Source organism: Pempheris klunzingeri, chromosome 5 (genome assembly GCF_042242105.1).
Source record: "Pempheris klunzingeri isolate RE-2024b chromosome 5, fPemKlu1.hap1, whole genome shotgun sequence".
Taxonomy (NCBI): domain Eukaryota; kingdom Metazoa; phylum Chordata; class Actinopteri; order Acropomatiformes; family Pempheridae; genus Pempheris; species Pempheris klunzingeri.
Window position 1 is genome coordinate 9,936,851 of NC_092016.1, and position 121,896 is coordinate 10,058,746.

The 121,896-nt window shown below is 41.1% G+C and overlaps 2 protein-coding genes across 6 annotated transcripts; both read right to left on the reverse strand.

The window, feature by feature from the left end:
• Positions 1–21,230: 21,230 nt before the first annotated feature.
• On the reverse strand, positions 21,231–41,539 carry LOC139201335 (zinc finger protein AEBP2-like). The gene is made up of 9 exons (XM_070830623.1): positions 41,003–41,539; positions 39,693–39,903; positions 38,871–38,978; positions 38,400–38,586; positions 36,721–36,845; positions 30,772–30,839; positions 24,410–24,523; positions 23,174–23,203; positions 21,231–22,202 (listed from the first exon to the last, which is right to left on the reverse strand). The coding sequence occupies exons 1-9, from the start codon at positions 41,533–41,535 to the stop codon at positions 22,196–22,198; spliced, it is 1,383 nt and encodes a 460-aa protein (XP_070686724.1). The 5' UTR covers positions 41,536–41,539; the 3' UTR covers positions 21,231–22,195.
• Positions 41,540–43,625: 2,086 nt separating this feature from the next.
• Positions 43,626–121,465, reverse strand: LOC139200888 (pleckstrin homology domain-containing family A member 5-like). 5 transcript variants are annotated; one of them, XM_070830052.1, is made up of 25 exons: positions 121,334–121,465; positions 121,148–121,224; positions 118,758–118,815; positions 79,178–79,261; positions 71,246–71,366; positions 70,972–71,076; positions 68,751–68,823; positions 66,580–66,680; positions 65,140–65,255; positions 63,095–63,601; positions 61,067–61,547; positions 60,722–60,805; positions 54,403–54,465; positions 54,240–54,320; positions 53,331–53,480; positions 53,089–53,190; positions 52,297–52,455; positions 50,884–51,004; positions 49,795–49,910; positions 47,556–47,771; positions 47,300–47,461; positions 46,102–46,235; positions 45,537–45,658; positions 45,120–45,219; positions 43,626–44,781 (listed from the first exon to the last, which is right to left on the reverse strand). In XM_070830052.1, the coding sequence occupies exons 1-24, from the start codon at positions 121,423–121,425 to the stop codon at positions 45,128–45,130; spliced, it is 3,417 nt and encodes a 1,138-aa protein (XP_070686153.1). In that variant the 5' UTR covers positions 121,426–121,465; the 3' UTR covers positions 43,626–44,781; positions 45,120–45,127. The 5 variants fall into 5 exon arrangements, with proteins under 5 accessions (XP_070686153.1, XP_070686152.1, XP_070686151.1 ...); XM_070830051.1 differs by having other exon boundaries at positions 43,626–44,776; positions 71,228–71,366; XM_070830050.1 differs by having other exon boundaries at positions 71,228–71,366.
• Between the last annotated feature and the right edge of the window lie 431 nt (positions 121,466–121,896).

Below are 121,896 nucleotides of genomic sequence, written 5' to 3' on the forward strand. Positions count from 1 at the left end.
AATACTGACAATCCCATTATGTATGCTTACTTCACGCAGCGACTGGCCAGGTGTGCAGAGATGAGAAAGAATGCAGGGACTATTTTCATACCTCACATAACTACTTCCGTCATTCCTTGTACGTGCAACCAAGTGCAACACCATGAATTCCTTAAGATCTCAGCATGGTCCATGCCCCAATGAGTGCGCTATCTCCTCTGCAGCTGTGTGTGAAATGTCCGCAATAGTTAATATGCACATACTCAGGAGTTATCAATACACAGCAATACACAGGAAAGCTGCTGCTGAAGAGGAATTTGTAAAAAACAAACAAACAAACAAAAAAAAAATTCCTGTTGTTGGAAGTCGTCACTATACAACTGTTTTGTACTCGCCTAATTTTTGTCGTCTTTAAAAATACATCAGCTCTCTGGTTACTGGTGTTTAGGAAAGACATGAAAAAGAAAGTGATCTGGTTGGGGGCTCCGCAGACCAACGAGTTGGCACTGCTGCAGACCAAGTTTCAAGAGGAACAGTTGGGTTTCTGCGCCAGCCCCAGTTATGCAGTTGTGAAGGTTTGAGGGTGAATACGCGAGTTTGTGCATATGTATGGACCATTATCCCCATTTTACAATCCGTTGCATTTCACCAGCCTCTATGGCTGAGTGTGGCCTCTTGGAATGGATATAAACACTTTCACCTATAGCATACACTATTCTGAACTGTTAAGTGTTAACAATAATCAGTCTGTAGTCAGTCTGTAAGAAACAAAATAAAAGGCCCAACCACCTCCCAAAACACAGGACAGCAGGTGTAAACATGGGGACATTTCTATCAGAGACACAAACTCTTAGATCCAGTCCTGATAGTTATCACTCTTCAATCGTCCCATAAAATCCTTTCTTGCTACACAACACAGAATAACAGCTTGCTGTCAGAACATGAAGTTTGGAAATGCTTTGGATTTTTATTAGCAATCTGTCATAATGAAGTGAGCTGGGCAACAACTTTTATTGAATGGATATACTGTTGTAATCAGTGGGAGGTAAAATTGTCTAGTGAATTATGTGAACCTCTAATACACTGGGTTAGGAAGGAGATGTGCAATCAGTGAAGGGTGACTGATGAAACTGGCTGAGGTTTTGGGGCTATCTGTTTCTATAGTTCATTGACGTGTTTGATTTCTCTGGCTCAGTAAGGAAAGGATATTGCCAAAGCAAACTGAGGACACGATTATCTGTTTCCCATTTTAAGCTCCACACTAATCTCTTTCCTGTCCTCTTTACAGTCGTTACATTTGCAGACAGCACATTCTTTTGATGTCGAGAAAATGAAGAGATTGTTTCCCAGCCTTACAGTCTCCTGTGACGCTTCTGATCACTGAAGAACTAACGTTTCACTCTCGTATCCCTCTGACAGGTTAACAGCTGGGAACTCAAGAGACAAACTCTCTCTTAAAATCGTCCAATCCTGACTTATCGCAGTAAAGGAGGGACCTAAAGGCTCCCTGCCACATCTGAGGCCACAGACGGACTGTGGTCACTGTCCATCTCCTTGCTCTCTCCTTCCTCTGACTTACAATCAGATGAGCTATGAATCACACTTGCAGGCCTGCAGGAGTGAGCGAGATCCTAAAAGAGAGGAATGTCATCGCCACACATTGCCCACTCTACGCCAAGAGTCGATTGTGCTGCCTGATACAGTGTCACACGTTTTGAGCGTTCAGGAAGAGCAACCCGAGAAATATGAAAGGAACACTCTGCATCTCTGCACTCCACAACTGCATCTTTGAAGCTATTCCCATTTCCACCCATTTATTCATTCTGATTACTATCTTTGATTCATGTGGGCCTGACAATGTAGAGCTCAGGATCATGTGTGAATGCATGTATCATGAATGTTATTTGTATGCATCTCATAATTTATAGCCAGAATCACAATCATCAATGCATTATAGGATGTGACAGGACAATATAAATTCATAAAAATACCATTTAACTCATTGGATGAAATCTGAGCACTTTCTATTATTGCCATTATTATTTGGATTGGCATCCAATTCTGTGGAAATTCATAAAACTACCCTGACAGAACTGTGTCGAGCGTGTTTTGAATCCTAAAACAAAAAAAAGAAACTATGTATATTCATCATCTGAGTCCATAAATCTATTTTCAATGTCACATATTTATATCTATTTCTTCTAAGATGGTGAATATATCATGATGGTGGGTGCTCTAATGTAATCAGAAGTGAATGCCACTATTCTCAGATGATTTCTTCCCATCCATTTTCCGTGCAAACAGCTGACTGTTAACCTCTGTCAGTCGTCACAATCATACATTGTTTATGGGGAATTGTTTATGCTTCTGAATTACTTATAGGTTCCACTAAATCAAGGCTGGTGTATTGATGTGGACTGATGCACTGACAAAGAAGTTGGTGCATGCAGAGCAGGGAGACACCAATGCATGTTGTATATTGAAAACAAAATTAGACCACAGGTGTATATAATGTATGTAAAATGTTGTTTCATTCATGCCTTGTGTGTTGCACAAATATGGTGCGACTGCAGGCTCATTTACAGCAAACTACATTAGAAACAGCGCACAACCCATGTACATTAGATACATGAATAGATGGGAGATACTGACTCATACATATGAAATACTACTTCTTTGTCACTTTTGATATATATTTGTAACAATGTAACAGAGCCTAATTGATATTGATTTATGAGACAAATATGTCGGCATCACTATTTGTTAGCCAATAAGTTAGTTAATAAGAATAAATGAGTCACGTACAAAATTGGGACATCATAACATAGTCTGTTCAAAAGAGAGCATGGAGAAGTTATGTTTTTCATTACAAATCTTGTTCATATTGTTTAAACACTAATTTGAAACACTATTTACCCGATGTGTTTAAAATCAAGTGATGTACAGTATATTGTTATTAGAGCTTTAAACTTTTCAAACTCTATCTGTTCATGACGATCATTTGGCTGAAAGCTTTGGAAAAGCTAGGAAGAAGACCTGAAGTTAAGTGCTTTGCAAAGCTACTGCTGCCACAATCAATAATCAATATTCATGCTCAACTTTCTAAGCCCTCTAAAACAGTATACATAAAATATTTATGTTTCAGGAATAATTGTTAATTCTGAGAAATGAGATTATTTACTTTCTTAACTGTATAAAAACCAAAGGAAATCACAGCACCCGGCCAAGGAAAAGTCCCTCACATAACCACCTGTAAAAACCACAACTTGTTGTTTTTAGACAAGATAGAACATGCTAATCAGTGAGTTTAGAGGTTTTGGTGGAGAGACCTTCAGACCATGCTAGGTTAGCTGTTTCTCTCTGTGTCCAGTCTTTGTGACAAACTAAGCTAACAAGCTGCTGGTAGCAGCAACTTAAAATTTAATGGACAGATATGACCGTGGTATCTGTCTTGTCATCTCACTCCAGGAACGCAACGCAAGGAAGCAAGTAAGCATACTTCCCAACATGCAACGAACAAAACCGATCAGATATGAGAAGTTAAGTTCCTCTTACGCAAATGTGTGGCAAATCTTTTTACTAAGTACATTTGATCTCATTTGTATTTCATCTGGTTCCAGCATGTCTTAGTTCACAGAAATGCCTTTATCCTTCCACCAAAGAGCTCAGATTTAACTAAAAGTGAGCAAACAAAGAGGGAGTGTGATCAATAGGTCAGTGTATTGTGAGCTCCATGCCCCAGCTTTAAAAGAAGACTGAAAATCTCCTGATAAGCTGCAAATGTCACAAGGTGCTCTCACAAGTTCATGTTCAAAAGAGCTATTCTATAGCATTGCAATTTTTCTGTTGTGAGCATCGTCTCCTTTGCAATGTTGCATCATGGCAGGCTGGTGTAAGCTGGTGAACACAAAGGAAAACGCAGCGGCTCATACTCAGCGTCATTACTTTGGGGAAGCCCGGTTTCTATTGTCCTCCAATATCATCCCTGGCCACACCCACACACCACTCCAAACATCTGCCTGCTCCTGGCCGTCCCAATTCTGGTAAGAATAGATGTCCCTTTCAGCCAAATGCTGGGCAGGATGATGATGACGATGTATTCTGGGAACAATTGTATGCAATATGAGAACAGTATAAAATTTGGAACATTCTTTACTCGTTTCAAAGAAAGCAGCAGAGAATATGAAGCTGATGAAAGAGAAACATCCATAAATAAAAAGGAAGAACAGAATGATCAAAACGCAGGAACGTTGTGGGTGGTTGAGTTTTCGAGTTCGACTAGAGGAGGGGGCTGTTGGATACAGCTGTCTCTGCCATCACCGTCGTTGCCAAATTCTGCGACACATCTAAGAGTTGGCGTCATGTCCTGATCTGAATTCAATGAAATGGAAAAAGAGGGCCATCCATTTTTATTCATGTGAATCCCACCCAAACCCAGTGAACTTCACCATCTCCTGATTATCCACTTCAAAGGAATATTGAGAGAATGGCCCTTTTTTTCTGCTTTGTGAGTAAAGGTTTCAATCAGTTTGGGACTCGGCTGGAGATTTACTTAAAAACTGACTGTAAATGTGAAATCAGGCATTGGAGGTTTAATATTTGGACAAAAAAAATAAATAAATAAATAAAGATTTCACCTCCTGTGGGGTTCTCTGTGGATCTGGCGTACTTTTGACAGGACCTCAGGGATAAATGCTGCCACATTAACAAAAAAACAAGAACAAAGCTTACCTCTGTATTAAAAGCAAGGCAAATGAGGGAAGGTTCAAACTGGACAGGACAGAAGAGACTGAACCCCTGGAGAATATTGAATGAATGAACAGATTTTCACCCACTTGCACAGCCATTACTACTAAATATGTTGTTTTTTCAATTAATATTTTGGGACAGAACCGGAAAGAAATTGAAAGAAACAAGCACACACAAAAAAAACAAAGGAAAAAAGGAAAAAGGAGAAGCGAAACGGCGAAGAACAATTATGAATTTATGTGGTCATTAACATCCTGTACACAGAGAACCTAATTATGAGCTGAAAATCTTGATGAAACAGCTGTCCAGAGGTTGGTATCTCTGTATCCATCCATAAGGGATAGTCTGGGTCCATTGCCCACCTGTGAAACACAGCACAGCATCTCATTACTGTAGGAGGTGGTGCAGCAATGGAGCTCACCGGTTCCAAATTAACCCCAATAATGGGCAGACAGCTGGGATACTTTTCCATTATCCGTCCTTGGAGCTGGGCATCACTTGGCAGCTTATCATGTAATCTCTAATGGCACAATTGCATCACACACTGAATTTGTTTTTCCACTTAATTGTTCTAAGTTTTACTATTATACATATTTTGTTCTTTGTTAGTGATTGACTGCTGCTTGTTTTTTTTATGCGGTATATCATATTCTGTTTGGACTGAAAGTGATCAGTCAATTAAAAGATTGGTTCAACAATAGGAAATTAATCTGCGGCTATTTTGATTATTACGACTAAGTAAATGTGAATATTTTCTGCTCATATCTGTTTTCATGCATTGGAAAACATAATATAGTTTTTGGGTTGGGACCAATGTGTGTCAGTGTGTCTGTTGACAGACCAGTATATCTGTTCATGGGCAGTTGTTCGAATACAAGTCCAAGGAACACTGTGAGCACTTCACTGTAGCCACAGACATGTAATGTCATGTGGACGTGCAAGAGACACACCGAGTGTGACTGGCATGCAAGAATGTGGCAATAAGACATGTGTACTGATAATTGGTTTAGGGTTTTGGAGATGTGAGACGTGACCACCATAATCTTGATGGTTGTTCATATGCGCAGGTAAATACTATTGGTACAAGCGCACGTGAGTGTGTGTGTGTGTGAGTGTGTGTGTGTAGCAGGTCTGAGTTCTGCAGTAGGACAGCTTGGAGATAACCTGGTGACGTCACAGCCAGAGTCAAGTCTGCTATCTCTCCCTGACAGCAGGGCCGTGCGTCACTCCTTACATGCCGAGCCAGCCAGAGAGAGAAGGAGAGGGAGAGAGAGAGAGCAGGAAGGAGAGAGCGAGGACAGGGAGAGGAGTTAGGGAGGGAAGGAGGACCGAAAGGAGTCGAAGCGGCTGAAAGATGCCTCAGATCATTTAGTGGAGGAGAGTGGGACCTGGGCCAGGGTGACACTAAAGTGGGAGTTTTTAATAAGAACAGGAGAACAGGGAAGGGGAGAGGACAGAGGATGGGGGAGGGTGGGGTAGGGGGTTGGGATGGCTTATGGAAAGGACCCTTTACAGTAAATTGTAATCTGGGGGATCGAGTGAGAGAGAGGACAGAGAGAAACAATATTGTAAACATTCTTTTTGAAGAGCAGAAGTGCACAAAGAATAAAGGAAGGAAGAGAACAAGAATGCGGTTATCTGCAGAGAGAGAAAAATAAACAGAGTGAGATGGGTGCAGGAAGAGGCAGGTTCACAGGTCGTCATATGATAATGAACATTTTTACAAGAAGAAAAAAGCAATGATTCAAAGAATGTGGAGCAAGGTTCGTCATTGTGCTAAAGTGCAGCAGCGTGCACTCCTGCTAATTATAAGCATTGTTGTGTGATAATTACATTCATGCCCATCTCTTTTGAAGAGGAAACTGTCTCCCTATGGATTTCCTCCATCACACTGCTCAAAACTCCAGCATCAACATGACCACAAACATATCTGCTATTCATGGTTTTGATGTTGAGGGATTAAGTAAACAGAAAAACAGGAGTTAAAGGAAAGAAAAATTGGTATTTATTCAAAGCTTATGTGAGATATTGTAACCTTGTATCATTGTACGTTTGCATATTTGTGTGAATATACATACATGAAATCGGCCCCCAGCCTTATGTATGTGCACTTCTCTATATAATGTAAGCCAGTACAACACCACCTTTAGCTATGACCTCAGCAATAAACATATTGGTGAACTTATACATTTTTGACGATATCAGCAAAAAACAAATATTATCAATCTGGTTCAGGTAGAATTTATGTGCGAGGTCTTGATTTGATTGTAATAAATTGTACAGGTGTATCTAATAAGTGGACACTAAGTGTCTAAATGTAATCACACCAATCCTGGGAATGAGTAGACATCACCATTTTGGCATCACAAAATGGCAACCTTGGCTTGCCATCTTTTAGATATCTTGGATTCTTATGATAGAGCCCTTGAAATTTGGCACAACATCAAACAGGAAATCTGGAGATGTCAATATGTAAATACTTCATTAACAATTTTTTTTTCTATTTTCAAGAGTCAGTAATCACAAATGACATCTGCTTCTACCTTTCAATCATTTGGATTTGTTGTACACCGACTTGTCTGTGTCCCTACGACATGAGGAAGATTTTAAGGCCTAAAAATGGCTTCCTGACTTCCTGTTTTTTGGGGGGGACCCTAACGTTCCTAGGGGCAAAAAATATGCAACTGACCAAATTCAGCAAATGTATTTGCGCAAGCTCATTTTTTGGCATCACATAGCATATACACAAAGCTTGAACAAAATCTAAAATGTAAATAAAAACTTCCATCTGATTTGGCACACTCATTTTTGATTACATACGTGTGCTTGAACCTTACAGGTGACATGAGACGGACTGACAAAGAGTTGTAACATAGTGACAGCGGCGGTGGCAGCTGCCATGCAAACCTCCCGAAAGCCGAACTGATGTGCCATCATCAGACTGCTGGCCAGGGCACTGAGAGTTCACTTGTAGGCTTCGCTTCATTTATGCATATCTACCCACAAATGTTTGAACACTATGCAATATAGTAGAGTGTGAAGTTCATTCTGTCAACATCACAGGAATGTGTTTGCTGATGAGGAAGCTTCTGCCCTCAGTTCCCTCTCCATATCAATAAGCTTGCACTGGGTTGTGCGTCATCAAAACAGATCAGCGTATTTACTGTCAACTTCTCTGTCTGTAAGTGAACACACATGTAAAACCTGTATCTAAAAAGAGTGAGAGAGAGCGAGAGAGAGAGAGAGCGAGAGAGAGAGAGAGAGAGAGAGAGAGAGAGAGGGCAGAAGAACCTGCTGTCTGTCAATTTCAATTCTATTTGGCAGGAGAATGGCACCATTCATTGACATCAAAGATCTTCCTAAATCTGATCAGTAGTTTATGATATGTTGTGTGCATGTGTGTGTGATATATTGATGATGAAATGAAAAAGAAAATGTTATTCTGGAGCTGAAACTAATACCTGTCACTAATTTCTAACAAACATGTTGAAATATTGAAACTCACTCACTGTGATTACAGTAGCCTTCGTGGACAATCGTGCTTTAAGAGCTCATGAGCATAAAATGTTTGGGAAATGGGCTCTAAATAATGAGTACACACAATTTCTAAACATACAAAAACACCAATATTAAAGAAAATTTGCTTCACATCAAAAAACTATGCAAATATCAAAACCCATACAAAAGGGGAATGCTACGTATCCCTCTAAGGGTCATGGCGAGAATGTTTTTGAAGACAGCTTTTTTGTTATATTGGTATATTTACCAGCATTTTTCTGGAGAGCGCAAAAGATTCAAAACAACGTAAAACATATGGATATGCCAAGCTCTTCGACCAAACAGGAGGAGTAATGGTATGCAAGAGTGTGAACTAGTTTTCAGTAGTTACAATAAATACAAAAACACAAGTGTTACTCAAATTTCAATTTACAAAAGTTAACTTGGAGTTCCCTTCGGGCCTCCTTCCAAGACCACTCCCCACAACACATGAACGCGCGAGTCTCGGACGAGTCCAAGATAAGAGTGAGAAGACTGACCAACGCTGCCGGGTCTCTCATGCATTCTGCACAAAACTGCTGACTGAGAGCCTCTCTTAGTTTTTCAGTTTGACAAATAAACCACTCTGTTAAATATCACAATAATATAAACACAAGCAAAATAGCTGTTAGCTCACTAAATGACCATCTATCACAGTCAGCCATAATTTAAATCTTGACCTCACTTTTTCTGCTATTCTAGTGCAACTACCTCGCTAGCTTTAGCCTTGGAGAAGACTGTGGACAATGGGTGCAAGTGCAGCATTCGCACTTGTAGTCGGGCAGGTCGGCCATCCAGTCATTTCATCCAGTTTTAATGAAATGATGAAAAAGTGTATGACATTCCTGTGACAGCCACAGACACCAGATTTTTTTCTTTTTTTGGTCAAACTATTCCACTTACTGACTGCTGTGGGGGTGTTCACATAGTCCTGGAAAATGGAGAATTTCAACCAATATCACAAAAAGTGCTTCTAAAATAAGTTGCAGACCCTGCCTTTAAGTACCACAGGTTTGCCCCAGGTTTCCTGTATGTTCATCTCGCAGATAAATGAATTAATGGGTTCTTATAAAATCTAATGTACAACTTAAATGCTCATGGTGAATAGAGCCTGACAATCTCCCATTGAGATTGTTGTTTTTATACAAATGAATTCTCAGGAAAGCGAAAAAAAGAGAGGGAGCATCACAGAGACAAACTTTCTTCCTTTCCTCTGTATATGTCTTTACATTCTCTCTCTCTCTCTCTCTCACACACACACACACACAAACTGCTACTTCTGTGCTTGATCATAAGGCATTTCAGTACACAATGGCTGAAGTCAGTGTCTGCCATGTTTTGGTCTCGCCTTGATTGAGCATATGAATGAATCTTACACGCGCTGGAGTGCATTAAAATCCCATGAATTTTGCATGGGCAATGCATTTGATGGTGAAGACACTTCAAAAACATAACACGGTCCGGTATATTGTAGGAGAAACAGAGAGTCGTTTCCTTATGTCTGACCAGATGAATGATGAGTGATGAAGGAGAGCGAAAAGACAGAGGAGGGGGAAAGAGAGAAGCAAAAGAGAAATAAAGGGAATAAGTGTGGAGAACGACTGTTTATTTGACAAGGGGTGATTACGATCAGACAAGGTGAAGCAAGCACTTTTGTGAAGGGTGTAATCACTGAAGAGAGGGAAAATTGGAAGGACAGGCAGAAGGAGGGGGCAGAATAAGTGAAAAGAGAGAGACACAGAGAGGGGAAAGATAGAAAGAGAGCAAACGCAGAGAGCGCGGCTGCTTTAAACAACATCTGGGAGCCATCAGGGAGTAGCGAGAAAAACGCTGGACTCAGCTGAAACTCTCGGCTCCCCTCTCTACAATGCTTGCGTACTTGCCTGCTTTGTTTCCAACAAACACCTTCCCTGAAAAGACACAAAGTAGAGGAGGGAGAGTACAGTCTATCAGAGAGTAGAGAAAGTCCTTGAGCTCTGCAAGCTCCTACTCCCTTTAGACTACAAGTGGAGCTGTAAAAGTGGAACATGTATTGTTAACAAAAGGGATTCATCTGAGGTCAGCACATCGCAAAATGTCAGCCGTAAATGACATTCAGACATGCAACTTGCCGTGTCTGAGATTCATTTGAAGCTATAAAATCGGACGCAGAAAAGCTCTACCATGTGGGTGCTTTAGTGCGGCCATGCAACGTCCATGCATATTCTGTACTCGCCTGCGTTTCCTCCATGCTGACACCAGCACTCATTGATCATTTTAAGAATTCAACATATGAGATTTAGGAAGGCAGCGTACTTCCATAGATGGCTCTATGAATTTACCTCCGCAGACTTTCACTCGAAAACATCGAGAGACATGGAGTTTCCTGTGTGGTCACAGTGGTGTGAGCGCAGGGTGGCATCTGTCCATGTCTTCATTGAAATGGCATGGCTCATGTGATGGCATTAGCAGAAATGTCAGTCACCCAGTCCCAGCGGTTGCGTAAAGGGCAGACTTTCTTTCTTCATGGCACCACCACAGTTATCCACTAAACTAGCGGATTCCCATCGCATGCCACCATTTCATTTTCAAAGAATGGACCAGACAGACAGCTATAGATGATATATGCACGTACCCTGCAATTTTTCAACAAAAGAGAAATTTTTTCAGCAATCTTCCTTTTAAAATCAGATAGCCTATGGCGCCACTCTATTTGAAAGGAAATTATAAGGAAAAATAATCAAATTTAAAAGCATTTTGTGACTTTTTGGCACTGTAGAGGAAAGGTCGCTGGATAATAAAAGTCAAAAGGGATTATCACCTCAGGAGAATAAATGTGCACCAGTGGTAGTCTGCTTGATAGGTTTCAATATATCTTCTGTGGGAAATTTTATCAATATCAGAATTTTTCCCAGTTAGGGGACCAGAGATGAGGCCATGAAAAATTTATAGGATTCATCCATGGAGGACCATGACCATCCACAGCAAATTTCGTGAAGTCTTAAAAATGATCAGGAATCATTTTGTGGGGCCAGTGACTTTCCAGAGATCGGCAAGATACAAAAATGGATGAGAAGATTTTAAATGAGGATATATTTTTTTCCAACAAAAAAACCTAAATGCCTATAAGCCTAAAATCATCCAACGTTCTCATCTTGCAATGCAGCAGTATGGATTTATCATTCACCTCTCAAAGCCAGGTCAACCCTTTACAGTTTTGTTTTGAACTTTCTTGTAGCAACATTGTATGAAGCCGAGTTATCTCCGGACACTACAATGACAACATAGCATCAGCATTCGTGTCAGGCAGAGAGAAAATGCATTCCATTATGAGCCATTTGTAGAACGCTTCTTTCCATCAAATCTGTAACAAGTCCAATTTCAGTTGGTAATCCCTCTCTGAAGGAACACATTGATATGTAAATTGTTGTCTCAGAATGGCAGACTGGCTATTAAAAAGGGGACACAGATTGGAAATGATTCAGGGATGACCCCGTTAATGTATTCATACCAAAGCAGCACATCACTATACTAGCATGTCCTACCAACAAGACCTGCCTTTAACCATCACCAGTGTTTTACACACTAAACAAACTTGTTCTATACCCTGGACAGCTTATAGGCTATTACTGCGTTCACCAGAGCTACATGCAATATATTGCAAAATGAATAATTTCCAGTGGCTCAAATAAATGATTTCAGACATTTTGACTCTAACGCCTTATTTCTTCTCCAACCGAATCACCTCTAAGTCTGATCTGCATGCCATTATTTCTTTTAAGTGATTTTCACCACTCTCTGGCCGTTTCGGTCTTCCCCTCCCCCACTCCTATCCTCTGCCCTCCTTTTATCTAACTTCCATTCTTGCGCACTTCATCTCCCCCACACACACACCAACCCCGCCTCTGGTCTCTTTCTCCTCTTCTTGCCTCTTCTTTTCTGGCACGTCCCTCTGTCTTTGTGTTGCCATCCAGAAGAGGTAGCAGTGACGATAGTGGTGATGCGCGGCCTGGGCAGAGTCCAGGACAGTGTCGCGGAAGAAACACGGGCATCATCATCGCCATCATTGTCATCATCAGCCAGATGAGGAGAGCCAAACTTGAGCTCTGTCCATCCCCATCAGCCTGGCTGACAGTCACAAACTCATCTCTTATTCACTACACTCATCAATTATACACAGGCCAAAGGAGCCCTGAGAGGCAGGAGGCTGCGAAGACCCCTCTCACGTGCCATCGCCGACTACAGCACGAAGTAACATCGCAGCGTTCTGTGCTCAGCCCTTATCATCAGTGTCCTCCTTCAGTCTCTCTGAGAGCAGGAGGCGGCTTGTCATCATGCCTTTACCCACTGCTGCTATGTACGGATGTCATGTATATCATTGTGAGGTTAAGGTTAGATCATCTGGCAAACAGTGACTTGATGGTGAGAGTATAGATGTGGAAAATGTTCTGGGAACAAATACGTTTTCCATTAAATGTTCATGGCCTCCTACATTGTGATCATTAAAAGAGCTAATATGATGTCAATATTTATATTTTGAATCTGGAATCTGCAATCTGCAATCTGCAATCGCTGACCAAAACAAAACTGATAGATGGCCAACATTAATCTTGCTCAGATATTTATATGAGCCGCCATTTTTCTGTCCTCATGCTAAACTATTGTTTCGCTAACTGTGATTTACCACACAAGGGGGACCAATAACAACCAACAAACATGACATACAGTACTGGAAAACAGATTTCGAAGGGAAGACCAACATTTAAAAGCTCCATGTTTGGCTTGTATCAGCAATGTGTCAGCTAGAAGCAGAGCAAAATAGAGCTCAGAATTTACAGCTTTGTCATCAGAGATAACATATCTTTTGATGTTGTGTTCACAGAAGCAACTTTAATGTAAGAGGAGCTGAGACTGATGTTGTCTGGAGGGTATTGCTGTCAAGTGGTCACTTCTAGCAGGAAAGATCAGAGGCTAATGGTTGGGTTAGCTATTACCTGTGTGCAAACACTGCTAATTCTGACAAGTACAAACCCTCCCAGCCATTCTTGGAAAGATACAGAATACAGACAACAGAGCTGCTCTCATGTTGTCTCAGGCTTTATGGTCCTACCTCTGAAAGTGCTGCACAGACAAGACTTTGTGTTTTTTTTTTTTTTTTTTTATGGCTTAACAAGACATAAGCATCCTCTCACACACACACACACACACTCTAACAGTTTTACAGTCACTGGTTATTTCCATATCAGGCAATGCAGCTGGCGTTGGGGAGCCCATTCAGAGAGGTGGGCTGGCCCTTAGATGAAAGAGGTAGCATCCATGCCAGAGTTAGCGTGACATGCCCATTCCTTCTATGTGTGTGTGTGCATTCGTGTGAGTGACAGAGACTGGTCACCACTGCCTTAAGTAATCTGACCTGAGCAGGCAGCTAAACACAGGCCTTGCAAGTCAGCTGCCGGATCCAACAAGCTCAACGGTTTCATCTGCATGAGATGCGACTGAGTCAAGCAGAATAAGAAAACTCGTTTTGCATTACATTTTCTTAATAATCATCTTTATATATTTATATTTTCCCTATGAAGTAGGTCGTAAATTTGAAGTAGGTAGTGATTTTGCAATCACCATATTATTGCACTTTTTTTTTTTACTATTTACTATTTTTTTTTCTTTCTATATAGTTCTTTCTAGAATAATTGCTGCCTTGTTACATAATATATGAATTTAATTGAATGTGGATTAGATTTAATATGTTTTTCCATTATTTCTATTGTAGTCCTTTAATAGAGGTCCAATGTTGTGTTTCTCGGACTGGTTTTGTCTGGTAGCTGATTCATTAGATTCAATGCAGATTACAACCACCTGAATAATGAGTGTTTGTATTGTTATCTATAGCCTGTTTTGCTCTCTGATGTTTACTTGACAAGACAAAGACTCTGAGATTGTTGCTGCTCTATTAAGTTCAATTTATTGAGAGCCATTGTGTGGGTGTTTTGTCCAATTTCTGCCACGAAGTGTAACATCTTGTCCGCTGAGAAATGGAGGTAAAAATTGTATGTGCTGTCTCTTGGTCTGCCAACATAAAGGAACAATCCTGCACCTGAAAGTGTTTGTGACACATATTATTTAAAGAGCAGTTCAGAGATATTCATCTTCAAATGAACTACTCTCACTAAAGCTGTATAATTATGCAAAATTTGAAATCCCTAACATGACGTTATAAAACATACTGGCAGCATGTCTATTTGTATATTTTTTACATATGACAGCAATGTGTCAACATTGATTGTGATGTGTATACGCGCGCTGCTGTGTAACCAAAAAAAAAGGACACACGCTGATGTTCAATAACTGAATTCACACACTCTGTAAATCACACACATCACATTCCATTTCCTGTTGATGAGTGCCAAATCCATATGGGATTGACGGGCTTTCTAAGATACTGCTCAATGTGAGGAAGAACTAGAGAAATAGAGCTGTCACAGCCTAATGCTCGATATCATAAGATAATAAAAAGGAGGAAGGGATGGAAAGAGGGCGAGAGATAAAGATAGACAGAGAGAGAGAGAGAGACCACACAGAAAGCTGAGCAGCAACTCGCTCAAGTTTGGAAAATGGAAAAGGCTGCAGGAAGAGAGGAAGCAAGCCAATCACATTTTAAGAACAAATATATTAAATCACCAGAGAAAGAAGGTTGTCCTGCTCAGACAGAAGAATAAAGCCAGCACAGCCAGCAATAACCAGTTACTCCAGTGATACCTTCCTACTTGTGGGGGAAATACCACCACTGACGACATAATGCTGTTGGGAAGAAGCCATACTTCTCTGGCAGTGATTAGTGTATAACATGATGCCCTGGGGGTAATTTCTTTTGACATCATCTTGCACAACAGCACAGTATAAATCCATCTCCCTTTAGTCATAGAAAGTAGTTCTCATTCTGTCTGAGGTTGAGAATGATCTCAAGCAATCGGTTGTGAGGGAAGAAGACAGACAAGAAGCATGACATTAATCACATTTGGTGACCTCAGATGCACACAGCCTCCATCCTCCAGAGACATATGCATGGGAAATGTGTTATGTCACAACAGCTTATGGACTGGGATAGGCTTATTCCATTTCACATGAGGTAGGTGGGAAGCTGACGCTAGGCATAGCTAATGTGCCTTCACTAATTGGTTCTCCCAAGGGCCTGAGTTCAGAACACAGAAAACAGCCCAAACCATTTATTTCTGCATCTGTCATCATCGCACGGCGTGCTGCAATCACTGTCATCCCATCCTCTTGCATTGACCCTCATGAATCAGCACGTCAACCGGCCAACGATTAAGATGCGGTGTCAAAACTGAGTCAAGTTAAGTGCTGTCTTGATCAAATATGCTGATGCTGGCCAGGAATGTAAACACTCAGGCTCCTAAAATCAGTTTACACTCTGTATTCTCATAAAACTGTGTATCCTCTGTTGTATAAACTGAAATAAATCTTGAGAACGTAAATTCATTTCACATCATTTTAAGTAGTACAAAACTGAAAATAAATATCAGAAACATAAATCATAAGCAGAGGTCAGAAACACACATCGCTGCTACTCTAGTGGAGTATAATTGGTTTATGTTTATATTGGTGATTATTTGTCGTATGATGATCACCAGCTGGAGGTCGTACAGTTTTATGTCTCTGCAGAATCTAATCCCACCAGATTCAAAGTTATTCCCACCAGAACAAGAAAACAAACATGAAAAAAGAGATACTGTATGATAAATGAACACGTTTTAACAACAAATCCGAACATAAAACATAACTCGGAGCTGAAAAAGGGGACACATAATGCCACTATCATACATAGTGTTTCTTCCACTCCACATTGCTGCTGTTTTTCCTCCAGTTGTGATGACACACTGTGGATCTGATGAAATACTATCATCTATAAATAAAACCTGGTACTATCGTTCAGCTGCACAGCCTGATGGAAGAGTGCAGAGGGAGTGTGATGCTGGACAAATGGCCAAAGGGCCATTCAACACTGTGGCAGAGCCTGAATGTTGATACAACAGTTAATGAGTCTTGGGCAAGCACAAACACATTATTATTATTATCCCTATTATCATTATTGATATGATACATTTTCTTCTTTCTAGGAAATCAGACACTTTAAAAAAGGTCAAAAAATACATGTAAAACACCATAATAACACCATAATAAAAGAGCTTGACATTAAATAACTAATGCACTACCCACTGGTTGCAGGTCAACTGTAATGACAGCTTACATAACCTCTACACACCGACTTTCCCCTTTCACTGGATATCTGTGTGATGTCTACTGAACTGGTTGTACTGAGGGAGCAAACACGTGCCTCTTTGGCGCTGTACAGTCTATATGAGGATACTGACCGACATAATACAATAAAGTATCACTTTGACGTTTTAGGAAAAACACTTATTAACGTTCTGAGAGTTGAAGGAGAAGATTGCTTGAGCCAGAGGGCGATTAGCCTAGCTTGGCATGAAGACAGGAAGCACAGGGAAACAGCTAGCCTCCCCCTCTCCAAAGCTAAAAAATGCCTTCCAACTCCTCTTGATCTCACTAGTTAGCACAATGCATCACGCTTGTTTAATAAGTGTACAAACAGTCATGTAAAAATGAAAATTTGTGGCTTTAAATAATCCGATTACTTCGAAACGTAGCTTTTAAGGAATTCACCTCAGCTAACAGTTTGGAGAAGCTGCTAATTGAAACTGGTCATAACAAATTAACTGTGCATAATACATTTCTTCACTTAGGCTATAAGGTTTTTATGCTTCCTGAGGACTTTTAGCCTCCGAACCCAGTATTTTTCTTAATTTATCATTAGCTGAAATATCATCTCGGTGTCCTTGCATGTGCACAGAGCAGGAATTAGTGCTGTAGTTTTGACCGAGTAAGCAGCAGGTTTAAATATACGTAATCATAATCATACTGAAAACATGCTCCCTCCTGGATGACCCCACTACCTTTAAGATATGGCAAATTATTGAGATTTAGCATCAGCCTGTTCAAATAATCTGTGACCAAACACTGCAGCAACAGTCCCTCGCACTGCTCAAATCACTCCGTGATGGGGAGAGAAAAAAATCCCTGCTCTCCATAAACTGAAGGAAGGGAGGAAGGGATAACCTGCACCTGGTGGTAACCTGGTGGATATCGAGCTAGAGACCACCACTGAGGACTGACTGGCTTCCCCAGCTGGAAGATGTTTAGACAAGATGAGGTCCTTGTGTTGACAGGAGGGGTCAACAGTCAGGGCCGCTTAAGGACAGATTATTGACTGTTTCTCCGTGCAGTCTGCACTAATGGAAGGATCCAAAGCTGCCAAAATATATTTGTGCTCAATGAATGCTTAAACAATTGAATAGCCCATCAGAATGAATAATAAAAGGAGATGAGGCTATGGGTGGACAGTTATGTCACAATACGGACTTGTGGAATCTCAAATGGAAGAAAAACACGGACATAGAGAGGCCACTCAATAAAAGGACCATGAGGATGTAGCAGGAGAATCAGAAACATGCTGGAAACCCAATTAAAACGGCATCCACGAATTAAGAGTAAGTTATGTAAGTTTACCAAGACTGCCGCCTTCACCACGAGTATATTCGCTCCAGCCCCGTGCATGAATCCCTTAGATGGGCTGTTGTCACACTGACGCATGTGAAACTCTCACATTAATGTAATGAGTCTCGGATTCTGTCTTTTTTTGGGTTTTTTTTATTGCTGTTTACGAAGTTAGATGTTGTTGACGAAAAAGGAATGCATTTGACCAGAAGCTTATTAACCTAAACCATATACGTATGTAGTGAAATATGAAGTGATAAGCAAAATCAAAATGTTTTGATGACCACTGCTCCCAACTTTAAAGGGCATCAATAACCTTTAGTATGCCATAATAAATAATCAGCCTCTAAAATACTGCTCTAACTGAACTCTTCAGGTTTCCCAGTGAACAACTCCTACTCGTTCCCAAACATTTATTTCTCTAAAATATGTGGCAAAGCGAGGGAAAAACAACTCCTGTCCAGGATTTAGAGCAGCAGCTCATCTCTTTTGTTCTTGATGCAATGCCTTAATTCTTTTCTGAGACAGCAGAGTATGTAGCCAAAGCAATGGGAAGATTCTGTGCACAATGAGAAACTGCAGACGATGGAAGAGTTCCAGGTTTGAGCAGTCTGACTACAGAGACAATGGACAACACTTACAGATACAGTGTCACACACATGACTAATGGAGCATCTTAATGAGGTGTATGTCACAAAATAGCATGCGGTGGCATTACTGGTGTTACTTAAATCAATATTCAAGGGTGTGACATCAAGAATATCACATCTGCAAAACATGCTGTGATTAATCCAAAATAAAAAAAACTATCTATATCTGGGATTTTCCAGTGGAGATGGAGGCGAAGGGATTGGAATCATATCGAGGAGATGAAGGAGGGAAACTCATCTCATGGGCTGAGTGAACAGACGTCACTTCAGGGTAGCTTCCCAGCGTTTCCTTCACAGACGGCTGCGACAGGATTAGGTTCTGCAGGCAGAGCTGCTGTTCGCTTTCTAAATCTGCCTGCCAGTTTTTCTATCAATCAATCTGTTCGCTCTGAATGATGCAACTCCTGAAGTCATGGTTCGGACAAACCTCAGTAACAATGTGGTAAACATCCTGCAAATTATTACTCGAGGGAAACGCTGGCAATGCAATGTGCCAAAGAGAAATGAAAACAATACGGAAACACGGATACTAAATCTAATGGCAGAGATTATTAGATGTTGAAAATTAGCAGAATATGGGACCTTTAAAGAATCCATATTCTGCTCATTATAAAGTTAATACTTGTGTTTGGAGGTTCTGCTAGAACAGGTTTACAGGGTTTAATGTTGTGAAAAACACAACATTTTTCTCATAGCAAACGTGGCTGCTGCAGTTGTTGTTTTCAGCCTCTTTCTAAAAGTTCTGCTCTCACCTTTGGCATCTCTGCGTCGCTGGGAGCTGGCGTTAGTGATGAAAACGGTGGCGGACAGCAAGGTGGATTCAGGAGGTTTTCAACAGGCGGGGACAGATGGGCTGCTGAGGAGTTAGAGGAGGTCACATGATCAACAGATCCCCTTATGACATCATAAGGGAAGTCAAATCTAAACGAACCGTTTTGACACATTTACTCAAAGAGGAAGGACGGTCTTTTCGATAAGATTCTAGAGACTCCAGCCACAACGGAGACACATATTTATGTTGAAGAAACATTAAGAAGTGCATCTGGCAGAACACGGGACCTTCAAGTGTGAAGCAAGAGTGACAGTCAAAATAACAAATGCAAAAAACTAAAGTACTTTGCTAGACTTAATGCCAGATCAACACACACAAGCTGGATAAAAAGCAAAATTTACTTGGCTGTCTAAAACACAGATTCTGTTAATGTGTGACAATCCTGAAAAGAGAACATCAGAGTATGTTGCAAAAAGGGTGCGAAAAGGAAAAGAGTTCCTACTCAGCAATATTGATCATTGTCAGACAAAGCACTACAGACATGGCGCACTTCCTGTTTGTAACCTCGACTCCAACTTTGTCACAGACAAATGGTTTGTAATTAATTAGTTGAGTGTTGTCAACAGAACTGTGGGAATGTTATTTACTTGCTACAATAAAAAACTGATAGGTCTATTCAACTGTCTTGCACTGTGACTGATGAGCAACTGTATACTTGTAAATAATGCGTGCGCTCCAACTCACAGTATGTGCTTATCATTGAGAACTTCCTGTTCACCGATTGCTTTAAATCTGTGATCTGTGATAAGTCCTACACTCTTCTTTCACTTTTCAAGCAAAACTGAGTGGGTGTTAAATGCAATTTTAAGCAGTGAAAATAGAATAAATGGGACTAACTATAACCTTTCAATTTTAGTGTTTTCTGAACAATCTATGAAGTTTGCAAAGTCAGTTTTAATGTGTTTGCATCTTCAAACCAAAACAAATTCTGGCCAAACTAACGTAACATCCACCTCAGGAAGCAAAAGTGGATAGAAGTATAATCCTCTGTAAATCCAATAAAAGCATCCCAATGGTTCTTTCTTTCACATATGACTGAATCCATCCTGTAGAGGATGGAAAAAGGTTTTTCATTATGGCTCATGTAGTGGTTATAAAGTTTCACTGACACATTTCTTTTTTAAACAGTTGGGAGTATTAAAAGTATGAAGGCTCAAATGTGAAGCATGGCTCAATTTTCAATTTGTACCATAAGAAAAAAAAAAGAATGTATAAATATAATAATGAAAATAGCAGAAGTTGACCAGAACAGATTTTTTTTATATGTCTTGATCCAAGAACCCATGAAAAGGGTATTCCTTGACACAAAAGGTTCAGGATTGACTGTAATCTAAAAACAGGCTGATGGCAGTTTCACTGTAATGCCCCTCAAAAAGTGATGCCTGCATATTTTGGACTCATCAATTTGCCACAAAACATCCCCATGAGCTCCCACAGACCTCTGCAGACATGAGGAAGCTGTAAAACAAGCACACAAAAACAACAGTGTGCCAAAAAAAAAAAAAAATTGCTTTGCCCCACAAAAGAATTAAACACCTGAAGGCCTCATTATATCACATGCTGGAGTCCAAGAATCCCCATGATTTTTGTATGTGTGAGCGTGTGAATGCAGCATGAGACGCTGAAGAGCAGGACAGCCATATCGTTGAGGACCTCTCCCTGAACTCAGTTTTCTCTGCAGGCATGTTCACTAACAGCTGAGGCCGGCAGGGGTTCTGCCCTGCTGGCCCAGTCATTAGCTCCTCCACAGCATGCTCCCAAAGCTGTTCTACTAATGGACGCCAAATAACTCAGCCAATCCTTCCAACGTACACATAAGGAACTCATATTCATACCTCAGTGGATGCATTGCTCTTCTCAGCCATTCCAACACCATGCATCTGCATCTGTACAAACAACTTGCCATCAACATCTGTCGTTTCCCCCATTTTATTACAAACACAGAATTCCATTTCCAACAGGGACAACATACAGTAGAAAACACCTTTTTTTAACAATAAAAAAAGTAATAATGTAAATTTATTATAATAACTATAATAAACACAGTTTATGTTACTCGGGGGAGAGGGGGTGGTGGGTGTGAGAGTTCAGATTATGAGTGGTGTGATTTACACCATAAGTGTGCTGAAATGTCATATAAATGCTGTACTGATTACAGATGGGTAAGAGTAAGAGCTACACGGTAGTGTCCTTAACTACTGAGTTATTGCTCCTGTTACAGTTTACATTAACTACAAGTCTGACATGACGGCTATAACCTCACACTTCATTGTCATACAAATGGGTAAAATTACTGCATTCAGTAAGTATAAATAGCATAATCTGTTAAGACTTCTGTCATGTACAAAGTAATAAACTAAAAATTTCCAAACACCCCTACAAGTTAACATAGATTATCACAGTAAATACGGTTCTATTCAAAACCTTCACAAAAATCCACAGTACACCAGCATTTTCATGGTATAAAAATAAGTTAAAAATCTGCATAAATATTTTACACAAAACAGTCATAAAATATGCTGTATTTTCTGACAAGGTTACACAAAAGAGGTTTTTTTAAAACACCATTGGGTATTAAGCATATATTCAGTTTTGGTGCTTGTTAAAAAAAAAACATTCATGTAAGTTTTTGATGAACGCAAACTTTTTAAAAATCATTATTCCATGTTACACCACGCTTGGCTACAGTTATTTCAGATATACAAAATTGAAGAGGGGAAAAAAGGAGAACTGCAGCATAGCCAAGTTTCACTTCCTTTTATCGCCACTTCACTCCCCCCGTTCAGCAGAGACAGATGAAGAGCGTCCCATCCAATATAAAGATAAACCTCCTATGAACAAGCGTTTCCCCTTAAGTATAAAGTCCACAGATGACTCCTTACAGGCTGAGTACAAAGACAGGAGACAAAGACAGAGAGAAGGAGAGGATGAGTTGTTCTCAGTGTGTCATGAGAGAGATTACTGTATGAGAAATGGGCTTCATCCTGGATCTTCAGACACAGAGCTGACTTCCTCCGTAGACACATTACATTGTGTATTTTAGAGCATTTGCTACAACTACAACGACTACAGCAGTGAAATAGTGGAATAACGAACTATGTCCAAATATGACCTCATGTTTGAGACAAGGGAATGCAAAGGGTCGTGGCTCCAAAATGGCCCGTTTCGCAATTGACTGGCTTCACGGTACGTAGGAACCGTGAAACTCTGGGCGATGGCTAATCATCTACGGTGAGGTTTCACCTCAGGAGAGCCACAGCTATGGGTAATACTGAGGATGCCTGATCATTACCATACCATCAAGGCATCAGCATCATTTGACTTACATTATTGCAAAAATAGTACAGAAATTCTAAATGTGTGTGATACTTAAGTATAGACATGTGGCCTTAACAATAATACAATATATTAATACAATAATTTGCACTCAATAACTCACTAAGTTATTGAGTAACTTACTCAATAAGTTATCAATTCAGTCATTTGAGTGCATGAAAAAATGTCAACTTCTGTTGTTCATGTAGTTGCTATATTTAGATTCTATTCTTATATTGTAATATAAGTAATATTGCAATTGCAATACAGCAAAGTTATAATACTTACCTTAATCCATACAATTGTGCATTTGGTTTTGAATGCGTCGCCACTAATAACTGCGTAACATGTGCATACTTATTGTAATTGATTAACACATTCTAATCTTTAGCCATGAGCTACAACAGAAATGCATTTCAGCCAAACACACAATGGTACTGTGTGTCTTCAAACAACATCTAAATATATCTTAAAGTGTATATCAATGATATTTTATTTATAGCCAACACAAACACACAATCGTTGAAGTGCTTCAGCTTACCTGCGCTTCAGCCGCTTCTGAGGAAGTGCTCTGAAAGGACAGAAAGAGCTTGTGAGGCCACTGTGATGGTTTAGTTATACAATGTGATCGTGTGTTTGAGCCGATTTCAGTCCAGAACTGCCTGTGACAAATTGCAAGAACCTCAACATGGGAACACTGTTGAACTAATATAATCCTAGACTGCCACTATGTCACTCTCTTTCTGCCCACACCATTCACATGCACGGGGCCACAGGCACAGACCACCTCATTTGTTTGGGGATTTCATGCATTAGAACAACCTTGACATAAACTGGCTGAGTGCTGATGGTTATATTCGACTATGAAACCGGAGTCCAGCAGCAGCCTCTGCAGTTACTGAGCCTTCAGGTCTAATTAAAATCAGCCAGCCCATGTGCTGATCAGCATACTCCTGAGCCATATATCTCTGGTAAGATGACCACTATGTTATTTTAGGCACATTGTTCCTCTTTCAGGATGCATTTTCAGCCTTTTATGGTGTACCATAAAGCTAACCTTGTTTTTTTATCTGAGTGATGAGTGTACTAAGTCTGACAGAGCTGCACAGGATTCAAATAATATCGCAGCTAATGTTTAGTGGAACGGGATGCACTTGAAGACAAAGAAAATATAGGCCATGGAGTTACATATGCCCAGCAGCAAGAAATTATTTTGCCTGCTTTCCATCCACTTTCTATTTTTAAATGAACAATGGGATTTTGACTGCATCACTTCCTCAAATAAATCTTTTGTTCATATTAATCAGCTGAGAAGCTCACACGTGATCGCTGGCATCTCTGATAAGGTTCTGTAGTGTGCAATGTTTGCCTCACCTCACACACACACAGACAAAACAAAGAGGCAGTCAGGAGTTGGTGCCACCTAGTGGAACAAAGTGCTAAGGCTGCATGCACACACGCACGCACGCGCACACACACACACACACACACACACACACACACACACACACACACACACACAGGTGTGTCAGGCAGAGGCAAACACTGACTTGTGGCACTTAAATACTTCACACAACAAATCCAACCAGGGATTAGACAATATTCACACATGGGCAACATGTGTTTGGCTGAGGCAAAATATATGTTGAGCAGCGTCTGCTTGTGTGTCTGTGCACCAAGAGGCCACTGGTGTCATCACATACACACACTCACGCACACTCACGCACACACACTCACGCACACACACTCACGCTCACACACACACGCTCACACTCACCTATAGATGTTGGGGTCTAACAGCATGACTGTGTCCTGTGGTAACTGGGACAAGTGCACTACTTTGGTCTTCAGCTGAGATCGCTCCGTTTCATTCACCCACACGTCAGGTAATCTGCAAGAAAACACACATGCATGCAGACATGTGGTCAGGGTTCAACCTCCAACAAGAAATAGGAAGAGAAAGGGATGATGTAGTGGGGGTGTAAGAGGTTGAATGGAGCAGAGTGAGAGAGATGGACAAAGAGCCTCATTGAGTCCAGTGCACATGTTAACACCTTCCTCTGAACACTGATTGCATTTCCATATGTTACATGGCCTTGACCAAATCACTACACACACACACACAGGACAAAGCATACTGTCCTCATGTGTTCTGGTAAGTCTTAACTTCTAAACCATATTTTCATAATTAGCTTTTGGTCACTTGTGTCTACTTGTATAGTTACACACAGTTTTTCACTGGTCCCATATACAATTTCTATATGTGAGTGCATGCGTGTGAGGGTTTGTTCTTGCGCATTTAAAATGATCCGATATGCAAGTAGCTTGAACTACAGATACCGGGCATCTTAAAATCTGAACAGCCTGATTTTTTTCACCTCTTTAAGCTCGAGGGTAGGTGATGTCTTTAGTGCGACAGGCGCACACACACACAAATATTCACATGATGTACTGTACTGCTTAGCCGCACCTTACTGTACCCACAGCCGAGTGATCCCCCTGTGAAAGAAGGGAGTGTGCGAGCATTGGCTTGGCAAGTCGAGGTGCAGAAGAAACAAAGAGCTTAGCAAGTCGACTGCGCCACCCCTCTCTCCTTCAGCCGCCCCCCCCCCCCCGTCTCCACCCCCGTCTCCACCCCCAGCATTCCCCCCGTCACTATGTGCGTCATCACAGGAGCCCCCAGAGATTCAGACATACACACGCACACAGACACACACACACACACACACACTCACTGCAGGCAGCAGTTAGGCAAGCAGGCAGCCACCCAGCCAAATCACTTGCTCACATGCCTAGTCAGCCCATTCAGTGGGATGCTGTGCAGGTAGTGCTTCACATGCAGCACATTCAGTGCAAGTGGGTGCAGATAGATATGGAGAACAAAAGAGAGGAAAAGTGGTAGAAAAAAGAAAAGTGCAGAGGGAGGGGGAAAAAGTAAAGTGCTGTATTTTAGCGTGCAACAACTCGCTTAAACAGTGTTTGCAAATCTTTTTATAAGTGCATGTATAAGCGCGTATAAGTGTGGGGAGGGTGAGGCTGGCAGCATATTATAAACTTCAGAAAGACATAGTAGTTTACTTACAATCTACCAATACTCCACTTGTGACCTAAGCTTGACTGGATGGTCAGCAGTAACACAGATGGGGATTTCTGTCTGTTTGTGCCCTTTTATTGTGCACATGAATACAGATCAGAAGTAACGTTATTTCAACAAGAATGTGCACAAATGCAGGCATGTGTTGCAAAAGAGCAAAAGCATGTTGACCATGCATAGGTGTGAGGCATATGATTACAATGATACCTGATCTTTGTACAGCTGATAGCCTTTTTCACCAATAAGCATGGTTTTATTTTTATACAGATGAGCACTAATGGGATAAAGAAAAAGTTCTCCTAATTTGGTGAAACTATTTTACCAGTTATTTCTCCAGTGCAGCCCTGATACTAAGTTGTAAGTTAAGGCGTTCTCTTTTTTAATTCTGTAGTGAATGGCAAAAGTATCTGTCCCCTTTAAAAGTGAGGGAGAGAAGAGGGAGGAAGTTGAGAAGAAGCAAGAAGACAAGAAACAGTCCCCTTCAAAGCAGCTTTAAAGTTTGGGTTAGTCTTGAGTTAGTGTACTTGAGCAAAGCAAATGACAGAGGAGGACCTGCTGAGTGTTAAATGTGCAGTAAACACCCATGTGGGTTTGTGTGAGTGCACGTGTTCCACTCTAGAGTCACCGTCAACACGTCAGAGCAAGTGTGCTGTGGTGCTGATGAGTAATTAGGGCGAATATTCTGATGAATGTGAGGCACACAGGGGGGGGTCAGCATGCCGCACGTACACTTCCACAGCAAAGCGTTCATATCACTCCCACACATGCAGGCACAAACACAAATTTTCATAGACCTCAAAAACATCTCCACCCAAAGAGTCAAAAGACATTCACCCACAGCAAGCCAAATAAAGACAAATGGATTTGCTTCACTTTCCAGTGGAGACTGTTATTTTTGCTTTTTTATGAGACAGAAATGTATATTGTGAGTGAGAGTTCTGTGGGAAGAGCTACTGGGGGATGCCTGCCTGAGTGAAGCCCCATCATCCAGCCTAGATTGATGGCTGGCTCCAGGCCTTTAAGCTCCCAGTGGTGACAGGAGCAATAAGTTCATCACAACACAGCAAAGCAAAGTGTATATTAAATTACCAACATATAAAATGGATTCATATGGAACTCAGTGGAAATGACTGAAGGAGTTCAGTGTCCGTACAAACTGCATCATTGCAGAAACAATGATATCTATGCATGTTTTATGCCTCTTTTGAAGAAAAAAAACACACAAAATAGTTAACAAAGGTTAATGAGGTAAACCCATGTTGTGCATGATAAACACTGGAGTTTAAAATGATGTGCCTGGATGCATCCAGTGGCTCGAGGCGTTCACTGTCACTACTTTTCTACTGTTTGTTATTCTAAAGCATTCAACAGCGTGTGGGGGAATCCATTCACCCATCCATCTAAGATTAGACAGCAATTATGGTTCTCTCTTTCTCACTCAACCACCACCCCCACCCCTTTTCCTCCTCAGTGAGCCGCTGGTGGCTCATGTTCAGAATGGTTCGTGTTAATCAGTCACTCATTAATCCAAATGGAGTTAATGAGTGTCAGTGAGAATGTGAATGGTTTGCTCCAGCATTAATAAACATGACTTCCCACATTCACATGGCTAATCATTGACTCTATGACAGAGGAACATACACATACACACACAGCATAGCACTTGATGTTGACCTCAGCGTTGAGGACACGACACTTCATGGCTGACTAAAAGACAACCAGATTACCTGTCAGCTGCTGGGACATTACTCTGTGTCAAAGACTAAATATTAACTCGGCCAAATAGACACTCACTACCAACCATCCCTGTCTAAAAACAATTTACTATTTGCTAAATCCCTCCCTCTGACACTGATTGCAGTCTTGCCAAAGAATTTCAAGTGCCAAATCTGCACCATTACAGAAAAGATACAAAAGTACAAAAAAGAAAATACATGCATACATATTGTACATACTTTCATCTTCTGGTCACTTTTTATCTGTTAAGAGATAATACAGCCATCCTCATAGTTTAAGATATCACTGTGTATTTCCTTCACCACTCCTCCATGGATTGGTTATGTGTAATGTGTATTAATGACCAGAGCATTCGCCTGCCACAGGGCAAATGTATGACTCAGTAGCGTCACCGACTCTCCTGCATGGGCCCAGCCAAAACGCATCTCATTCTCGCTTTCTATCTTTCTGTTTAATGCGCTCACTATCATTCATTCTCTCTGGTTTCATTCCGCCTCTTCTTCACATTTCTCTCTCACAGAGCCATTTTGTTCCCGCTCTCATTTCTCACTTCCCTCCATCCTCCGTCTCCCCAATTCTTTCCCTCATCCATTCTGCCTCTATTCGTCTTTGAGTCTCTGTATCAATCTTCATCTGCGTCTCTCTGTTTGGAATTAATCTGAGGAGTCTTTCCTGATCACCAAACTTCATCTTTCACTTGCCTCATTATTTCTCTTTGCACAAGATTAGACTCCCACATGCGGGGCGAAGAGGAGATAGCAGAGGTGGATAAGAGAGGGGAGAAGGAAAGAAGAAGGATGGGAGGATGAAGCAGCAGAAGGCCGAGAGAACAAGGGTTTAGCACAGTGTGTTGTCAGCTAGGCTAAGCTAAGCAGTCAGCTACAATCGAATTCATGATGCATCATTTGGGTTTCGGTGCCTTGTGCCATCTTTGTTTTCCTTTCTCTTCTTTGTCTTCTTTGACCTTATTCTCATTTCCTCCTTCCCCCTCCTCCTCCCCGTCCTCTCTCTTCATTTCTTAATTATTTGAATCCCTGTTAGCTGCCACTAAGGTAGAAGCGACTCTGCCTGGGGCCCACACACACAAAAATCATGTTATACAAGACATACAACACGTGTAAAAAAAAAAAATAATATTCACCCTTTTCTGCTTCTTTCCTCCCACCTCCCTCACCCTCTTTCCTCCTGCATTTCCTTCTTCCTCCCGCTGCTCTCTGATCATCCTCAGAGGCCGTGCAGTCAAACCCATTAATGGGAGTGTGGGAGTGATGAAAGTGTGGTGGGAGGTTCCCCTGAGCAAGAGCCGTGCTGAAATCACAGCGCTCCATGAAGCTCTCTTTTTCTATGGGACAGACCTATTTTCATAAACATCGTGCCGAACATGCCTGCCCTCCTGCCCAACCGCTTAAATGAGCTGGGGCTTAAGTGGTGCCAAAGCTCACCTCAAGTACACTGAGCCTTGTCGGGCTACGCTGGGTATGCAGCTGGTGAGGAGTGGGCGGAGCTGCTCATGCCCCAATGGGCTGAACATTATTCTTTATTTAAGTTCATCCAGAGGTTACACCAAAAATACTGCAATAGACATTTATTACTTGGAGTGGGAATTGATGCAAAATGTACCGGGGAGCCATAAAAAACATGAAAAAGAAAGAAATCTGCCTCAAAGTAATTTTGGATGCTGATCCACCGTTTAAAAGACACTTCAGTGGACCAATTCCAATTTTATCAGAGTAAGACTAAGACAAGCAGATGGTATAGAACAAGTGCCAGACTTAGACAGGAACAGACAGACTAATGTCAAAGTCTAGTCTTCTCCCCATCAGCATTTAAGGCATGGACATGGTAATCATAACACTGCGCTAGGATACTGGCTGATAATCATGGCCCGTGACCTCAGCTCCCCCTGAGGAGAGCCCTGGTCCTTCAAGCAGAGGTGCTAGTGTGATATGGACTATAAGTGGACACCTCACACTGAGAGCTCTCCGCAACAAACACTGGACAAGCCGAGAGAAGGAGGTCGGGAAGATTTATAGCAAGCCCTGACGTGAGGGAAGGCCACCATGTTGAGCGCACAACTGCGTGGAAAGGAGAATCGTAAAACTATCAAAGAGAGATGCATACACACTGTTGATGTTCACTTGTACATGTGTGTACCCTGATGCTCAAAAAGGAAATGTTTGTGTGACAGGCTCAGGCTTTACATGGTAAGCGCGTGCATATGATCTGTAAATTAACGTTGAGTTGTCTGTGGATCAGCGACATTGTAAAGGTCATCTATAAATCTTACTGTGTTTATGGACACATGTGTCATGCACACAAAGTGTTTATTTTAAAAATAAATACTGGACAGTATTTCAGTTCTACCATAATCAGTTTGCCAACGGACATAAAGCAACAATGCATAACTTTTGTCAAAAGTTGGGTCATCTAGCAAGAAGACCCAGAAGTATCCACTATGCTACGCACGGATTTCAAGTGCAAAGTTTGTGAAGGTTTTTATTCTTTTTATTCACTTAGACTTAATATAAACTAATCATAATTTGATGTTGAAAACTGATCTTAAATCTAAAAATCTAGTCTAAATCCCAAAACTATCCAAGTTATTTTTGTAACATATATCACAGATTGTCATTTTTTATTAGCTGCCAAGCTTCAAGAACGTGGTTCTTATTAGATAAGAGCCTGTCAGAGGGCAGACGCCAGGAGAGGAGAGATATGGACAGATAAGAGTGGCGTTCTGCGGTTTAGACAAATCTGTCACTGAGACCATGATAGACAATGAACAATAACTCTCATCAAGTATTTCAGTTTAATTTCCGTCTGCATCTATTTAATAACCTAAATAAACTGAAGCCATCAATGGTTCAATACAAGATTTGGCTAGACAAGCAAAGGATACCCAGTCCGGCTCAAACTGCCCAGTCTAGTGAGTGACGCTTTTGGGGGGAATGAATGGTGCTGCAGCAGAGAGCTAACAAGTCAGGCTTGCCTGGGTCCTTTTTTGCAGAGGCATTCAGTGTACGCTGTGGCCTGTTAGTAAGTGGTGCAGCCATTAAGCGCAGTGGTAGACTAATCAAGTAGACCTAACAACAAAGCATTTTTTAGTTTACTTTTTTATTTCTCATAATGTCTATGACAGTAACCAGTATCCTACATTTCATTCATGTGCTGCATCATCATTTGTAATTTGCACCTCTATTTGTTTTACATGTATATATCATTTTTTTCAATTATTAAAATTCTATCTTAATATACATTATATGAGATGAAGGTTTAAGACTTTATTGTGTAGGGGGAGTTTTACTCACATGTCCTCAGGTGTCCAGTGTAGGAGGAGCTTCACCTTGCCAGACCCCTCTTTCCTTCTGGCTAGTACCTGTACAGAGACAATCAAGCCAAGACACAAGTTAGGCTATAGAAGACTCAAAAAGAGCCTGAGAAAATGCACTGTTGGCATTTGGTCTACGCATGACAAGGCAATCTGTAGCCAGTTTCACCAAAACTTAGCATAAGCATATAATTTAACCTACATATTATGGTTAATTGCAAAGTTTGTGATTTTACAAGTATCACATTAGCATAAATGTGTTGGGTTTGGCTCCTATTGCAGCGTTCGCTCTCATCTGTTGAGAACAGGCTTCAAAGACATGCCCCCATCCTGGCCCCATCTCTCTAACGAATAATGAGGCTACATGCTTCAAACACCAAGTGATACAGTGGCTGATCATTACCCTAATAAGAAATGTGAGCACTCTCAATAATGCATGCAAGAGCTCAATGAGATTTCGGTTCCACATTTCCTTGCAACATAATGTAACCAAGGAATTCAAACCGAGACAAAAATTAGATATCTCCAAAGAATCTGGACTCAACTGAGAAATGCTTATTGCAGCTGACATTCGTGAGAGCCAAGACAGACAGACATTGGGCACACACAGAGTAGTTATCACCATAAACAAGTCACTGCTGTTGTTGTGGATTATGTCAGCACCAGACACATCAAGGCTTTGGACACGACTGCATCTGATGAAACACTCATTTTCTTACATTTGCTGCACTAACAAGGCAAGCTGTTTTCGCTCTACCTGTGTTTTGTTATCGGGTTTGACTACAAGACTTAATCTGCTGACACGACCTCAAACTCCCAAGGTCTTTCTTCTTGTGACAATACCTGGTTTCCTCAATAGTGAGCCCTTCTTATGCATAACATTTCAGCTATCACGCTGTGTTCGTTTATAGTAAAACTCGTCTGGAATTCACACAAATATTGTCAGTGGGGAAAAGAAAAGCTAGAAAAATAACCAGGAGTGTCAAAAATAGCCACAGATATAACCTCTTGCGTCAATTGGCTTTTTTTTGTTAGGAATGTCTATTTTTAGGATAGTGCATGAGCTCACATGTGAAGAACTTCTCTTACGCACATGAATATCTGAAATTACTTTTGTGACTCTAGGGACTGGCTGTGGCACTGATGGAAACTGGTTTGAGGACAGGAGGGAAAAGGCTCCACTGAGACAGGAGACACAGACAGAGACCTAGAATTATTCTCCTCCTCCTCTTTTTGCTTTACTTTCCCTCCCATGTTTGAGTCAAAACATGTATCAGTTCTTTGTTTTTAGGTACCTCAATCACTTATCTATCAAACTGATCTGACAATTTTGCACATACTCTATCTAGCACAAAGCAAAAGCCTGTATGTTTGCCTCTTTCTCTGAGCTACTATCTTAGAAAATACTTCCTGTTATGCTGTGAATTCAGGAGGGGCAAGAAGAAGTGTGTAAATTTATAGTCATTTTAATAAAATTAGTTATGGAGCCGTTTGGCAGCCGTTTTGGAAGTTTTGCGGTACGCCCATTTTAAGTTGCAGTTTGATAACATTTTTGGAGATATGTGTGGTCTGTTAGCAGATATGAATTTTGTTGTTGCTGGCTTGGTGCCTTAATATTTGTCTGTAAGAAGCTTTGGAAATAACAGCCAAGTTGGCAAATCAACCATGCTGTTGCCTCCTGTGTGTAGTACAGTGTTTGGGCATAAAACTCCTTTGAGTGGAAAAGAGAACAAGTAAGTGAATAGCAGTGACAGCATGAGTGATGAAACACATCTCACGCTTTAGCAGAAATACTGTTGATGTGAAATCTAAACTCTTCCTATGACAAATAAAAACAAATATGTGCTCTACAGTCTGACTTTCTGAAAATATAATGGTGGAGATTTCTGCATCCGTTTCACTTTCAGTGAATCATAGAAAGGCTGAAGTAATTCATGGAGTAGACATAGGGGCGCCCTACTGGGTGAACACATGAATAGTACATATGAACAATAGTGCATATGATGTCAATGGTTACTGTGATGTGATCACTGGTGGAAGAAATACTCCGATTTTTTTACTAGGGTAAAACTAGCAACACCACAGTGTAGGGATATTTTGTTACAAGTAAAAATCTATATGTATTAAGTATACGCATCAAAATATGCATCAAGTACCAAAAGTAAAAGTATGCATTAGGCACAATTGCCATATTTCAGAATGAAATATATCATAACATTGGATTATAATTACTGATGCATTATTGTGTAAATCACTTTAATGTGAGTGTGGTCAGAAAGTAAGGTCACAACATCTTTTATCAATTGAACTCTGTAAGCAAAGCTTCCACAATAACGCTGAGAACAAGGGAGAAATCTGGTTACTGGCCAGCTGTATGTAGAAGTGGATTTACAGTAACTAGGTTACTATAGTGCATGTAAACTTTCCTGTCACTGAGCTGTAGTGATGTCGTAGAGACTGCTGCACAGACAGTTAGGCTAGTGTGAACTACTGACATTTTCATTTCAATAAATTAATTCAATGAGCTTTCAAACATAAAAAATATTTTCAGTGCATTGTTATTTTTTTAGATTTTGATGGCTTAATTCTATATTCAAACCTAAATTCTGTAATCCCCCCCTAATATGCTGCCTTTCCTTCCAATTCCTCTTGGGCCTACAAAGCAATATGAAAAAAGGATTTTTTTTTCCTCTTTAAAAAAAAAAAATCATATTAGCTTAACAAATATCCATCAAGATACACAGTCAAAACACATACATCTTGTCCTTTGTTTAAAGAGATCAGCTTGAATTGCTATTTAGAGACGCCTATTTGATGTCTCCACCTCAATCTTTCGAAGATGCACAAACTCCTTCCCAGCCTGTCAGTGCATTAATCTCACCTCATAAATTAAAACTGTCAATGCACTTTGTTTTAATTTATCTGCCTCTGCTTTTATCTGCTAGCTTTCCACCAGGGCTTGGCTGGCTACTGCAAAGCGCTGAGAGAGCTGAACCATGTGCTGGCTGCAACGGGCCTTACAATAAGTGTCTCAAGCCTTGCAGCTAAGATTCAATACACAAGCAGCTGCTTTACTGCCCTTTTAATTAAAAATGCATAGCTGTTAACGGGTGCCCTCGAGCTCCTCACAGCACCAGGTTAATAATCACAAGCCCAGGCTACACTTGCAGAGGCCATGACCATGTATGTAAAGGCTGAAGATGAAGAAGTGGGCTTGTACTTAAGCATCATGAAGTGATTTGTGAACTGAGTGGTTTGGAAATGGAAGTTGGTGCTTTAAGAGACAGATTTTAATCCTCTATAGACCCAGGAGAGGTGTGGGAGAGAGGGAGAGAAGGAGGAGGAAACGGGGAGTGAACAGTGGATATTACTGTAGCTCCAAAACAAGGCAATGAAAACTGCTGGACCAAAGCCGGGGGAGGGCAGGCATGCTAAAACTGGGTGCCTGTGTAGTGTCAGGGGGTCAAGCTGTGGATGACGCAGATTGGCGCAATAGCAAAAATATCCCATCATAAACATGACTGAGTTGCTCTGACGTGTCACCAGGCCCACTGGCCAAACTCCACAGAACCCCTACGGCTCTGCTCCATCTCCTCAGGCCTGGGAGGGTCCACTGGGGCCTGGGGTCTGACGCACCGCCGCAGTCCTCCTCCACCACAATCCTCAGGGGGGTTAGAAAGCAGGAGAAGGTATGCCCAACTGACCACATCTCCTTCCGATTCCATGACCCTGACCCTCAGTCAACCCCTTTTCCTTGTCCTCTCTCTCGCCAAGTCTCTCTTTCTCTCCATTTGTTACTCTCCCTCTCCTGGCTGGCTCGTCCTCCTTCTCAGTCAGTGTCCAAATATGTGGTTACCTCTCTTAACCTCTTCCCAAGCTTTATCTTAACTTTTTTTTTCCCCGAGCTTTTCTTTTAAAATTCTTGGCTGCTGGAGAGCAGTTGAGGTTTGCGGGAGCAAAACAGAAAAGAGCTGGATGTGACTGCGAGGATGGCACTGACGTCAACATTATAATTACACTTCAACGTGAACGGAAGCATTAACAGTGGGTTTTGTCTAAAACGCCACATGTTCAGACATTCTTAAACTACTGCCAAAGGAAATCAATTAAATGTGAAACAGATACATGACATGGCATCATGCTTATCTGTTTGCATGATGAAAAAGAACTTTCATGCATTAGAGACACCTGTATAACCTGCAGGTCTATCACACACTTACATCATCTGTGACCCAGTGGCGACCATGTGAGCACCACGCACACACTTCGAATTTCCTGATTGGATTCTTTGATCTCTATTGCCTGTCTGTGAGTGAAGCTGTAACTACTGTTTAACTTACTTTGAGTAGAAACATATTGTGGTAATATGATGTGCTTGTATGATGTTTTTGTTCCACAAAATGTTATTGTACAATAAATGACAAATTCAAATATTCAAACGACTTGTCAATACACAGCAACTGTGCGTTTCTCGTATGATCAGCGCTGATCACGTGACTTCTTGGATCGGTTTTACACATAATAAAAAAAAGACCGGAAACCCAACCCACACTCAAATGCCCATAAGAAAACATGAACCCCAACATGTTCCAGGTCAGGTCTCAGATCCGTGGATTCAAGTAGGCTTGTGAGGATCACGACTATAAGCTACCCTCCTACCCGTGTGTGTGTGTGTGTGTGTGTGTGTGTGTGTGTGTGTGTGTGTGTGTGTGTGACTTCATGTGTGAGGTGCCCCAGGAGATGTTTTCACTTTTCTCTTAGGGGAGAAAATGTAGATTCTTCACCTGAGCACACTTATTGTTTCTGGTAAGTTAGCCATTGGTGGCATGCTACAATAGCACAGCTCATTAAATGTGCATTTTCTGTACGAGTTAATTCACAGAGAGGACAAAAAAATACCACAAGGCACATTTTTTTTGCATTATGCAAAGGAAAAAGAAAAAAGACAATAGGGGTCACATTTGTAAATGTGTCTAAGGTACCCACTGTAAACAGACTCACTGACTGATGGTGTCTATATGAATATAATGAGGGAGAGTGGTGAGAAGAATGGGACTGTGTGCTTGCAGATGTACAGTATGTGAAAGAAGGGCGAATAAAGCAGCAGATTATGACCCTCTCTCTTTTCCTCTATGGCCTCCTAGTGGAACTGCACAAGAAGAGCAGCCATTCAAAAAAAAAAAATCTGCCATTCATGCCTTTCACATCAAAAATTTAATTATAGTTGAACTCCCTTAATATAGAATTCATTCCTTCACTCTTTGAAGCCGTTGTCAGTGAAAGATGGAGAATCCTTCACTAGATAAATTGTTTTTTCTCTTCTTTAAGTGCTCATGTGGCCTTAATGGTAAGGTCCAAAGGCATTTTACAGCTCATTAATAATGTATCACACACTGGGTTCAGAGTGGAACGAGCACCATACATAAAAACAATCCAATTGTCTTTCCTGTGAAGCCCGATTCAGAGAAAAACATCAAGCCTTGAGGCGATTCTCAAGGTTCACTTAAAGTGCACTGAGAAAAACTCTGCAGTGATCTGAGGCCGATTTTCAAATAGTGATTCTTTCATGCCCTCTGCTGGACAAGACGATAATAACAAGAAAATATAGAAATAAACAAAAAACAGGGGTGCACAAATTTGAAAGCAATCATGCATGTGTAAAATGAATAGGCAGCTTTTCTTTTTAACATGCTAATTAAGAAGAGCTTAACAACATTCATCATTACTTTGCTTTCTGGTGGACTGTATGCAAAATGTTGACAGCATCTGAGAATTTTCTTTAAAAAAAAAAAAAAGAGAGAGAGAGAGACAGAATGCATCTTTCTCTCTGAATCCCCCCAGCGACTCATTGTGTTTTAACCCACTAAACTGGAAACAGGTAGCCAGAAGCAAATACATACAAAAGTAGCGAAGCCTCACACGGACTCACCGAGCTGTGAAAGACCACACTGTGGCCATTGCCCACACTTTCGATGTGGGTGGTGAGGTTGAGACAGATGGCCCTGTGGCGAATAGCATCCATGGTCTGGGCATCGAAAAAGTCGTGGGGCCTCGCTGGAGGGAAAGAGCGACAGACCAGATGAGGGCAGAGGCAAACAAACATAACACCAGGCTTCCCACTGTGGTCGTGATATATAAAAATTCCATGACTCTTCCAAGTCTTCCTAACCATAACTACGTCAGAACTATCTTATGACTGAAAAATGCCATTTCTTTGTGGTTTTTAAATGTCGCTTTGCAGCAACAAAAGTTCTGCCTCACTGCACATTTTCAGTGGTAAGAGAACTCAGGTCTCCATCTGACAATTCAAGTTATCAGAAAATGCATTAGCTGACTTTTAGAGTCATGTCAAGACACAAACTTGTGATTAAGCAGTACATTTAGACGGATACACAATATTTCAAGCATAAGCCCTATTCCTGCTGACCAGTGCGTTTCTCTACTTGCAAGAGGCGCATTTGATAAACATGTGGCTTCACAAAAACAGTGCTTGCAATTGTTGCAACACAGACAACAACGATCAGGAAACGCTCAAAGTAGGAACATCAACCTCAAGACAGACAATTCACTACAGTATAAAAAAGACCTCTGTATTGCTTCATACATTTTTGTTGAAGTTACTTTATCATCTTCTTGTAATGGACTGGCAAGCTTAGATTGTTTCTATACCTGCTGCAGCTTTCAAAGACAGATGTAATCTTTTTAAGGTATGAGAGATCCTTCTCGCAATATATATTTTATTTGTCTTATGTTTTATTTTCTGGTAACGTCTAATGAAAGGAACGCTTTTTAGCATTTAACTATTGACTCTTGGATGTGTCCTTCAGTGCTCTACTAGAGCTTTCAAAGGGGTCCCTGTTCTAGGCATCATTACCATGCATCAGTGCAAAAAAGAACTTTACTTGGGTGAATCATTACCTCCTACAAAATTTAAGTCTCTCCAAGCTGATTCTGATTTTTTGTCCTTAAATTAATGTAAACAAATGACCATCTGGGAGGTAATCAATCCTAAAAGTTGTGCTTGGGAAAGCAGTTGGCAAATGCTTCAAGTACACACAGTTTGTTGATAATGGACTGAAGTATTCATTTCCCTGGTGTGGTCTGTATAAGTGACCATATAAACTGAAGTTCTAAAATACACAGTAATGGGAAAAAAGGTTTTATGACAACTGCAGCAAACTGCAGCACATCATCTGCATACATGTACGTAATGTAAACAACCGATTGTCTTTATGATTTAGTTTGCAGACAAAGACCACCAGGGAGCAAACTATCAGCATCAACCAGAGCGCAGCAGCTAAGATAAACGAGGAGAACAGACAAAAAGAGTTGTTCTCTGAAATGCAGAACATTGCCACGGGTAGAATCGGTTATCTAGCTGGCAGAAGTGTATGTGCCGGCTTGTGTGCGGTCCAGCTCTAGCTTCTCCAACAAAGGGATGTGGGAGGTTAGAAGCTTTAAAAAAAATAAAAAATCTGGTTCACCTCAACAAACATGGCAGCACCTCAAAAATGTGTTCAGCTTGTAATCCTTAACAAAGAAAAGAGGGAAATCACAGTGAGAAGGAGTTTGAAATAGGGTTAGTTTGTGTGCCTGTTAGGTACGTACGTAGGGAGCACCTGCGTTTGTTCTTGAGTTTCTTCCTCTTGTTGAGTCCAGCCTTGGAGGGGGACTCCTCTTTCAGTTTGGCCTGACTGGACATTTTGGAGGAGCTCTGCTGACTGAAGTGACTGGGGACATGGCGAGCTAACCCTCCTTGAGAAGCAAAGCTGGCGTTGCAGCCGCCAACTACACACTGCAGCGGGGCACAAAAACACCGAATATTTGGTATATTTGTCACTTAACAGGATAGCAACTTCTTAAAAAAAGCTACTGACACATTTTATTTCAGTTAATGACATGGCAGAGTATGTACTGGGGAACAGACAGCTTTGTAACCTGACTTCTATATTAGTGAAAGATGTCGGCTACACTATAAATATCACCCACAAAGAGAATATGATCAAATAGTAAAGTTCATTGATCGTCAGAATTTTGAGAAACAGCGGCAGATTGACACTGTGTGTGAGTTGTTTTTACCTTGAAGGGCTTGTCTCCACTGTGGGTCAACATGTGTCTCTGGAGCCAACTTTGACTGGTGGACGGTGTGTTATAGACCTTACAGCCCTTCCATAGACACACAAACACCTGTGAGAGACACACACACACACACACATGAAGAGAGGATAAGGACTCTGTAGAACACACAGAGACATAAAAAAAAAGACAATACAAGCAGAGACGTAAAAGAAAAAACTGATGCACCGTAAAACAACAGCGAAAAGAGAAGCTTGTTGCCAAGACAGCCTGGAGAAGGATTGTTAGACAGGAAGACAGATATTTCTTACACATATATAAAGTTTATTCTGAGTGCATAGTAAATTTAATGGTGCTGCTGAATGTGTCGCACACAGCAGGTCATACAAAACAAGGAGATGGCCTCTCATGGTATCAAGCCACTCACACAATGTTTAGTTTTCTGGTTTTAAGATATCTGTCGCTACAACTTCTGCCTCCATCCCATCAAAATAAAGGTGAGCATAATTTTGCTTGTAGATTTCACAGCACCGGTAAACTACATTTTAAAAAGTTCCACAGCAACGTCTCTTTTCAAAAACAGTGTCCCCGGTGCTCAAGATAATCCCCAGAATGCACTGTGAATAGTTTTCAAAGGGAACATTTCTTCAGCAGACAGTAGTTCCAATGAAAACTACCTGTGAAACTTTGAACTAGCTAGCTGAACACAAATTGTTCAACTGGTGTGTGGACTGTCAGTGTTAAACTACAGCAAAAGAATGTACATTATGTTACTTGGCTACCTGTGAGAAAGAATAAAATGAGATCCACACAAAGTCTACTGACCCCTCCTCTCTGCCCGTCAACATGAATGCCTCTGATATGCTCAGCCAGGTCAGGGCTGGAGTTGAAGTACTGAGGACAGAGGTCCCAGCAGCAGGGGTAAGCCACTGTCTTAACGCCGGAGGAGCCGGCGCTGCTCTGTCCGTTCATCATAGCAGGGGTGGAGCGCCCACTGGACACCGTGCTCTCCATCTCCATCAGGGTACTGCTGATACTGAGGGAAAGGAGAGAGCGGGGTGGGTAGCAAGAGAGAAAAAGGGGAAGAAGAACACACAAAAGGGAGCTAAAGCCATCAAGAATATCCTCATAGCTTAGATCAGGCTTTGCACAGCCATGAAGAACAGGTGCAGATATTACCAGTCACATTAAATAGTCACTGTGCGTGAAAGCCTTCAGGCTGCAGCTGATTTTCCATGCATGCCACTTCATCATTCATGCCAAATCAATTATATCATTATATTCAGTCCTCCTAGCACTATATCATTCGTTTGCTGTGCTGTCAACATCACCAAAGGGCTCATAGGCAACAGTTTACTCATTCAACAAGCAACACATCGCAGTTACTTGCAACCATTTCCAGACCATCGTATTAAAGCCGGTGTTATTAATGGGATCAGTAGAATCCTGGATTTCATTTCCCACCATGAATGAAGTCCCCCTCCAGTGAAAAATGTGTTTTTGTTATGTTACTTTAATTCGACGTTTTGCTGTGCAGAATTTTGTCTGTGAAGAGTCTGAAACTAGAAAGCCATTTTTTTTTTTTTACCATTCATTTGCTAAAAGGTGGAAGGTCTCTCTGCATTTGCCTTAAACCTTAAAGATGTTTTTGAGACACAACTACATTTTGAAAGCCAATCTCGACCCAAAATGACATCTGAAACCTCCACAACACCTTTACTGAAAATGGACTTTTCAGTGTCCTTTATTAAGTAGAAGACATCTTGCATTAATAGGGTCTGGTGAACTTTTATTGCTGGATATCAGGATCAAATAATTCATCCAAGCAGAGTATTTTTACATGATTTCAAACAAGCGTTCTCAATAATGCAACTATCTAACAAGAAAACGTGAAATATTTAAAATTAAAAACGTACAGGAGGTGTTAATGAGTTGATTCAATGTTTGCTTGTTGCACTGATAACATGACACATGCACGTGTTTTCACAGGTTGACCCATCACCTGCAGAAACTCAAACTGTTACTCTGTGCTCGTTCAAACTGTGGGCTGGAGGGACTCCTGCTGTCTGAAGCTACCGTACCCCGTCCACACCCAGCGCTGCTGCTCACTATAAGCTGTCACTTCCCGCACCAACCTGTCCTCCGAGTCCATGCGGCTCAAAGGTTCACCATCCGAGGATGACATCTCCACACTGGGCCGCCTCTTGTCGCCCAGCTCCCCGCCGCTGCCCTTCTCACCATCTTCACACACCGCTTTGCTCTTCTCGCAGTCCATCCCCGCACACCGACTGTCCTCTCCCGCCTCCTCCTTCGCCTCTTTCCCCGTCTTATGGTCGGCGGGTTGGTTGTTCGCCTCTGCGGGGCTTTGCTGAGTCTCTGGTGTTTCTCCAGGAGCGGCTGTCCCCTCCTGGTTGACCGGCGCGGCACCGCCGTCAGTCACCGCCTCTGCCGGGGCCTTGTCTGCCGCTGCGGCGGGCTTCTCTTCGCCGGCCTCCGCGTCCACCTCCGCCTCTTCCATTTTCACCTCCGCAGCGCTCGGCGGCTCCGCTCGTTCCGCCTCGCTAAGGCCCTTTTCTTTCTCCTCTCCGTCGCCCTCGTTTGCCTCCACGGGCCGTGCGTCGTCCTCAGCTCTCGGTGCGGGGGTTTCTCCTGCAGCCGCAGCAGCCATTTCAGCTCCGTGAGACACTTTCGGTATTAAAATTTCCCCGTCAGACGCCTCACTGCAGAGGAAGGGCTGGGTCAGAGCACACCGTCTGCGCTCTGATTGGCCAGAGGCGGCCTGAGGAGGAGGGACTCTGACGTTGGTATTTAAACTTTCCATGTGTTTCTGAAATCACACAGCTTCTCATTAATTAAGAGGGGAGTCTGTGTTCACTGAAGCAACCATCCCCGAGTTAAGCCAAAGGTTTGGTTTTATGCTTTGCTTTTTCAGCTTTGAACAAAGCTATGGCTTTATTCATGGCTCACAATGTTACTAATACACTCACCTATAAGCTGCTCATAATAATAACTTCTGTTTTTGGAAAAAAATCAATTTTTGCTTGTGCTCAACCTCCTCCAGCACCACATTTATTATTTATACAGATAGAGATGTAATTCATCAGGTAAACACTGTAATGCACCACTATCCCTCCTAAAAGCCTGAGAAGTATCTGGGCCACAAACTAAACAAACACTAACATTTATTACTTTAGGCTTGTTGGCTTATCAGAAAGTGTTAGATCCACAAGCACTTCTTAATATGTCACCAATATTAATAATAATAAACAGAGATGAACCAGCCACAGCCATTTTAACAGCCTGGAAACTCCAAAGTTGATCATTTTAATGGATATAACTGATATAATCAAATTTTACCATTAATTCAACAGTTCCCTAAACCCTGTTATTTCAATTCAATCAAAGTAGGATTACCAACTATCATAAAGACAAAAATCTAATTTATTGCAAGATATCACCAACGTTGCAGCAGCAGAATGACCACAGGAGGGAGCCAGAGTTCTACATTTAAACCATCTGTCACTCAACCCCAGGACCTGAAGCCGGATTGACCCACTTTCACCTCCAGCTGTACCCTACAAATGATCCACTTTACTTTTGATTATTTCTGATAAAGCTGATGGTTTGAATTATGATCTACTAAGATCTTTACTAAGATGGTGGAAGCATCAAAAAGTGCAGCATATCACTTTGCTTTTGAGCTTTCAGTCAATCAGACCCTCATCAGAGCATACAAGATATAACAATACACACAAAAACAACCAATCCCATTCTAGTCGTTGGCATCATGTAATACAGCTGTGCACACCTTAGTGCTAGAGGCTCCACCTATTGGGAACTGAAGTTTTCAAGTACTAGCTACAGTAGAGAGGCATATAGATGGAAACCTGTTGTTGAAACGCACGTGCTATAAAATACAAAAAGGGGGTTGAACAGAGTGAATGTAGGTAAACATATATATATACAAGGAAGCACCTTATCATGATGCCATACACTTTAATAACAAAATAAATGGGGGTTTTAGAGAGATCAGACATCATCAATCAGAGATCCTCAGATCTATGAGAAGAATAATCAATAGAAAGAGTTATGGAGGGGTAGCAGGCAGAGGCCTTCATTAAACATAGACCCCGAATTCTACCCATTGTAACCAATGAGGAAAAGACAAATCTAGGATTACAGCATCGACACTCGCAGGCTGAAGTGCATCTATTGTATGACATGTTAAGGTTGTATGTTGTAAGGTATGTTTTCTTGTATCCACTCTGTTCAAACCCCTTTTTGTATTTTATAATAAGTCTGGCTTACATCTGCATACCTCATAGTACTCAATTTAGTGCTTAAAAACCACAACTCCATAGAGGTGGAGCCTCGACCATTTGGGTGTGCACAACTGCATTGCATGCTGTCAATGATTAGAATGGGATAGCCTATTTTTACCCTCCTGTTTGTTGTCCATTACCATGTAAGCTCTTTTGAGGATCAGGAAACTGAAAGCTCAAAAATAAAGTGACACACTGTGTAGATCAAAGTGTGTGGAAACCTCTTTCATCAGTTTGGCTTTAATGTATACATGTAGGATAAGCTTTTCCATATACTTTTTCAGTCTTGTGGTAATGTTAACATGATATTTGCGTGTGTTGCAGGACAAAGCTGAACTTGATCTGATGAACATGAGTGAGTGGGTTTTCATGGGTTTATTCTCAGCTTGTCACTTCAGTCTGTTACAAAGGTGGCAAAGAAAACAATGCAACTGTGTGTTAAGAACAGCAACATTTATTTAACATGATATAAAACAGATGGAATATGAACATTTGCAAATCAAATCTGGCATGTAACCATACAGTGGATACATCCTCCCATCATGCTGTACCATGTACATTATATACACAGTAAACCTCTGTTAATTACACTTTGTACACACACAAAAAAATAATCCTGGATCCACAAATGTTTTATTCTTATTGCTTTTTACATGTGCTAATCTTTTTTTTATTTTATTTTATTTTTTTAAGTTCCAAGACTTCAAACCAACATGTCATAAAATAGAACCAAACTCTGATTTTTTTTTCCTTCTCTTAGTTTAAATATATCTCTCAACAATAAAAAAAAGACAGTTTAGAGTGACTAAAGCCAGAACATTCACATGTGTGTCGGCAACAATGCGACAGGGACTGTGGAACGTCCCGTTTTTAAATAATTACAACCAAGAAACAGGAGAAATTACAAATAATCTTAGTCTGCAGCAATTAATTGGCCCCTCCTTTCTTTATAATGGAGGGATCAACATCTCTCATATACGCATCTTTTGCATTAACAAATGTTCTTTACAATAAAATTAATGAATATGAATGATTAGCTGATGTCTGGAAACAAATTGAGTGACTTATAAAATAATTAAATGAACTGAAATTATGTGAAAGCATATTCATGACTGGAAAGTGTGGCGTGGCCCAACACATTTGGCCTCTAGGCTCACAACAGAGCTCAGTCTAATAGCCTTGTACACGTATATAGACAGATGCTTGTCCATATTCAAACAACAACCCAATAAAACCATAAAAATAATTAAAAATAGCCTTAAAAGCCTTGGAAGAACTGAAAATGGAACTGCAACGGTAACAGTATCCAAGCTGTCTTGTCTCAGCAGGCTGAGGAGAGCGTGGTGCCCCAATCAGGGGCAATAACAGAGAAATGCCAGAGAGAAAAGTGTTGTTGATGGCATAGGAGCTTAAGACGTCACAGTGAGCATACAGAAGTCAGAGGTTAAGACCCCGGCGTATGGAGTAGGCAGTTTCTCTCTCTGTAGGCTGTGGCCTTGTGCTGATGTCCTTGGGGAAGTCTTCTGAGGCATCGTCATGCCTCCACTGCTGTTTCCTTCATGTGTAGGTTTTCACTGAGGCCAGAGCCTGTGCTGCAGAAACAGAAGGTGATGTCTTATAATAGGGGCAAACGTCAAATTATGCTCCAATAAATAATACTAGACTATTTATACCTAAGATTTCCCCAAGACTCGTTCAGATCATTCTTATCATTACACAACAAAGATAACAGTTCTACAGGAAGACCTAGTTGTGTCATGTGACTACACAGACTACAAGAAATACCACAAGATGAGAGAAAACACAACATATAAAAAAGTGCATCACAACTGTTGCCCCCCCCCCCCGTCCTTATCCATAACTAGAGACAACAGTTAAAACACCGAGAACATTGGAAGTGTGGACAAAACAAGCGGATGAAGGCTCTTACTGGTGCCACTACACACACATGAAGTGAGAGCCATCAGTGAGTTGAATGGGTGTGTTAGGAGACTGTGGAAGGGGTGGGGAAGAGGATGACAGGCTTTTCACTGCAATGAAACAGAGCAACATGTTGAACACACGCAGGCACAACACAAGATAACAAAAACACATTACATCAGCAGCAAATGACTGAACGGCCGAACAACACAGAAAATAATCACCGGGAAGTCAACAAAATGAATGATGAAAATACTGAGAGCACAATGAGAAATGACTGAGCGCATACACAATGGAAGTGGCTGCAGATTGATGAGCCATAATAAAATGTAGTGATGTTTAAGAACAGGCTCACACTACCTTTTGTTTTCTCACATGCATTCTTTTGATCAACCCTCCCCCTTGTCTTTTTTCTCTGGAGATGTACCTGCTACCAGCTTGCTGCGTTTGGAGGCCTCTGCTGCCAGCTCGTAGGAGATATTAATCATCTTCTCTTTCTCCTGTATGGTAACCTCCTCTTCAGTATCCTCCTCAGGGCTTAGAGCCAGACTAGGGAGCACATACGCACACATACAAAATGTAATGTCTGTAATGTACAGCATGCAGCTTAAATTGTAGTTTCAGTTTCAGAATAAACACAATTACTATCTTAAAAAAAAAAAAAATCAATTCAAGAGGGCTGACATTTAGAATGAAATGTCACAGTGGCTGGGAGATAAGAGCATGGACTTCTTCTGCACATCTAAGGCACTGATCTGCATGGGAAGAGCAGGCAGGCAGTGTTTCCCCTTTTGAGTCATCTATGGTGATGACCCCAAACTTACCCCTCACTCCTAGAGAGAATTTCATGCATGACATCTGCGGGAAACATCAGTGGTCGCCTGCATAGGTAACCCTTTCGCCAAAGGATCCCTACCTAACATCAAGGGTCTGAGCAGCCCTGCGCTTGCTAATAAAAACCTATTGGTAGAGAGATCGTGATGTGTGTTTACCTGTTTTTGGCTATGAGGGCTCTGATGCGATCAACTTTTCTCTGCTTATCAGCCTCCTGCTCAGGGCTCAGAGCCTCCTCGGGGTCTGACTCCACATAACGCTCAGGAATTAGCACTTTGTCAGGCACAGAGAGCTGAAGAAACACACCATAAAGAACACTTTATATGGCAAACTTCAAACAAATGAATGAAATACCGTATGCTTTACACATTAAACAGAAACAGACGCAAGCTAAAAGAGCCAATAACAAAAAATATACGCAGATAAGTCAGAAAATGGCATTTCTAAATAAATAATAGATGCTTGTCAGCGTCTGTCATCATCTACAGCAATGGGAGGCTGTGTCATGTTTTGGGTGTGAGAGAACTAAATGGAGCATCACCGTAGGCTTTGTCCTAGAGCGGAAAACACTTAATGTGAGACATTCTGTGGCATGCAGTGATCAGTTGGGAGCATAAACTTTAAGACGCTCATTAATATAACCCAGAGAAAGGCTGTGAACTCCTCTAAAAACAGCAAGAAGCACCTTAAAATCAAGTGTATGCCTTGCAGGCAGCCTATGAAATAATTATAAGGGGTCATTGCATCATGCTCAGTTTGGCATTGGAAAACTTCGCAGTCTGATTTCTCAGGAAGGTCTGCAAGTATACTGATAGTGATTGAAATATGAGTTGTGTTGACGGTGAAACATGACGTTTAACACCCTGTGGTCCACAGAAACATGCTTCTTCATCTAGCTAACACCACAGGCTCATTTTCCTTCTCAAAATGTACCTGTCAAATGAGACACAAATTAGTTATTAAGTTTTTTTTCCCCTGATAATTTTTCTGGATGCAGTCATTAAGCATGTTTTGTGTGAGTGGGACTTTTAGTTAACACAACGTGTTACAATCAGTAGCAATACTTTCCAGGTGTGATGGCATATAATTACAGAGCAAGCTCAACATTAAGCTTTCTTTCACAACGTAACATAATTCTTGGCTTTTAATTGCATTCATGTAAGTTCCTAGAATTACTCCTCTTTAGTTTTACAAAACAGGTTTTTTTTGGCTGTAGCACTAAGTGCCAAATCGACAATGCTTGATAAGCTGTTGGTAAACATTTCCTAATGATTTGCCTGTGATAATATTAGCCCTCTCAGTCTGATGAGCAAGAAATGCAGCTAATGAGCAAGACGACCGACTGCTGTGCTTTACCTCTCGGTCCACATTTAAGTGGTCGGCCAGCGAGGCTTCTTTGAGGCGGGCAATTTCCTCGGCGGGTGTCTCCTGCTCCCTCACCACCTCCTGCTGCCTGAGCGAGGCCTCCAGCTCCTGAATGTCACTGCTGATCACCTCATCTCTGCGCCTAATTTGGGACTGAAAAGGACAGAAAAAGCAAAACAAAAATGATTCCAGGACTTGATTCCAGCCTACTCTGAACTTCAGTTCTGCCATAGAGTCAGCACAATACCTGCATGCTGCGAAAATGGTTTTCTTTAGTAAATGAGTGACTGCGAGAGGGCGTGTTCTCCTGGCTGCTGCCGCGGATGCTGAGGCCTTTCTTTTTCTCCCTGAGGGTGCCCTGCTGGTGGCGGCGAATCCTCTCCAGCTGCTCCTCAACGCTCATCCTGGGCCGGCTGCTCTCCGCAGCACACAGCTGCTGCTCCACGGCGCTGCGTGGACGCTCCTGTTAGCCAGAGAGGACAACCACAGACATGCACGCACACCACAGACGGACACAGACAACACACGATAAATAGAAATTAATAACAATGTAGATTGGGTATGTAGCCCAAAGTGATATCATGGTATGGTTAGGTCAGATCTCACGATGTGGCCTTGATGTGGTATGGAAGGTTTTGTTGAAAACAGTCTGAATTTGAACAAGTAGAACAATCACATCTTCTCTAGCAATACTGCACGTACTGGAGAAACTTTTTTTGCTTCTTCAAACAAAGCTACCAGTCAAGATTAACCACAATAATGACTGTGAAATGGCTCTTTAATGTTCACTCTCTTAGAACCACAATAAGCACAATAAGTGCAAACACATATGGCAACAACCTGACTGGTTGCTGTGCGCACACACGCTCCAGCAGTCACACATGGGTGGACTTGGAGAGGCTGGGGGCCTGTTAATGCCTGAGCAGGAGAGCCTGATGATGTGAAGTGAACCGAGGAGAAGTTGTTCTCTTTCAGGTTTGTGGCATGCTGGAGGGGCTGGCAGATCTGGATTCAGTCCAGAGCCCGAGGATGCAGGCTCCACTGTCCAGATTGTTGAAGAGGCTGTTATCCAAGGGCCTAAGCTGAACTCTGCAGGCCCCTGACACACTCTCTTACAACCATAGGCTATATGGCTGTCAGAGAAGACTACAGTATGTGTACATGTGCGTGCAGCTGACATTTAACAAAATTCGCGTAGGTTCATTTATACTAGGGGCGCTATCTTTCATCTAGTGCAAAACGGCACACAACGCAGCAAAGAGTCTTTGCTTGTTTCCGACTGATGCAGCTGTCATTTTCACACCCAGTGCTGAATGTACTTCTAGGAAATGTACTAATACTCGATTGTACTTGCAACAAATTTAATTGCATTTGAACGTGCTTGTAGCAAATGTACTTATGGCCATCTGTGTGGTGTGCTGGTTTTAAAATGGGGTGTAGTCAGACACACTGACTGGCCTACAGTCAGTGGTGGAGTATTTTCCTGCTACTTTAAAAGGCACATCATTCAGATAGTAAAGATGCACCGATATAGGCTGGTTCACACACACACACACACACACACACACACACACACACACACACACACACACACACACACACACACACACACACACACACACACACACACACACACACACACACACACACACACACACACACACACACACACACACACACACACACACACACACACACACACACACACACGGACGTGCAGTAGTTCCTGTGTATGTAACAAGCTACTGTTTGCTTCTCCAACTTGCATTTAAATAGCACACCTGGCTCTTAACAGGAATGGGAGATGACACTTTGATTGGTTTAATTCATGTCAGAGCCAAAATACACCTATGATTAATTAAGCGACTGAATATAACCCCTACGCACCTTCAACCTTCCTATGCGCCCAGATTATGCACTGTTTATCAAGCAAAAGTAAAGCTGGACACGCCCTAAATGCACTTGTGCCATGCACTTTAGACCATGTGCTATAGATCATTTAAGTAGGGTCCTATATGTCCATATTTTTTCAAACACAAACACATACAGACACACTAAACACTGGACACACCCTACAGTGTGGTGCACTAATGACATGTTTAGTATATTTAAGTTGATAGTGTTTGAGGCTGGAAACTGCATAAACCAAACTTGGCATCCATTTTATGGCAGCCTGGTTTTGAGAGCATGAGTCACACCCTGGCCACGTGACGAGTGGCCTCTTCTGCCGCATGTTAACTTTCTACCAACAGTTTAATAAGCAAAACAACCAATTAAAAGGGGAATAAATGCAATTTTAAGAAAAGTGGTAGCCAGTGTGTTCATGCCCGCACGAGGCTCACAAAGAACACAAAAGCAAAAAGCAAGAGCAAAATAAGTGCTAGACAGTTTATCTCATTTACATTTTAAAGTTTGTTCCTGACAACTTATGACAATATCTGTCACATCACACTCAGAACAGTAAAGGCTTAAGTCCAAGGACTCACCGTCCTGGGGTCAGGCTTTTTGCTCTTCCTTAAGGTAACATATGAAGCTATGGAGGACGACTCAGGCAATGGAGATTTGGTCCTGGGTGGGACAATACCAACTGGGTAGGACATCCCTGGAAAGTAAAAAAAAGACAAGATGTCAGTAAGCCACCTTGTTCAATAATGGAGCTCAGAGCTTTTTTACAGCACAGTAATAGCAATTCACTGAGGAGTATAATATATTTCAGGTTATATAAACTGCATATGTAATGTAATATAAACTGAGTTTGCACATTATTAAAATACAGTATGTATGTGTCACAACAGAAAATTCTTAATTATCAATTATCCAAATTTAAGATTATTATCAGTTTGGCACTTTGTAGATTAAAATAATCTGTGTATTAGTGAGACCTTTAAGTTTAACCTTGCAAATATATAATCTGCCTTCATGTACATGCTACAGTATTTCCTTTATTTACAGGCAGCATCAGCAGGTTGCTACTATTGATTGTGTGGTGATGCAGAACCAGCGTGGAGCTACAGTGTAATCATTCAACTTCAGATCACCTGGAGAACTTTGTACAAGCTGTTTCACCAGATTCAGGCCAATTATTTCTCTTGGAAATTCTAAATCACATTTTCACAGAAAATGCATGGTGGCATAAAGTCTAAATTAAGGTGAGTAAATAGGGGTAAGTGAGTTATCCCTGTGCTGATGTACATTTCAGCCCAGCAGTATAGTGATCTACAACAGTGTCAATTAAATCCAGACAAATGCATGTGCACATGCCACTGTATCCATGGTAACCACTGTATTCCAAAAATGGTTGGCCTGAGATTTACGTTGTGATATACTGACTTAGCTTATGCCCTTGAAGAAAAGCTTGATTTTGTATTTATGTGTGTCAAACAGTTGCCTGTGGAAATGCCATGGTAACCATGGTAACTATCAGTGCTATAAACAAGTTTAATAAATTACACAGTGAAAGTTCATCCGGCGAATGCTCCAAGTATTTGTTTGTGTCAATATCATGAATAATTTATTGGAAAACTGAACAGTTATCAGAAACTGACATCATACTGCTTGGCTCTACTCTAATGTACCTTTGTTTCCAGAATGGTCTCTCTCAGACGGGTGTTCAGATCTGTCTTCTCCATTGCTCTCATCCACTTCAGTCACTGTTGTGAGCTCTGGTTCACTTTTATACAGCCTGTAGTCTGGGCCCTGCCAATGAAAATAAAGAAAAAGTTCAACACAAATACAGAACAGCATTTATATTTATGGAGAGTTTGGTTCCAAAACGATGCAAAGTGACATTTTCTCCTACTATCGACAAACAAACATCCTTTTTCTATAGTACAAAATGCTGCTTTTACAGACTGGGCAATCTTAAAACATACATATATTTACAGCTTGAAGACAAAATCTTTTACAGACAAATGAAAAGGCAGGCAGCAGGCAGACACATTCAAACTCAGACATGGTTTAGTTTGTAACCAAGGACAAGTGAAAATTGCTACTTTCAAGACACACAAAAAAAAGACACAGAAAAGGAAGACGAGGTAATTAAATAGAGACATAAAGAAACACCAATGAGGTTTCATAAAAGTAAATAAAAATTACAGAATCAAATGAATAAAAATCCAACTAAAAACAATCCAAAAAGCCATGAGATGTCCGCAAAATGAAAGTGAAAACCATCACGGCGAGCAATGACGTGTGATGACACAGCTGGGGGCAGGGTCAACCATGAGGTCAACGGACAAGCTTACGCTGTGCGTTCCATTCCTGTGATTGGCCTTTCTGTCCTCCAGCCTGTGGAGTGATGGAGGGCGCACACCAACATGAGAGGGCATAAGGGGCACGGCCGGGGGGTTGGGCTCATAGGACTCGGGTAGAGGTGGTCGTGGGGGTACCGAGTCCTCCTCCTGGGGATTATACAGGGCATGACAGGACAGGAAGCAAGGTGACACATGGCGCCACCATGCCCCCTTAGGGCAACCACCATCTGGTGCAGAGTAGTTCTGGCCCACATGATGGCCAAACCAGCTGATTAGCCAGAGAGAGCTCCACACGCTGCGACTGACACATCTACTCAGATAGCACCACTCTTACTGTCCATGAACAGAGCTGGCAGTTGGAGCACTCAGCTTTAGTTGTTCATCATTTACACAACTGCAGGAGATGTGGGACTGTAGGGCTCCAACAACAGCTTGTTTTCATGATACATTATTAATTAAAAGGTCAATTGTTAGTCTCTAAAAGGTCAGAAAACAGAGAAATATTCCCTGAAGGTGGTGTCTTCAAATTGCTTGTTCAGTCTGATCAACAGCCTAAAACCCACACATTCAGATTAAAGTGATATAAAAACAAAGAAAGGAAACAAATCCTTCTATCTGAAAAGCTGGAACCAGCAAATGTTTTACATAGTCAAATGACTGAATTGTTGGTTAATTTTGTTGTATTGTATCAGCGCAAGAGAACTGTATGACCTAATGTACTGTTTGGTGTCTCACCTCATTTTTGTGCTTGTTGAAGTTGGTCTTGGGCCCATAGAAGTTCGTATCATCGCCAGCGTGTCTCTGAGCTTTATGTTTACTGAGGGCCTCCATCACATCTTGAATCCTCCAAAGCTCCTTCTGAATGCGGACATGCTGCTGGCTGGGAGGCTCCGTCTGAGTGTGCACAGAAAACACACACGTTCACAAATCATTAAACATGACTTGCAGATTACCACTTAACTTGGAAGCGGAAAAGCAGAAGAGCAAGAGAGACAAATGCGTAGTTATCTTCTTACTGATGACAGGTTTGCCTGTGAGTGAAGGAGACTTAATAAGAGGATGTCCAGGCTCTCTGTTTGCCCTCTGACTTCTCTACTCTGAATAAGCATTGGCTCTGACTCAGGCTCAAATGGGAATAAGTGCTACAACAGTTTCCCTCCGTCTCTACAGCTCTTTTCATGATGAAGGACAAGATAAAAGACAGACTTAATTAAGACCTGCTCTATCATTGCTACAGTCATCAATCACTCGCTATGTTGCTTTGATCTCTCAGAAACTTCCCACACTGCAGCTAAGGGCAGTGGAGCACAGAAATCTTCTTTATTCCCCCCCCCCACAAGTCAAAAAAAGTGTCTACAAACAGGATGCCTAGGCGTTCAAGGTAATCTGTCACATTTTCAGCTTTCTTTGAAGCTCTGCACTAAATGTTCTCCAACCAAAGTTAAACTACTAAACCATGCAAGTGTTAGACAGCAGAAGCGGTGAAAGATTAAAGCAGCGTAGCTTCAGTCTCAAGAAATATCTCACCTGGGGGCTTCCCAGTGCTTCAAGCTGCTCCAGCAGGTTGTTCTTAGCCAGAGTCACATCTCCTTCCAGCCTGTCATATTCCCTCCACGACCGCTCCAACTCCTGGTTTGGGAGAGATACACTTTGTGAATGACATTGAAACAAAAAGACAAAAAAAAAAGAAGCAGGAAAAAATCATCTTCATCAGCATCAGTGTCCAGCATGAGTGTGTAGTGTGTGTGTGAATGTGCTGTATGACTCACAGCTGCGACTCTAGAAAGCTCTCTGCAGGTGCTGAGCAGGCCGCTCTGCAGTAAGTCTCTCTGCTGGATGACACTCTGCATGGCAGCGGGGTTATCACTGCCCATCTCTATCTCCTGGCTGGCTGACAGCAGCGCTGTCTCCAGGGTGTGCTGAAGGAACACACGACATATCAAATGCACACACAGCACGGGTACAAAATTTGTCACTGTAACCTTTTAGATCAACTTAAGCAAAATCATTATGGGATATTTAAGCCCATGAACTTTTCTGGTCCATGACCCTGTTTTAGCTCTCTTACGTTTTGCAAAGGTATTTAATAAAAAAAAATGGCAGCAAGTGAATATTTTCTTTATTGGTAAAGCTGTGTATTATTTTTTTGTTTAAATCAAGTGATTGTTTTATTCGACAAAACATTAAAAATAGTGACAAATTCTGTTTGGCCTTTCCCAAATTATTGTTTTCATTGGACATTTAAAATCCAACTATACGAAACAAAAAATAAAGAAGAAGAAGAAATCTCCGAGGCCTCGGTTTGCATAAGTGACTCCACTGTTGAGTTAGACATGGTGGACAGACACAGTGCATTACTTTTCTTCCAGTGTACATCGAACTTGATGGGCAGAGGACAGTCAGATGAGCTCAATATGACTCAAGCCTCCCAGGCCAGACAACTCTTGCAAGTTGATGATGACAGTAGCTGAGCTACAGTTAACAATTACAACAGCTATTTTCCCTCTTTCTCAGTTTTGTGCATATAAACTTAACTCAGGCTATTATTATAATTTCAAAATCTAAATTGTGTATTCTCTTAAGTTTATTTTTCTCAATGGGCACCACATCTTTGTAAGCATTTCATTTAGTGTTTTGTGTGAGTATGCAATAATGACATATGTGCAATGTTTAGTCACCTTCTCTCTGTACAGCTGCTGAAGTTTGTCATCCTGTGTCCTCACCATTTTATCCTGCTCACACAACCTGCTAAGTTTGGTCTAAAGAGAAAACGATAAAGAGTTATGTATAGTTGATCGGAGCATCATGTCTCGCAAGAGTGCAACTTACACCTGAACTTACATCAATGTCCATCTCTTCTGGCATGCATGTATAGGCGTGCTCCCTGTAGTCTTCTGGACTCAACTGTGAAGAAAGAAAGAACATTAGACAGAGACGCGAATATGCACATACACATTAGAATCTGGAGATCTAATGCAGTGTCATGACAAGGCTCTCTCATTGAGCCACAGGATTTGTCCTTGAGTAGAAACTCATATTTCACTGAATCAGACAATCTGAGTTAGCAAACCAACAGTGGGAGGGCAGCCAGTCTAAACACAGATTCTGGGCCTCACGTTTCATCAGCCACAGTCGTTTGTCTCCATCAGCACAACGCAGTGGTTTTATTGGAAATGCAAGGGGAAGACATATAAAACAATCTTGCTTACAAAACTGTAGAGTCAGCACATAAGCTGTGCCCATCAACTCTGTTTTCTCCAGCACATGCTCTGCAGCTAATTGGTCCACGGACTCTGCCTGTCTGGTAGCTGTGGTCAGCTGAGAGTGTGTGGCGTTAAAACTATTACTTAATGATATTCCCAGTACAACAACATAACCACAGATCTCCTTAGGACTTAAAATACAGTAGTAATACTCGGTTTTTAGCTACTGTAGTGTGGGCTAAAATACAGATAAAACCAGTTCAATGTTAGACTGGACTGCAGTTACTTCTATACTAGTTTATACTATTACAACACCTACATTTACGCTGTTACAGAAAAGAAAAGAAATACTCATCTCTCTTTCTACTAATACAACTCATCTTCTTCGAAGAGAAAAAGCACAGTGCTCAAAATGGGGAAATTATTTTAACTGCATTGGATCCCATATTTCCAGAAAATCCATTCATCACTTAATGTACCATCACTCACCCACTTTTCTAAAATAAAACACAGATTTAGTCCATAAATATTAGGACAGTGACATATTTCTTTGTTGTTCTGTGTTTGTCCCCACATTGAATTTGAAATGACATAATGACTATAAGGTCAAAGTACCAACAGTAGCTTTAATTTACATCTTTATTAGGCTCCCCAAAACTGAAGGAACACAGACTACTTGAAAAATGAATATACCATTGAATTAAGTAATCCTTACAATACATATCATAATTCAAATCATTTGCAGTCAATGACTGGAAGTCTACAACCTCCAGACATCAGCATACACTTGGTATCTTCCATGATGACACTCAGCCAAGCCTCAACTGCAGCCACCTTTCCTTCTTGCTTGTTTTGGGCCCTTTTGCTTTAAGTCTGGTCTTCAGCAAATGAAACACGTGATCATATCACATTTCAGATCACATATCTGTTTGGCCCTGAAAAACATTGGTTGCTTTGTTCGTACACTATGCATAGGATCAGTACCCTGCATATTAAAAAACCCATAGAGGTTTAGAGAGAGCACATCAACTGCATAGAATTTATTCAATTTATAATCCAATGGGCTGTCCTACAGAGCCGAAACAACAAAAAAAATGACTCACTGTCCAAATACTTTTAGATTCAACTGTGCATCAACGTTCCACACTCATATCTGCACTCTTTCACACACTCTTTTCTTGACACCTTTTTCCTCAGTTGAACCAGACAGTACAGTTAAAGCAGGTGGGACCTGAGAACCACATGGCATTCCACACACAGAACATGCAGACTGTCCCACAGCTCAGGAGCTTCACTGTGGTGTTGTGTGGTGTGGATTACAAGTGACATGGGGGGGAGGAGGAGGGAGACAAACTTCCGGCAGCTGAACAGGTGGGAATGCAGCTGTTGCCAGGCTGGTACGCCAATGAATGGGTGGACTGGTGAGGGTAGGTGGGGGCAGTCTTTGGCGGCACTTTTACACCTCGGGAGGTGGTCACAAAAGTGGCAGTAAAGTGATGTCATAGCCATCGTCACACACAAGCCAGCCTTCTTTATCCTTTCCACCAACAGAGTGATAAGAGGCACTGACAGGGAAGTAATGCAGACAGGTAAAAAGGAAGAGAGAGTTTACCTAGAAGACATCTGTCTTCATCTTCATCATCAATGTACCCTCATGGCCATAATAGGTATAGAGTCTATTCCATCTTAAACCACTAAATCCCAAAATAAAATTAATAAAGCAGCACAGGTTGACTCTAAATGAACTGTAACCAGAGTATTACTTTGATGTTTTGTTTTATAATAGTGGAATATTCATGCATCCTGCATAAGAAAGTGAGAATTAATAAAATATATTGTATTTAAATTATGCCATACAAACAATCCCCTACAATTATTTTTACAAAGAAAGAAATACTACCTGCCTATGCCCTAGACTGGGAAGTGACATATTTGGCAACACAGAATGAAATCATACTAATTAAGAGTCCTACTGCCAAGTCCAGGTGGCTTGGCCGATGAGAGGGAGCACATTCTGCAAAGGGCAATGAAAGGTCACACACTAAACTTCACTGGTTAGAGCACTAGACAAAATAAGATGAGGCCTTGCTATCTAAATGATCTGCGTGCAACCACAGCTTTAGCTTTTGATTTAAGACTGTTTTCTAAGCAACTTCTAGAGTAAACTACATCCAGCTCCATGCACAACTTGAGAGTGAGGAAGTGATTCAACTGAACAGTGAAGCAGACACATCATACTACTCTTTTACAAGTCATGTCCTTATTGGCATGACTTCTCATAATAAAAGAACAGTCAAAAGCAATGGATGAGGAGGTGCTGGCAATACAAACGATACAGGGAGGCCAGTCGCAAGATGCCATGAGGACTTAGACACCAGAAGAGGAGCATTGCACAACAGACCAAATAACAACAGCGACTGGTGAGGATGAGGCGGAGCAAAGCCTTTGGCTGGCCTTACTTGCTGGTAAAGTTGAGGCCTTGGGGCAGAGTTCTCAATCAAAGTGTGAGTCATGACGATTAAAGGGTCATTTTCCTTCATCTAGTCCAGTGTGGAGAGGAGCGATATAGCAAGTGTCAGTTTATAGCAGCGTTTCACTTCAGAGACAACACCGACAATGTTCTTACATCTCGCTTGCTCACTCTCATGAAGCAGACTTAGGCTAACATGTGCATCCAGAGTGGACAGGGATGGATACAAGCAAGGGAAAACAATAAGAGAAGCTTTTTAACAGAATCAGGAAGATACTGGTGCAAAGCTCTAAGATGCTTACTTATTAGCAGTAGAAAGCTCCCACTTGATGTGGTCTAGTGCTACGAATATAGCAAGCGCTTTCGTTGCAATGTATGTAGCAGTGAATGGTAAATGTTAAGCAGCATCACTTTGGTATCAGAGTAAAGAGCAAAGTAACATTTTTCTTAATGGTTACATAAATCTGAGGCTTGCTTGAAAGGTTCCTCTATATTTGTAATGAAAACTGCGTTATTGTACCTCTGTGTACTATACATTGTAGTTTTATAATTATTCAAACTCTCAAAGCACTTCAGAGCAATAAAAAGAAGAAGATGAAAGTTACACATTTCTTTCTTTCTATATTCACGGTATATGAAAGACATAAAGCTTGTCTATATCTCCCAACAATACAGAATAGTGTGACACCCAGATATTCAGTTACTGTAGCTGACAGTGAGTGTAGGGTTCATACTCAGACTAATGAAAGAATTAATAGGCCCATCTACAGGCGGGCGTTGCAAACCAGGCTGAAAATGCTGTGATATGTGACATTGGTCCATGCTATATAGCTGTGCCTAAAGAAATAAACATTAAATAAAGCTAGCTAGACATCAAACAGGAAATCAAAGGAGTTTTCAGTGGACAGTACCGATTAATAGCAAAAGCATTAAATGAGTTCAATTCATGGCATGAGGAGACAGGGCCATGCATTCATGCATTACCCCACCTGATTATCCAAATACATGAGGTTCCTTTGAAGGTGATGGGAGAGAATGTCGTTCTAACGTCAGCAGCAAAAAGGAGAGGAAAGAAGAGGCAACAGGAGAGTGAGATAAAAGAAAAGGACATCACACACTTTCTCTGACGCTCTCACGCTCTCTCTTAAGGGCAATCCACGTAGAAAGTGCTTTTAGACGCTTTTTTGTTGTCCTTCACTCCCGTGTCTTATGGAATAGATTTGCTCCCATTCTATTAAATGAATCAATCCACACTGTCTCAGAGATACCCTGCATTTTTTTTACACTTCGAGTGTGCAGAGAGCTGTTCAAATCACACAAACACCCCGCTGTATATGGGTTTTGAACGCGTCTTCATTGATTGATCAAAGCTCTATGTTTCACTAACTTTAAAGGCAGATTCCCTACACTCTCTAGATGGACGAGGACGTAAAACGTACATGCAAACACTGCTGATTTTTTCCCATGAAGCCGACATTTGGTTTGCTTCATTCTGGCTGTCAATCTGCCTGGTGAAGGCAAGCCGCTGTCCACTCAGCTCCCCAGGAGCTGCAGCTGCTGACAGACATTCAAATGCAGGAAGTTGTTTATGGAAGACAGAGTCAGTGTGGATTGGATGACAGAACGCTTACAAGCCGTTCTCATCTCCCTCACGTCTTGCTTCCTATGTGGATTCCCAGTTAGTTACACACACACACACACACAAGGATGTCATGTACAGTGTACCCAAAGATAGAAAAGAAGGCAGGACCAGTCAGTGTGAAGAAAACAGGTCAGGTAGCAGGTAGTGTTATATAAAGTAACAGAATGAGTATACTAACAGGACATGAAAGACTAGAGCTCAGTAATGACCAAATGGCCAAGTACATACTTGACCAAATCCAGGCAAAATACAAAGACAGCAGTAAGCTGAGGTTGATGAAATACCTACAATACATCACTTGAAGTGGGTGTGAGAGTTTTGATACTAACCCACTAAACTATATAACGTAAAGCAACAATCTTTGGCTATACTGATATGAGGAAACTTCAAAAAAATTGTAGAGCAGTGGTAAAAAAAAAACAGTGCTAAAGTGATTAAAACCTAAATCCCTCATACCCAACCATTCTCCACCTCAGGCCTGGTTGACCTACATCAGGATCTGTCACATCTGTAGTCTGATGTCTTAGAGGAGACTTAGAATGCAAAAATCCTGAATTAACATTTACGTATGCCAGCGGCCTTAACCTCCTTGGCCGGTCATTCTTTAAGCTCGCCAATGGCTTTAAGATTCATTTCCTGCAAACATCTGTCTGAACTCTTTAGGGAAGTAAAATGACTCAATCAGCTGACCGCCTGACTGAAATGAATCAAATGTAACGATCTGATAAATGATATAAAGTCAGACGCGGGTTGTAAAATAAGACTGTTTTTGTTTCTAGACATTTCACACATTTTGGGATAAGTTGAAAGCGAGTCATCTGATCCCTAAATATGATGAAGAGACGACTTCAAGCCAGTCCTTTTTAGAGAAAATGCCTGCTGTAGTGTCTTTTCTCCTTAAATCGGCCATGTGTGAAGACTAAAAAAAGTCATCTGGATCCAGATGGATAATGGATGTGGGTAAAGATGGCATACACACCACACGCTAACACACAAGCCCGCGGGGGCATCTCTGGGGGCCTGACCTTTGGGTTGTCGCCATCCATGTTTAGTTGCATAAGCTGTGCTACAGTGTGCTCCCGGATACTGTTTAACTCTGCCTGCTGCCGCCGCAGCTTTATCAGCAGAAGAGTCAGTTCCTCAGGCTGCAAGGGAGGGAGGAAGGGAGGGACATACAGCCACGATGAAACAGGGACACACCGCAGGGGGAGTGGGAGAGGAAAGGAGAGAACACACCAGGACAGGAGATTTAGAGGTATCAGGCTCCCAATAGGTGAACAGTTGCTATATCTAGGTATTGAGTTTTCATGCAGCTCAGGACGATGACATTATCCAAGGTGCTATCGCTGTCAGCAGCATGCAAAGTCTACATGTCCACTCAAGACAGTTTAGCATTTATTACAGAATCCAGTTCACACTTTACCAGCTCCATGAGGACATGGCACTGTGTGAGGCTTTGACATAAATTCCTGATCTGGCTTAGAGAGTTTTGAGTGACAGGGTTTTTAAGTCTCCACTGATGTGAAGCGAGTCAAAGGAGCTCCTGAAGTGAACATTCCCTAAATCCTAGCACTTGGAACATACATCTGAGTTCTGCCTAAATCTGTGTCTAAAGATTCTGTCACAATGTCTTCTTGGAAGGAACTGAAGGACAGAAAGAGGGAGAGGGAGAAAGGGGGGGTAGGTGGTGTTATGAAAATAGCCTCGTCACTCAAATAAGTCCAATTAAACCCAAATGAATAAGTGTGTAGAGCCCAAGTGTGAAATTACTGGGTGGTGTATTACAGAAAGTCAGTTATAGGTTAGTGATGGATACAGAGGGGCACATCATGGATGAGGACTTACTGTTTTGCCTTGGAGAGACTGGGAAGTGATAGTCTGCACTGGGATCCCTGCAGGCATAGACCTCCTATCAGGTGGGTAGGCATACTGCAGGACAATTAAATTAAAAACTGTTCAGGCAAATACAGAGAAACATTTTGTACATACCCGAAGTGGTATTTAGCCCTTAAAATATTTTTTATTTTGTTTCCTGTCACCACAAACACAATGAAGGTAAATGGAATTTTGTTTGTGCTGCTCAAATTATTGAAAATTACTTGATGGAAGAAAGCACTCTGAAAGCGAGTAAGCTTCTAGAGTGCCTGCTATTTTGGATATTTTTTGGCATTTATGTTCGGCTCAACTGACCTTGTTGAGTTGCGGTCTGTGCCGCCTGTCAATGCTCATGTCTCTTCTGTAGACTGGAGAGGACAACTCGGAACGAGCACTGTTCATGTTGTACGATCGCATAGGAGAGTAGCCACCATACATGGACAGGGAGCCGTGGGAGGGCGAGGGGGGGATGGAGTGGCTTGGTGCAGCATGCTCTGACAGGTTAATCATGGTTTTGGGACTGGCCATATTGCTGTAGAGCCCTGGTTGCCTGGAGTAGGCCTGCCTCTGCTGCCACTCATATAATTGCCACATGGTGTCATCGCGCATGGAGCGGCGCTTGTCAGCCGATGAGGGACCCAAGGCCTGTTCGTACAATGATGGCGATATGCTGCAGATGCTGTCACGCTGTGCCATGCTATTCCTTGGCATACTGCAGTAGCCATCGCCATAGTGAGGCATATATGGTAACCGATGGCTTGGCATATTTCTGGGAAGCGTCTGGTATGACGTAATGCTGGGGAAACAGAAAAAACAGAGGTTGTTGAGAGGGTGTTGCAGAGATCTCATTCACTTGATTGACATAGACAAACTCTTGAATGGGTATTTAGCAAAAGTAACGTGAATAATAACATAGATGAGCAGCAGAGAAACAGGTAGTGTGGGAAAATACCTGCTATAATATCAAAAGAATCAGCTCTCAAAGAGTGATTAAAACAGGATTTGGTTTCATGAATAACAGGCTCTAGATGGAAGGTTCAAATTAGAGAAGAAGTTGTCTAATGTCAATTAGATTTGAATTTTTCTGCATTTCATTGTTTGGAAATACATCAAGCAAAAGAACCCAATTATAACTTGCTACATAACTTGCTCATCAAAAAGCACTGTCATGCTACGAAATAGCAGAAAAGGGAAAGTTTTTTGATTTGCCTTTTTAAAACTTTGTAGTTGCAAAGCACCTCTAGTCTAGTCATCTATGTACATTCAATCCAGGCTATTCATTCTGAAGAACCTCCCCAGGACAAATTAGACATTTCCTGGGACAACAAAGCTTTGAAAAGCTTCGCTTCCACAGTGGGTTCAAAGTCAGTGCAGCTGGCATCAAGACAGCTTCCTATTAAGACTCCCCTGACAGATCGTGGCTAGAACATTCACTGATCTGTAAAACCCAGTAACATTAAAAAAGGCTTGTGACTAAAGGCTTGTGACTACATGGAAACTAAATATCATTCTGGACATGCATGTAATGATAAATAAAGACTGAAAATGTTGAAGAGAGAGAATGGACAGCGAGAGCACATGCTTCTCACAGAGGACCACAACGGAAAAAAAGACCAATGGATGACTTGTTGTGGTTTTACCCATGATGATCGTTTCAAATTCATGCATTGTTCAAAAGAGGTGTGCACATCCATTTTTTTTAAATAAACTTAGCAGAGGACTGAGTGGAGGCACAGAGGCAAGGCTGTGTCAAATATGGGCACAAGCCAGTCAACGATAAACTGACAGATAACAGATCAACAGATGGAGAGACAGACAGTGACATGCTGGCAGGCAGGGACAGACACAGTGAGAGAGCAGTTTTAATCTCAACCAATTAAAAATGGGACTCCCACAGCAGGGTCAGTGGCAGGAAGTAACTCTGAGGCTATTTTTTTTTATCTCCAGTTCTACTTACTGGTACACTCAATAGTGTAATATCCAAAGTGTTTAAATCATGGTGAGGAGCGTGTGAATCCAGCTTTAAAAAACACAGCTTTAGAAAGACCTGAGACTGAGAGGCTTTGGAAAATCTGAGTCTGCATATGTACTGTGTGCTTGCACTCAGATTCTGAGGGAGAATCCCTCCTGTCTCATGATGCAGGTGAATCAGTATTTCCAGATCATACTAAGTTTAGCCAAGTTCCACTTCTTGTTGTCGAAGTAGGACAACATTGGACTCTTGTGCAATAACCTAAAAACAAATTGTGCTGGCACATTTTTCTTGTTTGAAGCACAAATGTTTTGAAATCACACGACGAAATAGGTGAGATTAAGAACTCAAGGTCATATAATCAAACCAACCTCCTAGTGTCATCGTCCTGGTTGCGTCCCCTTTGCGTGCGGACCCACTGCTCCAGTTGCTGCATAGAACTGGTCCTACTGAGGGTACGATCTGGCTCATGATTGGGACTTCGCTGAGGAGGGACTCCAGTCCCATCAGCTGGACACTGCTCACCAGATCCATTGACCTGCGGGCTGCGGTGTGACCCATCTATTTCTGCCGGAGTCTGCGGCGAGGTGATGCTAGCCTTGACGGCCGCTGCCTGGGCTGGCTGCAGTTTGATACTGTTGATCTTGGTGAGTGGGCGTTCGCGCTCCGCCCCGTCCTTCTGGAAGCCGTAGCGCTCGGCGTCTCGCTGCTTTCTCTCTTCGTCTGCTGTGGTGGAGGGGACTGCTGGAGTGCGCTCACGGTCCACCTCACGGTTGCGTTCATTGTTCTGGATTTCGGGCTGTGTTAGTGACGGCCTGTGGTTGGCCACATGGTTGATCTCTTGTGGTCCACACTGCTCCACTTTTAGCCTGTCCAACCTGATGAAGACAAAGAGGACTTGATACCAAAGATGACAAGAAAAGTCTAAGACCCTGTGACACCACGAGAACACATAAGATTACCTGCACAGAAATGGAAAAATGATAACTACATTACTGTAGATTCAATTGGTAACTGGGATACTCATCTGTGTCACAGTAAACCAGTAAAAGGTGTTTGAGATATTTTATCAAGTATGGATACAGTATAAAGCAGACCTAAAGGACTACCTTTGTGAACTCTGCTAATGGGGGCAGCTCTGAAACAAAAGGAAAGTGAAAAGAAAATGAGTGGGGGTGCACAATGTTTCTTCCAGCTGCCAAAGGAGGCCAGGCGTGTAAAAGGAAATCAGATATCTCCAATAAAACACTGCCCCTGCTGGGGCAGGGCACAAAGGATCTGCTCAGACTCCAGTAATCCATTTGGAGATCCCTTCAACCTCACCTCTACGAGATCTATCTACAGCTCTGTGGTCCTCAGGGAGGTCTCCAGAGGTAATAGACACCACTACTGCTTGGACTTAAACGGGCTCAAGGTCACAGCTTCAAACTTGGCAAATTCCCCTTAGCAGCACGGCTCACTGGGTTAGCAATAGGAGAGCAGTAGGAAAGGCATTCCTTCACAGTTTCCACTGGTATCCTTTTAAATAGCAGCACTAGTCACATAATGTCTTCTCCAGCCTTCTGTGGCTCCACCAGCCCAGCAGAGCACACAGTGAGCCATACCACACCCACTAGATAAAAATATGAAAAGATGTGATAAAATTCAACACTGTCGATAGAATACAAGACACTAAATGCTTTGGAACTATGATAGCCTTTGGTCTCCATAGATATTACAATGCTGTTATTCTAGATAACCTTATAACAGCATCACACTGTCCTATTTAACAGTGCTATTCAGTGGATTTCAGGCACTGCTGCTCTGTGTAATTATAAAGCACTTCACCATAACGCCTCTGCTCGCCCATGTAAAAGGAGGGCATTAGACAGGCAGGCTGCCAAATGACAGACATTTAACACAGTTTAAAAAAGGGAGGAAAAACCCTATCCTGATGAGTCACTGATCCTGACCAGCCAGCACAGCTGTGCACAACATTTACTGAACAACCTGCACCATACATTTACAGTGGGGACATGCCCATAAGCACATGGCATTCTTGTGTATGTTACTCTGTGATAAACTCCAACAGTATAAGCAGTTGCATAACATTAAAGACAGTCACTGCTTCTTCAACAAACTCACAGACTAGAAATGTCAAAAGCAGGTCTGGAGCTGTTGCTTAAGAACTTAACAGGATTAACAGAGAGATTTAAAGGCACTTGCCTACAGTACAAATGCTAGAAAAGTACAAATCAGGATGGAAATGAACCAAGGAATGCAAAGTCAATCTCACTTGTTTTAAGAACTGTCCTTAAAATGCCTTTTTTGAATGTCTTTTTGATTCAAAAGCAAAACAACCCACTGTAATCGCCCGCCCTCAAATAAAATCTAGGCTCTCTGTAAAAATGACAATACAAGTGATGCGCTTACAAACCTTTTGACTGGCTCTGAATGCACAAGTGCAGCATCTGTCATTACTTTCATCCAAGACTCCATCTCTTTGGCTGTGTCAGTGCAAAAATAGTATGTCCGCATGTTGGGATGTGTTGCCTGTTTTGACAATGGACAGGATCAGGGACACACACAGAAAGTTATCTGAAAGAGAGAAGAGAAAAGCTTCAAGTTAGCTGGGATTTATGGCACTTGAACCCTGACTACTGAATCAAGGTTGGTTGCTTTTATGTAGGTTTATCACTTAATAAGAAGAATGTAGAGCTGCAGATATACTTTATGGCTTGTGAAATACTCCTGGCTGTGGGTATCTGTACCATCCACATAAATCAAACCATGAGTCGCTTGAGTTTCATGCATACCACTAGATTAAAGCAGTAAATTTCCCACAATTCTGTAGGACTTACCATGCAGTGCATTGTAGGGCAGACATATTGTTCCACAGTTGCTCTGTTTGCTTGCAGTGAACAAACCAATTTATTGTTAAAGCCAGACACAAAAAGAGAAAAACAGAATGTTTAGTGCACAACCTCAATATCCTGTTTACCAATGTCTGAAAAGCACTGTCATTACACCCAATTACTTCAGAATAATCTTGAGAAATGAAGAACTTTTAATGACATGGCCATTTTGGCCACAACAAGAGACAGAAAAAGTTTAGAATGAAAAATATGCAGTCAAAAAGTCATCCCATCCCTGAGTGAATCACTGTAAACTAAAGAGGCCATGCCCTGTTCTTGTGTTTCTCTCTTTACCTCAACTCTCTCTTTCAGCCTGAGTCTAAGTTGGAAAAGGAGTGGGCTGTGTGGTTGGAGAGACCTTGAGCAGACTCCTGGGCGTCTGTGTTTGGCTGTACTTGGCAGGTCAACTTTGTTGTCTCTTAGGGTTTATGAAGGACCCAAAGTCAAATACTGTACACACCACTGAGATCCCATAAAATGCGCCTGTTGCCCTGTAACATGGGGTTTCCGAGTCATCTAAGAGCATTGCAATGGTCTAGTGCTACACCACTGGCAGTAGCCAGCACAGCCGTATTACTGTTGGCAAAGCACTTTCTTTGCTTTCTTAGATTTAGCAGTGTGCAGATCGCATTTAAAAAGATGACTTGCATTACTTCACTGTCAATCAAATGATGTCTAAAGTAAAGACAAAACATGTTCAAAGAAAAGAAAACCTAGAAGTTGATTTATATGCTTAAGAAAACTCTGTGGGGAATATAAAATATCCACAACAAAAATCATTTTCCATCTTTCACACTGTATACCAGTGATCAAAGGTACATTTAGGAAGCTTTGTACTTTCAGCTCTTATCTTATTACAGCTTTAAATAATACTAATTATTTACTTTTATATGCTTGAAATGTACTCAACCACTACATACGCTATCTAACAAAGTTTGACAGGAATGAAAAAATACACTGACCTTGAAGGCATATTTTCTGTTAATGTGATCATCCACAGACAACATGGATACATGAAAGCTGGGCAGGAGGATGCTGCCAAGTATCCCCTCCTCTTTTTCATCTGCAGAGAAACACCAAGTCAACGCAACGCATTAGGGGACACTTATCAAAGTCAGTTTCAAGTTTTCCACTCTAAACTCTAACTCATTAAACACTTTTAAGCATAAAAATGGGCAGACACAAACCAAATGAATTGTGAGATAAAAACTAAAAGGGGAGCGTGTTGGTCAGATGAACCGAGTGCAATCAGTGGAAAAGATAAGCATTGATTCAATACCCTATGTAGCTAGGCTGCTCTAATCCTCATTAAGTTAGCAGACAGGGATCCACATTGACAATAGAGCATTCTCCACAGGGGGGATTAGAGTGAGTCCCGAGTTTTAAACAGAGAATTGCTTAGCCTCCTAATTTGATACTGCTTACTCGAAACAGTGTAGAAAAACAAGATATATCAGGGAAGTGACTGCTGCGGTCCCGAGTGTTTATTTGCTATGTGTGCATGTTTGTGTGTTGACTGGGGATGTCATGTAAAAGTCAAAGTCACTTAACACAGTTACTGGTAGTAATTGGGGCGAAGAGGGAATGGTGAGTGATATTTGGGGGACTGAGTGACAGCTGAACTCTGGTCAGCCTCTGGTAGTTTAGAGGTAAAACTGTTAACTCTAGAGCTATGATGAAGAACTGATGGACTGATCCATTTGTCAGCATCAGCTGTACCTGCACATTTTTTTTATTCAAGTCTCTGTGTCTCTGCCTCTCTCCCGAACACACACACACACACACACACACACACACACACACACACACACACAGGAGAACAGTCTCTGAACATATACATTGTGGTACATCATGAGCACACAATAATAGTCTGATAACAGCAGATAGCAGTTGCATTTAGTTGCAGGGCAACACAGTTCATGACCTTTCCGCCCACTTTCTGCTGATTGATGGATTTCTCAACATGTCTGCCTGTATAAAGCCTTTGGGGTCTGCTGCTGTCTGTGGCTTTTGTCAGTCAGTGGGCGGAAAGAAGGCGACAGTACTGGCAGACACCAGAAATAACACAGACTAGATGTCATCCTGATCAGCAGAAATGATGACTGTATCCGCAGCAAGTGAGCAGGGGGCATTGGCATATGTGGATCTCTGCCAAGCAAGACTTACATTTTCTCTGTAGCTGCAGCCTAGCAGTGGACGTACTCCACAGTTACTGTACAGCCTCAGTGCTTCACAGTATTCATTTCTATTTTTTTTCCAATAGGAAAGCTCTCAAATACTATCTGGACACAGCTGTGTCAATATTTGATATGAACATTAGTACTGGGTGAGTGAGGCTGAAATGCCCAGTCAATAGCAGCTCAGTCAATAGCATCTTATAAAAATGATCACATCTAACACTTGCAAATGTTTTCCTACTGCGCAATAGTAGCGAAGAGGGAGGTTTACAAGAACGGCCAGATTTTAATAATTGAGTGGAAAACTTCTATAATGGACTGGGACTCCCACAATAAGCCCACCATGAAAAACATGACTAAGATTATGACTATTAAGCTGCTGGGGTATTATATCTAAATAAAATAACAGATCACACTAAAATTCACTCAAGTTTCCACTTCAGTCAAGCTAGAAGTTTTTATTACTTGGTTATTAAAATATGGGTTTTCATCACCAAATTACAGACCTGTGTAGATACCACATATGAAAAAGGATGATCGCAGTGGTCCCTCTAATGTGGAATTAGAAGAGGGCCTTTAAACATGAACAAAATACATTTTGTCTGTCATCTCTGGAAACTTTACATTGCTCCAATTTCCTGCTATGCTTTCTTTTTCAGCAATATAGCTGCACTCAAGCCTCGTTTAAAGCTGTGGCTTTGCTTGGGGAAAAAATTATGCCTCACACGGCAAATCAGACGACAGGAGAGCCATTTCAATTAACATGTCTCCTCAGTTGGTCTTGACAGGCTGCTTGCCTCAGGGATTTGGATCCAGATTTATTAACAATCGCCCAGAGTGCAGCTTGTGGCTCTGAAGGTCACAATGTTACTTTGAGCTACTAATCGAGAACCACTGTTGTTGTAATCACTGCAACGCTAATGAAACATGCTGGTAGGTTAGAGGACAGGACTCACCTCTGTAGTAGAAGAGACAAAGGTCAGACAGCACAAACCACCTCTTCTTCCACAGCTTCATCCCTGTACTGTCCTGAGATGACACCAGAGGAATAGGGAACAGTTACTCCCAAAACTAGTGGGAATGGTTTAAAATCAGATTAATTCCTTCCATGTGATTAACTGTCTACATGTATCTTATTACACTAGAAGTTTGAATTATGCTATATAATCTGTAATCACGTTGTTCTTCCTCTTTTGTCTTTCTGTGAATGTATTTCTGTATATTGTGGCCCAAAATGCCCCCTTGTACTCCTTTAAATTTTGTAAGTAAACACTTGCTTTAATGGAGACAGTGTGGAATTCATTCATTTTGTATTGTAAAATTGCTGCCATTCAAATTTTACACATTATTGGCCTGGGATGGAGTAAGGATAATTAATTTGGTTCGAAGGAAACATTTCATTTCGGATATATATAAACATAATAAAGAGAGTGCTCCACTGTGTATGTAATTTCAACCAAATAAACAGCTTTCATTTCCAAAAGGAAGTACGCTGTTCATTGGGCAACAAAAATAAACCTCCTTTGCCTAAGTTGCCCTTTGTTATCACAATTCTGTGATCAAAGGGGTTTTCAGGCTACTGCTTGAAATGGATGGAGGGTGAGGAAAAGGGTATTAAATCCCCAGTTCGCTTTATTGGAAAACTTGAGCAGAGTCCTTAATCGCGGATTCCACCCGGAGACAAAAGTCGGGGGAGGGACCTCAACAACTCTGTCATTATGGTCAAACAGCATGTGGGCTGCAGTTTACTTTAAATGGAAATTCAGCTCCATGAACCAGCATGTTTAACACATTAGTATCAAAAAGTCACAATACCAGATGCTGTTCAGTATGTTCATAATGGAGGTACATCAGAAATGTAACCAAAAGATTCAAACATTTTAAGTCAGTTCATTCATCACCTTCCCTCTATTCAATCAAGGTCTTAACCACTCATTTTACAATGTGTTAATGAGTAAACTTGATCAGAAGTTCTATCACACCTTATTCTGTCCAGGCAGTAAGAAAAAAACAGGGCTTTCACCATCACATCAATCACTGTGGCATTTTGGTCTCCCAATGGATCAGCTGAACGGCTGCAGCTTTTACTCAGCCAAGGACTTCAATAGCTTCCAGGTTTCAATGAGGCAGGAAAATAAAAGTGCAAATCCAGCTTTTATTCAGGGTAGCAGATTTGTGAGTCTTTTGCTTGATCTACGTCACCCTGATTGAGGTCCCCAAAGAAATAGCAGCTGGCAGCTGTACTAAAGGAAGCCATCATGTGTTCACAAAGCTTTGCAGGGAGGCTGCAATCAAAACTAAATGAGTCTTCCACTTAGGAAGCATGAGAGAGTCCTGTGTGGCCAAGAGCTGCCTCAAGCACCCCCTTTTCACCCTCTTTAAGTAACCAGGGAGCTGTGATGAGGGATTGGTATTTAAACACGGCCCGCGCTGGATGATTGGCTGAGCAGAAACACTGGACAAAGAACTGCAAGGACATCAAAAAGCTTCCTTTGTGCTTATCTTAAGACTGTTGCCGCAAATCTTACAGGGAGAGGAAGACCTTAACCTTGCTCTGTGTGAAAAGGAGGAAAGTTTGCATTTACTCTTGTTCTAAGCTAAATCCATTTACTTTTGCCCAAATATCTTTGCTTCTAAATATCAATTACATTATAAATACATTCATCAAACAAACAACAAACTGACACAAATATGTGAATAGAAACTTGCAGATCATAGGTAGAATAGACATGCACAACTTCTTTATTACTTTGTTTCATAATTAGTTGGTGTCAAAAGCACTAATATATTACACTTTGCATGGAATAACTTAAGACTTCAACAACTTTAACAAGACTCTACAGCCATACTAAAGGCTGTCTGAGACTGTTCTTAGGCTCAGCAGCGAATTACAGCTAAATGCAAAGTTCAGCATGCTAACATGCTTACAAATTTGACCTGATGGTGGCACTAGATGGAATGTTATTACAAGTCGTCTTGGACAAGACTGTCTGCACCATATTTCACTGCAGTCCATACAGTATGTTGGGACACTTCAGTCTTGAACAACAGACAGACAGTGCTATCCATAAAGCAACACCATTATCAAGGCTAAAAATGATGCCACATTACCTTCTCTACTTCTCAGTATGAGTTATTGGACTAAATGTTATGTTTAATTCACAAAATCTTGCTCACCTGTTTATAAAGCCAGTTTCTCTTGATAACTGGGGCACTGGGATTCCTTCTGATGGAGTTGGATCTCTTGCCAAAGTTATGGATTTTTTTGGAGGGTCTTGAGGGCTAGAAATAGAGTAAGGATGAGTAAATGGCAAAGTAGGTTCAATTCACACACACAAAAAAAAAAATCTCAAACTTTTTTAGCCATTAAAATGTAATTCTGTTGGTTTACCATTAGTTTCCTAACTTAACAGACATGCATGACAATCCTGACCTCATGTATGTCACTCACTCTTCCTGCTGGGCTACTGGGGTTTGCGGCGTGGTCCGAGCCGCCAGTGTAATTGGAGGCCTCACTCATGGTGCTTATTGGCCGTTCCTTCTTCTCATTCGCCGGCACTTTGGGGGCAGATCTACACAAAAGACATGAAGCATGCTAAGAGCATATAGGCAAATCATCCGTCAGAAATGTAGACTGCTTTTTTTGACCTCGATAAAAGAATTAAGAGAATTCCTCTGAAACTTTCTCTTATAATGAGATCTCAGCATGGGCCTATGAATCAAGCCAATTACTCCCAGCATGTCACTGCAGCTACATTCCCAGTTCTCTACCAGCTTTAAATGGCCTGCAATGTCTGCCTGACATACTGAAATGCGGCAGTGAATCAGGTCAGGATGCCTCTTAAAGGCAGAAGTTTTTTAAAGCTGAAGTTGAAAGTATGTTCAATACATTTGCCATAGGATAGAACACCTTGTGCAATAAGTTGTCTCTGGCCCTTGGAGATGTCCTATATTCTTTAGGTAAGGAACAATATTGTGGTCTAGAGGGAACGAGACAGGAAAACCAGAGTAGAGCAGAAATGCTGCAGCAGTGAAAAAAAGTGTAATCCCTCAGATGTACTGGTTTCAGGTCACTGAATAAGGACAGGAACTGCCAACCCTGCACTGCAACCTCCCCCATCTGACCTGTCCATTTGATCAATGATCTGACATTCATAGATTTACGATTATATGATACCCTTCAGCATAAATGAGGCACGCATTTGATGATCAATAGTCACTCCTTTCATTTATTATCTGCATGTACTTTTCATCCATCTACAACACCCAGATCATTCTTTCAATCCATCTATTTGTTAGATACAAAGACCATTAACACTTTAAAAAAGGAAACAAAGAGTACATTTAAAAACAGTTTAACAATTCAGACTCCATGCTGTTATACTCAAGGTGCACAAACACGAAAAAAGGATCACAAGGGATAACATCAGCTCGTCTCACAACAGCAGGCAACACGCACAGGATGTTCATTCCGGGGCAGCATAGTGACAGGCCTGATACTATCTGCAGACCCCTTTACAAAACGTAGACTCAACAATAACAATCACAGGCTGACTTTGTCTTACCTGTATACCCAAGAAAAGTTAGAGGGTTTGTTACAAGGTAAGCCTTAGCTCCGAGAAGCAGCAACGTCTTACTATTATGTACTTTAGTTCACAGGTTGAAATGACTATGAATATATGAGGGGGTTCAGTGTAGAGGTGATACATCCCTGGAGACAGAATCAGTGAAGACACTGAGTGGACAAGTGAGTGACTAATGCTGTCTCTTGTTGGGATAGCACAACTGACCACTCTAAAACAGCCGCTCGTGCAGAATGATGAGTACCCACTGAGATTTGCCGTCTTCTCTGTTTAATGAGCTCGCCCCAGAAAATGAGATGCGAAGATTTTCAGCACTTCCAGTGACAGACGAAATCCTAAGTGAACCACAATCAATGATGTGTTGACTTGCCATCAAGACACAAAGGTTGGGAGGGGTGGAGAAAGTGGACTGACTTTGTTGTACGAGAGATATTGCTCTGTTTGATGCTGTAAGCGGTCAGCAGACCATTTACACGCTCTGCAGTGTGTTTGTGTGTGTGTCCAGCTTTGTTGATAATTAGATTGGGCCCGATAATCAATATGCATGTAGTGAGTGCATAAAAATTGTCCGCATAAATGTAAGAGCTAGAGAACAACAGGAGAAATTATGCTGCATTACAGTTCAAGTATCTTAAGCATTACAGCAGATATAGTATTTGGGTGTTTAGAAATCACAACTAAAGAAGTATCTAATTAGGATTTTAATCAATCAGGTTGAATTATCAATTATTCTGCCAATTATTTACACAATCTTTTGCTCTATGGTATGTTAGCTGTCAGATATTCAGTTCACTGTGACATAAAACAAATAAAAGCAGCAAATCCTGACAATAACTGCAACTTGGTAATTTTTGCCATTTGCGCTTGAAAAATGACAATTAACCTTTTATCAAATTAGTTACTGAATAACTGACTAATTAACTATTCACTTCAAAAGTTTCCACTTGGCAGGCTTGCTTCAATCACCAATCCCAAATTTCTTGAACAATTAAATGCTGTGCTAATACAAAGTAGTTGTGTAAGTACTGTCAGTGATGGATTGATGTGAATTCAGATGACTAAGAACTAAGAAGAACTAAGAACTCTTTATTGCAAAGCAGTCCCCGTCTCCAGTTTTTATCTCTCAACCACTTACAGTAAATACAACGCACGCAATGGAGACCACCAAATGCTTCCCATCTATACTTTGAAATGAATCCTCACTCTAACTGGCTTCCTCCAAAACATCAGCATGAAACTCCACATGGATTATGTCACTGTTCATATCCACAACATGCTGTTTTGAGAGTCTGTCTGCTTTAAATTACTGTTTTCTTGTTTAGCTTGGTGAACGTCTCCCGACTGCACCAGCCCACAGTGGATATGACTGTGAAACAGTAATAGCTGTAGCAAAATACCAGAGCTAAACAACAACCATCTTTGTATTTACCACAGCTCCATTTCAACAGCAAAGCCAATAAATCTCAAATCAGAGCCTAAATAAATAATAAACCGTACCTATAAAGTCAAGACAGTTTAGATTTGATAAGAATGAACAATTCTGCAATGCAATGCTGTTACCCATCTGCAAAAAGACACCATGGAGAGATTTCATGCCAAAAAACAAGCAGACAGGCACACTTTAACACCTTCAGGCAATTTAGTATGTTTAGTTGATCCAACATAACCTACAGTCTATGCTGTTGCTCTGCTGGAGGAGAATGATGCTCCATGTGGTACACACAAGAGGACACACAGAGAACATGCCAAGTCCACACATCAGGGGCCATGGATCAAACTCGGGACCTCTACACTGTGAGATCAAAGTACTATCCACTGTGCAGGAATAAACGACTGTGACCAGTCTTACAGTTCAGGGCTTGAGGCCATACAAGTCTTAAGCCAGTGGATTTTAACTAAATGCGTACAGTAAAATATTAGATTCAGGGAAAAGATTTTCACCTGCTTAAAAGATTTACACCCAATTTTCTCAGTTTTACAATAAAATGTGGTATTGTGCGTCAGTCCAACTGTTTAATCTCATCTTCACAATATGATTCCAACCTAAAAAAAAAGGTTAACAATGATAGTAGTTTACTTCTCAGTTCAGCGTTTGCTACTTACTTTAATATTGCTTAACAACAGTGGTAGAGTTACATTAAAAGATTTGTCCGGTATGTGTTAAAAAAATGAAATAAATCTGACTCAGATGTGTACATTCAAGAGCCAGTGTTGTTCTCATATGGTCTTGTGGGCAAAGCCCTTTCATCAATTCCATATATTAAGATTAACCCATATGTATGAAAGCGTCACACCACTGCCTGGTCCTGCATGGATTTTGTGTGCCTCTGTGTGTGCAGAAACAGTGAGGAGGGATTACACTGCCACTGAAGCTTGGCGCTCTAAGCACACTGGGGGGAAACGCTGAACTGAGTGGCTGAGGGTGCATTTTAAAATGACCACACAGCATTTCTAAAGAAATAAGGATGCTTTCAAACATTTTTGTTCGGTGGTGAACCTGACCTTTTTCTTTTTAACAAGCATAAGACTAGAAGACAAGGCAAGCATGCACAGATCAAGATATCAGTGTATGCATTTGTCATGTGTTCATGGATGCAGCATAGCACAGAGCTGGATGATGCACCAAAGATGTACAAATAAACTTTATTTGTCAATCTAATTTCACTAATGTTATGTTGTGTTAAAGTAATTCACTTTTGCTCTAAACAGTGTTTTAAAATCAGGCAGCATGGGACAGGGCTAATGCTAAAGCTTTGGTAATATAATTTAGCATTTAAAACACAAAGATTCAATGCTTTCTAGCAAATCAGTGAACTGCCAACAAAGTGGACTAAATGCCAGGGACCTAAAAGATTTGTCCTGCAGTTTAACTTTCATCAAAGATGTACAGCTTGACCTTCAGCCCAACCAAAGAGTAGCCCTTGCAGTCGGTGGTTCATAAAGGTTTAGATGAACACAACAAATGGTTCAGACAGCGAAGTGCACAATACAAGACTTTGAAATGCAAATGCATAACAAGTCATTGGGCAAAGCACCATTCAGGACACCCACAGTCAATTGGTAATGTGAAACAAGGATTATTAACAGACAGACAAGTTCAAGTGTTTTACATTTAAAAAAAACAAACAAATGTGGAGAACACACAATCATCCATTTGCACCTAATAGTGTATTACCTGCTAAATGTTGGGTGACACAATTTTCCACAATTCACACTACAAAACAGAGGAAAAACAAATTTCTTGAGAATGAAAGTCGTAATGTTTTGACAAATGAGGGGTTCTGAAGAGTGGCTGCACATAAGCAGTATATTGTGTTGTTATGCACTCCATATGCAGTCTATAAATTTGACCATACACAAGGGTATCCAAACAGGTCACATCAGTTACATGCATTTTCCAACGCATATCCCAATTATTAATTATAAAGTTTTGCATTTCACAAACCTGAAAAAGCCAATATCGTGGTTTTGAGAAACTTAAACATACTGAAATAGATTTATACCCTGACTAACTATTATTTTAGCATGATAATGCAGAGTGGTATTAAGATTGTTCTTCTTGTTAATTACACTGTTTCACTCTCCCTGACAGTTTTTAAATTATTATGACATTGACAACAATAAGGACAGGGTTTCACAGGGAAACAGTAACACTTGTACTCTCCCATCCACTATTGGTTTCTTTTACCTGCTGAGGCGGTCTTATCTTTTGTCAGACCAGACAAATTTACTACATTGTGTTTGTAAAGTTAAATATGCCTGTAGAAGCCAGCGCTGGTTAGCTGATGAATCACCCTGCTATGGTTTCTTTTCACCCACTGTCACCCTGGATTAATTGCACCTCGGAGTGGCTGAGGTGGATAAAATTGCATTATCAGTCAATGCCAGGATAATAGATCATTTCTGGGATACTTATAAATCCAAAAAGTGATCTAGCAAATTTAATACCTAATTAGCTAAAGATATTGTCATATTAATACAAAAATTCTACCACTGCCATAATGTAATAAGTCCTGCTCATTGTTTTATAACATTGACTATAGTTATAGATAATGGTCTAAGAGATCATCAGTCAGAGATATCAAATGGATATAAACAGCACAGTAAAATCTACATGGTATCATTCATTTATATTGTCATCTTGTCCTAGCCCAAATTGTACTGAACACCATGCTCTTGAAATAGGTTTTATTGCACACATGGTCAGTTCAAGTTTTGGTAAACATGTTTTGCATGGAAGTTATATAAATATTCCCTGTCAGCTTACACATGACCATGTGGGCTGGTAAAAATAGGCACAGACATGTACACTAATGGCAGCAGAATGCTGGGGCTGCCATTCACTGAGGTGGGCAAAGCTTATACTTACACTCTCAGCATGACTGAGAGTGTAAGTATAAGTGACTAATGTACATTTACATAGGTTGTTTTATAACCCATAAGAAATATTAAAGCAGATTAGGAGAGACTAACGTACAAGTAATAGCTTAAATAGGTCTTTCCATAACAGCACAGCAGTGTTCGCTCTGTGTGTTCCTGTGATGTATTTACCCAACTGTGAGTTGGATACTAACTCCCCAAAACTAAACTGACAGACTGACTGAACCTTGAAGTGGAGACTACAATAATGTGACAGGAGCAACGAGGCCCACGCATCACTGATTCACCTTTTGTAGTCGTGTTCAAGGTCAAAGGAGTTCTGCTTATCTGCATCAAAACTTTTTAAGCATTCTGAGCAGACGATTGAGTGTCTGTCCCGATCAATGGTTATCTTCTAAGGTACGGTACAGCTGTAGTGCATTTGTCTCTCGTTTAGCCTGTTCCTTGTTGCCACTTCAGTGGAGGCTGCCCCACCCTCTCACACTTACGCAATTCATCATGCATGTGTAAATACATTTCACACATCATGGAGAACCTTTGTCCTTTTCCTACACTGAGATATTACTGCAGACTCAGATTTGAAAAGGCTATTTTTCTTTTCAAAACTGTTAACTCAGAACTAATGTAGGTTTATTTGATTAGAATTATTCATTACTCAGTGTTTTATATAACTTATGCTATGCAGTATATGTCTTGAGGTGGTTTGAGGTTATGTTATGTTATGTTATATCAGAGTGGTACTAAAAATCATAATGCCACTTTTGGATTGACTTAAAGTGCAGAGCAGATTACGCAGCGATTTTCAGCCTGGCCTCTTTATCCCTGTAGCAGCTTAAATCCGTCTTTGCCTTTCATTACTCGTCCAGGGTGAAGATTGTCCCCCTTTAGTCCTTTTGGTAGAACAGAGCCAACTGTTGGCTGGACTGTCACACTCTTAAAAATAACAATGTAGGTCTATCAGTTTGATGATGCTTTCCAAAAGTTGACCTCGAGTACATCTAATATAGATTCACTTTGCAGATTATCAAACAATACAAAAATAATTGCTGAAATAGTTATCATCTTGCAGCGGCATGTTGGGCCTCTCAGTGCAAAAACAGCATGGATGTGAGAGTAACACAGTGAGGGGAGGAATGTGTCGAGAGAGTGCAGTGTGACAGTTCTGGCACTACAAGCTTCTTCACTACAAACTGTTCATCTCTGCTGAGCAAGTTGCATTTGGTCAGACAAATAAGCTCACTATATCATATTCTAGTAAAACCATGTTTTTAATTTCAAAGCCACATATTGAAAGCTGAAGCTGTTGCCCATGAGGGGCCATCAGGGAATTCATCCTTCAATTGGACTTGGGCCACAATTTCCCAACATGGAAGTAGAATTTTCTGTCTAGAAGCAGAACATATTTCAATTAGCAGTCGTTGCTCAATAAGATAATTGACACCAGTTGTGCTGACATGACTTCAGCGCAGCAACATAACATTATGGGGAATCTGCTATGACCGGGGTTTTCTGAGGGAAGTGAGAAAGTGAGTGGAGCTGATACATGTTGCACAACACTAAGCTAAGATGGCTGGGGTGAGAGATGAACGTTGAGTCTAGTGTCACGGTGTGGATTGTGATGCAAACAATCAAGTACATGTAGATTTAATACGCTTACACGGATACGGAGGTGAATGTGAAATCTGTGAAATTCTGCCCTCTTTTATGTGCATTGGACATCCTGCAAACATCTGGACAGAGTAACTGTCTTTGTCCACGAATCATTATAATAGGGTTAAAGACTAAAAGGCGGTTACAATAAAATGGCAGGACTAATGATTCCAGAGGTGGACATAAACTAAGTTGAGTGTGACAGATTCATAGTCGTTATCCTTGAAGTGAAAGTTCAAGATGACTGGCCCCTGATCCAGTCATGTGAGCGGACATGTGATGACTGTTGTCGCTAAAAGCAGTGTGGATGATCACATGGACGTAACATTGTTGGGGGACATATTATTGTACTTATGACAAGTGAAAAGGCCATGAACTCTTGTTCAGGTCAAAACGAAGGAGGAACTGTGAATCACTGCATTCCCCCAGCTGATGTATACATGATACAATGGCTTCTTTTATTGTCAGCCTTAGCATCAAGATTATTAACCCTCCCTTGGCACTTGTGGAGAACAGCAGCCCAATTATGCAATAAATTACATGTCTTTTATAATATGAATATCTACCAAAGTATCTAAAAAGTGACATTTCTATACGAATGGTTTGCTCTTACTTCAAAGGAATTCATTTGTAAGATAGATAACTGACGAAGCACTGAATAGAGGAGGCTTTGAACTGGGACAGCAAAATGCCAAATAGATGGTGGCAGATTTGTGCAATGTGTGCAATGCTACCCAGTGGCATTCTTAAAGCAAAAACAAGAGACTTACTGTTCGTTGATGACAAAGATGCAGTTGTCTTGTGAGGGTAAGCTTGAGACAGGATGCTTGCAGGTCACCTTCCGCTCATTGTGACTATTGAGAATGGGGAGGAGGAAAAAGAGAAGAGTGATCAGTGTTCGAAAATGCTGCATAGACGTCGGTATAAATAAATCCATCAAAAATTCATGATCTATCTTTAAAAAATGGTTAATGGATGTGTGGCTTATTGCCCTGAAAAGCCACACAGAACTATGTATATTGTATTGGCTGTGTAGACATGTCAATACTGAGTGGAAACATGACAGATACACCATATGGAAATAAAATTAGCAACCTGTGGCAAAGGAGGGTGAAAACTAGTCCAACCTGATGCTCGTAGGTTCAGTGTGACACCAAAACAAGCACACATGGCACATCAAAATCTTATGGGAAAAGTAGTACCCCGTGAAAAGGTACCCCAGGAAAAATGCTATATAGTGCATAGCAAAAAGGACCAAAAGCAAGACAAATACTCTTTTCTGATAAGAGCAGCACAGCATTAGCTTTTACAGTTTTAAAAGCACTTTAGACCTAGATTAGACTGTGCCAAACTAAAATGCCATTAACCTTTAAAAAAAATCATAGAAATGACCAAAATCTACAGGGTCCAGCAGGCTGCTGTGTCATCCTACTCTCCACATTTAATGACAGAGGTACCGAAGATGCCATGCACCCACCCTGTTGACTAATTACAACAGCTGGCAGTCATTTCCACCCAAACATGATTAGAACACCAGGAGTCAGAGACCACACAGCCTTTAGGGAGGAAGACTACAAAGATTGGGACCATAGCAACAACAGCAGCTTTCCAATTAACTAGAGCCTGGTCAGTGTTATGTGTGATCTGGATGGCCTGGGGGCAGAGGGATCAGTAAGAATTACAAGCTTCAAGGTTCCTCACTGTTACTAGTAAATCCTAAATCAAGTTTTTGTTACAACAGTGTCACTGGAATAATTCAAGATTCAAGATCCAAATCATCAGCCTCCTATCTTATAACCTACAATTTAGAGATGGAAAATCAATAGTTATTTGATTATACTGTCACTGAGTTACAGCGATGGGAAGTTCAGTAGCTGTAAAGAGTATGCTGTCAATATATCAGTCAAATCTATTGACTGCAGCGGAGATTAATGAAGTAATTAGACAATACAAGTAAAGAGAACAGCTGCTTTGTAAACAACAGTTTTCAAAGCTACTACAGGCTTTACGTGCCGGACAGTTATTCTATATTTTTAACTCAGTCAGGCTGTGCTATAAACAGAAGAGAGTCAAGCTGTAGCCCAAAAATAACAGTTTTTAAATATGGGGTACTCATGTACTGAAAAGAGCAAATACCAGGCATGAAATAGTGGGTTTAGTTTCAGTTTAGCCTGGAGAGCAACAGTCTCCACAGCTCTGGTCTATAATTATTGGAGGCACTGTTGGCAGCAGAACGTTTTGTGCGGTCTTGGGGCAGACCAGCGGCACCATTTTGCTTTGGTATCCCTTCACACATGCGTGTACTGTTCCGCACATAAGAAGGAAGAAAGTCTGGGTAGGTATTTATGTACAGAGAAGTGGGATGAAAGAACAATGTTATGCAGACCAAGGGATGGAATTTAATAATCTGTTCCAAACTATTCAATATTGGAAAACATTTTAGCTAGGATACTATCGATCCCTTGCAAATAGTGACTTAATTCATGCACCGCAAGTTTTCTTTCATGCGATACTTTAACCAAGGATAAAAGGAAAAGACATGGAAAAAAATTGGTGTATTTTGCTGACCTATTAATCGTCAATGCATGCCATTTCATTACAGGAAAGCATAGTGTTTGAGACCTTGTACAATATTTCAAGACCTGTATTTTATTTGTCACATACACAGTTTAAAAAATAACAATTGAATTAAAGCTGCAATCAGTAGCAATGAAACAAGAGTAGAGTTAGTTTGACTTCCAGGTTCCTCCCCCTCTCTCTCCACCGCACTTCCGTTCAGCCTCTAAACCCCCGCCCACACAGAAAGGCAATACAATCACGAGCTAAAACTCACGATCTCCCCGCTGAACTTTCTCCTGGTTTTTTCAAACACGTGCAAAAAGTCATGCAGAGTCACAAACAGAAATGGGGGTGTTTTACGTTATAAATTCATCAGATTATTGATAAAGATCAGCTCCACGTGTGATTAGAAAAGAGCAGAACCGCTTGTTGAACGGCACGGAGAAATGTACTGCAGTCAAACATCTATTGCTGCTAGCAAAAAGAGAACAATAACTTTTTCCTCAGATACAGGCAGACCAAACCAAGGCTACAAGGCGACTAAACAGCTGATTTGCATTCAACAGAGTGAGGCCCTTACTCAGATACTTAAAGAAGGCTTCAATATATGCCCATATTGCTCTCTTTCTATTGATGAAAGTTATGTTAAACAGATGTTTGCTAAAATTTTCGCCATAGGAAATATACTGAAACTTGGCATTTACCCAAAACCACCCTAATTAAAAGACAACCAATAAAAGTCAATAAAATGTCACATCAAGTTAATTAAATCTAAATGTTTGAAGTGAAGTGATGAACTGAAACACATATCCAGTTATATCTGTTACATCTACACATGTAGATGAACCTGAAATAAAAAGGATATATATCATATTGGCCAAATAAAAGTGTTCAAAGCTATTAGTTGTCAAAATTAAGCTGACCAAGGTCTTCAGGGGTACACCTATAAAATCAAAAGGCCCTCCTGGTGTTTAGAGAGTTTTTGATGTGCTGACTGACATGTGTGCAAGGTCAGTGATTTTAAGAGGGGGTTATGTGACATCAAAGAGTCCCTGTACCTATATTGGCGGAAGCTATTTGAGAAGGTCCTAAACATTCCCAACATGCTCCATGTGTTATGAGAGGACAGCGAGTTCTTAAACCTCAGTGGAAAACACGGGGGCTATGAAGTAACATGATGGCTGCGGTTGTGTGTTGGCCAAAATAGGCAGGATGAATAACAGCAATACACATTTTCTTGTTTAGTTGAAAAATCTTTCTTTGGACAACCTACAAATGGAGCCCATGATGCCAGCTGCTGCCTTCTTTTTAACTACTCTTTAAGCCTTTTTGTCATCCAATTCAATTTATACACTGGTGACATTTAGCATACCACTGCGAAGGGCTTGACAACGCTAAAAAAGGATGAAGGCGTCCCACATTGCAGATATATATTATTCAAATTTAATTCTGTTTCCTCCGCATGGCATCAGTAGCTGATATGTGACAGGATAATGCAAAACAAATATTGACAGAGTATGTGGGTCGGCTGCATTGTCTCACACAACATAAGGGCCTTCTGAAAACATCACTGGATGATAGTGTAATCAAGGCTGATGACAGCAGGCACTGTTACATCAAAATAAACTGATGCTGCACAGCTACCAGCTCAAAATCAAACCCTTTCTTGAGGGAATATGTTTTTCAAAACACTTCATCCACCTAATCTTAGCTTACAGCATCGTTCAAAATGGTCACACGTGCTCTGAAGGATGTGGTCTGTGGTCACTACAGTCAAGATTAAGTTAGCATAAAATCACGGGGCTGTACAGTAAAGGGAGCATATGGTAACAGTTTTGCTTCAGTCGAGGGCAAAAACATTGTATGCTCTTCATTTAGGTGTAGGATTTCTCCTTGTTTTTCAGGGATGTTGGTTTATTGGGTGGGTATGGGTGAAGGACACCAGAAGGTTCCTTGCCTCTTGACCTCAGATGTATAAAAGTGGGGAATTAGGAGTGGCTGAGAGAGCTGACCACCCTGTAGTGAGGAGGGTTGGGGCAGCTTTCTGGGTTCGGGACTGTCCTGTCCACAACAATTAGTAGTGAGCTGCAGTAATGAAGAGCTTAAGGTCTGGGGTCAACGCTCCACAGGCTTAGCTTTTATTTGTTCTGGGTGGGTCTTTGTGGTTAAACTGCAGTAGGAGAGGAGTGAGGGATCAAACAACTGAGATGCTCCAAAAATGATCTTTACATTAGAGAGAGGGGAAAAGTCTTATCGTCGGATATTAACACCACAGTTTGAGGGGCCCCACTGGAATCTCCGTTGTGTAATTATTTTACTCGAAAACCAAACCACACCTGGAATTCAGATCTCCCCTTGATACATTTTTAAAGAGGTGAGGTGGAGGCAAATATTTGGTTTAGCATTCCAACTTGTTCATGTCCTCTGTGAAGCTAAAAGCTTTTTGGGCTTTTTTCACTGAGAAATTATCTTTGATGCTCATTCAACAATCATTAAAAGCAAAAACAAAAGTGTTGTCTGCTCTAAAGTTTCTAAAATAATTGTCTTTTAAAAGTACAGTAGAGTAAAATTAGACAACAGACAAAAGGATAAGGGCACTGTATTGTATGGGAAATGAGAGTGGGAGCAAGATTTTGATTTTGAGACACCAAATCACATCTATTAATGAGTCATGACATGGAAGATGTGCTCTGAAAATGGATCGTTCATCATCATGGAACATGCAGCATAGCGGAGGCTGACTGAATTATCCTCTTTTAATTACTGGGTTGTTTTTTTTTTTTTACTCTAATGCTTGATTCGTTGCATCTGTATTAGAAAAAAATCAATTTGCAGTCAAACACGTGCATGATCCTGAGAAAGCAGTGCATCTCCACCTGTCCTCACAAATCCTATAAATATACACAGTGCTGCCTTACCTCAGCAATTTTATACTCATTATTCTTAAATGAATGCCTTGCAAGCTGTTTTAAGTCCTCTACTAACTGGGCATCCTAATACAGGTCAGTGTAATCAGACAATCAAACTTTCTTTCTCAAGGATGTGATCTAATGATACATAGTCCATGCAGTAGATGCTTTACAGTATCATCATCTAAGTGAGAACATTTTATCACAAATGGCCCAGTGGAATCACTCTATTATCCTAACTGTGGTGTGCTAGTGAAGTCATACCATATCCTATTGTATTTAAACCACACTGTATGGTACACATTTCAGCTCTAGCTCGCTTAGCACATATCCATGTTACACATCTGAAGTAGTCACATTTAACTCTGCATTTACACATGTGACTATTTGGTGACATTTCAAGCTAATTCTACGCTTAATATTCAAAATCACAAACATTTTTAGATACTTTCTAAATGCCAGCACATCACAGGAAAACCTACAAGTCTACAAGAGTTCAGCAGGAAACACAATCCAACTGCAAATCACCGAACAGAGCCTTTCAGTGATAATTAATTCTCTTGTTAATGCTCATAAATCCAATCCTATTACACAGGAAGGAACTTGGGCACAATGTTGGACGAAGCCAGTGAGTACTGATTAACGCTTTCACAATGTCAGGTGACTACTCTTAACTAGCATTAAAAAAAAAAAAGAGTTTGGCTGCAGTGGAGCTCGTCAATACCGCATGGACATTGACTGGAGGTATGAATTGCCCTCCTCACAAAAGCTGAGCTGAATAAGCAGAATAGGCAGTTTGTGAGTGGGCATGTGGAGGGCAGCAGGGGAAAAGACAAAAAAGACAAAACAGGGGCTTTGCAGTCCCCGAGAGGCCACATGAAATGCAGAGCAGCAAGATGAAGCAATGTGCTGCCACAAAGAGGCAAAACCTGGACTACTGTACTATCTGTAACTCATTTGGATACACATCTTTAAAGAAAAGTTGTGGGAAACCTGCACCACACCATAACCATTGTAGATGACACAGCCAATAGCCTCAGATGTACGCCTGTCAAGCTTTGACTTTAACCTTAGACCTTTTTGTTTAACCACAGAAAACAGCTGCTCATTCGAGCTACAAATCAGATTTTTTTTCACATGCAATTCAATTAGCAGTCCCCTCGAAGCAGCTGCAACTGTGTGCCAAGTGTGTCAAGGTGACACAGCTGAATGGGTGATTCAAGATTTCAGATCAATGGAAACAAGCTGCCATCTCAAAGAAAAATAAAACACTTATTAAAAGAAGTGAAATTTGGTTTTAATGGAGAAAATTCTGTCAGTTACTGGGGGACGACTGCAGTGCATTGTAGCCATGTAAAACCAGGCTTCACTGTGATCCTCTGACCAGAGGCCATCATGTTACAACTGTTCCTCATCAGACAAAAGGATTAGTTCCTTAAAAGGTCTATTTCTGAAGCACAAATTCCGAACACTGCATTAACCACACCTCTTAAGTTTCTATCTTCACTTTCAGGGTCTGTAAAACTCCCCTTGTTAACCATTCAATTTTCAATTTCAGGCTTCATTTAAGACAACAGTGGGCTAGCATTCAACGTGGCTTTCATGGCTGATAAATTACATGGAAGAAACCCAAAGGTAGTCAAAAAAACACTATGATGAAATCTGTGTTTTAGTTTTCTGAAAGTGAGACAGAAACCATACTGTGATGCTATGTAGGTCCATTGCAGGACAAAGAGCAGAAGAGCAGCACCCAAAATAGCACCCAGACGCTTCTAATCAAGGTCATCTCCTTAAAGGAGTAGATGGATGAGAGGCTGGAAAGATGTGTGCAATGAAAAAAGACGACAAATGGTATAATTAGACTATTGAGTATTTTCTTATAGATTTAAGAAGTAGTAATAACAGGGAAGTCACAACTGCTTTTAGATGTTCATTCCCCTTTTTAACCACATGTACTGCAGGAAGGAGGCAAACTGACTGAGAAGTATTTAAATTCATTCATAACTCACACTGTTTCTTCATATAATGCTATGCACACATCGCTGCTGCCATCGTGTAAAATAAACAATTCACAATCAATTGAGAAAAAGTTCATAAAGAACATGTTGAAACTATTTCATACACTACAAGGATATGACAACCAGCATGACTAAATGTAGGAGTGCACACCTCTTTGGACTTTTGCAAGTTTATCTCTCATGACTCAAAGACTCAAAGCAAATCAAATGCAGCCCCGCCCTTCTCTCCCCTTGTTGTTAATTTGTGCTTGGCTGAGTGCTGGAGCTGGACCAGCAGCCAGTAGCAAGGTATCTGTATAGACTTGCTTTATTCAAAATAGTTTATTTATACATTTCTTGCTCTTAACAGTCTATTCAACTGGACTGTATAACAGGTCTGTAATAATGGTTGTAATCATTTGATGTAAAACCATATAGACTGGCAAAATTACTTCCTTAAACGTCCTTAATTTTTAAGTGCAATGATGTTTTGCAGTAAACCCAAGTGTTGGATGACAGGGCACCCCGCCCCAGGGCTGAAAATAAATTCTGTCTGTGGGAAAACATTGGTGAAACACTGACAATTCCAAGTCTGTAGAAAACACTAAACATTGAGGGCAATGGTCCCTGACTGAGCTCATTGATAAAATTAAGAAGTACTAAGGACAGCAAACTCTCTTCCAACAACTGTGCTGTATACTAACATCCACTTACAAGTCAACCAATTAGGCTACATGGACAGGGTCTTCTCCACAAGCCCCAACAGTAGCACGTCAATCAAAGCATTAAGGGTCATATGTTTACATGCAGACAGAGAGATAGAGGCTGAATTTATAGATGATGTGCATGGCCTAAGGCTACAGAAGTGCCAGTACAGAATATGAAATAGTGAATAATAAATATGACACCTAACATCATCACACCTAAAAACACATCCTCGTGAGGAACAGGTTCAACTGCTCCTTGTGTGCCTCCAGGAATTCAGACATAAACCACAAGATATTATCTATCATCAAATAATAAATTACACGTTGATTAGCAGATCTAGCGGATGTGATCTGGTCTACGTTGGTTATTAAAGACAGGACATAGTCTATGTCACTGCAAAGAGACAGTGGGCAATGCTGTGATTATGGCTTACAGTAACTGACTGTGATTAACAGAGAAAAAAATTGTAAAGATCATCCAGAAACACTGTAGTCCAGTAATGTCGGCCATAGAAAATATACTCTGATGCACAATAATGAAATGCTGTCATGGGAGAAAAACAGTGGCTCTTCAGGACTGCTTATCATGAAGTGATGGGCAGCGCATCAGAAAAATGGAAATGAAAATGCTGTTTCAGTAACTGCAAACAGTGCATTACAATTGGTAGGACGAGCTCTCTTTTCCAACTCAGAATAGATTTCCATCAAAATCGCACTGCACTGAAATTTAAGGATAACCAGACAAAATTGAAACTGAGAAAAAAGTCAGAAGTATTTTCCCTCCAGTGGTTTGCTTTCACTCTAGCGTGCTTTCACCAGAAACTCCTGGGGCTCAGCTTTAGAGACCAGCAGAATATGAGTTTTTAAAACTTCAGAAGACAAAAATCTAATATTTGAATTGTCTTTTGGTATTGCGGGTCCACAGTTGTGTAAGAAAGAGGAGCTTGTTACAGATTTCTATTATCACCCAAGAATGGCAAAAGAACATTGATTATGAAAAACAAGTGAAAATAATTAGAGATCACTAAATGATGGCAGCATCAGTAATATGACATTTATATGCTAGATGTGAACTCCAAGTACAGGGAACCCATTTACTTGACAACATAGAGGTGCTTTGACAAAGCGATGACAAAATACAGTGTCAGGGTCTGGTTTGGTGCTAAAGAGGCTGTTTGCATATGAAGCCATGTGAGGAACAAAACGCTGACTGCTTGTTATAGCAGCACCACAGAAGCAAATCACACGGGCTGCATCCAAATAGCTTTTTGATCGCATCCACACCACAATCACACACACACACACACACACACCCTAAAACACACATTCGCATTAAGAGCAAACAATGCGTGTCGCACACACCACCAGCACTGCAGCTTTTTTTTTTTTTTCCTCCTTTCTTTTACTCACAATGAAAATCTTCCATAAATGTCCAGGCAGTTAGACGAGCCGGACGGACGTGCGGAAAGAATAAAGTCACCGTTTTATCCAAATGTGAACGTCTGAGAGTTTGTCTTCACTTTGAGGAAACGCGTGTGGTGAAGTGCGCTCGGTGCTGCGCTCGCACGGCGGAGGCACTCGCGCTGACTGCCGCGCCGCGTGCGCCTGTAGTAGACACACTGAAACCCGAGAGGCGATGATGTCACGGTCCGGATGTAAAGCAGGCAAGGTGGCCACTGGCGCTTTTATTATCCCCTCCCAGCGCAATTACAAGCCGAGCGAGCAGCGGATGGGCAAACGCACGCAGACGGAGAGAATGAGCTGCCCCACCATGCTGCGTCCTGCTGAAATGAATCAAAGGCTACTGTACTTTCCTCTACAGTAGCCGCGCAGGGTTCCTCCTCTGCAACGCAATGTATGGACAGCTTTCCAAACTCCTCCACACGTGGAAGAAATGTAAAACTGCATGGAAAAATACGGGACACTCCATAGTAGCTAAAGGGATCATTACAAAACCGCATGGAAGAACTGAAGTGACACCATATCCCAGACTTAGAGTTGTTCCATTGTTTATTTGGGACTGTATCCAGCCAAGTCAGTAATATGCACAGGAATGAATTTGAGCTCTATTTCCTCAGTGAGCCATGTTTTTTCTGGCATTTACTGCCGTGCATATGAATGCGGGTAGCTGCACCTCCCTCTGCTCATTCTTCTGCAAGTCCTGACAAAGGGGCATGCTGCAAAACGAACTTTGACTGCAAAGGGCTTTAAAAGGCTCAGTGTGTAAGCATTTTAAAACTTCCCAACAAAGCTGGAGAGAAAAAAAAAAGAAATGTTGCAAAACATTGTGGCCACAGTTCAAGGAAATGTGATACTGTATCTTAGATCAGATTTTCATTCGTGTCCATACTAGTTACTGGAGCTGTGATATCTGGTTAAGGTTTCATAGTTTCAATAGGATGAAGCAAGAGAAAGAACTGAATATCAAGTAGGTTCAGCAGGGAGCCTGCAGCTATTGAAGTCATGAAAGCCCGGACAATGACCTCGGCCCAAACACAGGAGCCAAACAGCTCCTTCACTCATCAGCCTGCTGAGTGCAGTCAATGGTGCAGGAAGACACCCAGAGATAGTCAATACGCTCTTAGTGGCTGCTTTTCTCTCCCTGTTCCCTCCCATTAGTGATACTTTAACATTTCTTACGAGTGTGTTGTAGCTCTCAACGCCACCGAGCTTTAACAAAAATGGAAGACAAATACTAAATGAATTTTTTATAGGTTTAAAACAGTACAGTACTTTACACAGTAAAGAGGCATTAGAGATATTAACACCATCAGTAACATGTGAACTACCTCGACCAGCTCTGCTGCATAAATAATGCACCGTGTTCCCATTATAAGTGGGGGTGGGCACTAAAACATTCAGTCCCTCAGCTATCCCTGCTCCTCCAGGGAGGGCCTCCCATGCTGGAGCTTGGAGCCAGGGGATGTAGCCACCACCTGGGGCCCAGAATGGACACCATACCCGAGAGTATTAACGAAGAGAGAATAACGGGGGATATGAGGGGGAATGAGGGGAATAATGAGTATCTGGAGGATATGTGATATGATATTTAGTGACCCCAGCCATTAAAGATGAATTCATGTCAAATAAGGAGCTTGTGCTCCAACGCCCACAAAAGAAGGTGTCAGAGGGGAAAGTCAAAGCAAGCTGTTCAGCCATCTGTGGATGTACCGTGTGTTGCCATGGGACAGTGTGGTCTTTTTTTTTTTATCCAGCATAACTGAATCGATGTTTGCTGTAAGCGTCCAAATCAAACAGTGTACCATTTTGCCAGAGCCTTCGCATTTTTATAAAAAAAAAAAACTCTTCACAGGTCTGATCCTCACAACACCAAGTTGTGTTTAAGAACTGAGCTTTATCTAAGTATTCTGCTAGACATGTCAGTCTGAGGGCACCTGCTAGATGATTAAAGAGTAAATCCCACCAAGCCTCCCTGAATTACCCCACACAAACATCCTCAGGCCGGGTTCCAAATCACAGATGCCACACCTTAAATTACTTAAAGCATTTTGGTGTTTCTTGTCACCAAAATGGGTGTCTTAACTGTCTTGTGAGGAGACCAAAAGCGCTTGTAAAATAAGTCACAATCAACCCAGCTGCTGAGTATTTATCCTGACTGCAACTATATGTTATTGTAATTTCCTTCCTTTTAATAAATTAGGAAACATGCCAAGCTCATCCTTAACAATGGAAAAATCCCAAACAGTACTTACACCAGTTCAATAAGCATTCAGTGGGAGTGAGAAACCGTACTACTGTTCCAAGAATCTGTTTATGGGCAGGGGGTATGACTATACCGAGGTCATACAAACTCTGTTTCATCTCAGCCCAAAACTTACCTACACTCCATTTTATGGCTACACACCATTAGGCTTTATGACAGAGTGAGGATAACATGGTGGGCAAGCTCAGTTTTGTTGATGTTATCACAGCAGTTTGGCTCCACAACTCCTGTCTGGCCATCAAAGCTGGAGGCCTTGTAAAGTAACGATGCACTGTGTGTGAAGGTAGGTACACAGACCACGAACAATAGCAAAACCTGTGTAGCATAATGCAGTCTAGTACAATAGCGATGCGATATTCAGTACTACTACATATGCGTCGTCAACCCCTTCTATATCAAAAGGTAGAAAATAAATCATTTCATACACAAATTGTAATTAAGTGTGAATTGCTGATTTGTGTTCAACATGCTGTGCTAATGAATGTACTGTTGTATTACAGCTTCCAGTTCCATAATATTGTCTAAAAACAGTTGCAGTGTAGTACAATACAGGAGAACTGGACCCACATGGTACTCTATGGATTAAGCTGAGAAGTCTAAACACAAAAAAACCCCTTCTCCTATACATTGTACCAATTATCAATGAGCAATAGAGCGTTTCTTTTTAGCTACAGCTTGCACTAGAGGCTTCATCCGGTTCTCAGCTGACAGATGCTGCGGAGAAGCTTTCAGACTCATTAACTGCCCACACAGAGTCAGAGAGAGACAGGAAGGGAGAGGGAATCGCTAAGTGTTCACATGTTTATCCACTCTCACAGGATCCTCTTCTACCTGCCCACTCACTCTCATCTGTGCCTCTTTCCTCTTCCACCGATGCTCCCACGCTCTGTCCTTTGTCACTGATTTACAGGTTATTACCCACTGGTTCTCTCAACAGCTACAGGTGCGGTGACTGCAGGCAGCACTAGCGTGAGGTTGGAGAAGACAGCCAGAATCAGAAAGTTTGCCAGCGCTCTGCAGGGGCCTCTGTTCCAACTGAGTGATAACCAAAGAATACTGCATGCATAAACAGTTCCTGTACCAGCTTGTCTTCAGGGAGCCGATAAGAAGATGGGCTGACATGGCCACACTCTTGGTGCGCTGGTGTGTGAGCATATGGGGTAAGGGGAGGAAAGGGGGTGTCTCCTGCTCCTGTAATTAGCTGTGTGTGTTAAATGGAGCTGAAAAACAACAATGGACCTCTGGGTGCCTTAGCGGTCACATCCAGAGACTGAGATCTAGTTACTCCAGTGACATTAGTGAAGAGTAAATTACTTTCTTTTTTTTAACAGAGGACTTTGTAGAGGTCAAATATACAAGGAATATTAACTGATTAAGCCAAGAGACCACATACATACTAATAGAGTCATTTGTCATTTGTATTTGTTATGTGAATGCTGGAATGACGCACTAGATAACTTGAGATAAATTCAAAAGGACTTCTGTCTAATTTATGACAAGTCATGGTGTGCTGCAGGGAAGATACCAGCCACAACTGACGCTATCTAACATGACTTCCAAAGATGAGAGCAGCAGAAAGAAACCTCTAGAGCTGTTTTAATTTCTGCGATGGAGACATGGTTGTTGGGAATTGAGAAATATCAGAATAAGACAGACCCCCCTTAACTACAGAGATGAAAGCTTTTTTATCCGATACTGAACTGAGAGCATTTCTCTCAAAACACAGACGATTACCGTGACCACTCAGTATCACTGTCTTGAATGAAAAGATCTGCCTAGATGACTCCTACATTACTTCTTTTTAAAATTATTGATTTGTCGCTGTGGAAAGTGATGCAATCCTTCACAATTCACAGAATGTAAAGCTACTAAAGAGAGATAACCAACTGCATTTAACAGCTTTATCCATGAGTCATTTGTGATGAATATGTAATGAAAAGGAAATGTGTTTACACAAGCACACTGAAAAAAAAGACTAATTAGAAAAAGATCAAAAGGATTGTGACTAATTTTGCAGAGGCTAACAAAATGGACCAATCAATGAGGAAGTCAAACTCACACTCCCCCAGGCTGCCAGGAAGTTTTTGGAGAGCTGAATCCTCCCATGAATTACAACACCCCACTGACCATAATTACATGAGCAGGCCAAAAATCACGGTGCTACTGACACATTGAAAATCAATAGGCTGTCTCTAGGATCTGTCTCATACGAGCAAAAGAGCAGATCTGCTCATGCTATGTGCAGTCCTGGGATTACTCCAAGATGCTCAAGGCACAGCAGTGATGAAGCAAAAGAGTGGGAGGAAAATTAGGCCTGTAGATCAGTGAACCCAGAGCACAATAGCCCTGGTGAGCGACATCACAGAGGGTCAGCAGAGGGGTCGGACAGACCCGCTTCACTGCTCGGGCTGCTTTGTGAGTCCTGGCAGCACTGACAGTTACAAATTCCAAAGTCTGTAAGTCAGAACAACAAATAGCGATGCACTAAGCATGAGCCCTCACACGGCCCAGCCCCCTTCAGCACAAGTCAGCTAAGTCATGACTGCTTGCTGACCAGACTTTACTTTCTTTTTCTGTTAAATTCAGTATCAGCAAAGAGTACAGAGGCTCCCAACTCCAGCTATTCAAGAAATATTTATAGATCCTACATCTCAGAACTGACAGCTTCAGCCTGTTAACTTGTGTTTACGCTGAGGCGACCAAACAGAGAGGCAATTATGTGGTTATGAATAATTTATATATAAACTTTTCAAGATAAACACAAAACCCTTGAGTGAGCATTCCATCAATCTGTGGGGCTTTAGTTTTGCAGAATGATGCAAAGTACGACTATCTATGAAAGTATGTTATAGTGTGTCCTGTGAAAAACTCAAGAAAGTTGATGGAATCTGATCAAGTCACAGAGTGTTAATGGTAAGCTCTGGGGGCAAACTGAGAAAGATAAAATGGCCCTGCATTTGAATACAAGACGAGATGTTCTCGTGCCTACATTACAACACCAACACTGCAGCTACACTGGTTTGTAGGTCTCTGCTCCATACCATTCCCCCTTCACTGGTACATAGACACAGTGCCCACAAACGCTCTTTCACCATTTGGCTGCAGATATCACCTAATACCTATTTCAGATAAACACAGTGATGCAACTGGATCCTGAGTCAGCAAATGACTTGAATAGTTGACACGAAACACCAGGCCTGATAACGTACCTCCTGATGTGGACTGAATGCAGGTGCAACATTTAGCAAGAGTGCACAAGGATGCGGAGAGAGAGAGAGAGAGAGAGCTGAAACTGAGACATTATTTGGTAGTAAACGTGTAATTCTGGTTTTACAGTAATTTAAATGGAACTGTAGTTGCAGACTCAAGACTGTGAACAGTAATGACAAGGGATTAACCTGTGAAACCTGTCTTGCATAACAGGGTAAACTGTGGGTTGTTCAGTAGATGTGCACTTTTATAATATTAAATAAGTGCATGAGGGCGCCATGGTGGCTGACTTTCTATAGTCACAGTACACATAAGTTAAAATTATTAAATAAACTCAGGTGCAGAGCATAATAAGAAAATAAAGGACTTGGACATAGTTGTCATTTCCTCTAATCAGAGCATGGTAAAATGAGGAGCTGAAGATATTACTGTGGCACAACCATATACAGTCTAAGCCGATAGTAAATAACTCTGAATGCATGTCAAACCATGGCATGTTACGCACAGTGGCATCATCCCAAAGCCAAAAACTAATTATAAAAACAATAGTGAAACTACACAGACCCTTCAAACATCCATTCAACATTTCCTTGAGGTAAATTTTAGCTGAGCAGTGTTATAAGTCAGGCCTCAGTGACTTTGAGCTTCCACAGTGGACACATTAAAAGATGCACACAGTTTCATTGTGAGCCTAATGAATGTATCAACTCTTGTCTTTGGGTGTAATGAGCCTGTTGGGAGTGGATAATGTAGGCCATGGTGCTGATTTGATAGAGTCAATAACACCAACCCCATCCACATTCACAGGGAGCCTCCATAACCCATTACAAAACTGATGATAATACAGCAATGGAGAAGCACAGCGCAGCATGTATCATCACTCATTATATCAGCTCATTTCCCTCCTGATATTACATTTTAGTTTCAGATTGATTACGGAGAAGCCTTCAGATGCAGAATCAGCTTTTGTTGCACAAATGTCTACAATATACAGAACAGCAATGGAGCTGAGACAAACTTAAAAAAAAGGCTATGAATGCATCAGAGTATTATTTCATGTGTTTTGAGTGTTTACAGCTCCAGGATGAGTGCAATCAACTCTGCTAAACCACACTTGAGGCAATGTGTGTCTGTGTGTAATAAAAGATAGTTATGTATCCATTCACAAAAAATACCATTGATCTCCTGTCTAAAAAATCCAACTGTATTTTCTCAGTGAATGACTCTTGATCTACGTCAGATTACCATTCATCACAGCCGTGAGAAAAATTTACTGCCTACAAAGGCCCCTTTTTCTCTCACAACTACTTCTTCCATTGCCAAAGAACTGATTGAAAACTGTCTATTCAAGTCAACTGTTCAAGGACTGCAACGCCATCACAGCCCACTATAAAAGGTTTTATGACACTCACTCATTTGAAGACCAAGCTAATCAACTAAATGCATATAAATGGGGAAAAGAACTGAAATGGTTAAGAATTTCTCTTGAATTAGTTAGTCACAGCCCCAGAATCAGTTCAACTGGTGCAACTATATGTTTAAGATAGAGGGAGGAGTGTTGGATGAGTATTAGAGAGTGAGAGTAAGAGGTAGTGAGAAGGATAGCTGGGTAAGATGCTTGAGGGAGTAATAGAGGTACAGAAAATATGTTTGTGTATCATATATTTCTCTCTCTGTGCTATTGTGGCTGTACCTGTTGGTGCTTAATAGCTACTGGCAGTACATGTGTATGTGTACCACGGGAACAAAATCACTGTGTTTATATTTCAATAAAGCTCTTACAAATTAAAAATAAGCCTGCGAAATAGAAATCACTGTGCTCTAGTTCCACGGTGCCCACTAATTATGAGCAAAGTGACAAAATCCGAGATTAAACATGCATACAAAATTAATTCTTGATTTTTGAGTGTGCTGCTGATGTAATGAACAAAGAAAATGGAGGAGCGACTCACGGATGCAGAAAATTTAAATAATTTGGGAATGGGCGTGAGACAACTCCTTAAAGAGACATTTTGCTTTTTCCTGTTGAAGTTTGATTTGAAGTGTTTAGTATGGAATTAGGACACGGAGTCTGTGACACCCTTTTGGGTGTGCTCCTCCCTCTGCTGTCTGTGTTTGCTAGGATTTTAGCCACATGTTGAGATGGGAGGGGTCACCTGACCTCATATTATCCACCTGGGTTGAGGTGACTCCTCATTCTGTCTCTTTCTCTCTCTTGCCATCATCACCACTCATCTTCCTCGATTTTCCCCAGACAATCCACTCAACAACACAGGCTAAATTTGTTTTTGTAAGGTTAGTTATGTCATAGTTGTGAATGAAATAAAGCTGAAACCATTAGATAATTAAACTGCAACTATTTCAATAACCAATGCTCGACAACAATAGTAAACTGAAATTGTAGCCCTAGAATAAAACAGTGGCTTACTTTCTTTAAACCCTGTGTAGTCTCCCTCTTTGTCTAGCTCATTGTGCCTGTGCTGCGCTGTGACAGGCCCACAGAGAGATAGAGACATGTGGTGGTACTGTAGTAGTAGAACGGGGTTTTGATCCACTACCTCGCCTTCAGCAGTGCTGAGCATGCTCAGTAGGCCTGCCAGAGGGCCAGGGCTCCTGCTTTGGCCTACTTCTGATAAAACCAATAATGTCATGGAAAGTTTCTTCGCTGTGACTGTGTGTGTGTGTGTGTGTGTGTGTGTGTGTGTGTGTGTCAGTCTGACACAAAGTGTGTGACAGAGAGGAGTGTGTGTGTCCTCAATATAGGAGCAAAATCCAATAACATCAACCGCAGACACAAACAAATAATACCACCCCTGGTGATGGCAATTATTGATCTGTCTATCATCCAGAGCTTTAACTGGTGAAGATATAGACATGCTATGGTTGAAGGAAAAGCCACAACCACAATTGCAGCTAAAGGGGAAAAAAAAAATTTCAGATCAGCAGAGAGATTGAGAGAATGGCAGCCTTTAACACACTGTAATGAAATGCAATAGAGGATCTGTTAAGCTCTAGTTCCTCTAGTCCCCAGGCAAAGATAGCTGCTAGCGTGAGCAGAGAGATGGGGCTGCACTGCCTCTCTCAGACGTCGGTCAAACTGATTATAGAAAAGATGACCAACAGAAGTGGGTCAGCCATGAGAGTGACAGAACAAGATACTTTGAGAGACAGAGGGGAAAGAGAGAGAGAGAAAGTGAGAGCCACAGGAAGTTCAATGACTTCAGAAAATGATCTGAGTTGAAAATTAAAAGGAGGGAGATTTCTGGAGTACACAGCACTTGTAATCATGCAGGGTGATATTTACTGCGACTCTAGTGTTACCTCACAATTACATGTACAGTTGTTGATTACAATCATAGTTTTTCAGGTCTTTTTTTTTTTTTTAAACCAGATGAGCTCTCTGGCAGAAGGCACAAAAACACTTATCATGAGCTGTGGATTGTCAAATATTATCATGTGCAGGCTGCAGAAAAGCAAACAGCAGATGACTAAACAAACACTGTGGAGAGCACATATTCAAGTTCTTGCCGACAGTTTCAGTCATGTGAAGGAGAAGAGTTTTAGTAAACAACACATGAAGTTACTTAATCGGTTCTGCAGCCTACTTTATGGTGAGCTATCTGATTGTCCCCTCTGCTATGCATTTACTCTGTTAGGGGATTAATATGTATTAAGTAAGCCTAACAAAATGGCTCTGCAAAAGATCAGCAATGGATAAAACTTTAGAGAAGACAGAACTTCTGTACAGTTGTGAAGCCCGATAGAAAAGCCAACTCATATGCAGACACAACAACAAACAAATCAGATGTTACGCTGAACTCTGAAGCCTAAATCCTTGAAGAATTGGATTGGCTACAGCATCAAAACTCCTAGCTGACTGCTGTCGCATCAGCAAATCAAATCCGAGTCAACAGATGTACACAGAGAAGCAGTGGCGAACTAGAAAAACACACTGACACAGGACATGATTGCTCCACACTCGCTGGGGGTCATGTCACATCTCACCATGTTACTTTTAGGTGTATTAGTTGTGTATAATGGCATTTGAGATATGTGACAGTCTCTGTGTGTCAGCAGGTTTCAAAATAGTGTCATTATTTATTTTCGCTATAGGGAGACTTACTAACTTACAACTGCAGTTGTAAATCATAAGCACTTGAGTGACGTGTTTGTACCAACTGAAAGGGCTGTTGAGTATTGTTAAGAAATATAAAAAAGTAAGAGGCTCAAGCGCTTCCCAAACTGTGTCCTCACTGAACTTTCCGACATCCTGATCTGACATTCTATTACACCGCCCTGTTAATCTATATTTGAAATGGGGGCAATCAATGCCACTCTAACACAAGAGTCGGGCGTGTACAGGGGAAGGCACAGCTGACAAATTGAGGACAGCTTTCAGTGCTGGGCAGTCAACTGAGTTAGTCACTCAATCCAACAGGAGTGTGGTTCAGTCATGTATCTTTTCTCCTGTCATCTACCCTCAAATTCCTCATTCAGATCAACAAAGTCTAATTCTGACTTTATGGCATGAAGTAAATTTGTAATGCTTTAAATTTGGAGGACATAATCTGTGAGACAAGCTAAAGTGTTTTCCATCATTTCATTTGCTCCATTAAACAGATTCATCAGAGGGAGAGGCCAGATTTTTATCACTTTAACAGGGAGTGTCTCCTCTTAGGTCACAGGCTGCTGTTTTTGTAGGTGCAGCTGCATTACTCAAATCCTCTGAGGAAAAGAACAACAAGCTACTTCTGTCGGGGGTTCAAATCCTGTTTCTTTACAGCTCAGCACGCCTACAACAAAGCAGTCAGGTCCAGCTTATTCATGATAACTATGGAGGGATGATGTTCTTTCATACGAACGAGCTCCAAGAAAATCTGTTATACATTTTTCGCCTGCAGCACCCCCCTGACTACGGCCCTCCAACCAACAGCTGCATGTGTCAGGTGTAGAGTTATAAGGGGTCACAAAAGCAGTACATCAACATCCTGACAAGCACAAAAATTTTAGAAAGGGAATTAAAAGGAAAGACAGAAGACAGAGAGAGAGTGGCACTAAACTGGAACTGACTGGATTGCAAAAACAATACAGAAAGTACAGTAGAAATACAGTCTACTTTCCCTTTGAGGAAGGTGAAATGTGCAAAAAACATTCAACAAAGACTGTTTCTACAGTAGCAAGGGCCTCATGTACAAGGCTATTTCCATAAAATAGAGTTAGCAGCCATGTGAGAAGCAGTGAACAGTGAGACAGTAGGAAGAAATGTTCCCTGCTGGACACAACGCTCTTCTGTAAACACCTCAAGGTGAAATATACCCAGTCATCCTCCTACTCTTTGGCAGAGGCATTGCTTTTTATTCTTTTTTTTTTTTTTTTTTAATAAAACATGCACTTAAGTGCCACTTACCTGGATTGATGATGCAACAAGCACACAAAGTGGGAGCAAGGAAGGAGAGAACAGGGAAAACAGAAAATGTGTAGTTAATAGGAGTGCACAGCATTGTCTAACACGTACTGTGAACTCCATCTCCAACACAAACAAATTAATGAATTCATTTGCATATAATCTGTAATATAAGTATATTTCTAATGCACTGAGGTTTGTAGTTATGTTAACAATGTCCACAGAGATGCTACATTTTATGGCCAAAATCCAACACTGCCCCCCAATGGTTACAATCGTTAGTTACATGAAATATCTACAAAACAGTACACAGTATGGCAAACCTTTGACAGATATAACAATAAAAATAACATGAATGAAATATTAGCAATTGACAGAACTGCTGCAAAATACTTCAATGCAACTTTGGGGATGCAACTGCAAAAAAATAGATCTATTGTTATGCTAAAATCTTGAAACTGGGTTTATATCACAAGGCATGTTATGCTACATTGAGGCCCTCTGCTGGGTAAAATCAGCACTTGCAGTTTGTTAGCAAAGACACTAATTGCATGCAGACTGACATCTGGTCTTAATCTCAATGCTTATTTCTCTCTTTAGTAGCACAGTCAGCTACCCCTCCAGCTGGGAAAGGATGCAAAGAAAAGCACTTTTTGGAGATGAGCAAGGGAACACATGCACGCATAAACAATTAACCCCACATCACATGAGGCGTTGAATGATCTCAGTAGATTTATGCATATTCATCAAAGAAATCACAGGGAAAAAGATTTGTGAGCACATCTGCTTGACTGTTAAGACTAGGAGAGAAGCCTTAAAGACAGACAGACAGTCACAAATCCAAAGCAGAAATGAGTCATTTTTTTTTTCTGTCAACTACCTCCATCTCATGCAAATATCCAACACCAATGTCTCTCAGCCATGAGAGCGCTCACACTAATCCAGACAATAAATGCAAAAATCTTCCCATGTTATTTTTGTCAGACATAAATTATAGTACAGTGAAATTACAGTATTTGACATGAGCTGACATCGATTATCATAACTCATTATATCAGGCATCACACAAACATGCGAACATACTGGTTTATCTTGGGACTTGCTTTTTTCCTCAACAAATGCAAAAACCAAATCATAAAAGTAAGACAAGTATTTCGGATGCTATTGTTGCATCAGACAAGAGAACAAACTACAGGCAATATAAAATTCTGAAGTTTTGTTTTTTATTTTTTTACACAATCTTGCTCATGAATTTTCAACTCCCACAGAGGCACAGAGATTATTTAGATCAAAGAATAGACAAATGTTTAAGACAATGTCAGAAACTAAACCGTGATCAAAGAATAGCCTACATTTAATTTTTGAAAATATCTTCAATCAAACGAGGAAATCTCAAAATAATTCAGATCAAAGTGCCTTTCATCTCCGTGCTGCACACATAGATGTGCAACTCATTCTGCTAATGGCTGTGCTGGAGGAAAATAAAGCAGCATATGTCACAGAGACAATCAGACACACATACACTCACACACACATTGTCAGAAATATGTGCTTTTTTGAGGACCTCCAAATAGCATCAATTAATTCCTGCATGTTCTCTATACTCCAGGTGCAGTGTCATTACATTATTTCACCGGAAGGTTCCTCCAGCTGCTTCTGGGGGATCCCCAGGAGCCCCGAGGCCAGTTTTAACATGCGGCCTCTCAACGGAGTCACAGGTCAGCACTTAGGTCTCCTTTCATCCGTTTTGCTGGTAACCTCCAAAAGGAAACAAGGAGGGAGCATCCTTTCCACATGACTGAATCACCTCTGATTGCTCAACACAGAATGATTCAGTTTTTCAACTCCAAAGTCCAAAGGCAGGGTCACTAAACTTTTCACTCTGCCATAAAAAGTGATGCAAGCTACTATTTGTAGCTGTTTCTGTCTCTGATCTTATTTCTGACCAAAGGTGAAGATCATCACAAATGCCGACAGGTAAATCAAGATGTCAGAATTACCGCAGCGCTCTCCCTTATTACCCCGTAGCCCACAGACATATGTGTAACAATCGAATCGCTGCATCCTCTGAACAAACCCCGGGCTCAGTGTCACAATTCCAACTTGCTATTATAAGCCCATAGACACGTTCAACTGGGACATCTGCTGGCTATATAAAATAATGGGACACATCACCATTTTCAGAGTGATAAAATGGTCTTAGATTTGAAAGTGTTGGATCTTATTCTGACTGCATCCCACTCAGGAGTAAAACAATATTATTTCAGTGGGAGGCAACACTAAAACGAAGCCAAAAAATGTGCCATGTAAACAACAGAGAGATAGTTTTGCTCCCCTGGCCTCAGCTGTGCCTTGATATATTGTACATCAATATCACAAATAAACAGAGAGAACATGCTGCCACGTTTCGAGTGTGTAAAGACCAAATTGCAATCAAAGCCCCCAGGGTGTCACTGCCTATCTTAATTTGGAACAGTCTACCTAGTCTTTTTTTTTTTTCCTTCTTGATTTTCAAAAAAGTGAGTCTAAACATCATTGGAATTACTGCTGAAGAGCGACAGGAAAAACATGCTTACTTAACTTTTAAGCCTGTTACCATGCTGCAAATGCCAACTTAGCTTTGCTTGTAGCTGTGTTTTTTTTTGTTTTACAATAAAAAGAAAAGAAAAATACGTGTATGTGTAGGGTGATGTAACTCCAGCTCCTCTTGAATGATCAGTGATGGCAGTTCAACATCTACGGATGGGAATTTTTAACCACTTTCTTGTTCATGTATTCATTTTACTCAAAAATAACTGGTAGGGTGAAGGGCTGCCACATACTGCAGCTTGTGGACGCATTAAACCTAAAATAAGCACACTTGAAAGTTTGCTCTGCCTTTTCCTGTGCCACTGCTCATACTTATAAGAGCAGAATGTGTCAAACTTCAGACAGGAGATGAGAGCCAAGGCAACAGTCACCTTCATCTCAAAGTCAAACATGTCTTGCAGGAAAAAATAGAGGAATAAACTAAATATTGACACAAAAGACTTCTTTGCAGTAAGGCACAATGTCAGAAAAAAGGACACATGATAAGTGACTCAAGTCCTCTGCCTTGTTCATTACGACATAGTTAATTAGAGTACTGTAGTAGACCCAGGGAAATCCTTCCCTCACGCACCCAGAGCATCTCCTGCCAGATATCTTGGGGAACTGTGACATGTGCCTTTTCTGTATACAACACATGTAAACAGGATTAGCAGACTTCCATGACTTACTGATAATCAGAACCATCCTCAGTGTAGTTTCACATAGGGTAAAGGCAGCTAATAGTAAGGCAAAATGGTGGTATTTTGTCAGTGTCCATTAATTGCAGCATTAAGTTCACCTTGAAGAGAGTGAGATGGAAAGGGGACAGAACCTGAATTTGTTCCAAGCAGACCCTGATTGATTTCCCCTCCTGTATCAACTAGCCTAATTGTAAAACGAGGTTGAAACGGAGATCCGCTTAAAGGGCAGTGGAATAAAGTTATGTTTGTGGAAAAGCTCTTCGACGTAAGACTGCCATTTACAAGCAATTACCAAACCTACAGGGCAACTTGAAACACTTGAAATAAAGCAGAATGTTTTCAAAAAAATAAACAGCCCTCTGAACTCATTTGCAGTGAAAAGAAATGTCATACCTTGTTAGGTCACATTAGAGGGACAGAAGAAAATCTCCATAGCAGTAAAATGAAATTTGTTTTCCTTTAAAATTGCTTTTGAATTCTTTAAAACATTCACTGTATGGACTGTGCTGGTGCAAAACAATACTGCACTTTACTGCAAACTAGAAAATGAACATAAGAGTTACAGAAACACACACAACATCTGCCAACAAAGCAGCCATACTAGTTACATCATTAGAATAATGTTTGAATTGGTACAATCACCTTGAGCAGTACTGTATGATTTCATATCTCCATGCATATTGCACTATTGATATTGGCGGTGACTCTTGCAAGATTGCATGAAAACCACAGAAATATAAAGGAGGCAGCAGGGCTGCTCCAAGTTTGTCTGGCTGAACATTTGTGACAAAGACCTCTCCTTAACACTGCAGCACTAACATGACCACTTTGTTAGAGAAGTCTGTTGTGGATTTATTATAATGCGTTATGTCTGTTCTACATGCTTTTCCCCTGGCAGTGACCAATGTAGAATACTCATGCCTTCGTCAACAAAACACCACTCCTTCCAAAGTAGACACACTAATCTCTCCTAGTGCTGCTTATTATTGATTATTGATGATGTCACATGTATTCACCCAGGAGGGAAGTTAAGCCTTATACTAAGCTACATCTTTGGACTATTAATTATTTATCTGGAGGCAAGTGATAGGTCTGTGATTGAGGTTCATAACATACAGTCATAACATTTCTCATTGATGCCAGTAATTATAGTACATTTAGCAATAAAACTGAGGGTTAGCAATATGTGCTAATGCATAAAATTATACTGCACTGAGCAAAGGTTTTTTTATTTTTTTATTTGTGTGTCGTGTTGCAATGAGATGTGGGAGTATAAGAATGAAAAGCTGGTCTATTCACACATAGCTCTGAGCAAAGCTCACAACATGGGTCTATTAGTGCCTCATTACTCTGTTAACATTGTTGGAATACAGCTAACAACCTCCTGGATCAATATGGCTACTGGGCTTTAACTACAGTAAAGACCAATTCTTGCCTCAAGAGGAACAGTGTGGGACAGAGTGCACAAGTTACAACAACACTGTTATTGTGGTGCTTCTGAGTGGTGTACCGGCTGAAACTTGAAACAGCGTGGACAGCACCAAAGTGTCTCTATCCAGCTTTGACTAAACAGGTTTCAGGTGTGTGGTCATCAGGAGGACAACAAGAAACATGAACACTGAAGCAGAGGCACAGATATCAGTGTCTATGTCTCACATATCTAGCCTGGCTCCAGACGAGGATTGCTCACAATTAAAATTCAGTCAAGCGTGTCAAATAGGTCTGGTGTTAGTTTGGGGAATGGCCGGCTCCGTGAAAGAAACAAATGAGCCTATCAAAGCCGCTGTGGGCAGGACTTATATAGGTGACATTGCCGAACTGAATCAATATCACCACCTTCTGAATTCATCCAAAATTGACCCATATTCTACAAATGAGCTAATTTAAACAGCTGACAACTGCTTGTGAGACTCACAACAGAATTTCAGCTTTGATATTTCTTATTAAAATGCTGCTTTGGAGACACAGTTGACTACTAGCTGTGGGTTCTTATGCACACAGGCTCTGGCTTTCTATCTAAGAACCAGATATTGTCCTTGTACTGATTCAACCGGGAGAGCTTCATGCCCAACCTAGTGCTCCAACTGCCAGTCACCTGATAATGACTATGCAAAAAATGAATAGGAGCTTTACTGATCTCCCATAATACCATTTCCCACTTTAGAACTATATTGCTAGAGTTTTGGAATAATTTATATCCTCACAGCTTTGCTTTGCATTTCCTTTATGCGGCACAATGTACTTTTATAGCCACATCTAAATATCACTATAAAATTCTCTCTTTTGAGAATTAAGTAAATCATTTAAAAAATCTAATTTCTGCATTATTTAAAGCCATTGCTGGGGGTTTAAAGATGTTAGACAAATCTGCCAAAGTTACAACAATTCCTGTCAGGCATTGTCCTGGCTAGGTTCCTAATAAATATGAATAACCATGTTTTTGAGAACACTGCCATTTTGACTGTAGCTAGGGTAAAGCCAATTTTAAGCTTGGCAGTGATCCAGCTTCAGCAGTGCTTTAGTTCTTGGCAAAGCGCAAACTTCTTGTGTACACATTTACACTGTCATACTGAATGACTAATGAGCCTCTCTCCTCCATAAATAAACAATGAAAACAAATAGGCAAAGAGGCATTTCTAACAGCTCACAAGATCTTACAGTCCACTTAGGGCTTGCTACAATCATTACACAGAAACTTCCTATAGATTTTGGGGAAGGTTTCAGATTCTTCAGACAAACAGATGCAAGTCGAGAGCATCAAGGACCACAGCTCACATTCATCAAGCATTTCAAAATCACTCCTGGAAATCATGCATATCAAGTCTTAGTGGGACTAAAAATACCCAAAGAGATCTGACAGTTGTTTATGAAGCTTCCTACACAGACTCTCACTAAGAAGTAGAAGTTTTCCTTTGAGAATGGCATCACTGTTATACAAAACCGGCCAAATAAAATTAAAGATGACGTCGTATTTCATTCTGAGTAGTTATGCTGTTAATTCAAGACATTTAAAAGTTTGACTGGCTGTTACAGGAAAAAAAATAGAGAAAAGGTGCATGACGACCTACAAAGGCACAAGCAAAGGTAAAACGTAACATACTCAAGTTACAGCTGGTGCACAACTCAGAAGCACTAGCTGTATGCAATAGAGTAAAGAGGTACTAATAGACCCATGTTGTGAGCTTTGCTCAGAGCAATGTGTGAATAGACCAGCTTTTCATTCGTATACTCCCACTTCTCATTGCAACATGGCACACAATTTTAAAAAACCTTTGCTCAGTGCAGTATAATTTTAGGCATTAGCACATATTGCTAACCCTCAGTTTTATTGCTAAATGTGCTTTAATTACTGGCATCAATGAGAAATGTTATGACTGTATGTTATGAACCTCAATCACAGACATATCACTTGCCTCCAGATAAATACTTAACAGTCCAAAGGTGTAGCTTAGTATAAGCAAGGCTTAACTTCCCTCCTGGGTGAATACATGTGACATCATCAATAATCAATAATAAGCAGCACTAGGAGAGATTAGTGTGTCTACTTTGGAAGGAGTGGTGTTTTGTTGACGAAGGCATGAGTATTCTACATTGGTCACTGCCAAGGGAAAAGCATGTAGAACAGACATGACGCATTATAATAAATCCACAACAGACGTCTCTAACAAAGTGGTCATGTTAGTGCTGCAGTGTTAAGGAGAGGTCTTTGTCACAAATGTTCAGCCAGACAAACTTGGAGCAGCCCTGCTGCCTCCTTTATATTTATGTGGTTTTCATGCAATCTTTAAGAGTCACCACCAATATCAATAGTGCAATATGCATGGAGATATGAAATCATACAGTACTGCTCAAGGTGATTGTACCAATTCAAACATTATTCTAATGATGTAACTAGTATGGCTGCTTTGTTGACAGATGTGGTGTGTGTTTCTGTAACTCTTATGTTCATTTCCTAGTTTGCAGTGAAGTGCAGTATTGTATTGCACCAGCACAGTCCATACAGTGACACCACACAGTACATACTGCAAATGAGCTCAGAGGGCTGTTTATTTTTTGAAAACATTCTGCTACTTGTCTTGGTCTTACATCATAAGGTCTCACATTTAAGAACCTGGAAATATCACATTTTAGGTATTTTTGTTTGAAAAAGGCCTGAAACATTTAACCGGTTATCAAAATAGTTGCTGAATCAGTTTCTGTCAATTGATTGATGAACTTTTGGTGCAGCTTTAATCACAACAGTGCACTTTATGTGATGGGACAAAATCTACCTTCTGTTGGTGCAAACAGTAAAGTCATATCTATATCATGGCTCGTCTTTCTAGCATTGTGACATTTATAGCAGTTAGATTTCCCACCCCCTCATACACACAGCAGACTGCCCACATACTCAATTAGAACCATCCACAGTCCAGTGGCAGGCTGCAATAAAGCTGTCACACAGACCGATGTCTTGAAACGCTCTCTCTCTTGAAACACTCTCTGCTAAACCTCACTACATCTTTCTGTGTGACAGAGGCACAGAGACAGACATAGCAATCATAACATCACAGTCAAAGTTGAGGGTGTATTTATCTGAACCACCAGCAGAGGTCTTCGAGAGAAAAACAGTACGCTCCCTCTCATCCACAGAGGCGGAGGAATGCCTGCACACAGTAGTTTGTGATTAGCAGCATAGAGGTGGGAAGGCTGCATTTATCCTTGAGCAAGTAGTGCTGATATTTAAACCACACTCTTGACTTCCAGAGACATTCATCCATACTGCTGCAGAAACATATTGCAAAGGGCTGACAGCTGATTAGACTGATGGATCACTATGTGGGGCAACCATTACTACGGTTATGAAGCCCCTGTCAGCTCACTCCACTGTGGCCTCACCTCTCATTCTCTCACACTCTCACACACCCTCTAACTGAAACTGAAAGCAAGCTGCACAGAGCTGATACGCAGTATGAAAGGACCGACAGATTGATTTCATTGCACCAGCTATTTAAAGGTAACCTATGGAGTTTTTAACCACTAGTGGCAAGGCAGAGTGATGTTTTGATGAGTAGGTCCCCATATTGTTTGTATCCTGATGTCTGCCACTATGTGCAAAACGTGCATGGCATGCACAAGCGCAAGCATGGGGTATACTGCTGTGCATTTCTGCAGATTGCAAAGTGCGGGAACAGGTGGTAGTGGTAATGTGTTGTGGAAGGTCGAACAGCATTATAAAAGTGGAAACACAAAAATATAAGATTTCAAAAGAAAATTAATACAGAGATGATACGATAAGGAAATATTTAAGTGTTGTTCGCAATGTAAGCTTGCTTTGACAAATACACCTCAGTCTAAGTAAGTGGATTCTGACAAAGAGGATAAGGTGAACAAATCGTTTCCTAAAATGTTGGTTTAGCTTTGGAAAAAAAAAAAAAACACAAGCTACTTAAAGATTGAAGAAGATGACAAAAATCCAAGGTGGGCATTTGGGGTAAGGCTTTATACACTATCAAGCTATGCCATTCTCTTCAGGTGAATCATGTGACCTCTGAAACAGACGGCTAGAACTCCGGGAAGCAGGAAGCATGCAGCGCCTCCAAGGCACCAATTTAGATCAAGGGATGAGCATTTAGCAGTTTGTTTTTTCCAGGGTTTTGTGTTTGTTGGACAAACAGCTCGTGCCATTTGTTAGGAGGAACAACAATTTTGGTACATTTTCTGTGACTCTGGACACACTATGGCACATTCTTCTACTGGTAACTCCAGTGATGCCATTAAGCTTGTGGGAAACCCAAATGTACAATATCAATCACAGCAGGTATACATTATTCAATGAGAGACTGTGCAAATATTTGTTTAGGCAGGGATGGCCACACCCAAGGACAGAGCGTGGGAGAGGACTCTGACAGCAGAGGAGTCACTAACCAGTTGAGCAATATGTGAAGTGTATTATCCAGTCACTGCCACCATCTATGCATCCCTCCCTGCCCACAGAGAGAAAACCACATCCCCAGAAAGCAACTTGCTATGCATAGTATACAGATATCATGTCAGGATGTATTTTCAAAAAAGTTTTAAATATCTCTACTCTCTCTCCAATCTGATAGGTCTAATAGTGCCAATACAACTGAGAGAACTTGGTGCTATTTGAAGCAGTCCTGATGACCTGGCAACTATTTGTATCTGTAAAGTGCTCCATCTAGCAGCAGGATTTACTGTGCACTCAAGTCATGATGGGCCTGGTACTAAACCGCATTCACACAGACATACAAGAGGCCTGATAAGTGGTTGTAAAAAGTAGTTTCACTTTGTACTGAGGTTTGTTGGGTATAACTATGGAAGTCCTTCACACGGTTATGGTATTACATAAATACTTTTTAGATGAATGGCTTCTGCAAGTGCCAGAACTGGATGGCCTAGTGAATAAATAAGCCTACCAGCGCATCTAATCTCTCCAAGAAGTGATTAGACCATTAGAAATGAGATAAGGGTTATCAAATCTACATATGGGGCAGCCAGCCACTTATTTCCAATTATTAATGCTCACTTTGGTTCTCAAGAGCAAGGAAACATCAAAGGCTCACACCTAAGGAGCCAAAAGCATCTGTGCTTACTCTGAACTCAAAAAGATACAGATAAGAATTGGGAGACAATGAAAAACTTAGAGAAGAGCCATAGAAAGAAGCAATGTCCTGCTGATTGGTTACATTATGTCTAGCCTAAACGACAAGTGCCGGGGAGAGACAACTGTGGGACATGTGAGGTCTGCAGGGGAAACGGTGCAGTTGACACTGTTGCCAGGAGAGGCACGGGAGGGACTAAGCCAAAGCCACAGGACCAGGAGGGCACGATATTAATCCTTCTACTGCTGCTGCTAAATTGAAAACTTGGCAGCAACCAGTACATCAGAATGGCACAACACCCATTTTTCAATTCCCTGGAAGAGCGTGAAAAGAAGATACACTGCAATACTTTAGTGGACCCTTTTCATGGAGGTGTGATCACTGTGAAACGAGAGGCTCGGATTCTCTTTCTGCATAGCATTTGAAGGGGGGAAAAAAAGGAGGGTACTTACTGCCTGATTTGGATGTGGATTAAGACAAATTCAGAGGCTGAATTGGTAACAATTTGTTTCAGGAAACAGTAGGCTGTTCCAAAGCTCTCTGTGGACATTTTAACATGGTGCTCCAAGAGCTCACAGCTGTAGAACATTTGCGCAGAGCGACGGCTTCCAAAAGCTCTCTAATCATCAAAGACCATCTGGAAAACAACTGGGCCGTGCACTGTCCACTGGACTGAGGTAGACAGACAAGAGAAACAGAGGGAGAAGGAAAAAGATAGTGGGTAGGTGTATGCTTTGTCATGGCATGATATAAGAGGTGTACCATTTTAAGTTTAAGAGATATCCATCACCTAGATCACAGAAGAGACATCATGGAACCAGAGTGAAGACATTTCACTAGCAAATAACATTTGCTTTCCACCTGAACACTCACTCTTGTTGTGTCTCTACGGTATGTCAACTATTCCTCTACTAAACTGGCCCATTAGAAGGATTCAGTCATGCTGGATAAGTATTTAGAAGATTTGACATCAGAGGAGAGCAGAGAACCATCAGGATATCGGGGTCTCACACATGTCTTTAGATCATATGAAATGTTCTCATTGTGCCTCTCAGACTTCATATTCCTCTCTGCTTCCCAATAATGTGAATAAAAAAATGAAGGTAAGTGGACTGCAAAAGTTCTTAAAAATTTAACAACGCTGGCGTATCAAGTTCTTGTATGTAGGCCAAATAGTGAGTGGAATAATAGCTCACCAACAGCATGACCTCCATGAAGGCAGCTGTCCCCAGATTCAACCTGGCACAACATCAGCAAGGGGTGGCTCATTGTGGATTACTACAGGGATTACTCAAGTTCAACAGCTACATCAGCATTAAATCAAAGACACCACACAACTAAGAGGCTTTAGACAGACCAAAGAATTACTGTAGACTGTATGTTCCTCTACTAATTCCAAGATGCAGACCTATATTCAATCAACACATTCCATACCATTGAGGACTAAATACATATTCTTCAGTACTGAGTGTAAAGTGTTTTTTTGTTTGTAAATTGATGACAGTTTAATAATCAGCAAGGCTCATGAGCACTCTGACAGTCTAAAAGTGATTTTAATAAGTCAGATTTCACTTAGAGAGCCATCACCCTCTTACTCTTGATCCTGTTAAAATCAGCCATGCTTCTAGTTTCCAATCCAAACAAAATACTTCCCATAAGATAAAAAGAGTGTACACAGAAAATGCATCAGAAAATGCTGGGGTGGGTAGCCAAGAATGCTATGAACACCAGCAGAGGATAAGTCTGTCTGATGTGGATTTTCACCCAGAAACTGTCTTAATCAGCACCTGGGGCAGTCACTGACATCACAGGGCCTCTTACACATATGTTCACACACAGAGCATCCAAACACCAAGACACAAACACACTTTTCTTCCAGTGCCATCCAGATGGCAGAGACCCCACAGAGAGTGAAACACGAGAGACCAGTCTGAGCGGCTCAAAGCCTGTCTAGTTGACTGTCTGCCTCCCAGTCAGCACCCAGCCCCAGAAGAGAGAGTTATGGAGCAAGAGACAAGGATGATGTACAGCAGATCCCCGTCTACTGGTTTCCCTGCTAAATCACATTACACACACAAGTGAGCTGCATGAGTACCGAGCACTGACAGAGTTAGTGAGTCAGCAGCCACAGCCATCAGAGCCTCCCCTTGCCAAGGGGGTGAGTAAACACTCTCAGAGATTTGCAGTTTGAATAAGGCATTGTCCCTGGTGTGCCATTTATTAATCTTAGCCATGTGTATGGAAAGGAATGTCTCACTTCTTTACAAACATATCGTTAGATATTGCATATGGGCTTCACAGCTATGGTTAAGATGAAGATCAGATTTACTGAAGCACTGAAGCCCCATTATCTATCACTCTTCTGACATTAAATCAGTGAATAATATGGAGTGGCATTTCCTCGAGAGGCCATTATTCTCAGTCATGTAACACCTCAGAGTGTTTTTCTTATACTTTGCCAATTTCCCAAAGACAAAAGGTAACTTCAAACTGTCATTGATCTTTTAAAATTTATTTATAGTCAGTTTAGAAGTTTGCAAGGTGTCTTTCATTTGGTGCGAATTTTCTATGGGTGCTCAAGTTTTCTCCGACATGCAAGAAAAGCAGGTTAGGTGAATTGGAATCTAATTTGCCCATAGTTGTGAGTCATCTGTCACTGTGTGGTAGAGTGGTGGGCTGTCCAGTGTGCACCCTGTTTCTGCCTCTGTGTGCTGGGATAGGCTCTAGCTCCAGCAAAATAAATGAAAGAAACTGGCTCTTCTTGTTGCTTTTATAATAAATCTCTTGAAATACTTCGAGGCACTACCAGCGAGGACACACACGCTGAAGGAGCCACAGTCCGAGACTCATCTATGTGTAAAAGTGGACCGTTGCTACTGATTTAATTGAAAGAAAATACAGAAAGAAGAACCTTTCTGAACATTACCCTCGTAGCAATCCTGCACAGGGTATGGTTAATTAGGTTTGATTAGGTATGCGGTTAGTTTCAGCAGTGGGAGTTAAGTGGTAACATAGTATGAAGCTTAAAAGTTGCTGCTGCCTTATGGTTACTTAGAGTGTAATCTCTAAAAGAAAACTTCCTTCCTTTCCCTTCACCTCAAAAAAGGAGAATTCTTTTTATTTATTTTTATGGCTGAACCATTCCATAAAAGGAAAATATCATGGTTCCGGCTTTGTGAACCCCTTCGGTCACATGCTTGGCGCATTTCTTTTGATGCATTTAGTATCTTGCATAGAATTGTAAATGCGTAATTTGTAGTTTGTTTTTTTTTTACATGCACTAAAGACACTGAATAGATGGAGCCACCAGTGGACCTGGCTGAGCTTCAGAACGAATATATCATGCATCCTGATTTACATCGCTGGCTTAACGTTTGATTGTTGATTAGAACTGATTTTATATTACACTGAAGGTTAACTGTAGTGAAAATATTCTTGTCTGTAGCCGCAATCATTTTTTTCAGAAGAGTTAATTACAGCATGATTGAAACTTGTGATTGATCGCAGCTTTCTTTTTTATTAAGGGACACTTGTGCACCAGAGCAGGCACTAACCGTGAAGCAAACATTTAATCTAATCATGTTTAAGTCGCCTAAATGTGGAGAACAAAATTGTGATCCCTTATTGAAGAATTATTAAATAAATGTACAGCCCTGTCTTGCATTTAATTTTATTCCAAGTCCCCAGCACTTGCTCACCTTTCTCACTCTAACTACAGTAGCTTAAAGGTTACGTAATCAGGTCTGATATAAGGCTTTTCTCACAGATAGAAGCTTGGATTATTCCCTGGTGGGAAGAGAGAGCCTTTAAAGTCTGTCATAACTGTGTGTCTGACAGTTATAGAGGGCTCACAGGGGCTCCTGTCGTGTTTTGCCCTGAAAGATTAAGACCTCAACTCTCAAATCTGACTACATTGCCGATGAAGCTACAAACAAAGCCAATGCAGGCCCACGTAGACAGAAATGTGAATAAATGTGAGCTCATTTCTCAGATTGTCCCCTCGTATTAGGGGGATTTTTACTCACTTTCGCTGGTGTCACTCATGAAAATCAAAACAAATCCCCTATGCTTGAAGCCTGTGACATGCTAATTCACTCTTCAGATCTTTGATAAGATGCCTCATTTTACTGATGCCCTGAAGTGTCAGTGTCTGAAGATGAAACTTAGAACGAGAAGAGGCAGGACAAGACCAGCAATTCTGCTACGGACAAATGGCATGAAAAGTGACACTTTTATGGAATTTAACTATGTGAATGCTGTTTAAATGTTCCATTAAATGTACTGAAAGTGTAGCGCATTTTGAAAGGTGCATCCCCCAAAATATTTCTTTAACGTGGCTATAATCAATATTTTTTGGATCAATGTGAAAGGGTCGCTTGTATTGACAAACCCACAGAGAAAGGAGCGGTTTTCAGTTGAACTATTTTGATTTCATTATTTTCATTGCTATCACGGTGTAATTTTCAACTAAAATGGGCAAGTGTTTTCAGCAAAAAAGCTCCAAAAAGTCACTGTACACCACCTGCTCAGCACCAAAGGACAGACAGACAAAGTTAGCAAACAGCTGATGAACACAGTGAAGCATTTAGCAGCGAAAGAGTCAGATATTTCCATCAGTGGAGATCAAAAACAGGAAAAAGGCAGCAAGAATTAGTTGCCAGGTGGCCAGAGACACATCTTCACATAAATGCTAATGCTGTTCTGTATCTGCTGGATGTTTAAACAGGCGACTAGTGGCAAACATGTTTGCCATATCAACTTAAGAGGTGACAAAAAGTCAGTGCAGCTTATATGTCATTTTAGAGGTTATCAATAAAAAAAACACAGAGTCATCAAAGAAGAGGATTCGATTATTTATCTTTGAGTGACAATTACCACAATGGAATATTGATCCACATCACAGTAACCCAATACTCCCACTTTTAAAAGTGCAGTCAGCCGGTGTGTGGGCCTTTAAAGCACAAAATGAGCCAGTAGCTAAACAGAGATCCGCTTGAGAGATTTTTGTCATAATTGGCCAAATTTCAATTGACATGCTTTCCTCTGTTCTGAGTGATGAATTATGCAACAGCAGAAGTGAACAGCCTAATGAAAGTGGTGGTTGCAGAGCAGACTTGTACAATATTTATATTTTATGTTGCACTTAATACTGATGAGCACTGGGAAGCTGCAAATTTTTCTCAAACGCTGATAAGATGTCACCAAATTAAATATTAATAAATGAGCAGCAATCAAGACAGACTCTTGATCTACAGCACTGTCGGGGTCAACTCCATTTGAGCATCCACCTACTGTACTTATTACTCACTCATTAGCCTTCAAAACAAGATGTCAGCCACCTCATTGTGTAACCTACCACAATTATTCTTTGGCAGTTAAGTTTTCCCCCTTTTTCCAGGCAGAATAATTGAGACAAGAATAGCGAACAAAGAGAGGGAACTGGCAGGAGATCTGCACCTTTCTATTCATATAAATAAATGGTGTAAACGCTGAATCCATGAAGCAATAAACTCATATTTTCGCTCACCACTCTCCTTCTGAAATATCAAGCCTTTTGCACCAGTCAAACTACCTTCAGCCCATTTATCCTCGTACACGCTTTAGAAAGGTCTTCACAGGTTAAGAATCCTCATTAGCGGACTGTGGTAGACAAAGGTTTTGACAAAATACTGGTTGAATTGCCCAAATCATGTCCCACCGTCTTGTTCGAAATGAGGCTTAAGTTAAAATGTGGGATTATGTGCTACGGAGATAAAATTGAAAACACAAATCTGCCAGATGGCAAAGTCTCAAAACATCGATTACGTCACAAACAAAAACATACTGAACAAATACTGCACTCTGAATGGCTGCAGAATTTACTAGTAGTACCAAGAAAGGGATACAGAGAATAACGTCATGAAAATAATATGTCCAATGCCTTGACTCTCCATATAGTATGCTGCAGAGAGCCTATGTGGTATTCCGTATTTTGCATGAATTCTGCATGAAAGTGCATCAGCATCAGAGAGCGTAGCTGCAGATCTTTGCACAAAAATGTAGTTCAATAAGAGATAAGTCTCCCAGCTCCCAACTCTTGACATAGGGAACAAAGTAAGAGATAGGTAATCTAAAGGAAAAAGTGGCTGCCGCTCTGATGTGTGGATTATTCTTTAAGCTCTTGGAGGACCAAAGCAGCAGACTGGCTGGATAGAGTTCAGCGTTCTCTGATTTATCGCAATTTCAGCAATTGAGACCAAGGCCAAAAGCCATTGGCTTAAAACTTGATTGTATTAGGACTAATGGATGGGTGTTATTGACCCGTTACTCTCTCCTCAATGAGGCTTAGCAGATGCAAACATGCAAAGATACTGTGTGTGTGTGTATTTGATCGGTATACATTCTTCAGAAAAAATATGCATACATATGTGAAAAGAAATTTTAATTTCACATATTTATGTATGAGGTCTATTTTTCACTGCCTGTAGTCCAGTAAGGCTTGGAAACAAAACAGTTACAAAACACAGACTTTCCTTATCCATGTGTGTGTGAATGACATTAACACTTCCTCATGATCTCATTCTCTTATAGTAGGGAAGCAAGTTCAGGCCACTTGACACATAGTTCCCCAAACTAAACACCAGGTCAGCACTGAGCCACCTGCAAACACCCCAGACTGCTCAGTCTGAGGAGAGCAGCAAGCCATGACTGATTCAATTAACATCTGCACTGACCTTCACTCATTCAAAGCTGACAGTACCATGAAATAATTAAATCTTGTGACGGGCCTTGCGTCTAGTTCACACTATCACACCAACAATCTGCACCTTACACATCCCGTCAAGAGGACAGTCTACGTCAGCACAATCTGCTCCTTGATGCTCACACTGTGTAACCTGATGGTTACAGCAAAGCCGCACAGCCAGCACTGAATGGGCCAGATCCTTTCACAGGCTCAAAAAACACTAGACTCATAGAACTGAGTCAATGAGCACGTCTCTATTTCATAAGTCAAGAGGAGGTTATTGTTTTTTGTTGTTTGCTGTTTGTGTATATGAAAATGCAAAAATCTAACTCCAAGTTTGCAAAACACGATGAAGAAGTAATGATAACATCCTGTAAAACATAAGGCACAGACTTATCCAGCTGTCATCGGGCTAATGGTTTTGGACAGTTTTCAGAGGCTTTTATTGGCAGCCTTGCATAAAACCTCAAAATGTCCCATGTGCTGTCCAAGACAGTTATCGCATAAACCTGTCAACGAGTCTCTATGTCAAAACAGTGACTCACAATGAAATAACAGGCATGGATTTACATAGTCCAATTACTCAAGTTTACAGTGAGTACATCTAAGACTGACAAATTGATCTTGTGCCTTGAATGGACCACACTTGTTTATCCGCACACACAGGCATCTTAAAAGACATGAATATACAGAGTTGTGACCATATAAATAGAATGATAATAAGCTCCTGCTAAGTAAAACAACAAAGAGAGACCTCTTGGGCCAGTCCCACTAAACAGTCTGGGAAAATGTATCTTGCTAAAGCAGCGCAAACAAGCCCAACTGTGGCAGCGTCGGTCACATGTAGGCTAATTATCTGCATTTCACCCCCAAAGTCTACATCAGCTTTCATTTAAACGTAACAGTGTGTAACATGTCGTATGCCTACAAATATTTACTGCAGACCCTCTACAAAAGGAACTGCACATGACATGTTTTAATACTGGCAATATGAAATAAATCCTTATTTCAAATGCAACTCAGCCTTTATCTTTCATTTAGAATAAATGTTCATAAATAAATGACAAGTAGGTAAATGACATGCACCACTAATGACTGACAGAGGAGAGTACAGAAATAGAGGGGCAGATGACAGAGAATTGAGAGACTCCATAATGGTGGTGAGGGGGAGGTAATCTATTGAGCTGCAGTGTGTACTTCTGGGGTGAACTCTTGCTAAATTAACAATACCCCACACAAATGAATAATGATCTCTACTTGTTGTAAAGCTTTTACATATCACAGATTTGGTCGCATTGTGGGACAGCTTTTGATTAAGGTCAAAACAAGAAGATATGCTGGGGCTGTGTCTCTGTGCTTTGCCGTTTTACTTGCTCATCTGCAGTTCAGAACAGACTCAGTTAAATCAGCCGAACACATGTTTTTGTTTGCACTTTGATTATTGTGATTGTCACAAGTAATTACAGGTAACGAACAAAATCACGTGTGGTTCCCCTACTTCTTTGAAAATAAACAAATAAAACCCTCTGTACAGAGCAGTGGTGCAGCAGCTAATAAGTGGTCGCTGTAAATTGTCTTATTTCCTTAGTCAGATAATCAATAAGCTTCCTCTTGCTATTAACACAAGTGAGGTAGATTTTAAATGTCTGTGACCACACAATAATACATTAGCTTCAGAAGAGTCCGCAGCTGAGCTCATACATTATGAACAGGTGATATTCTATGATAGACTTACCATTCAAGGTAAAAAATTAAAAATTAAAAAATATGTTATGAAAATAATTAGTATCTTGCATTCAGTAATGTGACTACAGTGACCTCTATTGACAGCTAAGTGATTTGTAGAAGAAACAGCAACTGGGTTTAGACCTCTACAATTCAGGTTTAAACTTATTCTAAAAGTTAAAATGTGTCGAAAATGCAGTTGGTGTTCTTTTATTTTCAAAATGCGGTTTGTGTACTCGCAGGAGACAGCATGATAAGTTTGAGACTTGCTTCACAGATAACATTACCGTGTCATTGGACTGTGCCAGAATCATAGTGATCAACTAATGACTGTGGTCCCCGAGTCTGTTTTGCACTGAGAAGCTGTGATAAAATACTGGAATACAAAATTACAGCCTTTCAGTCGGACTGCCTGGCAACCTGCCACATGGAGCTCCTCAAATTCATGGGGAAGGCAAAGACGGAGAGAGGATTCAGTGAGGATAATAAAGCATAATATCCTAAATTCGTTGCCTGTGTATTGCAGCGTCTTCAATCAAACAATAGCATTCTTGTATTTTTACAGAGAAATTCGTACCTACTGTGTAAAAGGAGCACTTTACTAGGACATGCAAAATGACAAAATACTTCAGCCCATATCCTTGGATTTAAAACATTCTGAGGACGGATGATGAATCAGTGCAGACTGAATGACAGCACTTGTGATCTCTTCTCATTAGTTGCATGCACCAGGCTACCATGGAGGAGAGAAGGGAAAATGTAAAATATGCTGTAGATGAGCTGTAGCTCAAAGTCTATGTGATAGCCAACTTTTAAAGCAATTCATGCAGATTCTAGTCTTCAAATAGAGAGGGGCACAAAAAAACCTGAATGAACCAAATAGTGGACATGCCATGTCACATTTCCACCTGCCCACACAGCACAAACAAATGAACAAACTGGGGATATGAGGTTCAAACAAAATCAATAGAATGAGACTATAAATAAGACAACTGTGTAATTTTAAACTTTGAACAGACCATCTAAACCCAAACAGTGAGGATGTTTTTTGACAGGTTAATAACTGTAACTTTGGCTCAAACTCCCCAAGAAGGCTGAGCTCTAAAAAGGGTAGGTCTGAATAAATAAAAACAGCTCACAAGAAGACAGCAGTCACACTTTGCCCAATGTCTGTCTCGTGTTTGCACAATGTTCCTGTGTAATCATTAACTTTTGCGATAGGCTTCTACAGTACAGAAATAGGGAGTAAAGGTTCCAAATTTACAGCCATGCCATATTTCCTCCCTAAAACACAGCACGTTTTACAGAGTAACACAGCATTTGAATGATGTTTTCATGCATTTTTAGGCAACTAAACATGCAATAAATAAATTCCTGTTTAGATTCAAGGCACGCTGCAATCATGGTGGCATGCAAAGGTGAAGGGCATTGAATTCATATGGCATGTCTGCATATTGTATGCAGATTCTGGGAATATCATGGGCGTGTGTCTTGTTGGGGGAGGTTGTTAAACTCACTTGATAAAACAACGCGCACCCTCGAAAGTAAATCCTTCCTCCCATCCAGTGGGTAGGTCTGTAAAAGAAAAGGAGGTGGGCAAAAACACATCAACACAAACTGGTGGAACAAACAGGTGTGTGTATTAAATTAACTAAGGCTACGTATTACCAGCTTTCAGTTCACACACTGAGATGCTGAGCTAATTAGAAATTGGTAAGAGTGCTCCGATCAATCAATCATTATCCACCGATATTCGTTCTAAATTGTTTGATCGGTGGTCTCTGATCAGAATAACCGAACCGATCAGATGACACAAAGTAGCTCCGGTTTGATTGACAGGCCACACTCAATTTAGTGGCGAGACCGACGACAAGGAAAAAGTTGTAGCATCCCGGTGGAGAAGTGAGCAGAGGCCTGATGAGCTGCTTGTTTTTAGCCTCAGAGGCTACAGGGCTAGCATCTGTTGTGTGTACACAGCATCTCAAGTCCAATCCAGTAAAAACTGAGGATTTTACCAGATAAAACTAATAAACAATCAGACAAACCAGATAGACGGGGGTCTGTCCAAGGTTTTAGTCAGTAAAATCCTCTGTTGTTCATTGACCGGCCTTCATTCACTGTGTATACATGACAGAAAGTAGCCCAGAGGAGTGGACTACTACACAAGATTGGTGGGTTGGCAAGGTATGCTGAGCCTAAAGCCTGGGTTTTCAGTGTCACAAAGGTGGATCTGCTTCAACTTGGCTAGATGAGCATTACTTATGCAGAAAACTCAATCTGGTCTGGAGAAGGTTTTAAGGAGTTTCAAATCGCCACCCTCTGTTTCCCTGATGATATTCTCTATGAGCGATTTAGATTCTCACCTGAGGGAACATGTCACACAGGCAAACTGATTGAGCCATACGCAAGTAACACTACAGAACAAAGCTGAAGCAAAACTGTAGCATCATTGTCACAGGAACCTACAGCATTCAGCTGATGTGTAGCAAAACTTGGTGTGTTGTGCGCATTTAGATTTTGTTCCATTTTTTCCTATTTGATTTTAATCTTATTCATTTTATTCCACAGAAAAGTTTTAGTTTTAAAGCTCTAAGCTGTGCACATGTTGCCTGCCAATAAATAAACAGCTGTCAATTCATGAAACTTTCGCATCTCTTAAAATCAATTATTAATATACAATGTTGTTAAGAATAGTTAAATAAATAAGTAAATAATGCTACACAGTAAATGGAAGCCTTCAAATAGACCCCATGATCAGTGATCAGTATTGGCAGATACTGCACCCATCGATCAGTGATCGGCCCCAGAAATCCTGATCGCTTCATCATTTGGTCTTTAAAATGGGTGCAAACAGTAAAAACTACCTATAATACATTCTTAAAGCTCAACGTATCATATTCACAATGCTTGTTTAGTTTGACCATCAGTCCAAAACCCAAAAATATTCCATTTGCTATAGCTTAACATAAGGCAAATAAAGGTAGAAAATCGTCACAAGTGTGATGTGGGAACTAATGAGCATTTGGCAGTTTAGCTTGAAAAATTAGTCCTTCAGCATCCAAATATTTGCAATCAAATTGTTTGGGCAATCGGTTAATGGGCTGATTGTTGTAGGTCTAATGGCTTTGGCTTATGGGAAATTCTGATGGCCATTTTTTTACTGCTTTATAGACAAAGCAGATTCATCATTTATGGAAATAATCGTCAGCAGCAGCCCTGTTGAGATGCAGCAGCTACTCAGTAACATTAGTGGGAATGCTCTGCAGAGACTTGGGGTTATAAGAGGAGGCTGCTGCATGGTCACGTCGTCAGTATAATACATTGCAATGAGTTCATTTTACCACATAAAACAGTGCGTTTAAGATGTGTTTGGAGCTTCTTTTTTTTTTTTGTTTTTTTTTTTTTTTTAAGCGGTGGCGTAAAGGAAGACAATTTCGTAAATGTACAGCCAAGCTTTAGTGGCAGCTGTTGCTGTACAGTCGCCTGTCAGAGTGGAGACCGTTCAGCTGTATTACCTGAACAACAGCAAGTGGAGAATAGCGCTGCATGTCGGACTACATGACAAACAGAGGGCGACATTAATTTACAAGCCGCTGGTTGGTTGTAAAAGTCGCCGTTTTGCAAGTTCACAAGCGGCTAAAGTCCCAAAGTCTAAAGAATGAGAGCTTCACGGGGAAGTGGCTCGAGCAGGGGCAGAGGTGGACACGAGAGGGCTCACTTTCCACAGCACGAGCGACACAGAAGCCCACTCGCGCATTAAGAAACACAGCATGGATGTCACAGCCTCTGTGTCAGTGTCTCAGCGTGGGAAGTCTCGGTTTTGTTGGGTGTCAGCTAACAACAACAGCAACACATGACATGGCGAACACGAGAGACACATGAGGGAAACTTGACAGTGACGCCTCACCTGGAGTTTTTCTGTGGCCGGTTATCACCGCCTCGCCGCTCACTGGATGCAGCCAGGTTGTACTCTTTGCCTCTTCGCTGTTGAAGAGAGAGAGAAACGCATTCATTAAATACGCGGCGACTTTGCTCAGAATCACAAACGGGCAGAAACGACTTGAGCCGTCTCCTCTCCAATGGGGATAATTACTTAATGAAGAAGACGCGTCCGTCCCGAGTGACCCCATAACTCCAAGAAGAAGGGAGACAAGAAATCCACTCCGGCTGTAGATCCGCCGCCATGTCTGCCAAAGCTGTATGACAACCGCGCGGCTCCGCTCTCACAGGCAGCGCGTACACGGAAACCTTGGCAACGGCGGATGGCTGAGGGGGGGGCGGAGGTTGCAGGAGGGGGGGGGGCAGGACAGACAGGTACAGTCAGCCCTTGTGTCTGTGTTGAGATGACTTCACCGACAGAGGCTGAACATGTTCATTACTAGAAGTGATGGAAATTCAAGTTGCTTTTCTCTGCTTTTTGTTGTTGCATTTTGGATGCTAACAAAGACACCTCTCAGAAGAGTGGGGGGCAGGGCCAGATTAACCTGCCAGGGAGCCCCCAGGGGGTAAAATTGATCCGCAGGGGCCCCTATGAGCCATTTCCACTGTAGACGGTTTGACTTGTTACCACAGGAAACATTAATTGTCCCTGTAAGACTGTGAACCACACTGCACATCGCCAGGACCCAAACAATGGCCTCTTTTCCACCGCAGGAA

Excerpts from the sequence above, each read along its gene's own strand:
- LOC139201335 (XM_070830623.1), bottom strand. The coding sequence starts at position 41,535 with ATGGCTGCTGCGGCTGCAGGAGAAACCCCCGCACCGAGAGCTGAGGAC. Across the intron at positions 30,840-36,720 it reads GTGTGGTCTTTCACAGCTCG|GTACTAGCCAGAAGGAAAGA; the intron begins GTGAGTCCGTGT and ends GTCTCTGTACAG. Across the intron at positions 23,204-24,409 it reads TTAGACCCCAACATCTATAG|AGCACTTCCTCAGAAGCGGC; the intron begins GTGAGTGTGAGC and ends CTGTCCTTTCAG.
- LOC139200888 (XM_070830051.1), bottom strand. The coding sequence starts at position 121,425 with ATGGCGGCGGATCTACAGCCGGAGTGGATTTCTTGTCTCCCTTCTTCT. Across the intron at positions 118,816-121,147 it reads CGGCCACAGAAAAACTCCAG|ACCTACCCACTGGATGGGAG; the intron begins GTGAGGCGTCAC and ends TTTCTTTTACAG. Across the intron at positions 71,077-71,227 it reads GAGTGAGTGACATACATGAG|CCCTCAAGACCCTCCAAAAA; the intron begins GTCAGGATTGTC and ends CTCTATTTCTAG.